The 139,419-nt window shown below is 47.9% G+C and overlaps 2 protein-coding genes and 1 pseudogene across 6 annotated transcripts in view; 2 read left to right on the top strand and 1 right to left on the bottom strand.

The window, feature by feature from the left end:
• Positions 1-14,720, top strand: part of PRPS1 (phosphoribosyl pyrophosphate synthetase 1) — a 19,005-nt gene extending 4,285 nt beyond the window's left edge. The window contains exons 2-7 of the mRNA XM_059051345.2: positions 5,856-6,039; positions 7,181-7,279; positions 8,400-8,524; positions 11,185-11,358; positions 13,464-13,623; positions 14,579-14,720. Coding sequence (XP_058907328.1) covers positions 5,856-6,039; positions 7,181-7,279; positions 8,400-8,524; positions 11,185-11,358; positions 13,464-13,623; positions 14,579-14,671 — 835 coding nt within the window. The 3' untranslated portion in view covers positions 14,672-14,720. The remainder of the gene's footprint in view (positions 1-5,855; positions 6,040-7,180; positions 7,280-8,399; positions 8,525-11,184; positions 11,359-13,463; positions 13,624-14,578) is intronic.
• Positions 14,721-71,131: 56,411 nt separating this feature from the next.
• On the bottom strand, positions 71,132-130,977 carry TSC22D3 (TSC22 domain family member 3). 5 transcript variants are annotated; one of them, XM_059051347.2, is made up of 4 exons: positions 130,772-130,977; positions 129,741-130,160; positions 73,824-73,875; positions 71,132-72,672 (listed from the first exon to the last, which is right to left on the bottom strand). In XM_059051347.2, exons 1-4 carry the CDS (start codon positions 130,864-130,866, stop codon positions 72,442-72,444), a joined length of 798 nt encoding a protein of 265 aa, XP_058907330.1. In that variant the 5' UTR covers positions 130,867-130,977; the 3' UTR covers positions 71,132-72,441. The 5 variants fall into 5 exon arrangements, with proteins under 5 accessions (XP_058907330.1, XP_058907333.1, XP_058907334.1 ...); XM_059051350.2 differs by lacking the exon at positions 130,772-130,977 and adding an exon at positions 130,544-130,684; XM_059051351.2 differs by lacking the exon at positions 130,772-130,977 and adding an exon at positions 130,422-130,504.
• LOC131748812 (COP9 signalosome complex subunit 9 pseudogene) lies at positions 85,708-86,557 on the top strand (annotated as a pseudogene).
• Positions 130,978-139,419: the final 8,442 nt, after the last annotated feature.

Below are 139,419 nucleotides of genomic sequence, written 5' to 3'. Positions count from 1 at the left end.
GGTACTCTTTACTATCCCCATTTTATGGATGAAGGAACTAAGATTCAGAGGTTAAGTAACTTGCCCAACTCTGAGTATTTTCTTTAAATCTTTTGCTGTTACAGTATTCATCTGGCTTTTGAAACTTCTGAATGTACTAAATTTTTTTTATTGAGGTATAGTTGATGTACAATATTATATGTTTCATGTGTACAACAAAGTGGTTCACAATTTTTAAAGGTTATATTCCATTTATAGTTATTATAAAATATTGGCTATATTCCCTGTGTTGTACAATATATCCTTATAACTTATTTATTTTATACATGGTAGTTTGTACCTCTTAAAGCCCCTACCCTTATCTTCCCCTTCCCCCTTCCCTCTCCACACTGGTAACCTCTGGTTTGTTCTCTATATCTGTGAGTCTGTTTCTTTCTTGTTATATGTACTAAGTTTTTGGACTCAATTCTCTTCAATATTGTTAAATAACTTTGGTTTATTTGGTTACTCTGGATAGGCTGAGAGGAGGATGACTTTAACCTTGGTTGCCTAGGATTTTCCTAAGAACTGTAACCTTTGTTAGTTAATCCCATGTATTTTGCATGTGCCAACATCCATCTAAATTCTTGAGATTTTCTTAAGAATACCACCAATCAAAAGGCATTTTTAGATTCACTTTATTTCCTTTTTATGTTAAACATTTTGTGCTTGTCAGATGCAATTACGTCTGATGCTAAAGGAAAGGGTAAAGGAGAAGCCAGTTTTTCTCACTGGATGGACATAGCCAGTCATCTGGCCTCCCCAGAAGAGCTGGAAGAATCACTGGCCCAAAGCCATTTGGAGGACATACCATTAGCTAGAGGGAAAGAACAAGGATTGTTACCCTTTCAATTGCTAAACCAGGTCTTTCCACCTGGTAGATGATTATATTTATTTATTTATTTATTTATGGCTGTGTTGGGTCTTCGTTGCTGCGCGCCGGCTGGCGCTACTCTTCGTTGTGGTGGTAGATGATATTAAGAGCAAACAGGTTTCAGGCACACCGTCGATTCTTCTACCATCCATCACTGCCTAACTTATCATCTCTTAGAGGAAACATAAGAATAATATTAAGGGTTTTTTTGGATTCACTGAACTGTTTATTGACTGAGCTGTATAATCTAAGTGTCCTTCATGAGCTTTTTTAAAGGCTTTATGCAAGTCTGTACGTCATAGAACTAACTGGAGGGAAAGGTTGGTCTTGATTAGTGAGATTAGAATTATGTACACTTAAACAAGGCAGTGTCCTAGTTTTTGTGTACCACTTTATTTTTAATGTAGTTAAATAACTTTTTTAAGTTATTAGATGCATGTCTGGTCATAACATCCTTCTGTGCTTGAGGGTACGTGCTAGTCCTAAGTGTGGCTTTGGGAAACGGCTGCACTGTAGGTTGCTTATTAGGTGATATAATACAAAAATGGTACTGGTGATTGTTAGGTGGTGAGCTGGTGACTTTTTTTTAAGAATTAAAGGTTTGAAAAAAACCTTATGTGATGTTAGAATATACTTTTAAAAAAAATCACTTCTACTAAAGTTATGTATTTAGCAAATGCTCTCTGATGTTTAAGTTGGCAGTGAAAATTTAATTTTGTAATTAATACCTTACCTGCTTTCAAGAAAGGATTTAAAGAGTTTCATGATAGTCACAGGTACAAAAAGTTTAAGTAGATACATCAGAAGCCTGTTAGAACAAAGTACTATAGTAATTGTGCCAAGAATTTGGCATAAAGTGATTACTGAAGTTGATTTAGTGTCACTTTAACTGTATCCCTTGGCTTCCCGGCAGCCAAAGGGATAAAGGCATATGCAATGGATTATGTAGTTTTCATTTTCATAAAACTCTTTAGATACTTCCAGGCACAAAATTCTACGAATTTTATGGGTGGGATCCTTAAATAATGATACCGAGTAAAATAATGAACAATGTAAGCAGTTTTGTGAATATTTTTTATATTGACTTTGGTAGTTGAGGCATTTGTAAAAAGAGATAAGCCACCATGGTCTTAAATATGTTGTTTTCTGGTCTTACTTGATAATAAGACAGCTTTAGAGTAGATAATTAGCCCATCCCTTATACTGTCTGGGATCAATTATCAAACTGCTCTTCCCTGGCTCCTAATCAAACAGTCTGACTGGTGAGTGAATGTCTGGAGCACAGATGATATTCTGTGTTCTTGACTGGAACAAGAGCCATAGGTTTCCCACACCAGGTGTAGAGGACATGATTGGCTTTTTATTGACGATCAATATGCCTGACTTTCATTCTCCCCCAGAGAAGTGGAGAGCTTGGTCAAGGAGGTGAGGTGGCAGGGGGGGCAGGGAGTGAAAAATACAATAAAATAAAATAAAATATAAAATAAAATTTTCTTGAAAAATAAAATAAAATTTCTTCAGTTTTGGAGTTGCTGGATATTTGAAGTACTCAGTCAGGGCCCTAGAGTTGTACGCCATAAAACACGGGACTCAGCCTGGAACCTCTCAAAGGGCAGGCAGCGTTAGTAAAGGAGATCTGGAAGTCCCTTGAAACTCCCGCAGCCTCCTGTTTGGGCCCACCACAGTGAGGAACTTGCAGGGCAGGCTCACCTCCACAAGGTGTAATTTAGTCCTGTCCGTTTGAGTGGTTTTTTAAAAAAAATTTAACTTGTAATCAATATAAAAAATCGATACATTTTTAAATTTTATTTATACCAGCTTCACAGTAAGGTGTGGTATTTCACACTTACTGTGCACCTCAGTTCACCTCCTCAGTCGCACTAGCCACATTTCAAGTGCTCAACAACCACTTGAGGCCAGTGACTCCCTTATTGGACAGTGACGCTCTAGGGCCTACACTTTGGATAGCATGCAAGTTGCTCTTCCAGGAAGCCCTCCCTGACCCTCTCTCGTGCCTGTCCATTTGAATTTAAAACAGTGTCTCCAGAAAGCAATTTTGGCATTAGCATAGTTGACATTGCTGACAGATTTACTTGTTTCTTTTTTTTTTTTTTTTTTTTTTTTTTTGCGGTATGCGGGCCTCCCACCGCTGTGGCCTCTCCCGCCGCGGAGCACAGGCTCCGGACGCGCAGGCCCAGCGGCCATGGCCCACGGACCCAGCTGCCCCGGATTTACTTGTTTCTTAAGGCTGATCTTGGTGATTAATAGATGTCTGTTCAGCTGTGTCTTGGGGGGGCCACAAAATTGCTGTTCGGTTCATCATGTTGCTCAGCATCACTATTTCAGGATCCTGCCGTAAAATTCTTTGTAGCCATTGCATCCTGGTGGACCCATCAAGTTGTACTTCCACCCCAAATTAAATATCTGTCAGCTGGGTATCTGTAAAAGTGTATGAGCAGATCTGTCAAAACCTTTTGAAGAAACACGTTGGACTCACCTCTAGTGTGAGGGACAATAAACCTCAGTCTTCTAAATTTTCACAATAGCAGGCCTGCAGAAGGTTCATAAGTGAGCAGATGCAAGAGGCAGCCTAATCCTGAGTGGTATTCATTCATTCATTCATTCATTCATTCTTCCTGTTATAGAACATTTCAAACATATACAGAAGTAGAGAGAATAGTAAATGATTTCCCTGCCATGCACCCATCACCCAGTTCAGCAGTTATCAATTCACGGCTAATCTTGTTTCATTTGTTATCCCCCCCGCCCCCTCCACAATTGGATTATTTTGAAGCAAACCTTGATATTATATCATATCACCCATATATATTTCATTAACCACAATACCATTTTATTGCCTGAAACAAATTAACAGTAATCTCTTAATATCAAATAATTAGCCAGTATTCACATTTGTCTCATAAATGTGGGTTTTTTAAACAATTTGCTTCAATTGGTATGTAAATAAGGTCCATACAGTGCAATTGGTTGATTTTTTTTTAATGTATTTATTTGGCTGCATTGGGTCTTCGTTGCTGCATGTGGGCTTTCTCTAGTTGCGGTGAGCGGGGGCTACTCATTGCAGGCTTCTCTTGTTGAGGAGCATGGACTCTAGGTGCGCGGGCTTCAGTAGTTGTGGCTCGTGGGCTCTAGAGCGCAGGCTCGGAAGTTGTGGTGCATGGGCTTAGTTGCTCTGCGGCATGTGGGATCTTCCTGGACCAGGGCTCGAACCCGTGTCTCCTGCATTGGCAGGCGGATTCTTAACCACTGCGCCACCAGGGAAGTCCCTCTCAGAATTTATTTATTTATTTATTTATTTATTTGGCTGCATTGGGTCTTAGTTGCAGCATGTGGGATCTTCATTGCAGCATGTGAGATCTTTCGTTGCAGCGCATGGACTCTTCATTGCGGCACATGGGCTTCTCTCTAGTTGTGGTGCATGGGCTTCAGAGTGCAAGGGCTCAGTAGTTGTGGTGCACGTGGGCTCTCTAGTTGTGGCACGCAGGCTCTAGAGTGCACGGGCTTATTTGCCCCGCAGCATGTGGGATCTTAGTTCCCTGACCAGGGATCAAACCTGCTTCCCCTGCGTTGGAAGGCAGATTCTTAACCACTGGACCATGAGGGGAGGCCCCAAGAGCTAGCTTTTTGTTTCAGTGGTTTTTCTCTATTGTTTTTACTGTCTTTAACTTCATTGTTTTTTGCTCTTACGTTTATATTTTCTTCTGCTTACTTTGGGTTTATTTTGCCCAATTTTCAGTGCCTGAAGGTTTACCTCCAAACATCCTGAACAAATGTGTTTTCCTCTTTGTTCTGGCTACCAGGAATCTCAACTTCCCTGTTCTAATTAGTTTCTGGTTTGATTTTTACCATTTGCTTTTATTTTTCTTGCTTTACAATATAAGCTAACCCCATTTTTTAAAAAGTAGGATCCTGGGATTGGAGACTCGGTGCTTTCACTGCCGAGGGCATGGGTTCAATCCCTAGTCGGGGAACTAAGTAACAATTGTTACTTGGATTGGAAAGGAGTAAATTTTAAATAATAATTCGTATATCAGCTTCTGGCAATGGAATTACTTCTTGTTGAAGAAGTTTTTCTCTTCATCAGTACAGGTCATCAACTGTTCTGGTCTACTTGCCTACACACGCTACACACGCATGCATGCCGGTACACCCCCCCCCACACCCCACCTCACCTAGAGGATTATTTGGGGAAATGGTGTTGCTTTGAGGTATCACTGAGGTTATTATTTTTTAATAAGTTATTCTTGGTAAGGATCCAAGTATGAATATTAAAACTTTCATTTTATGGTAAAATATAGTGTTACTCCATAATTAGAGTAACTTCCTGTGGAATTTTTTAAAATAAGAATTACTAATTGGACCAGAGTACAGTTAGCGTAGAATGAAGGCAGGGACCACATCTGTTCTCCATCCTCTCCCTGGCACCAAGCAAATTGATTGGCGATGAACATTTAATATTTGTTCAGTGAACTGCCAATGTGGTAGATGTAGTACTATCTTCTGTAGAAGGCATCATTATAGAATGGTAGTGATTCATTCCTTATATGAGCTTTCTACTTCTTTTGTTATATATGGATTGTGACAGTCATAGATGGTATATCAGATTTGCATTCAATATATGAAGTGAGATACAGCCTGCCTACTGAAATTATAGTCCAGTTACTTCTAAGTGCCTTAGCCAATCTTTTTCATGTCATGTCACCTATTAAAGCAGGTAATATCTGTATAGTACACTGGGGTAAACTGAGGCAGTAAACTGTTTCTGTTAGAGGGACTCCTCTGGGGAATCTCCTGAAGTCTGAGGGGATCAAGTCCACATGCAGCTGCAACCCATTCATAGCATACTAGCGGGGAAGCTGTGTCTTTTAGACCTTACTGTCTGTAGATGTACAGTATAGTGCTTTAAAATCTATTGTTTTTGTTGTCCTTCCTTTTCCTGTAGTGTGGAAATTGGCGAAAGTGTGCGTGGAGAGGATGTCTACATTGTTCAGAGTGGCTGCGGTGAAATCAATGACAATCTAATGGAACTTTTGATCATGATTAATGCCTGCAAGATTGCTTCAGCCAGTCGGGTTACTGCAGTCATCCCATGCTTCCCTTATGCCCGGCAGGATAAGAAGGATAAGGTAGGAGCGGAATCTCTTTTTTTTTTTTCTTTAATTCTTTTTTTAAAATCAGGGGAAGCAGGAGCACTTGCCCAAAGTCAAAAAAACTTCCTTAATTATCAAATGTATATTTAGAGGATATTTTTTTTTTTTACCTTAGGCATTACCTGATTTTCAAAACAATTGGCGTGATTGGTTTGTATAAAGCAACACATTTGCGCTCTGTCTGTTTTATTCCAGTCATATGTATGTGACTTTTGGCTAACTCACTGCTATTTTTTCATTGTATCAGCAAGACTAAGCACCAGCTCCCATGGAGTAGAATATTTTTTTAAACTATGGTAACTCCTCTGGGACCCTCTTGGTTCTAGTTGTGACCTCTTCATATAACTTGAAGTCAGTTACATGAATACTTGGTCTCATTACACACACGCGAACACACACACACACACACACACATCTCACCTTATTTGGAGTATTAGAGGATAAAGCATATATGTAAAACTTTGAAGGTCTGTTGTAATTGATGCCCAAATTTTACATACAATGCCTGGGAGAAGGCCAGATATTTTTATTTCAGTAAAATACAGTGCTCCTACAGAGTAGAGTAAAGGGCATGGGCCTTGCTATTTTATGGTGCAGCCAGGTGTGTTTACCTGTTATTAAAGGGGGTTGAGGTTACTGGAACGTTGGCCTCTGGATGAGTAAGGGAGTGGTGTAATTTATAAAATAAAACTATAATTTCCATCCTGTGATGTGTCCTTAAATGTTGACACGTTAGATGTTACACAGGTTTGAGTATGTATGGGTTAAAAGAGATTTTAATAAAATTCTTTCAAAAAAGATTTTTAAAGTCTACCTAATTTCAATAATGGAGCATTGGAAACACTTGAATAGGCAGAAAATATGTACATGAAGAAAAAGAAAGGTAGGGAAGGTATTTTCTTTTCTGAAATATGTATCTTGATTTGGAAAAATGATAATCCACTTCATATTTGTGCCAGATTGTGATCTACACAAAGTCAGTGGCTATGTCACTTTTTATGAATTTCCTGGTAGCACAGTACCTTCAACACAGTAGGTGCACAGTAAATAAGTGCTTCTTGAGCAAATGAATTGTTTCTCAAGTTGGCTTTTTTTTTCTTTCCTCCCCTCCATTTAGAGCCGGGCTCCAATCTCAGCCAAGCTTGTCGCAAATATGCTCTCTGTAGCAGGCGCGGATCATATTATCACCATGGACCTGCATGCTTCTCAAATTCAGGTATCAGTGGAAGCTAAGTATTAGCTTAGGGATTATTAGGGATTAGAAAGGGTGTAGGAGAGGACTGAATGCTGAAAACCATAGGGAAGCAAAAACTGCCCAAGTACAGCTCAAATAAACTAGACATTGATGACATTTTCAACATCCTCACCTTAAGCATAGATGATGATCTTAGTCACATGGGGTGGTTGGACAGGGAGGCCGTCTGGGATTCTGGGAAGCATGTAGGCTTTGGCATCAGACTTAGTTTGAATACTGGCTCTGACACTAACTAGCTTTGTAACCTTGGGCAGGTTATTTAACTTCTCTGAATACACACTGCTTTGTTATTGTGAGTATCAAATAAGATATTAAATTCATAGTATAACGCCTGGCTCATGAAAGATACAAAATAAATGGGAGCTGTTATTGTCATCATTAAATTTAGAGCCATAGATATTGGAACCTACTTTCTATCCTAAACAGAGTTAGGGGAGCAGAATACCACCTTATAGTTTATACTTTTTAAGGAGACTTTGAAATCATTATCATTGGAGGCTTCTGGGAATTCAGTGAGATATAGGACAGGTGATTATACCTATTTTATAGAAGAGGAACAGATTAGTTGTGAAATACAAGTAATATGTAGCAACTAGTGTTAGAACACAGATCTCCTGACTTCTAGTTACTGTGACCATTTATTGTAAATGGCTTCCATTAAGTTTATATACCATAGCATCTCTAACCTGTTTACCAGTTAGTTTTTGCTCCTTAACAAACCAGCCCAACATTTAGTGGCATAAGGTAGTCAGCATTTATTACCTCATGGGTCTGCATGTTGGCTGGGTAGTTCTGGTCTTGGCTGGACTTGGCCGTTTTTCCCAAGAGCTTGCTCATGTGCCTGTGTTCAGTTGTGGTGTAGCCGAGGCCTGGCTTTGCCCGTCGTGGCTGGGCTCTCTTGCACAGCCCAGATTCGAGGAGGCTGTTTTTACAGTCTGCCACACCGGGCATGCCTTCTGATCAGTTTGAATGTTGCAGTAAAGTATTCTGTGGACAAGTTACTATTCTCTTTGTGTTCATTATTTGTAAATGGAAGAGAAGGAAAACGAGCAAAACTGACCCAGCTTCTTTCTTTCTATAGGGCTTTTTTGATATCCCAGTGGACAATTTGTATGCAGAGCCAGCTGTCCTCAAGTGGATAAGGGAGAACATCTCGGAATGGAGGAACTGCACGATTGTTTCACCCGATGCTGGAGGAGCTAAAAGGTATGGTTGAAAGTCATGTTATTCCCAACGTACTGGGGAAAAGCTTTCAGACAGTTGTGTCAGGAAACGATGTTTCTCTATTGAAGTGAGTTTTTCTCTTCTTGAAGTATAGTTGTTTTACTATGTTGTGTTAGAATCAGGGGTACAGCAAAGTGATCTGAAAAAGACTATACACACACACATATATAAATACGTATATACATACATATATATAGTCTTTTTCAGATTCTTTTACAAGATATTGAGAAGTGACAGTTTTTAAGTACTTGGATGTGCCGGTAGCTAGGACATGGGCTGGATATGGTTTTACTCAGTCCTCTTCTACTGGCCTGAGTCACTACCTGAAAGACAGCAGAGGTGCACAAAATAGTCTGGCATCATGGGCTTGACCATAATCCAACAGTGACTCAGTGCTGCAGGGCTAGCAACAGCGCTGTGACCCACCAGGAGCGGGAGGAATTTGGTTTTCTAATGAATGGCACCTGCTATCGAAGCCCATGATAATAGTGAACAAGTAAGCTTTTACATACCTTCCAACAGTTGGTTAAACCGTTTTGATCCTTTAGATTAAAATATTAAGCAGGAAGGAAAAGAAAGTGTGGTGATTTTATTTAAGCCAAGCTCTGAACATTCTAAACAAACTGATTGCCAGGGATTGCCAGTTGCGGTGCTTCAGCTCACGTGGTGCAGACTAAGAGCTTTTCATTTCCTTAGCGGCTCACTCATTAGTAATGCATTCAAAAGCGTGACACATGTTCTTCTTGTTGTGGAAATAGAATGAAGAGCTACAAGACGCAGATGATTAGGAAACGCGAATTCAGATCTTTGCAAAAGCCATTCAAATCTTCAATGACTGTTGCTCAACAACCTCTTTATTTCAGGAACTTCAACAGAACTGATAAGCTGAGAGCTTGAGTTCTGTTCTCCAGCCAGATGTATGGCTTTGTGAGTCCCTTGTCGCTAGTTACCATCTGTAATACTAGAGGCGGAGCCTAAAACACATCGCCCTCACGGTGGTTGTCACACTTGTGAAAATCATCTTCCACAGAGACTTAGAAAACAGTCACATTTGAAATAAGTAATCAAGCACGATTTTCTTTCCAAAGTTGGGTACAGACAAACTGCCTTCAGTAGATGGTTTATTGCTAAATGATTTTGTTTGTTTGTTTATAATTTGCTTTTAGTGATGAAAGATTTTCAAAGCGAATGGCTATCACGTCTGTCTTGGCAAGGTTTTTGGACTAGGTAGAGATTCCTGTGTGATTGTGACTTGCACGTAGTTCTCCCGTCAAGGATATAGGGAGTGGCTTTTTTGAGCCCTTTACACTTTGTCAGTCACTGAGTTTGTTGGCCATTGAGTGTGGACGGTTTGGGATGCTTGAACTAAGTGATCATGCATTTGCCTTGGCTAAATAATCATTCCAAGCAGATTGGTAACTTTTTTTTTTTTTGTCTGAGCCGTGTGGCATGTGGGATCCTAGTTCCCCAACCAGGGATCGAACCTGTGCTCCCCACTTTGGGAGCGCAGAGTCTTAACCACTGGACCACCAGGGAAGTCCCAGATTGGTAACTCATGTTGTTATGTGCCCACGCAGTAGGAAAGGAGAGCACAGGGTATGGGTTGTTTAGATCAGGTGTAATTGTTGCCTAGGTTGTGGTCCAGGTCTTGTTTGTTCTTTATTATATGGTCACAGGTTCTCCCTTATTCAACACAAACTCAAGATATGTGACCATAGCCACAAGGGAAATAGGACATAATGCTCTAGTTGGATCAGTATTACATTAAAAAACAAAACACAAAGCACAGGCCTCTTCACGCATAAGAAGGATGGCATGGTGGAGCGTGGCCATACGTGTCACTGGGGCACCACAGTCATATACACTGAATGGATTGCTGTTTGAGTGATTACATGGTACATTGTCGCCAGAAAGATTTGTTTTCTATCCCACCTTCTAGTCTGGTTTGTATTGCCTTGTAATTTTAAAAAAAGGAATTCTGTTTTGATTTGGAGGTGCTTTGAGCTGTACAGCAAGATGCCTGGTTTGCCCAGTTAATTGGTAAAACTTTTTTTCTAGCAGTCCTTAAAGGAATTCCCAAGCTTGGTGTCCAGGTATAGTTGACATTGACAGTTGGTGGATCACTGAGGGGAGTGTGATGAGGGCATGGGCATTGGAATGGGCTGGGTACTGCTCCTCTCCCACCAAGTTCAGGTTCACTTCTCACCACATCCGCATGTCAAATTGGGGTGATCTACACTCCCGACATTAGTTAACCAAGTCATCTCTCTCTCCCCTTTCGCTGCCAGTCTAATAAACGAACATGCCCTAGCATTCATTATACCGCTTCCTGGGACTGGTGAAGGTGTCTGTCTTCCCCTACGGTAACCCAGAATGAATTGTAATCTAAGTTTGACTAATACATTCATAAACTGCTCTCAGGGTATGGAGGCATTAGTCTTTGAAACCCAGTTTGTGATGCCAATCAATTCCGGTTGCTTTCTTCCAACCCTGGGAACTGTTGGGTTTCAAGGAGTCTTCTCCCCCAGAAAACAAGCCCATCCTTTAGTTCCTTTCTTTGTCCTAAGACACGCACACGCACACGCACAGGCACAGGCACACGCACACGCACACGTTTTAACCATGAATACCCTGTGTTGCAGAGTGACCTCCATCGCAGACCGGTTGAATGTGGACTTTGCCTTGATTCACAAAGAACGGAAGAAAGCTAATGAAGTGGACCGCATGGTGCTAGTGGGAGATGTGAAGGACCGGGTGGCCATCCTCGTGGATGACATGGCTGACACTTGTGGTACAATCTGCCACGCAGCTGACAAGTGAGTGCCTAGTGGTGGGGCTGGGGGTTAGAAGTAAAAAGCTAACTGCTATCTGATTACCCTAATCCTGCTGATTCTCTTTGGAACTGAATTGAGGAGATGATAACTAGCTTGCTTTTGTCTCCCTAGGCTAAAATTGCAGTGCATGTAAATTAATAAGTATTATTTTTTTCTCTAGATCTTCTTAGTTTTTCCTTGTTATTGTGCTAAACTTTATGTAACGTGAAATTTGTTGTTTTAACCATTTTTAAGTGTGCAATTCAGTGGCATTAGTTGCGTTCACAATGTTGTGCAACTGTCACCACTATATTTCCAAAATTATCTCATCACTCTAAGTACTCTACTTTTGATAGTTTTTTAAAAAGATTTATTTATTATTTATTTATTTAATTTATTTTTGGCTGCGTCGGGTCTTAGTTGCAGCACGCGGGATCTTTGTTGAGGCACATGGGATCTTTTGTTGTAGCACACGGGCTCTTCATTGTGGTGTATGGACTTCTCTCTAGTTGTGGCATGCGGGTTTTCTCTTCTCTAGTTGTGGCATGTGGGTCCAGAGCACGTGGGCTCTGTAGTTTGCAGCACGCGGGCTCTAGTTGAGGGGCACGAGCTCAGTAGTTGTGGCACACGGGCTTAGTTGCCTCTTGACATGTGGAATCTTAGTTCCCTGACCAGGGATTGAACCCATGTCCCCTGCATTGTAAGGGGGATTCTTTATCACTGGACCACCAGGGATGTCCCTTGATAGTTTTTTAAAACAAGTTAAGGTAAGAAATCCATATGCCTGAGGAGACAGAAATAGATTCTCATATTTATATTTTACCTAAGCTAGAATCCCTGGCCTTACCTTTTGACGGTTCATTTTCGCTGCTACTACCTTCATTCGTATTCCTTCTCATCATTTGCCTGCACTGTTCTGAAATGCCTTCCCTCTGTTCTCTGCTGCCAGTCACCAGTCTCTTACCTCCCCAGTCCATCTCTCACATTGCCACCCTGCTCGTTTATCTTCCTAAAACTAAGACTAGATTCCCCTCATGCCTCCTTTAAAACCGTAAGTGGCTCCCCAATGCTTATAATCCAAGCCAGTATTGACGGCATTGTTTCCCATAATTTGTTTTTTAAATCTCCAGGTATCAGTGCTTGTACAGTGCCTAGCATATATGTATAATAAATGCTTAAAAAAGAACTTGTGTGTTCTCCTGGTTTGGATCCTGGAGTATACATTTATAAAACTCCTTTTATCATATTAGTAAGTTAATGCTAATTGCTCTTAACAGATCAACTCCCTGAACATGGTAAAGTTTCTTTCTTGTTCATGGTGTGCTCCAACGCAAGTATTCCCCTTTCAGTCTTGTGGCGCTGCGTCTTTAACATTTCCATTTTGGCCAGCCGGAAAGGGAAAGGAGCATGGAGGATCATCCATGGGAGATTTTACAAGCCTCTGTCCACATTTAGATAGCCAGAATTAAGTCACATGGCCACACCTAACTATGCAAGGGAGGCTAGGAAATGTCCAGCTGTGTGCTAGGAAGAAGAGGAGACAGATTTTGTTAAGCATAGCAGTCTGTACAGTCCTTCTACACTAATCCAAACCTATTCAGATAAGTTCTTAGTCTGTTTCTCTCTCCTTGCTATCGACTGAATTGTATCACCCTAAAATTCAGCCCTAACCCCCAGTGTGATGGTGTTTGGAGATGGGACCTTTGGGAGGTTATTAGGTTTAGATGAGGTCATGAGGGTGGGGCCCCCATGAGGATATTGGTGCCCTTATGAGAAGAGACACCAGGGAGCTACCTCCCAACCCCACCCCCACCCCCCATTCCCCGTCTTGGTCTATGCACACAAAGAGGTCATGGAAGCATATAGCAAGATGGTGGCCACCAACAAACCAAGAGAAGAGGTCTCAGAATGAAACCTACCTTGCTGACACTTTGATCTTAGACTTCCCAACCTCCAGAAACAAGTGAGAAATAAAATTCTGTTTAAGCCATCCAGTCTGTGGTATTTTGTTATGGCAGCCGAAGTTGACTAAGACATTCTTCTTCCCTAACTTGGATTTTATAGTGACAAGTAAGATTATTCCTAATCAACTCTGCTTTTTCCTCTAGACTTCTCTCAGCTGGAGCCACCAGGGTTTATGCTATCCTGACTCATGGAATCTTTTCTGGCCCAGCCATTTCTCGCATTAATAATGCATGCTTTGAAGCAGTAGTTGTCACCAATACCATACCTCAGGAGGATAAGATGAAGCATTGCTCCAAAATACAGGTGAGGCTGAGATTCTTGCAAAATAAGACTCCACTGAGTATTTAGGAGGTGGTTACATATGTTGAATTAGGTGTCTGGGTGGGTTCTAAAGATTTCCCCCTTTGCTCTCAAGGCTTAATCATCAGGATCTGTGACCCAAAAGGAAAAAGATCACATGTCTAAAAATTCAAACAGCTAGACCTAGAATCTCTGGAGGATGGAGCCCAGGATTCTACATTTTAACAGGCTCTCCCAGTGATTGTGATGCACACTCAAGTTTCCAGGTCCATGCTTTACAGTCTGTGTGTATCACTCTTCACTATTGGCCCCTGCAAACATAATGTGAAACCTTTAAACTGACGGTATGCTCCTTAGAATTTCAGTGTTTCTCAAAGTGTGCTCTGGAAACCACCAAAGTTAATCACCTAGGGTTCTCGTTAAAATGCATATTCCTTTGCTCTATCCAGGGCCTACAAAACCAGAGGTCATGGGACCAGGACTTTAATTTCCCCAGGTAATTGTCAGACAAAGTTTAAGTGCTGTTGCACTAAAAGAACAAGGCCTTGATTAATTAGAAATATGTACAGTAATCCATTCGCTTTCCATTAGAGATATGGAAATATAATCCACTAGAAATATGTGGAATTGGAGGGTTGATGTCATTCTTAAGGATTTCTTTTTCAGCTTAAATATTCTTTTTTCATTCCTAAGAATTTTTAAATGCCAACTTACCACCATCTTGGTGAGTCTGAGTCAGAGTTTTTCCTCCATAAGCGTTTTGACTCTTTCCCAAGTGGTTGGTTATATTTAAAATGTGGGTATGAAGAGCAGCTGGCTGTGGGCTCCCTTGGTGAAACAGCACAGTGCATCAGTCTTAAGAGGAAGGACCCTCATCGGGCTGCTCATCAGTGTCTGCAAACTGGCCAGTCATCTCTGTCTGTATGATACTCACCTGATGTTTCCCTTGCCCTCCTAGGTGATCGACATCTCCATGATCCTTGCAGAAGCCATCAGGAGAACTCACAATGGGGAATCTGTCTCCTACCTGTTCAGCCATGTCCCTTTATAATAGAATAAGTTCTGAGGCTTTTAAAAAATAAAGTGAGTCCTGCCCCTTATTTTCCTTTGGTATTTGATGAAAAATCCAGCAGAAGACCCAGCTTGTTACAGTGTAGTTTTCTACATCCCACATCAGGTATATGAGTATTTCTCCTACATTAGAGAAAGATTGAGATTAACTGCTGGGATTTCCTACCTGTATTGTCTCGTCCTGGCTTCTTTGATCTTGTGAGCCTTGCAGCTTTAACTACAGGTCAGCTGCTACAAGATGTCAGACTTTGGAAAAAGTTGTGTAAGGGTGTCTGAATGTGTTTGGGGAAGCTCAGACTACTTTGCATGTGAATGCTTCAGTGCCCCCCCCCCCAACACCCCCAAACTTGTGACAAGTTCTCTAAAGTCTGTACTAAATCCCAGCATGAGCCTGGGGCAGCCTGAACCCAGCTCTGGTTGCTGAGCCCCTCTAAGACTGGAACAGCTCTAGGGCAGGAGCCTGAGGGGAGGCAACCCACCATGCAACAAATGCTTCTTGGGAGGAAAAAGCCTGATCCATCACCCTTTGCTTGGATTCTGTCACTTGGATTCTCCTTTGTCCCTGTTCCTTTCCATTTGGCCTGACCTTCTTTTCCTGGCCAAATATCAACTTGGTCCCAGGTGATCATTGTGCCATAGTCTTCTGGAAAGCAAACTCGCTTCCTACTATATAATCTATAACAATTTACATGAGATTATTTCGCTGTAGCTTAATCTTCCTTAGCCCACTGCCACTGCGGTAGTAGGTTTTAGGTGGTGTTGTAGTGCCTTTTGATTAATTTAACTGTTTAATTGTCATCTTTCTTCCTTGGATCTGTTTGACCTCTCAGATGACCTGCGATTTGTTAAAAAGATTGATGTCACTGTCTCTTGTAGAAGAAACTAATAAAGTTTCTGTTTGATTGTGGGTCTATATCTGTACTGGTCTCTCTGCCAAAGCTTTGGTTTAGGTGTCTTGGCTGCCCAATGATAGCTCTTGCTTCTTTGTTTCCGAGCTATTAACTGCATTGAGTAGACACGGCAGCGGTTTTATTCAACTGTAAGACCTTAAGCTGTCTGGGGTTAACTAAGAACTAGCTGTAGTGTAATTCTGTGCATTATACCCGAATTACAGGCTGTATAATGCCTGCTGGATCTCCGGTTCTTATTCCTGGTGATAGGAATTAGGTATTTTCTCAGAGGAAGAGAGTAATTTCTACAATTTATTCATTTTGAGCCAATTTTGCCAAAAGTGATAAGACTTTCCTCCATCAGTAGTTGACACACATTTAGCATTTAATTTCAGCCCTTCTAATTATAACGCATTCCAAAATGTTAAGTGAGTTTCTTTTTGCATCGTCAAATAAGGACACTGACTTTTTGGGATGCTAAATGCTTCTGGAGCTTTGTGAAGAGTGCTCCCTTGTCTTTGAAGCCTGGTTCTGCTTTTGTTTTTGCTTTATGTTGAATATTGGGATATTTACAATGATCTTTTGAAAAAAGTGATTGAAAAGGGACTGAATTGAGCTATGAAATGTGTTCTTTTGACCCTCTAGCCCTCTTTCACTTCAAGTCTTTGCTCTGGGAGAAGCTGACATGGAGCACTGATGCTATAACTTGCTGATTCTGCTATTTCCTGAAGTATTGGGTCAGTTGATCAGGGCTTGCCATGTCAGAATATTTTGACATCAGACCTGTACTCTGGGCCCCCTTGGGCAATCCAGTTCCTAGGATGAGGTTTGGAGGCCCTCGAGAAAGGCCCTCAGTCCCCATCTTTGATCCCTATATGCCTGGGGAGAAGGTCAAGATTCGATTCCCTGTGACACCCAGTAAAGTGCCCTAAGTACCACCGAGGCCATTCTTTTTCTCTCCAGTGGGAGAGACCCAAGTGTGCTGGATGGCAAGTGATTGTTGACTGGGGAACAGTAGTAGCAGGAACAGACCTGGAGGGGCTGGGGAGGAGGCACAAAAGCTGGAGTTGCAGGGAGAGCACAGTTGAAAGGAAATAGCTACGTAACTGCTTCTGAGCAAAAGGCATCACCAGGTTCGATTTCCCATATTCCCTAACCTCCCCTTACCCTCAGAACTGGAGAAAAGGAGACTCCTTGGACCAAGGCTGAGCTGTGCAACCCTCAAACCTAGTGCCTCTATCAGAGGTTTCTTTCATCTCAAGTTGGGGCTTTCCATGTTTGGAATAAAAGCGTTTTCTGCTCAAGAGTTTACTTAGCTTGCCCATTAATAGCATGTAGCCCTTAACCTGAGTTATTAGAATCATGGAAAACTTGAAATTTTAAAAAGAGAATCGTTGTCTCCCCCATTGACCTGCCCTCCTACCAACCCCCCTCTTACTAGCTCTTGGGTGGGGGGAGGGGGATGAGGCCTCCGAAAAGGAGTCAGGTTATTGGTGGCACCTCCCCAGCAACTTTTAAGGTGAGGACGGGGGAAGAAAGCTCTGCATTGCCACCCCGGGGCCCACCACTCGGACTGGAGACCACTGAGTGGGTAAGTGCCCTGTTTGCAAAAAGAGCCATTATGTTCAGTCAGGAAGTAGAGCCAGCCCGCAGCCTCGCCTTAGTCTGCACCTCCAGCCTTGAGATGGCTGGCTCTTCAGTTGACTGGCTCCTGCAGCCCTGAGGCCCAGTCTCCTCTGCTTCTGGCTTTCCCTTGCCCTGCCTTTGCCAGGGATTCACTTCCATTACCCTGACAAGGCCTTTTGCGACCAGTGCATTACAGAACCAAAAGAGATTATAGGAGGGCCCTGTGTCTACGGAGTCCTCTACGGAGGCCAAAGCATCCCGCCACCCCAGATCACGAGGTAACTGAAGTCACCAGGGTCATCTGTGCTGCGAGCTGCAAATGGAGAGGCGGGGGGGGATTGGAATTCACACAGCCATACAGTGGGAACACACTGAAGTTAATTCGCACCTCATTTCCAGGCTGAGGCTTGACGGATCATGTGCCTGTTAGTCATTTGCTGCCTCTTGCCAACAGCCGGCAACAGTAAGGCTGTTCTAAAAGGCTCAGCCTTTTGCACGTGCTTATCCAAAAGCACACTCGGTGGTGTCCCTCCCCTCAGAACCAGTCATTGGCCCCTGGACACTCTTGCCTGAAACAGGTTCTGTCTTGACGGTCATGGTTGAAAGGCAATGGAGCTACACCTAAAGACTCCCCCCCGCTGCTATATTCTTTCACCAGGTTTTGAAGCCTGTTTTGTAGATCTTTTTTTTTGCGAGTCTCACACTCCTTGTTTAAGAATAAAGCAAATTCTCCAAATTATGACAGATGAGGCTCGATGTTCCATAGAATCTTGCTTGGTTCAAATATTTCTTCTAAATCACCCATTCCAAAGTCTTGGCCAGACAGTGGCAAGGGAGCTAAGATGTTAACGGGCATATTCAGATCCCTTGTACTAAACACACGTCGGGGTTAGGATCCATCAGGCCTTGCCATTGGTTCTCCGGTTGCTCTTCTGGGATGTTTCTGCCGGGACAGGTAATGTTAGCTGCCTCAGAAGAAAACCTTTGTGCTGTTAAGAAAAACCTGTGTTAGGAAAACTATTATTTCAGGGAGAAGATTGAATGTGAGGCCAGATGTTAGTTTTCAAATCCCGAGGAAATTCCAGCATAAAGTCAGTGTCTGAGGGTTTGCCTTAAGTCTGATCACTAGAAGGCTGATCTATGGTCACATTTGGTGCATTTGGACGGGGGTGAGCTCGCTGTTTATTTGGCTTGGGGGAGCATGCCACCTGGCTTGTGAGATCTTAGTTCCCCAACCAGGGCTTGAACCCATGCCCCAGCACTGAAACTGCCAAGTCCTAACCACTGGACCACCAGGAATTCCCGTGAGTGTATATTAATGAGAAGCGTTGAAATGAAGGGTGAGGGATACAGAGGGTGATACGAAGAAGCGATGGTTCTTTCCTTAAAGCTTTCAGGAAGTTGAATTGGCCCCAGCAGACCCGTGGTAATGATGGTTGAGTAGCTGCTCTACACGGCCTCTAAGATTGCAAAGGTAAAGGGTTTGCAGGGACTGGACAGATCCCCACTGCCTCACCCTTCCTGAGGCTGCTTTCCTGTCTCAGCACTGAGGGCCTGGCCACCACATTCCATCCCCCCCCCCCCCGCCGCTCTCCTGTCTGGATGCCCTTAGCCTTTGATGTTCCTAAGGACATTGATCTTGCCATGAAGTTCCTTAGGCCCTCTGTTCTTGAGCACATTCCCTTGGTTTTTAGCTTGCAGAGTGAAAGGGAAGGAGACACAGAGCGGCAGGGTAACTTTTTCCATCCCAACCCTTGGTAAACTTACCCGCCCCAGATCCTCAGAAACCTGTCTGGCTCCTCTTCCAGGTGAGTCCACGTGGTGTGATCTCCTTTGCGGCTGACCTGTTGTACGCCCCTTGGTGACAGCTCACTGCCCCCACCCCATGTCTGGAGGGAGACCAAGGCCAGCCACCAGAGTTGGACTCTTCCCCATCTTTCCCTTTCTCCAAGCTCTTTTCCCCAGTACGTTTCTCCAAAAGCTCAGTGGCCAACTATAAAATTAAAAACAGGGAGGGGAAGGCTCTTTTTGAAGCAAACTTTTCTGAAGCCCTGCCGAGTGACAAGAGGCCTTTCTTCCATTCCTCTCCATCCTGCTTTGTTTTTTCAAATGGCTCAATTCTATATTCTCCAAGTTCACCTCCACACTTGGCATGTCCACTTGCCGCTGCAGCCGGGTCCTGTTGCTTCTTCACCCATAACAGTTGCCATGAGCTCACTCACATCTTGGGGTTTTGATTCAGGGTAAGTCCCCTACATACAAACAAGTTCTGTTTCAAGAGCGTGTTCGTAAGTCCAATTTATTCGTAAGTCCAACAAAGTTAGCCTAGGTACCCAACTAACACAATCGGCTATATAGTACTGTACTGTAATTGGTTTATAATAATTTTCACACAAATAATGCATAAAAAACAAACAAAAAAGTAAACATTTTAAAAAATTAATTAATTAATTTTTGGCTGTGTTGGGTCTTCGTTTCTGTGCGAGAGCTTTCTCTAGTTGCGGCAAGTGGGGGCCACTCTTCATCACGGTGCGCGGGCCTCTCACTGTCACGGCCTCTCTTGTTGCGGAGCACAGGCTCCAGACTCACAGGCTCAGTAGTTGGGGCTCACGGGCCCAGTTGCTCCGCGGCATGTGGGATCTTCCCAGACCAGGGCTCGAACCCGTGTCCCCTGCATTGGCAGGCAGATTCTCAACCACTGTGCCACCAGGGAAACCCAAGAAAACATTTTAAATCTTACACTACAGTACCTTGAAAAGTACAGTAGTACAGTACAGCAGCTGGCACACAGGGGCTGGCATCGAGTGAACAGGCAAGAAGAGTTACTGACTGGAGGAGGGGGAGGTGGTGGGAGACGGTAGAGGTGAAGGATCATCAGCAATAGGAGACGGAGGACAAGCTGCACTTTCACTCACCCCTGATGTGGATGGCACAGGTTCTGGTTCCTTGCTGGATTCAAGTCTATCTACCCTCTTGAAAAAACGGTCCAGTGATGTCTGGGTAGTACTGTACCAACTACATCACTGCTGCTTGTACACTTCTTCCGGACATCCTGGGCTTGAAATAAAGATACTGTACTACTGTACTCTATACAGTACTGTATGGTAAAGTACACAAAAGCACAACCACTTGTAGAGGATGCACGCACGTGACAGTGGACGCCAGACATGAACTAACGTGACTGGACATGTGAATGCACATTCGCATCTTTGAAAGTTCGCAACTTAAAGGTTCGTATGTAGGGGACTTACTGTGAAACAAACAGGGCAGCCAGGCTTGTCCATTTTACCCGGGCGATACACAGCAGAGGTTCTCTGTATGTAAGCCAGCCTGGAGCCCCCCCCACCCAACTATAATCCTCATCCTCAAAGTTCTTGGGGTAGGGCCTCTGATGACACAGTGGGTGGGGACTTAGTGCGCCAGAGGGGCTGCAGCGAGGCAGGGGAGGAGCACGATGAGAGGAGGTCTGCTGCAGCCCAGATGAGGACCCTTCCCCCTCCCACGGTTTTCCTGCAGCCACCAACCATGGGGCCTGTCACTACTGTCCGACTGCCACCAGGGGGAGCCAAGCGGGCTGGAGGGAAGGGAGACCTGCTCAGGGCTCTAAGCACCTGCCGGAACTCCAGGTCCCCTCTTCCCTTTTATGTCCCCCAGCAGTCAGGGTGACAACGTGGTGCCCAGTTCCCACTCATTCAACAGATGGGAAAGTGCACACAGTGTAAGCGCATTCCAAGTGCTGTGCTAGATGCTAGGAACACAGAGGAAACTGACTTGGTTCTCTACCCGAGGCACTCGTCTAGAGGGCGAAACGGGACATTACAACTTGGTGTGATGGAAACTATGATGAGGGAAGAGCAAAGTGCGCTAGGAGCACAGGAGGGGCACCTGAGCCAGTGGTGGAAGTCAGGGAAGGCTTCCTCGTGAAAATTATTTTGACTCAAAGCAGTTGATTACAAGTTGGCCAAAGGGGGACTGGGAAGAAGGGTGTTTCAGGCGAACAGAATAGCATGTGCTTACCTGGACATCCAAAAGAACGCAGCTGGTTGTGTGTGTGTGTGTGTGTGTGTGTGTGTGTTTAGGGGTAAGATGGGGAGCCGTGATGAGGAACGGGGATGGTGAGACCAGACCATGAAGGATCTTATAAGTAGAATGACCGGACGCCTACTGTCCCAGGGTACTTATTAATAGCACGCCCTTACACACTGTCCTGGTGTGGTTAACTGAGGACCCTATCATACAGTACCCTACTTGTAAGACATGCTTAGGAGTGTGAACTTTATCCTAGGAGCAGAGAGAAGCCACTGAAAGTTTTAAGCAGGGTACTGACAGGATAAGATCCACACAGTTAAACTAGACTGGCAGCATGTGAAGAATGGATCAGGTGAGAGTGAGTGTGGAGGAAGGAGATCAGTTACAGGGCCGAGCAGTTGTCCAAGGGAGACATGAGGGCAGCCAGGGTGAGAGAAGTGCTGGTAGAGAGAAGACCAATTTGCAATATATTTGGCAGGAAAGTGCAACAGAACTTGGTGATTTTTTTTTTTTTTTTTTTTTTTTTTTTGGTGGTACGCGGGCCTCTCACTGCTGTGGCCTCTTCCGTTGCAGAGCACAGGCTCCGGACGCGCAGGCTCAGCGGCCATGGCTCACGGGCCCAGCCGCTCCGCGGCATGTGGGATCCTCCCGGACCGGGGCACGAACCCGTGTCCCCTGCATCGGCAGGCGGACTCTCAACCACTGCGCCACCAGGGAAGCCCCTTTGGTGATGTTTTGATGCATGGGTTGAGGGAGAAGGAGGGGGTCCAGGACAACTTCCATTTTTCTGGCTTGAGTGCCTGGTGGATGCTGGTACTGTGGAGGATGGGGCGTGATGCTGAAGTTCAGCTGAGGAACTGCTAAGTTTAAGGTGCCTGGGGGAGGGCCCAACGGGCAGCCGTTGCTGCCGGTGGAGAGGTTGTGGTCATCAATACACTTCTGCCCAAATGCCCTCTCCAGATACTCAGGAGGCAGTGGGGCTGTAAACCAGGCCAGCCTGAAGTATGCTGGGTGTTTGAATCCAAAGGATAAGGAAAAGTGGGGGGAAGTTGTGGAATGGGAGGAAAGCTAGGGAACAATGAAGAAAGGTAAAAAGTGTTTTAAACGCACAATATAAAAATCTGGATTATAGGTTATCTAAAGGAGAATGATAAATAGAAGCCAACAAAGAAGCCTCTAAATGAAAGAAATGTGGGTATTTAAAAAATGAGAGACAGTTGACAACAGCATTATAGACAATTAGGGAGACATGTGTAAAAAGCCTTAACCTGTAATCTGCCACCCCATGACAGTGATGATTATTTTGGTGTATTTGGGAGGTACGCATGAGTGAAACAAGGGCAGGAACAACAGGTTAACTAAAGAAAATCTATGGTAACAGTTTAACAGGGTCCAAGGTCAGATTTAGAAGGCTACATCAGCAACCCGGCTAGGGAATGGCCATCAGGGACTCACTGAAAGCGGGGGGCAAGGGCTTCAGAGCCTTGTGTCCACACTGAACGGAATCCCTGTTTTTCTTCTTAATTAAAATGTCTATTTTGAGATGATTATAGATTCACATGCAGTTGTGAAAAATAATTCAAAGAGATCCCATATGCCCTTTGCCCACTTTCTCCCAATAGTCACATCTTGCAGAACTGGAGTGTAATATACAACCAGAATCAATATATTGATACAAGCAAGATACAAACAGTGGCGTCACCACCAGGAGCCCTCACAGCCACTTCCCGCCCACCCCTGCCCCCTCCTTAATCCCTGGCAACTACTAATCTGTTCTTCATTTCTATAATTTTGTCATTTCAAGAATGTTATATAAATAGAATCATACAGCACATCACCTTTGGGGATAGTTATCAATAGTTTGTTCCGTGGTATATATGTACAATTCAACCATTCACCCATCGAAGGACATATGTATTTCCAGTTTGGGGCTGTTAAGAATAAAACTGCTATGAACATTCATGTACAGGTTTTTGTGTGAACACAAGTTTTTATTTCCCTGGGATAAATGCCCAGAAACACAGTTGCTGAGTCATATGGTGGTTGCATGTTTAGTTTTTTTTTAGAAACTGCCAAACTGGTTGCCACAGTGGCTGCATCATTTCGCATTCCTAGCAGCAGTGTAGGAATGGTCCACTTTCTCCACATCCTCGCCAGCCTTTGGTGGTATCACCGTTTGGTTTGGGGCTTTTGTTTACACACCTCTGACAGGTGTGTAGTGATGCCTCCCGGTTTTCATTTGTGTTTCCCTAATGGCTGATGATATTGAACAGCTTTTCTTGTGCTTACTTGCCCTCCTTAGATCCTCTTTGCTGTCGTGTCTGATCAAATCTTTTTGGATCTTTTCTAAGCCTTCTGTTTCAGCTGGCTCCCTCTGACATGGCTCCAGCACAGAAAGGGGGGGATAGGGTGCCACCGCAGGACTGCCAGCTGGGGATCGAAATACAGGTCACCACTCAGCCTCCACTGACAACCAAGTAGGGAGCCTCCCCATTACTGGTGGGCAGGATTGGGAGTTCCAGCCTCCACTGATACCTCCTGGCTGGGAGGGGTAGGAATTCCTCGTTACTGCTCCCCACATGGCCTCCACTGACATCACAGGGTGGGAAGGGTGTGTCTCCATTACTGCTGGGTGACAGAGAAAGTCTTAGCTCTCTACTAGAGCTTTTTTTAAAATTTCTTTTTGGCTGCATTGGGTCTTTGTTGCGGTGCGGCGGGCTTCTCATTGCGGTGGCTTCTCTTGTTGTGGAGCACGGGCTCTAGGCACACAGGCTTCAGTAGTTGTGGCATGCGGGCTCAGTAGTTGTGGTTTGCGGGCTCTAGAGCGCAGGCTCAGTAGTTGTGGCGCACGGGCTTAGTTGCTCCGCGGCATGTGGGATCTTCCCGGACCAGGGCTCGAACCCGTGTCCCCCTCATTGGCAGGCGGATTCTTAACTACTGTGTCACCAGGGAAACCCTACTAGAGCTTCTGACACCACCCAGCCAGGAAGGGAAGGGTAGTCGCATTACCTCCTTGTGGGTGTGGAAGTCCTTGGTCCCTACATGGTCTCCACTGATGCCTGAGGAGGGACCACATTGCCGCCCAGTGAGGATGAAAGTCCAGATGCCTCCTCTGCCTCCTCTCCCTCTCCGTCTGGCAGGAGACTCGGGTGGGAGCTTGGGGGCCTGAAGTCTCTGCTCGCCCCCTCGGCCTTTGCTGGTAGCGATGGAGCCACAGTTTTTCCTGTGGTGTTTAGCAACAGTAGAGAGATTCATATCTAAAATGTTCTGTCTTCCTAGGCTGCCCCTTTCCTAGAGAGAGACGACTTTTGCTGGGGCTTTTTAATCTGCAACCATTAGCCTTTCCAGGTTGTCAGCTTCTTCAGCCCAAAGTCTGGAAAAACGAGGCAAGAAGAAAACTCAGGGAACTCACCACCATGTCGTTCCTTGAGTCCAAAAAACCCTAGCCTGCCTGGCTTCTCCACCTTTCAGAGTCTCCTGGGGTTGTTTCATACCTACTCTCCAGAGTTTTCAGATGTGCTTAGCAGAAGGAATCGGCAAAAGTACATCTACACCATCTTCCCAGACCTCCTTTTGCTTTTGAAAAAAACGCAACTTCGTATTGACGAATAACATCCGAAAGTGTGCAATTCATAAGTTTATAGCTCAGTGAATTTTCACACACTGGACACACCTAACACCTAGATCAAAGCAACAGAACATTACCAGCACTTCATGAGTCCACTCATGGCCCTTCTCAGCCACACTTTCCACACTGGAGTAGCTACTGCCTCTGTGGCTCTTACCTGGCTAGCCCAGCAGAAGGGCAGCAACAGCTGGAGATCCACTCTGCCTGGCTTGTAGCCCTGTGTGTGTGTGTGTGTGTGTGTGTGTGTGTATGTGCCTCCTCACGTGCAGGCTGGTGGGGTTTTGCACACAACTCTATCCATCTGACCTCCTTGCCTAGGCACCTTAGGTTTGCAAGTTCTTCACAGACCTGAGTTCAAATTTGAGTTCCATTACTTACCCAAAGTTCAGTGTAGTGACTAAGAACATGGGCATTGGAGGCAAACCTGGGTTAAAATCCCAGCTCTCCCACTTGTCAGCTGTGTGGTCCAGAAAAGGGTAATAACAGTAGGCCCTTACGTGGTGCTGTGAGGATTAAATGAAACAACTCATGTGAAGTGCTTAGAAAAGCACTTGACACACAAGCCAACCCTCAATCAATGTAGGTATTACCACGGTTACTATTAGCACTTGTGTGAATCTTAAGGGATATCAATTATGTCAAGTGCCCGATACAGTCCGTGACACCCGGTAAGTGTTAGCTCTCCTCCTTCCTGCCTGCAGGGGAACACTAAAGAGTTGGTACCTATTGTAATTTTGTTCTCATGGGTCAGAGGAAGAGAGGGAAAAGCTTCAGTGGGGAGAGTAGCTGTGCTGTGCTGTCCTTCCCAGGGCCTCCTGGGAATATGCATCGGGCTCCCTTGTGACAGACTTCGTCCCCAGTGCCTCCCTTCTTGCCCTGACTCTAGACTCTTCTCAGTGAAGGTCTGGATGGAACAGCAGGCAATACTCGTGGCAAAGCCAGCCCCCTCTCCACAGGTTGAGGTCGGCCTGGCCCCCCAGCTCTGACACTATTGTATTTCCTTCTTAATATGGCAGAGTAAAGGCCCTGGAGGGTTCCGGGCCAGTACAACTCCATGTCCTAGCTTGGTCCCTGTGAGTCCTTTCCTTTCTCTGGCAAATGGTACTGGCCGCATGCCCAGGCCTGCCTCGGTGAAGTCCCAAGGTGTCTCCCAGCACCCCACCCAATCTGGGGGTTAAGGAGAGAGCTTGTCAATAAATAACCCAAATGTAGTCTGACATAACCTTCATTTTCAAACTATGTCACTACACATTTCTGTGAGGAGAGAGGGAAGGAGTATCTTGAAGTTGAACAGAGCTAGGGCATTACAGCTCCCCAAAGTTTGGGGATCAGCTACTGTAATACCTGAATGTAATTTATGAACTCCTGCTCTGCCTTGTTCCAGTGCAGAGATTTGCCACAGCCTCTGGATTTATGGCGTTGCCCTTCTCTCTGCAGACAGCAGAGGGCCTCACTAGCACAAACTCAATGTCACTGACAAATATATGGGAAGGGATGTTTGCCAAGGTTCTAGAAGCAAAGTAAAACTTTAACAGAAATGTGCAAGAAAATTGGCTGTTCGGCTTAATTCCCTTAAAAAAGAAAAAAGGAGTTTCTGAGTTAATAGGGGTTAAGGAGAACCTTCTTATTGTTCCACTCCATGTGGTTGAAAATTCATCCGAAATTCAGAAGTTGTCTTCACTGCCTCAATTAGGAATAGGGATCCTGGGTAGGGTTGCCAGATTGAGAAAGTAAAAATACAGGATGTCAAATAACAACCCTTGACATTTCGTTGTTTCTTTTTAAAATAAGACTCTGAAAGCTGGAGAGAGGAAGGCAGAGGAGCTAGGGAGCCCAGGACCTGAGGAAAAGCATAGTGGTGAGTTCCTTGGGTTTCCTTTTTGTTTGTTTGTTTGTTTGTTTAAAATAGCTTTTATGTCCCAACAATTCATTGGGTTTCCTTTTTGTCTCATATATGCTGGACTTGGTGCTGGGGAGGAAGGCAATCCAGAAGTGCCAGTGGGCACAGACAAAAAAAAGCCCTTACAAAACCCAGCTCTCTCTAGGCAAAGGAACAGGAAAGAGACAGCCTGAGACAGAAAACTTTCAGATAAAATCTGCTCTACAGCAACCAAACACCACAAAGTAAAGGGAAGACCTAGTGAAACACCACAAAGAAAAGGGAAGACCTAGTGAGACACCACAATTGCAGGCCATAAGGATGTATCCCAACGCGCCCCGCCCCCCACACACACCAGGGTAGTTTCACGAAAGACCTAGCATGGGGCGGGGGCTTTCACTGCCACCAGACCATAAGGAGGTCCTTCACCCCATGGTGCCAATGGAGATACCACCTCCCCTCCCAGTGCAGGCCTAGCGGGGAGCCTGACCTCCCACTCCTACCTGGCCTCTGGATGTCAGCCAGGAAGATCTCAAACCGATTGAAAAGTGACCGTCAACAGACGCCAACACCAGGATGATGGAGATGTTAGAATTATCTGATAAAGATTTTAAAGCAGCCATCATAAAAGCACTTCTATGAGCAAATATGAACACGCTCGAAACAAATTAAAAAATCGTAAGTCTCAGCAAAGAAATAGAGACATAAAGAGACAATTGGAAATTTCAGAACTGAAAAATACCAAAACCTCAAAGGATGGGCTCAACAGCAGAGTGCAGGGGCCAGAGAGAAAGTGTCAGCGCACTCCAACATAGAACAATAGACATGACCCATTCTGAACATCAGAGAGAAAGTAGATGGAAATGGAAAAAAAAAGAACAGAAACTTGAGGACTTGTGCGACTATAATAACGAAAATCTAACATTCATGACATTGGAGTTCTGGAAGGAAAGGAGAAAGAGGACGGGGCTAAAAAGGTACTAGAAGAAATAATGGCTGTAAACTTTCTAAATTTGGCAGAAAACACAAACCCACAGATTCAAGAAGCTGGGTGAACCCCAATCAGGATAAACCCCAATATAATCCACACCCAAACACATCATAGTCACACTTCAAAAACCAAAGACAGAAAATGTCTTAAAGACAGGGAGGGAGAATTGGGGTTGACGTATATAAACTATTGATACTATGTATAAAATAGATAACTAGTGAGAGCCTACTGTATAGCACAAGGAACTCTACTCAATGCTCTGTGGTGACCTAAATGGGAAGAAAATCCAAAAAAGAGGGGGTATACATATACATATAAAAATTAATTAAAAAAAATAAAACACAAGGAGGGAGAAACACCACCTTACCCATAGAGGGAAAAAATTCAAATGACAGCAGATTTCTCATCAGAAACCATGGGGGCCAGGAGGCAGTGCTGAAAGAAAAGAACTGTCAACCCAGAATCCAGAGCAAATATCCTTCAGGATTCAAGGTGAAGAATCAAGACGTTCTTAGATGAAGGAAAATTCAGGACAATTTGTCACCAGCAGACCTACTCTGAAAGAATGAATGACTAAAGGATATTCTGTAAATAGAAAGGAGTCGATTAAAGAAGGAATAGAATCACATAATATCAGAAAAAAGGAAAGAACATGGTAAGCAAAAACATGGGTAAATACAATAGGCTTGCTTTCTCCTCTTGAGTTTTCTAAATTATGCTTGATGGTTGAAGCAAAACTGGTAACCCTGTCTGATGTGGTTCTCAATGTATGTAGAAGTGATATTTAAGACAATTACATGCTTATAAATTATACTTTAATAAAGCTAGAAAAAATGTAGGAAAATAAGAAAACAGCCCACTATATTATAAATGATGGAGTGTAAAAGGAGATAAGATTTCTATACTTCACTCAAACTGGAAAAATGTTGATACCAGTAGGCTGTGATAAGTTCCGTGCATATTATACAATGCTTAGAGCAACCACTAGAAAAGTTATGCAAAGAGATACACACCAAAGCACTATAGATAATTAAAATAAAATTCTAAGAATGGTACAAGTAACCCACAGGAAGTTGGAAAAAGAAAACAAAGAAACAAAAAACAGAACAAATAGGAAACAAACAATAAAATGGTGCTCTCGATCTCCAGAATATATAGCAAATAATCCCATTTGATGTATATGGTTTAAATACACCAAAAGTCTTAGAGTTACACAGTAGATTAAAAAAACATGAAAAGTGGGGCTTCCCTGGTGGCGCAGTGGTTGAGAATCCGCCTGCCGATGCAGGGGAAACGGGTTCGTGCCCCGGTCCGGGAGGATCCCACGTGCCGCGGAGCGGCTGGGCCCGTGAGCCATGGCCGCTGAGCCTGCGCTTCCGGAGCCTGTGCTCCGCAACGGGAGAGGCCACAACAGTGAGAGGCCCGCGTACCGCAAAAAAACAAAAAACAAACAAACAAACAAAAAACATGAAAAGAATACTGGATGGATGTTAACTAGATTTGTTGTGGTGATCATTCTGAAATATATACATGTAGTGAATCATATTGCTTACCTGAAACTAATAATGTTATCTGTCAATTCTATCTGCATTTTTAAAAAGTTAAAAAAATACTGAATGGCCAGCTAAACTTGAATTTCAGATAGAAATGAATAATTTTTGTAGTGTAAGTATGTCCTATGCAACTGCTATTTTAAGTTCCCCATAGCTGCTCGTTTTCTTCCCAATTTGCTCACCTCTCCTACAAAAATCAATAGTCCAAAGAAAAATAAGCAGTTTAACTCAGGTCTCTTCTCCAAGGAAACCGAGTTGATTGTCTATGAGGTAGATTTCTCTCACAAGATTATTGTGTGGATTAGGTGAGCTAATGGAAATGAAAGCCCTTAGCACCCAGGAGTTGCTCAATAAATATTGTTAACTTCTTTCCTTAAATATCAAGGAGAACGTCCCAACATCCTGGGCCTGTCTGTGGCTCAGAGATAAAACCCAGCCGACCCTCTGAACTCTGAATGTCATTATTATTTTAGTAACGAATGCTTTTATTGAAAAGATAAGACATGGTTAACAAAAATCCAGGCAGTACAAAATGGTATACGATGAAAAGGAAGTCTCTCCTAACCCAGCCACAGCCCTCCACTTCCTCTCCCTAGAGGCGACCGCTGTTACCAATTTATGCTTCCAGAGGAGCTCTATGCATATATATAACCCTCTTTTTTCCCACCAGTGTGAACATACTAGCCGCACTGTTCTGCACCTTCACACGCTATTTTTAGCATCTAATTGCCTGGCTGCAGTGGGATACAGGCGGCCGATCCTGAGGGTCCTTATGAAAAACAGCCCTTTGAAACTTGTTGCTACCGCTGTTGTAAGGATGTCGTCAAGGATGTCGTTCATTGTATCCCACAACATCCTCTCTGAGGACCCCCGGGAGGAATTCCTGTCTGATCTGAGTACTGGGAACAGTTGCCCTTCTGAGCAACGACTTTGTTTTTATCTCCTGGACATTGTGAATTGTGTAACAAGGTTTCCCCTTTCCTGTTGGCTTCTAGAAAGCTTAGAGCCAACTTTCGGGCCCACCCTTCGTGGGAGCAGAGGTTTTGATGGTATGCATTCCTACCCTTATTCTTGGCTCCACGTCCTGCCCACTCTTGTTTTTCTTTCCATCTTTAATTTATGCTGCCTTGACTTATCTTGCGTGCCCTTGTAAGCTGCTGGAAATCTTTTCTGAGAAAAGGTGAAGTTGGAATAATTAAACGACCTGGCTTTATTCGCTTACTCACTCACTCACTCGGGTCCCCAACCCACACCCGCCTTAACCCCCATCATATCCTTTCAGTGGCTTCTGGCGCTCCCCTCTGGCCTGCTTGGCTCTTACTCTCCCCTCCAACCTTTTATTTAAGCTGGCTTTCATTGCACTTGGCCTTGGGGAGCCTCTCTTGCTTGTCATTGTCCCCCCCGCCCCCATCCCTCACCATCGTCCCCACCTCCATATACGTTGTGGGCAGCCTTTCCATGCTTGATTTGATCATTCTAGGACTGAAGACTGTGGCGCCTGGCCACACATCCGAACAATTCTCCATCCACTCCAGGTTCCAGCTTGCACCCTTGGCAGCCGGGCCTGTGTTGGATGATGTCAGTGGTGTGCGCTGCAAGAACAGAGCCATCATGGGCTTAGGTTACGTCTCTGGACCAACTTGGTCAAAGCTTTGAGGGAGGGTTCCATAGAAGAGAAGAATTCATTTTGAAGGGCGCTGCATCCCTGTTTCCCAGGTAAAGGGTTCGCAAGGCCAGGAAGGCAGAGTGATCTTTGGAAAAGACCGTGAAGACCGTCCAGAAAAATTAGGAGTCTTGAGTTCTGTTCCCACACCTGCCACTGAGCGGCTAGGCAACGTCGGACAAGTCCTGTCTCCTCCCTGGACCCTGGTCTTTGAATTCATAAAGATAGAAGGATTAGGTGATCTCTAAGGTCCCTTCCAGCTTTAACAGTTCATAGTTTCATGCTTGGTACAGCTCTTTTTAGGGCATCTGCACATGCCTCCTGCCCCAGGGTGTTTCCCAGCCTCTGTTAGCTATTCCACAGATCTAAGCAGCTTGGCTGATTCTGCTTCCGCTGGAGGGTGTGCTCACTCCACTCGTCTGCTGCAGGTCTGCCTGTCCTGGCCTTGCTACTGACACACTTCTACTCCTCAGCCGCAGAAAAGCGGTTCTGGCGATTGCCAATCATCTAAACTGGCAGAGGTGCTCCTATAGACCATAATAGTCTGAATTCAAATCGAAAAGCGTAATAAGTTCAAAGGAGACGCAGCTAGAAGTTCTGATGTGTCCACTGCTTAGCTAGTTGTGTTTTTCTTTCCATGCCTCTGCAGTATTGTCCGTTTCACACTGCAGTGCTGTGGCGGGTAGATGGTCTGGATCATAATGAATGGTATTAATTAGCTCAAAGTGCTCAGAAGTTAATCGTTACTTTTTCCATGGAGTAGAAATACATATTTATTAAATTTAGAAATCCTTCAAACACACAGAAAAATGCAGAAACAATAATAGCTGATTTGAATAGTTCATATTTGAGTGCGGTAATGTACTAGGCCTGTTCAAAGCACTTTTGGTGCCTTAACCCATTCTTCACAACAACCCAGTGAAGGTGGTACTGTAGCCACAAGCCAGATTTAACAAATGCTCGCTTTTTGCCATACTTACCTAAAATCCTTTAAACAAGCAAACAAAAAAGAAATACAACATGGCAGAACAGTTAACATTCTCCCTACCCTGTTCCTTTTCTACCCTCCCCGTTGACAGCCATTACTGAAGTTGGTGGTTGGTGAGGTAGGGTCTTTGCTAGCTGTGTTTTACAGTTTTACTACATGGTGTATATCTAAAAACATTCTGTAGTGTTGATTCCTGGTTTTTTTTATTTTACATAAGTGGAGTCATGATGTACATTTCCTTTTGAAACTTGAGTGGTTAATTTTGTATCTTGCTCTAGTGAATGGCCTCATTCGAGCAATTTCCAGATCATAAAATGTCAAGAGTTAGGGCCCATCTAGACCTGCCTTAACAGAGAGCTCCCAATTCCCTCACAGCCTTGGGCTTCAAGAGGTCTTCCCATCAGCTCCATGGCCCAGCTTTATGTCCCTTCTAATAGAGCCAAGCTGACTGTCTCCTATCAGGCCACCAGCCAGGAATTTCCTCAACTTCCAAGCTGACCCCCTACCAAATCCTCTGTATCTTTATTCGCCACCTTAACTTTCTTCCTCCAATTTCACCAATCCCCAGAGCTTCAGCGATTACCCACTGAATGACTGACTCACAAAACTCTATACAGCCCAGACTTTTCTCCCTATCTCCAGGCCTATATCTCCATCTGCTGAACTGGACACTCTGTCTGGATGTCTTAAAGGCACCTCCGATTCAACCTGCCTCAAGGTGAACTTACTTCCACCCTCCTCTCTAAAACAAAACACAACTGTTGAAAGAATTGTCCGCACACATGGGTTCAATGTCTTGCTTCCCATTCGCTCTTCTTTTTGAATCCATTCATTCTTCAGCCCTTTCGCATCTAGCTTCCAGCCCTACCACTTCACCAAAACTGATCTCTTCAAGGTTCCTGGTTCTCTCCAAGTTACCGACTCCAGTGATCAATTGTCTGTCCTCAACTTATTAGGCGTCTCAGCATGAGCTGTCCCTCTGATCACTTACTCCTTGTTGATATTCTTTCTTCACGTCGTTTTGGGGGCCCCTCCACACTTTCCTGGTTTCCCTACCTCACTGGTTGCGCCTTCTTGATCTGCTTTGCCAGGCCCTTCTCATCTTTGTGCTCGCTAAACATTGGGGTGCCCAGAGCTCAGCCCTCAGGGCCCTCCTCCTCCCTCCCTGCTCTCAGTCTGACGGGGCGCTCATTCAGTCTCATTACTGATGAACCCTGAATCTGCAGCCACACTCCACACCTCCTCTCTGAACTCCAGACTCATATAGCCAAGCTCTTACAAGGCGTTTCGGAGGTCTCACAGCCCCAGCGAGTGTGGTCAAAACTGAGCTCAAGTCACTGCCCAAATCAGATTTCCCCACTTCGGGAAATGGCCCTAAGCAGAAACCTAGAAGGGACACTTGACATCTTCTACCTGACCTCCCACGCCCTATCCATTGCCAGGTCCTGCCAATCCTGCTTCCTAAACCTAGCCCTATCCCCACCACCCCTCAACACCTCTACAGCTCTCACCCCAGACTGGGCCACCGTATTCTCTTTCTTGGACTTGTCATTGTTTTCTCTGCCTCTGCTCTTGTCCTCCTGTAACCCGTTTTCCATACATGTAGCAGATGTATCTATACCTCTATCTCCATCTCTATCTATCTGTATACATTTTGATATTTAAAAACTGTTGCTGTGGACAATGGGCAGATACTAAAGGATCTGGAGTAGGCAAGTTGATATATTTGACTTACATATATATTTGATTTATCATAATCTTTTTTTTTTTTAAATAAATTTATTTATTTAATTTATTTATTTTTGGCTGTGTTGGGTCTTTGTTGCTGCGCACGGGGCTTTCTCTAGTTGTGGTGAGCGGGGGCTACTCTTCGTTGCGGTGCGTGGGCTTCTCATTGCGGTGGCTTCTCTCGTGGAGCACGGGCTCTAGGTGCGCGGGCTTCAGTAGTTGCAGAGCATGGGCTCAGTAGTTGTGGCTCGCGGGCTCTAGAGCACAGGCTCAGTAGCTGTGGTGCACGGTCTTAGTTGCTCCGTGGCATGTGGGATCCTCCCGGACCAGGGATCGAACCCGTGTCCCCTGCATTGGCAGGCGGATTCTCAACCACTGCACCACCAGGGAGGCCCTATCATAATCTTTGACTTATCATACATATGTGTATATATGTGAGAAAGCATATATAACAAGTCCCCTATGTCAAATCTTTTGACACCTGCCCATTGTCCACAGCAATGGTTTGCAAACTTGTGTGGGGGTGGTGTTTTTTTTTTAAGCAGTGGAACTTTGAAAAAAAAAATAAAAAAGGTTTTTACGGAAACAAATGAAACTTGTTAACACAGGTCAACGTGGAGCTCTTCTAGAGATCCTACAGCGCCTTTTGCTCAGTGTCCTCCTCGTCCCTTCCTCCCTCTCACCCCCCAGAGGCTCCACGGAGGCCTCTCTGTGGAAGCTTAGCACTCCACGGAACACAGTGGGGAAATCTGCAGGATAAAAAGTCCAAACTCTAATGAAACAAACAGCAGCAATAAGAAAGTACTCCTCTACGCTCTGGGTCCCACTCCCCTGCCTGTCTTGCCACCCTACAGCACTCCTTCTGCATAGGCCACCCCCAGCAGCAGTTTCAGCCCTCAGCGCACAAACGTCCTGTCCCCTGGGAGAGTCCCCCATCTTGCCTGCTTTGCCTCAGTCCGACAAACTTCTCTTTCAAGAGTCAACACAAAAGTCAGCGCTGCCTCTGCGAAGTCTTGCCTTGCTCCTCCAGGAGGACTTGCGGGGGGTGGCCTGCTTCAGTCTCAGAGCTCCCGGAGCGTTGCACTTTCTTGGCCTGGGTGCCTCGACGGTGGGCATCTTCCTCTGCTTCTCTGTGTGTACCACGGCGCCTGCTCTGTGACAGGTGCCTGATCAGTGTTTGGAGAATGGCCGAGGAGACAGAAGTGATGGTCTTGACCCTATTAATAGACCCTATTAATATGTCGCCGTGACCAACAAGACTACCTAGATAGGGCTGTCTTTACGATAAGAATGAACTCCCAGGAGCCTGGTTTCTTGTCTCCCAGCCTGGAAACCGTAAACACTGTATCCCCACTGTCTCGGGTTCCTGAGGGGAGAGAGAGGTTTCTTCAAGCCAGCTGCCTTGGCCGCTTTCCTGAACCATATCTGCCTGTGTGAGAGCCCAACAGCAATGTCAGGTTTTTTTTTTTTTTTTTTTTCTGTATGCGGGCCTCTCACTGCTGTGGCCTCTCCCGTTGCGGAGCACAGGCTCCGGACGCGCGGGCTCAGCGGCCATGGCTCACGGGCTTAGTTGCTCCGCGGCATGTGGGATCCTCCCGGACCAGGGCACGAACCCGTGACCCCTGCATCGGCAGGCGGATTCTCAACCACTGCGCCACCAGGGAAGCCCGCAATGTCAGGTTAATGAGCACACGATGGCCACAATGTGCTGGGCTGCGGGTGAAGAGAACAGTCTCTCTAGTCTCTCTATTATTCACACTAACTTAACAAAAGCATTGCGCACAGGTGGAGGGGCACCAGCCTGAGAAGCCACAGGGAAGGGGGTGGGGGATGGTGGAGCGTGGAGTCTAAAAATTCAACACCAACCATCCCTGGGAAACAGACTGAGGTGGCTCCTTCCATCTCCTGATGGTTTTTTTTTTGTTACTGGTGCTTGCTTTTGTTTTGCTTTGTTTTTGTTTTTGTTTTTTCGTCAAGGAGGCACTCAGGGGGAGAAAGGGGACTCAAAATGACAGCTAGGCACCAGGCACTGCAGTGATGGCTTTGTGTCTATTACATCATTTAATTCCTCCTAACCCCTTGAGATAGACAGTATCTTTATTGTCCCCATTTTACAGATGGAGAAACTGAGGTGTGGCAAGGCCAAGTAGCTTGCCTCAAGTTACACTAGGAGTGAGCCAGGATTCAAACCCCTGCAGTCTGCCCCCAGAGCCCACGCCCTTTACCATTGCACCACACTGCCTGCTACTGGTTGTACAAAGGCCATGGCAGCTGTGGTCGGGCGGGGTCCTGGGGAGCTGACAGAGAGGGCAACCGAAACTGACATGGTCTTCAAGGGGAGAGACTATGACCGTAAGTACACAGGACAGAAACAGTAAATGAAAGCCAGAGAGGCTCACCAGTCAGAGTTGGTGCTGGGGATCTTTGGCAGTAGCGTGGCGGTAGGATGGAGCGAAGTGAGGAGATTTTCCTAGAGGGGCTGACAGGTGTGCTGAGGCAAAGCAGAGTCAGGGCAGAAATCTGTGATGGCAAGCTTCCTCCGAGGAGGGCCAGGCCACTAGCCTGCTGCGAGGAACGGGCTAATACCCCAACATCCACTCCTAGGCAGATTTCCCAAAGTGAAAGCAGAGACTCAAACAGATTCTTGAACACGCATGTTCACAGTATTATTCACAATAGCCCAAAGGTGGAAACCCAAATGTCTATCGACGGATGAGTGGGTAAACAAAATGTGGTCTATACATCCAGTGGAATATTGCTCAGCCTTAAAAAAAAGAATGAAATGCCAACACATACTACAACTGGATGAACACTGATGATATTATGCTAAGTGAAGGAAGTCAGTCACAAAAGGACAACTGCTGTATGATTCCACCTATATGAGGTATCTAGAATAGTCATATTCATTGAAACAGACAGTATCATAGTGGTTGCTAGAGGCTGAGGAGAGGGAGGAGTGGGAAGTTATTTATTGTTTAATGGGTACAGAGTTTCAGTTTGCGATGATGAAAAAGTCTGGAGATGGATAGTGGTGACGGTTGTACAATAGGTGAATGTACGTGATGCCAGTGAATCGTACACTTAAAATGGCTAAAAAATAAAGAAATAAAATAAAATAAAAACTAAACAGGCCCAGCAGCGGCCTGGTCCACTGAGCTTGCAGCCCACAAGGAATGGTGATGGGTTTTGAGGTCCAGGGACAGAGCCTCAGATGGTGGTAGAAGCTGGTCAGAGAGAGGAGCCGCAGTGAGTGTGCATTACCTAAAGAGGGTGCCAGAGAGCTCTGGGATGACGCGTTTCCTCAGCCACCTCCTTCCCCCACCGCGCCCCCAGTCTGCGCCTGTATACATACACACACACACACACACACACACACACACACACACACACTCACTCACCTACCCTCTGCAGAGAAGACATTGCCTGCCAAGCCAGCAGACGCAGCGTTGGGTGTGGCCTGACTCCCAGGGAGTCCTGGGGAATCCCTACAACTGGGCAAAGGTCGTGCCTGCTTGTCTCAGCTTCTCCAGGGAGTGTGTCCTCCCCTCCAAGGCCCAAGCCAGGTTATTCTCCAGTGAAAAGATTGCTAGGAGATGCTACCTGTCCTGTCCTCAGTAGCGTTCTGGGGGAAAAGGAGGCAGTCCAGTCCAAGTGGAAAGATCAGAGACTCAGACTTGGGTTCAAATCCTGATTCTGCCACTTGGCAATGTATGACCTTGGGCACAGTGTTCAACCTCTCTGTGCCTCAGTTTCCTTGTCTGTACAATGTGATTGCTAATAGCTCAGGGACTTCTCTTCAGTTGTGAGGATTAAATGAGATATGTCAAGTGCTTACAGCAGTGCCTGCACGTAGTGAGGAAAGCTATGGTTCGTGGTGTCTGGGGAAGACAGGGACAGCCAGTCCCCAAAGACCACTGCCTTGCATCCCCCTAGGCGGTTGCTGGGTGACTCTCAGTAGGCCATCTGGAAAGGCGTGGGGGAGGGAAGCGAAGAACCAGCCATAGAGAGCTGGTGACACTGCTGGCCTTCCGTGCCTGGGATGCCTTCAGGGAAGGGGAAGGGGGCGGGTCCATCTTGGAGTCTCCAGGGGCCAGCTGTACAGTAACAGCCTCTGTTTCAATTCCTCCCCTCTTGATGTCTAAGCTTGTTTTTGTGTCTGGAGAGGAAAGGCATGGGCGGGGCTCTGCTGCACAGCACCAAGAACCACAAACACGCCCCCGGAGTGAGGGTACAGAATGTACCCAGACTGCAAACCACACCCTTGTGGCTTGGGGAGGCCCCTGTGGTGGGCTGGAGAGCTGTCACACTACATTGTTTGAGAGCCCCGTGCCTAGCAACCGGCCTGGGATTCCACAGCCTTCAGACAATGGGATGTCCGAAGGGGGCCAGGACTGAGATAAGGGACCTCCCGCCAAAGGGCCTTCCAGGATTGAGGGTGCCTCTGATCTGAATGGAGGTCCACGGGCCCCTGGCACCCCCCTGGGCCAAAATAGGTCTGGAGCTGGCCTAGGAGAGCTTCCAGCCTAAGGACACCATGAGGGAACATTCCCAGCCACATCCAGATCCTCCTCACACCCCAACCCAGTTAGGGGAACAGATTCTGCCTCTCTCCACCTGTCTGTACCATCCCCAGGAGGCCTCACTAGGGTTCCCAGAGAAGTGGAAGGAGGGAGACAGATGGGACATTTGGGGAGGGTGGAGACAGTTTCCCAAAGCCTGAAGTGACTTGAAAATGAAAGAGGATTGGGAGGAGGCCAAACCCACAAAAGATGAGGAATGGACTTCTGGTCGGACGGGTTGGAGAGAGAAGGTCCTTTGAAACCAGATGACATTCCGTGGGGACAAGTGCAAGGGGATCATTAGCAACAAAACCTAACAACATAATTTGGCTCAACACAAATAAACAAGAAAACACTGAGTGAAGGAGGGAGTTGACCACAAGTTGAAGACGTATCAGCCTCAAAATAGAGCACGGCTCACTTATGTTGGCCCCGTTTTCCAAGCCGAAGATCAGGATGCATATTTGACAAGGATGAGTGTACTTAGGCTAAACAAGCTTCAGTGTTGGGAATTGAGACTCTCTCCCCAGGAAACCTAGGTCCTAGGCTCCCTGAGACCATGATCAGTAACAGTCTAGTCTTCATCAGAGAGATATGTCCAGAATCTGGGGGAAATGAAGAAGGTTCAGAAGAAGAAAAAGGTGAAAAACGGGACCTCTGGGCAAAAATGAGCAAAGGAGAGGCAGCGTGATGAGGTGGAAAGAACCCAGGCACCCATGTCCAGGAGCTGGACTCTTAGAGGCTGTGCAGCATCAGGAAAGTTACTTAACCTCTCTGAGCTCGTTTCCTTGTCTTTAAAAGTGGAATCATAATATCTGCCATAAAGATTTTTGTGAGAACTTAAGGGATTCAAGAGCTGTAAAGCACAAAACACACAGTAGGTCCTCAATAAATGCATAGCTGTCGGTTTGGAGAAGGGAAGAATAAGATACCAGAGGATTTTATGAGGAGGCTACGAAGTAGTTGTTCTCCCACATCCATGGAACAAGGAGAAATGGAAGATAACTGGAGTAGCAAGGGCTTTGCTGAGTGTGGGTAGGTAAGAACCTGGTGACCATCAGAAGTTGCAAACTGGCAGCTGACAGGCTGAATCCAGCCCTCAGGCATGTTTTGTTTGGCTCAAACAGTGTTTTCCAAAAATTTGAATTAGTTGCCAGCCATTTAAAAAGTGGAAGGTTTCACATAAAAATCCGTATTTCTGGCTTCTCTTGAAAAAGAAAATCTAGCAACTCTGGACCCACATGTCTGCATGACAGCGATTGTGGGAGGGGAGCGAGCGAGGGCTGCTTCTAGAAGGTCTCTCACACCACTGTTTCTCAAACTGTAATTCTCAGAGTAATCACCTGGGATTTCTGTTAAAATGCACATGCTAATACCCAGCATAGGCAAATCCTTAGAGACAGAAAGTATAAGAGTGGTTGCCCATGGCTGGAAGGGAGGAGGGGATGGGGGGGAGGGGAGGTGGGGGTGGAATGGGGTGATTGCTAATGAGTACCAGATTTCTTTTGGGGGTGATGAAAATTAAACCAGATAAGGGGCGGTGGCTGGGACTTCCCAGGTGGTGCAGCGGTTAAGAATCTGACTGCCAACGCAGGGGACACGGGTTCGAGCCCTGGTCGGGGAGGATCCCACATGCTGTGGAGCAACATAGCCTGGGCGCCACAGCTACTGAGCCTGCGCTCTAGAGCCCGCAAGCCACAACTACTGAGCCCACGTGCCACAACTACTGAAGCCCGCGTGCCTAGAGCCGGTGCTCCGCGACAAGAGAAGCCACCACAATGAGAAGCCTGTGCAGGGCAACGAAGAGTAGCCCTCTCTCATCACAACTAAAGAAAGCCCGTGCACAGCAACGAAGACCCAACACAGCCAAAAATAAAATAAATAAATAAATTTATTTTTAAAAAAAGAGGTGGTGGTTGCACAAGACTGTGAATCTAATTCTAGAAACAACTGAGCTGTCCTCTTTCAAAGGGTGAATTTTGTGGTATGTGAATCATATCTTAATAAAGCGGTTGCTTTAAAAATGCAGATGCTGATTCAGTAGGGCCGAGGTGGGGCTGGAGAGACTGCAGTTTAAACAAGCTCCCAAGTGTGGTCAGCCGCTGGTCTGGAGACCAGCTCTGCGCAGCTCTTTACACTGCCGAGTTTCAACCTGTGCTGCACACTGGAACCATGTGGGGAGTTTTAAAAACTACTCACGCCCGGGTCCCACCCCCAGGGATTCTAATAACTTTGGTCTGGGGTGCAGCCCGGGCATCAGGATTTTTTTTATAGCCCCTCACTTGATTCTACTTTACAGCCAACTTTGAGAACCACTGACACCCCCTGGCCGCTTTCCCCTTTCCCATTTCCTTACTCCGGGGCGCCCTGAGGCATTTGACCCCTGCTTTGCTCCAAGCCCCTGGAGGCAGCCTGGCCCCACCCACTCCCCTCATCACACCCTAGTTCTGGGATTCTGAAGCCAAACATTTCCTCCCCCCCACTCCTCCCAAGTCCCTTGTTAGTGTAGGTTGTTTGGTTTTCTTGGGCAGCTTTGGGTGAGGACATCTGTCAGAGGCTCTTGGAAAATCAAAAGAACTCCGATCTTCCCAGGTGCCTTTGGTAACTAAGCCAGGACTCGCCGCCTGGACCCAGGCAGGGCTCCGCGGCCGCCCGGCCTCCCCGCCCCTCCCTCGTCTGGCTGCCGCGGGGCCCACGCGCCCTCCTGCTTCCCGGTGGCGGCCGCAGGGAAGCCATGTGCTCGAAGGGGAGGGTGAGCGAGAGGCAAGGGATGCCGATTAGCCTTGATGCCCCCTAAGAACCAACCACAGGGACTCTTCCAGTGGGACAAGGACAGCAGGAGGGGAGGAGAGAGGGCGGGGGCTGGGGCGAGACCGTCCACAGAGGTTCACTGGGTAATTGATGATTGCGTGAGAGCGTCTTAGAGCGGCAGCCCTGAGCAAGGTCCAGGCATGGGCAAGTCATTCCAAGTGAAAAGAGGTTATAACCACAAAAAGACAGAACATTTCGTTCTGAGTGGGAGGAAGACAGCTGGGCAAGGCCAATGGAAAGCCCCCCCCAGCCCCGCTCCAGCCAGCCTTGCTTTTACAGGACTGATACCATTTCCCAGATGTTTTAAGCATAACATCTGTATATTTCCCCCCACTGACTACTTATTTTCTCTGTGCAGTCGGCTTGAATACAGCTATTTGTGTCCTTTTTCTCTCAAGTGCTTGTCTCTTTTCCTAGAGATTGGAAAGGATTTAATTAGATTCTACCTAGAAGGTGCAGTGAAAGCTGGGGAAAAGCTGGTGTTAAATCAAAGGCTAGATTGCTATAGCGATTCGAATTGCTTTAGCACCGGGGACATTTTCACACTTGCTCTTGATAACTCCTGGGAGGTGCAGGGACAAGGAGGCGCCTTTGGAGGCCTGGTGTACAGTTTGGAAAGCAAACAAACACCTCCAGTGGTGGGTCACTGCCTGGCCCTCCAGGACCCCCTCTCTTTTCAAGACTAGATTTGCCCCTTGGGTTTTCGGTGTGTGGTGTGAATTGGGGCACATGGGTGCCTGAACTGGAGGATGATAGCTGAGGGGCCAGCGGGAGGGCTATGTAGGAGGTGATCTTTTGAGTTCTTTGAGCTCCTTGTTCCTTCCTTCCACCCAGGAGATCAGAGATCAGGGCTGTGAGGGGATCCCACCCCTATCCCTGCGCACAGGCCTCCTTTGGGCAAGAACAGGGTTGGACATTCTCACAAAGCTCACTCCGTTGCGGCAGCTGCCCTCCCGCACTGAAAAAGTTCTGACCAGACAGATCCTTAGCATCTCCTCGGCCCCGCCCAGCGTAGCCATCTTGCTCTCTGCCCCTGCCCTTTGCCCTCTTTCTCTGGCTTCTTCTACCACAATGACACAAGAGATAAAAGGCAAAAGGCTGAGCTGTAGAGGCAAGTGGCTCTGAATTAGGATGAGAGGCCCCGGGGGGAACCACCATCTGTGGAGCAAGGACTAAGTTTCTCAGAGAAGGGTCCTTGAGGAGAGCTCTGAGGCCGGGCAAAGGTGGCCTGAGGGGGACAGTTCTGAGCTGTGACCCTGGGAAAAATATCTGATGAGGGGAGATGGGCATAAAGTCAAAGGGGGGTAATTATACTTCTTAAGATTTATTGAATGCTTACTAAGTGCCAGGTACAGGGCTAAATTCTTTACATGGATAATCTCATTTAATTCTCTCAACTATCCTAATTGCCACCATTTTACACCTGGGTAGTAGCAATTCTGGCTCAGAGAGGTTGAGTAACTTGTCCAAGGTCCACAGCTAGTAAAGGGAGAGTGAGGCCAAGACCTCAGCTCCATCTGAGTTTAGAGCCACTGCCCTTAGCTAGAGAGCCTCTTCACTGACGACATAATGGCCTCAGAGGTTACCAAGGAAGATGCTGGCAACTCCAGCCCAGGCCCTGAGGGACCACTGCATCCCACAGATCCTGAGGAAAGACAGCGGGGCTTGTGGGAAAAATCTCACCCCACCCTCTGTGCCCAGCTTTGCAGCCTGTGACGATCCCTTTCCTTCTGTCAGCCATAGGTCCCTGCCCTAGCCTGTGTAGATCCACGTGCGGTGGGAGGAGCGTGAGATGCGGCAGGATCAGAGGGCGGTTCAAGTTTCTGGGCTAGTGCGGAAACAAATCAACATGCAGAGGCAGGCTCTGCCTTGGCTCTTGCGTCCCCGGGGAGTGCTAGGCTTGAGCTAGGTGAGTGTTCTAGAGGTTCCTGGCCAGCGGGGCTAAAATGGGGCATCTCTTTCATCAGCTGTGCTAAAAATCGCCCCAGAAAAGACCAGCACTGTTTAGACACCTGTTGTTTTCCTCGATGCGAAACTTTCTGTAAGGGTTGGCCGTGGGGACCCTTCCTAATGTTCTTCGGGGTTGCCTGGTCCTTGCCCAGCAGGCAGGCCCTTCTGGCCAGGGACAGTGAATCACCCAGACCAGAATTCATGCATCTGCTTGGGAGAACACTGTGTGCTCTGGATCGGTGCCGGTGCCGGAGCCCGAGGGGAAAGGGAAGTGTGCAGGGCTGAGTATACGATGAAAGACTGGGAGGGGCTTCTGCTCTGGCAGCTGCTCAGGCTCCTCCCCCTAAGCTTCACCAGTGTCGCCTCAACTCCCTCCCTTGGGTGGCAGGAGGTAGTGGGAGAAGTCACTCGGTGCCCGCACTTGGAGGCAGCTCCCCCGCTGGCCCTGGGCGTTGAGTCACAGTCCCCAGAACTTACTCCCCCAGTGTGTATTTAGCATTAATGGAGCGTCATCTGATTTGAGCTGGGTTCTCCTGGACTCCACCCCTTCTCTCTGCCCACCATTTCTGCCGTGACTCAGGCCTTGAGCGTCTGTCTCCTGAATTACCGTCAAAGCCTCAAGCTACCACCACCACTCCGTCAGCCCATTCCCCTTGCCACTACCTGAACCATTGTTTTGAAAGGTATCTGTCAGTCCCGCGGTTGAAACCCTTCAGTGGCTCCTCATTACCCCCCAGGGCACAGGGTAAACGTTTTGACATGGCATTCAAGGTTTTCCAGGTTTGGCCCAATCATGCTCCCCACCAGTGTAGGGATGCCAGGTAAATGCAAGGGTGCTCAGTTAAATGTGAATTTCAAATACACACACAATATTTTTTTTTTTTTTTTAGTTTAAGTATGTCCCTCGCATTGTGTCCGGTATTTTTATTTGTTCAATCTGGAAACCCTACTCCAGCCACATAGCCATTCCGACTGATATAGCCCTACTTCAGGCCCTTAGCATCACTCTCTTGGATGAAGTCGCCAGCATCCAGACTGATTCCTTCACCCCTGGGCTCTCCCTCTTCCAAACCATCTTCCCGTCCACCCCAAGATGTTGCTCAGGCCATTCTCTTGCTGCCATCCAAGAATTCTCTTTGCATTTCCCACTCCTGTCCGAATCCTTCTCCACATTCGAGTTCTTCCTCCATTATGCTCTGTCAAAGAGTCCCAGCAATGGCCACTCCCCTCTCTTCTGGGCTCTTGACACACCCTACTGTCCCACCTAACATTTGGTTATGTCATTGCTTCCGTTGCAACGCGCTGATCTGTGGAGAGTGTATCTTCGCCACATCATGACGGCCAGCATCATGTCTTTTCCTTTTTATCCTCTCCCTCCTCTCCCACCATCGCAGAGTGGGGCCTCAGTCACTGTAGGTTGGTGGATCAATGCTTTCTTTGCTCCCTCACAAGACTGGCCAGCAGGGCTAAGATGGGGCATCTTAGCCCCATCTAAGGGTGGTCTCTGGACTGAGTCTTCATGCAGTTCTGTTTGGTTTAACAAACATTTCTTGAGTGTGTCTTCTGAGCCAGGATCTGTTCCCAACGTGAGGGTACAGAGATGGCATACAGGGGGCCATAGTACTGCTGCCCTCAGGGAACTCACGGTCTGTCTAGGGAGTTCTGATATGTATGGTTACTTACAAGGCGATGTGAATTGTGCAATGAATAAAGCATATACAAGGTGTAAAGTGCTTCCAGAGGTGGAAGAGTTGAACAGAATTTGGGGAATGGGATGTCGGAGACATTATAGCAGAGGTTGTGCCTCTTTAGAGGGAGGGTAAGAGCATTCCAGGCAGGGGAAATTTGTGTGTAAGCACAAAGGCTTGGAGGCAGGAAAGAGCATGGTGTGTGTTGGGGAACCACAGGGTCCGGTGTGAAGGACTTGGAACAGTAACATGAGGTGTTTGGATGGTGGATGATGAGGAGCTGTTCAAGGGTGTTATCCCCAGCTTTATTGAGATATAATTTATATATAATATTGTATACACTTAAGGTGTATGTGCTGATTTAATACACATTTATATTGCGAAATGATTACCACAGTAAGGTTAGTGAACACACTCATCACCTAGTTTTCATCTCATTCATTTCATCTCATTGAGCAGACTTGTGTATTAAGAGAGGCAATCAAAGCCCAACACAAAACACCACATGTTGCATGATTCCATTTATATGAAATGCCCAAAAAAGGCAAGTCTGTGGGGACAGAAAGTAGACTAGTGATTGTCTGAGGCTGGGGGTGGGAACAGGAAGTGACTGCTAATGGGCACGAGGGACCTTTTTGGGGTGATGGAAAGGTTCTAAAATTGGATTGTGGTGATGGTTACACAACTCTAAATATACGAAGATCACTGAATTGTACACTTAAAACAGGTGAATTGTATGGTATGTAAACTGTATCTCGATAAAGCTGTTGCAAAATAAGAGACCATCAGTCTGGCCACAGTGGGGGAAATGGATTGGAGTGAGGCAAGCCTGTGTGGGGCGAGAGCAGTGAAGGAGCTCCTGCAAAGGTCCGGGAAAGAGTTAGTGAGCTCCGGTGCTAAGGCAGTGGCAGAGGGGCTGGGGAAGGAGGGTTGGAATTGACAGACATTTAGGAGGTGGAATCAATGAGATTTGGTAAACAGATTGCCTGGAGGGGATAAGTAAGAGAGATGGAAGGGTCTAGGATGACACTCTGGTTTCTGGCTTTCATGGTGGGCAGGTGATGGCACCATCAAGCCTTACAGTGCTTAGTATAGTGCCTGGCCCCCAGCACAGGTCTGTAGAATGAATAAATGATTGGATGAATGAATGAAGTGCATTCATATCATCTCCTCCTGCTCCATTGCTCCCTCTCAGCCATTGGCTAGGCCTTTGGACCCCGGTGTACTTGTTTCCATCACTGACTATTTGGAGGCATGAATGGCCTGGACATTCCTCTGTTCCCGATTTACCTCTAGGAAACCCGCATCTTATTTCTTCCCTGCTGGCCCAGAAACCACCCAAGCACACAAGGGATCCCTGGTCTGGGGTGGGGGGCACTTGGGAATGGATGGCCACCTAGGCCCTGAGGACTCTTGCCATGGGCTCAGGACTCTTACACCCTTAAGCCCCACCCTCAACCAGACTCTCTCACTTATCCACAAACCCACACCCTCCCCCATCAGTCAGCGATGCATCCCAAGTGCTCAGGGAGTACCGAGTTCTTAGGCTTCCACTTAAGTTCCCACTCGCATCAGTCACCTGCCAGACCAATGGACCAGTGTTCCTCTAAGTGTTCTGTTTGGACCACCTGCCTCAAAATGATGTGGTGGGGGGCGACTTCCCTGGTGGCGCGGTGCTTAAGAATCCGCCTGCCAATGCAGGGGACGTGGGTTCGAGCCCTGGTCCGGGAAGATCCCACATGCCGCAGGATCTACTAAGCCCGTGTGCCACAACTACTGAGCCCGCGTGCCACAACTCCTGAAGCCCACGCGCCTAGAGCCCGTGCTCTGCAACAAGAGAAGCCACCGCAATGAGAAGCCCATGCACCACAACGAAGGGTAGCCCCTGCTCCCCGCAACTAGAGAAAGCCTGCATGTAGCAACGAAGACCCAATGCAGCCAAAAATAAATAAATAAATACAGTGATTAAATTAAATAAAAAATTAAAACTTGACAGCAAAGTCCTTGGTCTATCCATTACGACTTGCTTCCTTTATATAAAAAAGTGACTTGGGGTGTTTATTAAACACCTGGACCCCACACTTGACCCATTCTATCAGAATCTGCAGGGCTACTTTGGTTAGGGACTTCCCTGGCGGTCCAGTGGTTAGGACTCTGTGCTTCCAATGCAGGGGTGAGGGTTCAATCCCTGACTGGGGAACTAAGATCCCACATGCCGCGTGGTGCGGCCAAAAAGATTAAAAAAAAAAAGAATCTACTGGGCTGAGTAGGAGGAAGGAATGCGTTCTGCATATTTCTCCCTGGATGGTTGTGAGACCCAATAATGTGTGAGCGTGGATTGGGGGTGCTTGTGGCTGTGCCGCCCCAGCATGCAGCCCCTGGCGGCCACCCGATGGACAGAGAGTCCTCCCCAAATGCTCCTCCCCCCGGACATGGGTGTCCTTCCCCTGATGTTCACCTTTCTATCAGGAAAAGCACTCGTGCCCTGCCGCTAATCAGATCACCCTCTTGCACAATGTTCTGCCCCTCCTCCTTCCTCCACTAAGTTTCCACAGGACAGTCAGTGCTCAGTTGCTCTCTCCTCTGTACTCCTGGCACTCGGCACAATCTGCCATGCGTGAGAATTGTTTGTTTACATGGGAGCCCTTGAAGAGCCCAGACCAGGTCTGGGAAGACTAATACATTTAGACCAGCAGCCTCAAGGACAGAGCCGGGCGTAGAGTAGGTGCCTGATAGATACTAGGAGGGATTAAATCACTAAGGAAAAGAGCAAGAGGACTGAATGACATAAACCAAAGGCCTTTGCATTTGGCTTTAGGAATGACCACATTTGCCTGACACTGAGGTCAATAGGTCAACGCCTCTGTGTTAGAGCCCCAGAGAGGGTGGGGACATAGTGACCAAGCTAAGGAGCTATGGGGGTGATACTGTGGGCTGCAAGGAGCTTCATTCATTCATTGAAGCAATGTTTAGGGAGCTCCGCCTATGTTTCAGGCACTGTGCAAGGTACCAAAGATAAAACGGGCGACAGGACAGACAAGGTTCCTGCCCTCACAGAGCTTACAGTTTAGTGGGGAAGACAGATGTTAAATAATTGCAGAAAGAATTATAGCTGGGAGAGGGCTATGAAGGCAAAAAACAGTGTCCAGTAAAAGCGTATATGACAGGATGACTTGAATTAGCCTGTTTGTTAGGAGTGGAGGGGCAACACTGTTCAAGGAGGGTTTACCCAAGGAGGTGACCTTGAACCAAGATCATAAGCCTGACCAGGAGGTAAACAGGCAAAAAAACTGGGGAAGGGCATCTCAGGCAGAGGGTACAGCCACGTGAGGATTTGAGGCAGTTACAAGCTTGGTGTGTTTGTGGAATGTGCAGGAAGGCTGGTGTGGCTGGAACAGAGGGAGTGAGAGGCTGGGGGTACAGGAGATGAGACTAGGCCAGATCACGTAGGGCCTTGTGGGTCTCCACATTTTACTTAAAGTGGGATGGAGGGTTTTAAGCTGGGGAGAGGTACAATCTAATCTGTAGTTTCAAGAGGGTCCCCTGGCTGCTGTGTTCATAATGGACTGAAGGGGGATGCAGAGACAAATTAGGAGGTTATGATGGTGACCTGGCCGGGGATGGTGGCTATGGAGACCTCAGTGAAGGAGTTCAGCCCGCACATTTTACAGATGAGGAAACTGAGGCCTCGAGAAGGGGAATGACTTGCCCACGGTCACCCTGCCGCCTGGTCGTATTGTCCCACAGGAGGGACGTTATCAGAGAACCAAGCAGAGAAGGCTAAGTGGATTCTGGTAGGATGAATTCATGGATGCCTCATGGCACATCTGGGGTTCTGGAAGCCGATGCAGATGCTTGGAGTGGGAAGGAAATGAAGTGTCTCTGGTATCCATTATTTGGGGCACTCTGTAGTTCTACTGCCTGGGGATGCAGTGAAGCCAGCACCAGCCCTCAGTCATAATATCCCAACTCTGTGTAGTCTGGCCGTTGCCCAGCCAGGAGCTAAGTACTTACTGGCCAGTTCCTTCCTGCCTCCATAGTATAACGAAGTGCTGAGCTGGGCAGAACTCCCAGAGCTCCTGGGTCTGGGAGCAAGCAAGCAGCAACCTCATGCAGGGCCATGTGAGGTCAGGGGGAGGGGCCTACATGCCTGAGCTTGCATGGAATTGGCTGCTCGTTGACACACCACTTGTGTGGATGGCCAATCACAAAAGCCACAGCATCCTTGCTCTTTTTTTTTCCCTCTGCACTTGTCCTTGTGAAAGCCACAGAACTTCCCACCACAAAGTGAGCTGGGGAGAGAAGTCCCTTCCCTCCACTGCCCCACGCCAGGCCCAAAAGGCCTTGGGGAGAGGCACCCTGCTCACAGCCCAAGGAGGATGAATGCTTTGCTTCCCAAAGCAAAATGTTTGCTCTTTGTGGGGAACTCTGTTGAAGACCAATTAGGGAGAAATGACAGCAAATGGGTGGTCAACCAAGGCTTTGCTGAAATAGCCTTGGGTGTAGCTAATCATGAACCCTAGACAGGAGAATTCTCACAAGGCATCACTTGCTAGTCAGCATGGGTACCCACATACACTGCACCAGCCAAAGTGGCATTGGACATCTGCCTTCCCTGGGCTCCAGCAGGTCAGACCTCTCCTCAGTACCTACCCATCTGCTTTGGGAGTTCCCTTCCTTGGGCAAGAGAGGCATTGAAAAAGTGGATTGAAATGGGTCAGGGAATCTTTTCTTTTTTCAATTGAATTAGAGTTGATTTACAATATTATATAAGTTTCAGGTATACAACATGGTGATTCAATATTTTTATAGATTATACTCCATTTATAGTTATTATAAAATATTGGTTATTTTATAACCAATATGCCCTGTGCTGTACAATATATCCTTGTAGCTTATTTGTTTTATACATAATAGTTTGTACCTCTTAACCCCCTACCCCTGTCTTGCCCTCCCCCCCTTCCCTCTCCCCACTGTAACCACTAGTTTGTTCTCTATATCTGTGAGTCTGCTTCTCTTTAATCCTGTTCTTTCATTAGCAGGGTGGATAACCTCTCCCTAAGTCCATTTCACCATGTAGAAAATAAGAGGTCCGAGTAAATGCTCTCCAAGTTCCCTTCCAGTGGGGACATGCTAGGAGTCTAGTAGGTGCTGTGCACCAGATACCAGGCCAAGCATTTTACATTCCTCAACTAATTTAATCCCCACAGCAACTCCTGTGACATAGATACTATTATGCCCCACCTCCCCCGACTTTACAGATAAAGAAAATGAGGCTCAGAGAGGTTAAGCGACTTACTCAAGAACACAAAGCTAGCAAAGGGCAGAGCCGGGATCTGAGTTCAGGTCTGTCTGATCGCACACCCCACACTCGTAACTGCTTCCTTAAGCAGTGCCTTTATAGGCTCTACACCAAGGGCACCAAATTGCCCTTGAAGCCTGAGAAGCTGGGAAGCCCCAAGAGACAAAATGACCTTGCCTCCTCATTTTACATTTTGTGTGTCAGCCTGACAGGTTGGTAGAAGCAGGTGGACAGTTTGCTGCCATGAGCTGAGGGGTCACGAGAAGGCCTCTTTCAATTAGTTCCTGGCAATGGTGCAATGGTGGGGTGTCCTGGGCGCCCAGGGAGAAGCAGGAGGGCACTGCCAGCTGGGAAAGTTGGCAGGAGGAATTCCTCATGAGGGCATCACCCGATTTATAGCTTTGGATCCCTCCCCTGGGTTCTGGGATGTCTGACAAATACTGGCCAGGTTCTCAGGTCTATACCCTAATGATATTAATGAAGGCAGGGGAGCCTAGTGAAAATTCAATAGACAAGTATAAAAAGTTTCACAGACTCTGTCTGTAGAAGTTCTTTTGAAGGTCTGCACAAAGCCGCAAGGGCTGCTTGGAAATCTTCGTCCAAGGAAATTATTAACCTTCCTCATTTCTGGAGAACGATGCAATTGGTTTATTAAATGCCTAAATTAAAGGGAGAGGATACAGTGCAGTTGGGGGTTTTCCATCATAATTCATCTGAGGCTCTCAGTCAGGGAAATTCGAGCCTGGGGCTGACTGGGCTTCCTGACCACTTCCTGCTCCCAGGCTCCCTCCAACCCTGTGCCTCTAACAAGTTCAGGTTGCTGGGAGTTCAGCTCTCATTAACCCTTTGAAGTCTGGGTGGATAAATCACAATTGAAGTCCACGAACCACTTAATGTACCTCAAAGATTGGCCAAGGAAGCAATTGTTCCAACATGGATGCTTTTATTGTAAGGATCAAATGAGATAGTGTGTGTGTGTGTGTGTGTGTGTGTGTGCGTGTGCGTGTCCGTGTGTGTGAGAAAGCACTTTATGATTTTGTGATCCTGGAAGCACAGTAAACTACTTTTATTATTATTTTTCTCAATAGGATGGTTTATTTATTTACAAGATGAATGCCTGTCCTCATTAGGCGCCTATGAACAAACCAAGTTGGTACTCGTTGAGCCTGGAAAAGTACTAAACTTTCCTTGCATTTCCTCCTGAGTTCCTCAAGCTAATTGACACTTAAAAACATTCTGATAGGCCTGGAGCCTTGTGCATGTGGAGCCAGTGTAATTTGCTGACTGTTTCTCCTTCACAAAGAATGTGAACCGCAGAAGATGCAGGAGCATTACCCAGCAATACAGGGCATGGGTTTGTCCGTTGCTCCACCCAGGAGGAGAAATCTCAAAGGGCAAAATTGTGTGCTGAGTGGCTGAGCAGCCTTCGTGTGCTTTGGGATGGATCAGTCACAAAGACAGGGCAGCTAGGAAACAGAGCTAATGTCCTGAGGAAACCCTCTTCCAAAAATGCCTGAGGTGACTCTCATACATTACTGGTGGAAAAGAAAATGGATACAATCCTTTGGGGGAAATTTGACAATATCTCACAAAACTATAGATGCATTTACCTTTTGACTCACCAATCGCATTTCCAGGGATTTACCCTGACAGTACACCTCCAACAATATAGAAATGCATATGCATGAGGTTGTTCATTACAGCATTGTTTATAATTGCAAAATATTTGAAATTACCTAAGTGTCCATACATAGGAGAGTGGTTGTATAGACTTTGGTACAGCCAAAGAATGGAGTACCATGCTGCTGTAAAAAAGGAGGAGGACCGTCTCTATGAACTGATAGGGAGTGATTTCTAGGATATGTTGGTAAGTAAAAAGAGCAAAAAGCAAAAAATATATATATCTGTAATATGCTTCCTTTTGTGTAAAAAGAAGAGGAAGTAAGAAAATATAGCTGCATCTGCTCATTTGTACAGAAACGCAAGAAGCATAATAAATTGTCTCCTACAGAGTGGATGGGAACAGCACATAGTAGGTGCTTCACAGCCATTTCCTGTTAATGACTGACAGGTGCTATAGAGGCCTCTGTGGAAGGAATGGTAGACTCAGCCTGGAGTATCAGGAAGAGTTTCTGTTGCTGTCTTGAAACATGAGTATGTAGTCACCTGGTTGGCTGGCCATTATGGGAGATTGTTCCAGGCAGAGAGAAAACCTATGAGCAAAGACCCAGACAGGGGAGATGACCTGGTATGGAAAGTTGCTGGGACATTGGGTGGGAGGGGGGACTATTGTGAGAAAGGCTGGATAGGGCAGGTGGGTACCAGAATGTGGACTTTCCTTTATGTAATGGTAGTGAGTTTGAATTTTATTCTTTGTATATGCTGCATCGATCCCTCTGGCTATAATGTAGGGTGTGGACCGAGGCGGCAGAGGGTAGAAGCAGGGGGCCAGTGCGGAGGCTACTGCAACCAGCCAGGTGAGAGGGGACGGTGACTTGGACCAGGAAGGTAATAGTAGAGGGGGAAAGGAGTGGTCCTGTTCTGGATATATTTGAAGGTGCAGCTGGTGGGACAAATTGATAGACTGGGTGTAGGGGAGGACAAACAAGAAAGAAGAGTCTGGGATAACTCCTGGACACCTGGCTTCAGTGACTGGGTGTCTGATGGAGCCATTCGGCAAGACGCGGAACACGGTAGAAGGAGCAGAATGTGTGGGGAAAGGTCATGAGTCACCTTGGATGTGTCAAGTGTGACGTGTCAGTGGATTGGGTCAGTTGGAAGTATGGGTCTGGGGCTCAGGGGAGAGATCTGGGCTGGGGCCATAGATGTGGGACCATATAGATGGAGGTTGAAAAGATGAGGCCAAAATGGGAGAGTGTGTATATCACAGCGAGGAGAAGAGGTCTGAGGGCAGAGTCCTGGGGAACGCTAACAGGATGAAAACCTCATGAAGGTGGCTAAAGAGAAATCGTAGTAGAAACAGCAGGAGGACCAGGAGAGAAGAGGGCCATGGAGGCCCAGGGGCAGGGAGTTGAAAGGGGAACATGCTCAGCAGTGCCCAGGGCTGCAGGGGGACCCCCAAGATAGGAGCTGCAAAGGGTCCACTGGTTCTGGCAGTCACTTCTGATCTTTGAGCAGATGGGAATGGCGGGGGTGGGTTAGGGGAAGCCAAACTACAAGGACTGAGGAGTGAGAGCAAGTGCTCAGTGAGGGGGGCTCTTCTTCAAGAACCTCTCACTGTGAAGGGAAGGAGTGAGGTGGTATGGCAGCTGGGGGAGGGGAGGGTAAAGGGTTGGAGGAGAGTCATTATTATAAGGAAGAAACAAGGGAGCTCATTTTAGCTCCAGAGTTAGTAGGCATACAATACTGAAAACCCAGAAGAGGAAGGACTTCACCAGTAGAGTTGGGTAGGGATGGGTGAGGGCCTATATGGCACAGAGAGCCCGCAGATTGGGGTTAGGGTTGAGCAGGAAAAGGCAGACCTCTCTCTGAAGAGTTATTTCTCATGAAATCATTTGTAGCGCGAAGGAAGCAGCAAAGATCAAATTACCCACGCGTGACTTGGGGCTCTTTGCAAACTCCGAGAGTGCGGGTGTAGTCATGTGTTAGTTCAAATAAGACCCTGTGCCGGGGTCACAAGCATCCGCAGAGGACGGTGTTGACAGAGGCACTAGTCGCTTGCTGGAAGCTGCAGACAGTGCACACTTCAGGTGCATTTGTACAGACTCAAACACAGCTTCACGTACGCTTGAGAGCCTCGAATATTAATCAAGGTGAAAAGTCTCCCTTAAAACAAATGATGAGACTTTACAATGAATAAATAGGACCTAATGAGTGGGTTTGCCAGTTGCTCTTTCCTGTTCTGGACTTTGGCCAGAAGCTGGAGGGCTGACAACAGGACAGAGAGAAAGACCCCAGGCTCCTTTCTTGGTTCTCGCCTCCCAGGCCACCCCTAACCCTGAAGGTTCAGCAGAAGTGAGGCCTGGGTGTGGCACTGATCTTTTGCGAAGCAGAGGGTTTGCTCTCCAAGGGTTAAGAACTAAGGGCTAAGACATTCTGTCCCTTTGCAGACAATGGAGCTGGTAAGCTATTTCGGAGGTGCTCATGCAAATCATTGTCTAATTAAAAAAAAACAATGTGCTGACCCTTGCCACATGGCGTGATATGGATTGGACAGAGAAGCAAAACATTTGGTTTGGGCCCAGGCGCCATTACAAGCTTGCTGTGTGACTTTAGGCAAGTACCTTCTGCTCTCTGGGCCTCAGCTGCTGCATCTGCTAAGGGAACTGCCACGCCAACATTCTGTATTTTTTTTTAATTAATAGACTTTTTTAGAGCAGCTTTAGACTCACAGCACAACTGATGGGAGAGTACGGAGAGTTCCCATATACCCCCTGTCCCCCCATATGCATGGTCTCCCCCACTATGGACATCCCCCATCAGAGGGGTACATTTGTTACATTTGATAAACCTACATTGACACGTCATTATGACTTAAAGTCCATGCTCGTGTTGCACATCTTATGTGTTCTGACAGATGTATCCACCATCATAGAATAGTTTCACTGCCCTAAAAATCTTCTATACCCCAAGAATTTGTCCCTCCCTCCCCTCGATCCCTAGCAACCATTGACCTTCTTCCTGTCTCCCTAGTTTTGCCTTTTCCAGAATATCATATAATTGAAATCACACAGTATGTAGCTTTTTCAGATTGGCTTCTTTCACTTAGTAATAAGCATTTAGATTATTCCATGAAAAGACACGGAATAATCTAAATGCTTATTCCATGTCTTTTCATGGCTTGATAGCTCATTTATTTTTAGCGCTGAATAATATCCGATTGTCTGGATGTACCTCAGTTTATCTATCCATTTACCTATTGAAGGACATCTTGGTTGCCTCCCAGTTTTGAGAACTAAGAATAAAGCTGCTATAAACATCCATGTGCAGATTTTTGTGTGGACATAAGTTTTCAGCTCATTTGGGTAAATACCAAGAAGCATGATTGTGTGTGTTTAGTTTTATAAGAAACTGCCAAACTGTCTTTCAAAGTGGCTGTCCCATTCTGCATTCCTACCAGCAAGGAATGAGAGTTCCTGTTTTCTCCACATCCTCTCCAGCATTTGATGTTGTCAGTGTTTTGGATTTTGGCCATTCTAATAGGTGTGTAGTGGTATCTCATTGCTGTTTTTTTTTTTTGTTTGTTTGTTTTTTTTCGGTATGCGGGCCTCTCACTGCTGTGGCCTCTCCCATTGCGGAGCACAGGCTCCGGACGCACAGGCTCAGCGGCCATGGCTCACGGGCTTAGTTGCTCCGCGGCATGTGGGATCTTCCCGGACCAGGGCACGAACCCGTGTCTCCTGCATCGGCAGGCGGATTCTCAACCACTGCACCACCAGGGAAGCCCTCATTGCTGTTTTTTGATTTGCATTTTCCGGATAGTATATGATGTTGAACATCTTTTCATATGCTTACTTCCCATCTGTATGGTGTCTGTTCAGGTGAGATGTCGCTTCAGGTCTTTTGTCCATTTTTATTTTTTTATTAAAAATTTCTTTTTGGCTGCACTGTGCACCTTGTGGGATCCTAGTTCCCCGACTAGGGATTGAACCTAGGCCCTCGGCAGTGAAACTGCGGAGTCCTAACCACTGGACTGCCAGGGAATTCCCAGTCTTTTGTCCATTTTTAAATAGGGTTGTTCATTTTCTTCTTTTTTTATTTATTGCAGTAAAATTGCTTTACAATGTTGTGTTAGTTTCTGCTGTACAATGAAGGGAATCAGCTATAAGTATATCTATATCCCCTCCCTCTTTGATCTCCCTCCCATCCCCCCCATCCCACCCATCTAGGTGGTCACAAAGCACCAAGCTGAGCTCCCTGTGTTCTACAGCAGGTTCCCACTAGCTATATATTTTACACATGCTAGTGTATTTGTGTCAAACTTAATCTCCCAATTTGCCCCACCCTCCTCTGCCCACCTTGTGTTCACATGTTCATTCTCTACGTGTCCACATGTCTATGTCTCTATTCCTGCCCTACAGATAGGTTCATCTGTACCATTTTTGTAGATTCTACATATATGCGTTAATATATAATATTTGTTTTTCTCTTTCTGGCTTAGTTCACTCTGTATGACAGTCTCTAGGTCCATCCACATCCACAAATGACCCAATTTTGTTCCTTTTTATGGCTGAGTAATATTCAGTATATATGTACCACATCTTTTTTTTTAAACATCTTTATTGGAGTATAATTGCTTTACAATGGTGTGTTAGTTTCTGCTGCATAACAAAGTGAATAAGCTATACATATACATATACATATATCCCCTTATCCCCTCACTCTTGCATCTCCCTCCCACCCTCCCTATCCCACCCCTCTAGGTGGTCACAAAGCACCGAGCTGATCTCCCTGTGCTATGCAGCTGCTTCCCACTAGCTATCTATTCTACGTTTGGTAGTGCATATATGTCCATGCCACTCTCTCACTTTGTCACAGGTTACCCTTCCCCCTCCCCATATCCTCAAGTCCATGCTCTAGTAGGTCTGTGTCTTTATTCCCATCTTACCCCTAGGTTCTTCATGACCTTTTATTTTTCTTAGATTCCATATATATGTGTTAGCATACGGTATTTGTTTTTCTCTTTCTGACTTACTTCACTCTGTATGACAGACTCTAGGTCCATCCACCTCACTACAAGTAACTGATTTTTGTCTCTTTTTTATGGCTGAGTAATAGTCCGCTGTATATATGCACCACATCTTCTTTATCCATTCATCTGTCGATGGACAATTAGGTTGCTTCCATGTCCTGGCTATTGTAAATAGAGCTGCAATGAACATTTTGGTACATGACTCTTTTTGAATTATGGTTTTCTCAGGGTAATATCCACTACAGAAATGAGCAAACCCTCTACTGTAGATTTAGGTAGACTGGTTGATTACTTTAGCATCATATCAATAGTAGGTCTTAAAGTCAGATAGCGTCAGTCCTCTGACTTTGTCCTTCTTCCATCTTGAGTTGCCCTAGAGTTTGCAATATACATTTACAACTAATCCAAGTCAACTTTCAAATAATGCCATACCATCCCTTGGGCAGTGCAGGTACTGGGTTGGCCAAAAAGTTTGTTCGGGTTTTTCCATAACATCTTAGGGAAAAACACAAAAGAGCTTTTTGGCCAACCCAATATCTTATAATAACAAAACATCCTAATCCTCCCTCCCGTCCCTTGTATTATTACTATCAATCATTTCACTTATACATAAAAACACATAATCAAATACATTATAGCTATTATTATTTTGAAAAAAAATTGTTATTATAAGATCAATTAGGAATAAGAAAAAATATTTATTTTACCTTAATTTCTTCATTCTCTGATGCTCTTCCTTTTGTCATGTAGATCTGAGTTTCTGACCTGTATTATTTTCCTTGTCACCGAAGAACTTCTTTTAACGTTTCTTGCAAAATAGGTCTACTGGCAACAAATTACCTCAATTTTCATTTGTCTGAGAAAGTATTTCTCCTTCACTTTTGAAGGATAATTCTACAGGGTACAGAATTCTATGTTGGTACCTTTTTTTCTCACAATACTTTAAATATTTCACTACATTCTCTTCTTGCATGCATGGTATCTGGGGAGAAGTCAGATGTAATCCTTATCTTTGCTCCTCTATGGGGAAGGTGTTGTTTTCCTCTGGCTTTCTTCAAGATCTTTTTGTTTGTATATGATTTTCAGCAGTTTGAATATGATTTGTCCTTGTGTAGTTTCCTCAGCATTTGTCCACTGTGGTGTTCTCTGAGCTTCCTGGATCTGTAGTTTGGTGTCTGATGTTAATTATTGCTTCAAACATTTCTTTTTTCTCTCTTTGTTTTCCTTCTGGTATGACCACTTCATGTACGTTACACCTTTTGTAGTTGTTCCACAGTTCTTGGATATTCTGTTGTTTTTTTTTCACTCTTTTTTTCTCTTTGCTTTTCAGTTTTAGAAGTTTCTTTTGTCATATCCTCAAGCTCAGAGATTCCTTCCTCAGCTGTGTCCAGTCTACTAATGAGCACATCAAAGGCATGCTTTGTTCCTGTTACAGGGTTGTTTGCTCTCTAGTGTTTCTTTTTGATTCTTTCTTAGACTTCCCATCCCTCTGCCTGCATCAGCCTTCGGTTCTTGTATGTTGTCTACTTTACCCATTAAAGCCCTTAGCATATTATTCATACTTTTCAAAAATTCCTGGTCTGATAATTCCAACATTCCTGCCATATCTGAGTCTGGTCTCTGATGCTTGTTCAGTGTCTTCAAACTGTTTTTTTGCCTTTTAATATGCTTTTGTTGTTGTTGTTGAAAGGGGTACATGATGCACCGGGTAAACGGAAGCAGGGTAAGGAGTCCTTTAGTGACGTGGTGGTAAGGCATGGGGGAGGGGAAGCATTCCACAGTCCTATGAGTAGGTCTCAGTCCTTCATGATGCTGTGCCCCTCAACTATGAACATCACCAGTGTGTCTCAGTGTTTTCCCCAACTTTGGTTACAGTCGGCTGGAGTTGAGTACTTCCTTCCCCCAAGGTCAGTTAGGCTCTGGTAAAACCCCAGAAGGTTAGGCAGTGGTTAATTGGCTTCTCCAGAAGGCAGATCTTTTTTAAGAAGAACAGAATGCTCTGGTGTATTTCAAAATAATTACTTTTCACCTCCCCCCCTGCCTGAGCACAGGGAGTTTTGTTTTTTCTTTTTTTCCAACATTTCACTCTGACGACCTGGTTGAGCTCCTGGAGATAAAGTTCACGAAAGTATGATGGCTTCCCTATGACTGGGTCCCCTGCAGTTTTAAAATCTCAGGCTTGTCCAGACTGAGCCACCGGCAATTCATCAATTACACTTCAGGTTTTCTTACCCCAGTACTGGTTCCCATGGAGGTTTCTGCTCTAAATTGTGAGTCTGTATCTCCTTGCCTGTCTCTCCAGTTTGTGTGTGGGGGGGCAGCAGTTTACCCAGTGACCTGACTTGTCTTATGAATTTAAGCTTTTTACTTGTTGTTGGATGGAGTGGTGACTTCTAAGATCCTTACATACTGGACTAGAAACAGTAAGTCTCTATGGTTTTCTGTGTGTTTATGGTTGGTTTCCCTGACTATACTATAGGCTCTGTAAGGACACGAACCTTGCCTGTCTTATTTGTCTTATATCCTCAGTGCCTACCATTATGCCTGGCACATAGTAGGTCCTCAACACTCAACATATGTACAATGAAAAAATAAGGGACCAGGAGTCAGAAGACATGGACTGTGTGATCTTGGGCAAGTCCCTTCCTCTCTCACAGCCTCAGCTTCCTCTCTACCTGATCTTGCTCTTGTTTGTTTCTTGATTGTCTGTCTCCCTCCACTAGAATGTAGGCTCCAGGAGATTAGGAACCTCATCTGTCAGAGAGCCTGGCACACAATATGTTCTCTATTAATATTTATTGAACAAACAAAATGGGTGACTGAATGACTGAATCTACAAAGGGCGGGGGTGGCTTTGGTAATTTGATGGCAGGGATTTCTGGGAACATTCCCTTTTCCATACCCGAATGGTGTGCCTGTCTGGGCTAGTTTTATGTACTCCTAAGAGAGCTTAATGCCTCGCTAGTAGAGCAACAGAAATAGGTCTCATGGGTTAAGATGATCAGAAGTGTATGGAAAAACAACTTGCTGAAATTTGGAACTCAGCAGCTTCCCTTCGTGTCGCCCAGGAGAACGCAGGCTGTGCTCCGACATGTGTGTCTGACAACAGTTTGAAGCTTGATGTTGAGCCCTTCTAAACCACATAGACTTAGATAATGTGACCGAATTCTTTGGTTTTGCAAGGAAGGGGGTATGCAACCAGGAGAAGAGAATGCAGTTATTTACAGGTTTCTTCCTAAGGGCAAAAACCAGAATGTTCAGCATTCGTGGGAGGGGCAGGACTTATGTTTTGCCTGAGGAATTCTTGCTCGCTGGATGGGCAGGGTCAGGTGACAAACTTCCACAGCTCAGCCTGGCACCAGAATGGGCTCTGCCCAGAGGCGGGAAAAATATTTTCTTTAAGTCCTAGTTTCCTCAGCATTCCCCAATCATGCCCTGGTGTCCCATTTCACAGGCTTGATGGGGGAAATCGAAAGTCATTAAACTGTGGACCTTCAAAGGAAACTCTTGTAGAAGAATTCAGTTGGGAGCCCCAATGACCAAAGTTCTAAGGAGTCCCTTGCTTTTTGCTTAAAGCAAAATAAACCCATTCTTTGACCCTCTGCAAGGCAGCCACTGCTGATATGACATGGAGGCCTTTGGAGTTAGAAGGAAAAGGGAATTGAGGGAGCAGTCTGTCTTTAGGGGACACTGAATTGTCTATGTCATTCATAAGGTTAGCAACTGCTCTTCAGCAAGTTTGAAGGCTGTTGAAACAGATCCTGTATTCCTAGGTTTGGGGAACTAGGTGTGATTGGGTAATTTTCACCCACAAAAATCTTTTAGCTCTGCAAAAAGCTACATTCCCACAGAAAACAATCCCCTCAGATGAGCATCTTCTCCACGCAGCCTGTCTGTCTGCCTTTCTTTCTTTCTTTCTTTTTGGCTGGGCCGTGCAGCATGCGGAATCTTAGCTGCCTGACCAGAGATCAAACCTGTGACCCCTGCAGTGAAAGCACGGAGCCCTAACCACTGGACCGCTAGGGAATTTCGTGTCTTGACTGTGACATTGGAGGGTGGAAGACAGTGATGGTTGGTGGGGTGAGGCCACACTCGCTCTGTTCCCAGGGCATAGACCACACCTGCCAGCCAGCTCTGGCACATCCCCTTAGGTGGAAGTCAATCGCCACAGACCCTTTTATGATGCACTTTTAAATGCCTTCTTCCTCTTTTCTTCTTCTTGCTCTTTCTCATCTTTCAGTATATCCAAACACCCAGAGAAGAAACTTCTGGTTGTTTACTCCAACATGTATTCTTCTCTTCCTTATTACCAGTTGGAAGAGGGAAGGGAGACGGGGCAAGACAGGGGTAGGAGATTAAGAGACACAAGCTACTACATATAAAATAGATAAGCAACAAGGATATATTGCACAGGATAGGGCAATATAGCCATTATTTTATAATAACTTTAAATGGAGTATAATATATAAAAATATTGAGTCACTTTGTTTTATACCTGAAACTAATATAATATTGTTACTCACCTATACTTCAATTAAAAAAACCCCACAAAAATGCAAAAATATGTGCAAATTACACAACACCAAGTTAAACACTGGATCAAAAAATAAATCACAAACAAAACTTTGAGATGAGTAAAAAGAATCCACTATGTACCAAACTTATAGTATACAGCTTAAGTGGTGCTAAGTAGCAGAAGTATAGCTGTAAACATCTATCTATATTTAAGTAAAGATTTCAAATCAATACCTTAATCTTTCATCTTAAGAACTAGAAAAACAGCAAGTAAAACTCAAAGTAAGCAGAGAAAAAGAAAATTATGAAGGCAAACATGGAATAAATAAAATAGAAAGTATAGAAAAGTAGAAAAAAGTCAACAAAACCAAAAGCTGGGCTTCCCTGGTGGCACAGTGGTTGAGGGTCCGCCTGCTGATGCAGGGGCCACAGGTTCGTGCCCCGGTCTGGGAGGATCCCACATGCGCGGAGCGGCTGGGCCCGTGAGCCATGGCCGCTGGGCCTGCGCGTCCGGAGCCTGTGCTCCGCAACGGGGGAGGCCACGGCAGTGAGAGGCCCGCGTACTGCAAAAAGAAACAAAAAAAGAAAAAACAAACCCAAAGCTGGTTCTAGGAAAAGATCAGGGCACATGAGTGAGCTTGGTTGAAAGGAACTGAGCCCAGTTCAAATAGGCTGAACCCTACAGACTCATGAGCTAAATATTTATTGTTTTATGTTACCAATTCCAATGGTTGTTTACTATGCAGTGTTATCGTGGCAATAGATAACAGATGCAGCTTAAAAAAAACCTCACAAAACAGAAACTTAAATTTCTTTGGGGGTGGCCGTGTATGCAGTTAAAGAAAGCCTCCCTTAGGAGGAGTGGCCAGACTAAGAGCTGGCCAATGAGATGTAAGCAGAAGTGTTGTACAGTGTTTCTGGCAATCTCCCTCAAAAGGAAGCAGTGATTTTTTTCTTCCCCTTCCTCCTTTTTGTTGTCTAGATTGTGGATACAATGGCTGGAGCTTGAGCAGCCATTGTGGACAATGAGGCAACATGCTATAAATCTGGTGGAGCAGCAACTTGGAAGAAATTTGGGTCTCTGGTGACTTTATAGAGTCACCCTATCAACCCTGGACTGCCTACCCACAGACTTTTCTTATGGGAGAGATAAATGAACATCTATCCTTTTAAAGCAACTATTATTTTTTGTGTGTGCTATTGCAACCAGAGCTAATTGTAACTAATGCTATACACTCTCTCTAAAATGAGACTGGAGCTTGACAAGTGGCTCCAGGTAATGGGGTGAAGTTTTATAGGTTAAAATGTGGGGGGCTTCCCTGGTGGCGCAGTGGTTGAGAGTCCGCCTGCCGATGCAGGGGACACGGGTTCGTGCCCCGGTCCGGGAAGATCCCACATGCCGCGGAGCGGCTGGGCCCGTAAGCCATGGCCGCTGGGCCTGCGCGTCCGGAGCCTGTGCTCCGCAATGGGAGAGGCCACAGCAGTGAGAGGCCCGCGTAATGCAAAAAAAAAAAAAAAAATGTGGGGAAAAGTGAGCATTTAGACTGTCTTAGGGATAACAGAGGGGATTTCCCTAGGTAAGAGATATGGGAATACCACTAGGCTGTATGCAGTTTCCCTTCACAGTAAGCCCCAAGAGAACCCACATCACACTCTCAGATTTGTCACAGTATCCTCAGTGCCTAGGCCAGTGTCTGACACATAGGACAGGCTCAATTGAAAATTGTTGAAAGAATAAACAGTTTGTTGCTTTCATAATTGACATAATCAACGGACCAATTTACGTGTGTGATTTGAAAGACTGGGAAAGCTCCCTCTGTGTCCCCATCCAAAATTTCTTCCCTAACCTACTATCACCTGCTACAACATCTGAAACTCCCATAATTTTTTTTTTTTTTTTTTTTTTTTTTTTTTTTTTTTTTTTGGTGATCAGCATGTGTCAGGTCCTGGATTCAGCTCTGAGGATGTAGTGGTGAGCAAAACAGGTGTGGATCCTGCCCTCAGGGAGCTTCCTGTGCAGTGAGGGAGAAACAACAAACAAAAATATGTGAACTCGTCATTCCCATTTGGGATAAGTGCAAGGAAAGAAACAATAATGGGGGAAACTTCTGTAGATAGGGTTAGGGGTGAGACCTGTCAGAGGAAGGGAGACAGCCAAAGGATAGGAACAAACAGCCATGCAGAGAGTCGGGTGGCAGAGCTGGTGGGAGCATCTGGACTGAGGGAACCACGTGCACAAAGGCTCTGAGGTGTGTTTCAGAAATGAAAGACACTCATGGGGGTTGGAGCTTGGTGAGAACGGGGGAGTGACACACGTAAAGGCTGGAGAGGTCAGCAGAGGCCAGATCACATAGGCACTTGTAGGCCATGCGAAGGAGTTTGGACTTTATTGTAAGCGCAATGATAAGCCTCTGATAAGCTTAAAGTAAAGGAATCCTAGGATCTAGTTTTGCATTAATAAAGTCACTCTGGCTGCTGTGTGGAAGTGGACAAGCGCCAGTGTGCGAGCAGGGAGACGAATGTGTGAGGCTTTTGCCTCCATGTGAGAGATGAGGGTGGCTTAGACCAGGGAGCCGTGATGGGGCTGGAAAGAAGTAGAGGGATTCGGGGGGTGTGTTTGGAGGTGGAGTGGCTCACGCTGGGCGATGGATTAGATGTGGGAGCTGAGGGGGAGGGAGGAATCAAGCGTCGGGTTTGAGCAGCTGTGTAGATGGTGGTGCCTTACACTGAGGTCGGATATACTGGGGGAGTTGGGAGTCAAGACTTTGATTTTGATCAGGTAGATATTGATGTACTTGTGAAACATACATATGGGGCTGAAATCAGAATTGATCAAGAGCGACATACATATGAGTCAGACAGGAGATAAGAATATCTCCTTTATTAATCATAAATCTGCCTGGAGAAAGAGTAGAGCTGCCTGTGAGCAGGCCTGCTAATATGAGCAGCCTGTCTCATCTGCCCTCTCCACATGGAGACAGGAAACCAGCACCAGGATCACAGGGCCCGGGTTTACCCTGGCCCGTGCCTAGCAGAGGGCCGGGCACCCAGCAGGTGCCCATGTGTGTGACATGAATGGATGTCAAGATTGAAACCATCCTCACAGATCATCCAGGAATCACCTGGGGAGCTGACCAGTGCCGGTGCCCGGGTTACAATCCCATATCGATTTTATCAACATCTCTGGTGACGGGAGTTCAAGACACCAGCATTCCATTAAACTCTTGCCAGGTGATTCCAATGTGCAGCCAAAGTTAATAACCATTGCTCTGGCCCAGTTCCTCCCTTTACCAATGGGGACCCTGAGGCCTAGAGCAAGAGGGTCATCTGTAACTTGTGGGCTCGTCCTGGCCCTGCTGCCTACTGCATGAGTGGCTGGGACAAGCCTGTTTCTCATTCCGGGCGTCCATGTCCTCCTCTGGGAAATGAGGAGGTTGCGACAGTTGATCTCAAGGGCCCCGCCCAGCACTGATGGCATATTACTCTGTCCTCTGATCCCAGGTGTGACTTAACTCGCTGGGACATTGCCTGTCGCTCAAGATGCTTCTGCATGACGGGTAGGCTAGCCTTGCCCTTGAGATGTCTGGGTTCTGGATGGCAAAGGACGGCAAAGGAGAGATGTCTGGGAGAGTTCGGGACCCACAGAGTCAATCTTTGGTGGAGAATTTGTCCTGTTTGTTCTCAGGCAGTGGCAGCAGGAAGTTCATGGCAGGGGAGCCCTGCCGAGGAAGGTCTAAGGGGCTGGGGCTGCCCCTGGGGCCCGCATTCCTCCTCTTCTAGTTCCTGTTCTAACCTGCCCACTCCCTCCGAAGTCATCTCTTTTTCATTCCTTTCCTGCCCTCTCTCTTTATCTGCATCAGTCACGAGTGTTTCCTAGGGGAACCGATCCCCTCTGCCTATACCCAAGGTGACCTCTGTGCCACCTGCCCACCTCCCTCCCACGTGAGCTTGGTGACCCAGAGCTCGTTAAGTGTGTTGTCACAATATAGGCAACCAGAAGTGATTCATGCAGTGAGAAAGACTGGGAAATAAGGCTGTATGTGATTCCTTCCTCGACAAAATCATGTGGAGTGTCGGGGTGCTGAGCGATGTATCTGTCTTTAAAAGTGGCTTTTTCTTCAGCAACTTGATAAGAACTCGCTATGAGGATGAATAGAATCTGGGGACTGGAAGGAAAACTGAGGCCTACAGCCAGGAGGTAGCTGTACAAATCTCATGCCTAGAGGGCTCTTCCTGGCCCGGGTACTTCCTAGGCACGTGGCTGGGAATCGTTCCTGGGTAACTGCTTTGTTTTGCAGATTGGGAAGCTCATGTCTGGCGAGGACACCGATGACTTGCCCAAGGTCCTATAGCTTGTTAGCCAAAGACCAGGACAACAGCTGAGGACTCCTGAGTCCTCTTCCTAGACTATCTCAGCTGCCTCATTCTAACCCAAAATGACCTTTAAGGATTAGTTTAATTTTTGTGTGTGTGTGTGTGTGGTACGCGGGCTTCTCACTGCTGTGGCCTCTCCCGCTGCGGAGCACAGGCTCCGGACGCGCAGGCCCAGCGGCCATGGCTCACGGGCCCAGCCGCTCCGCGGCACGTGGGATCTTCCCGGACCGGGGCACGAACCCGCGTCCCCTGCATCGGCAGGCGGACTCCCAACCACTGCGCCACCAGGGAAGCCCAGGATTAGTTTAATTTAATAAGCTGGTGGGTTTTGTGCTAAGGACTCTGGAGAGGAAATGTCAAAAAGAATAGACCAAAAGATAAAGATGGAGAGGAGATCAGAAAACCTCAGTGTTCCCTTGGGGCTTTTCTTGTCTTTCTCTGACACCTCCCAGCCGGCCCTCCCTCCTCACTGTGGGCGGCCTCTGTAGCGTGGCTCTGGGCTTTCTGCTTGGCCTCCTCTGCACCCACTTCCTGGGGCACACGTCCACTCACATCACTCCAGCCCCTGTGACATGCAGACACACCCGCATCTGGTGCTCCAGCCTCGGACTTCACATTTCTTTCCATGGCTGGTTCTGGGATATTTCCATATGGAAATATGCTTAGCTCAGCCAGAGATCAAAATTGGAATTCATCTTCCCTTGGCAGATCTGCAGCCTCTTCCTACACCCCTGCCTCTTCGGTGCTTCCATTGTCTCCCAATCCTCCGGACTCCAAACTTTCAGGTCACATGAGGCTGCGGGGAGGGGGAAAAGGGGAGTTGGTGTTTAATGGGTCCAGAGTTTCAGTTTTGGAGGAGGAAAAAGTTCTGGAGATGGATGGTGACGATGGTTGCACAACGTACCACGTTTTATGCTATATATTTTTTTATCACAGTTCAAAAGAAGAGAAAACACAAAACTTTCAAGTCATCCTTGACCTGTGGCTACTTTGCTTTCTCATCCCAACTCACTTTGTTACCAGGTCATGCTGATAATTTTTTCACTTAGTGGTGGTTCCTCAAACTTTCACATCCTCCAGCATGACCAGGGGAGCTTGTTAGCACTATCAATCCCAAGCCCCGCCCACTCCCCTCTTTAGTCTGGGGGTAGGGCCTGGAATCTGCATTTTAAACCAACTTCCCAACAAAACTGAGGTGAGTGGACTGCAGACCACACTTGGAGGTATACTGCCCTACAGTGCCTTTTGGCTTTGCCCCTTTGTCTCCTTTCCACGACCCCCTCCCTGCCCCGGCTGGCCTTCATCACCTCACACCTGGATTGCCGCAACAGCTGGCTTGCCTTCGGCTAGCCTTTCTCTGCTCCAGCCTCTCCAGCTGCCAGGACCCATCTTCTGCAAATATCTTTGGCATCACATCACTTCCCTGCTCAGAAGCTTACCATGGCTCCCTCAGACCCATTAGGTCCTAGCTCGATTCAGCTGGCTGGGAGCCAGCCAAGTTGGCCTCCCATTCTTCCTCTTTCCTCCTTTCCTATTCACTCCATCCAGCCAGCTTCATTGGTCATTTTTTTTTTTTTTTTTTTTTTTTTTTTTGCGGTATGCGGGCCTCTCACTGTTGTGGCCTCTCCCGTTGCGGAGCACAGGCTCCGGACGCGCAGGCTCAACGGCCATGGCTCACGGGCTTAGTTGCTCCGCGGCATGTGGGATCTTCCCGGACCGGGGCACGAACCCGTGTCTCCTGCATCGGCAGGCGGATTCTCAACCACTGCGCCACCAGGGAAGCCCCATTGGTCATTTTTAATCTTATGTTGGCCCCTCTGCTAGTTGGGGGTGGTCTCCTTTCTACCTCCCCCCCCGCCCCACCCCCAGAACACCTCCGGTGACTTGGGGGTAATTATGAAAACTGTTGAGATTTTCCAGCCTGTTTCTCAATGCATCCATCTCCCCTCCCCTCCATCGTGGCCTGGCCATTCACTTGCTATAGGACTTCGGGCAAGTTGCTTCACCTCTCTGTGCCTTCGTCTTCTCGTTGTCTCATCTGTAAAATGGAGATCTTAATGGTACATCCCCAGAGGTTTGCGGAGAAGATTAAAAGAGGCAATAGAAGTAAAGGGGCCTAGAGCATTGTCTGACACAAAGTGCGTGCCATGTCTAAGTGTCAGCTATTATTACTTAATCATTGTTATGATGGCCCCTTCCAGGGAGCTCTTCCCTGGAAACCACTTCTGCTTGGAATAGCTAACTGGTGGCGTTGTCTGTCAGACTTTGCCTGATCTAGCGGAGGTGGTTAATTGTTAAGTATTTGGGTTCCAGTGAGCAGCTCTGCATGAGACAACCTGAGGAACTAGGCTGTCTACAAAGCAATAATTATGCCCATTAATTTCTAACCAACTAGGAGGAGAGGAGGTGAGATTTGAAATCAAGATTTTTCCAGGATAAGTAGGATTATGTTAGGACACTGCAAAATACCCTAAGAGACATTGGGTTGTGCACGTTATTTCCTATGGTCTTTCTAGAATCCTCATCTGCTCACTCCCTGGGTTCCTTTTTTGGAGCCTAACCAGAAACACCCTCTTCTGTGGTGGTTTCCAGCCCGGGAGCCCTGCACCTTGTACCCCTGAGGTCTTTGTCTGTAAATAATCTACCACCCACATTTCTGTTCTGCTTTTCAAATCCACCTCTATTCGGGCTTCCCTGGTGGCGCAGTGGTTGAGAATCCGCCTGCCGATGCAGGGGTCACGGGTTCGTGCCCCGGTCCGGGAAGATCCCACATGCCGCGGAGCAACTAAGCCCGTGAGCCATGGCCGCTGAGCCTGTGCTCCGCAGCGGGAGAGGCCACGGCAGTGAGAGGCCCGCATACCGCAAAAAAAAAAAAAAAAAAAAAAAAAAAATCCACCTCTATGCTTTTGTGGCAAATACAGGTAAGTTCCTTTAAAAGCCCCATTGAATTCACAGTCACTGCTTGTCATTACGTGTTCTCTCTCTTTCTCAGAGAATCCAGGCATACCTTGGAGATACTGCGGGTTCAGTTCCAGACCATGGCCATAAAGCAAATACCGTAATTAAGTGAGTCGCATGAAGTTTTTAGATTCTCAGTGCATATCAAAGTTATGTTTACACTATACTGTAGTCTGTTAAGTGTGCGACAGCATTATGGCTTAAAAAACAATGTGCATACCTTAATTAAAAATTACTTTATTGCTGAAAAACGCTAACCATCAACTGAGCCTTCAGTGAGTCATAGTAACATCAAAGATCACTGATCACAGATCACCATAACAAATATAACAATAGTGGAAAAGTTTAAAATACGGTGAGAATTACCAAGATGTGACACGGGGACAGAAAGTGAGCAAATGCTGTTCGAAAAATGGCACTGACAGATTTGTTCGACGCACAGTGGCCAGAAACCTTTAATTCATAAAAAGGTAAAAAACAAAATGCAGTAGCCGCGAAGCACAATAAAATGAGGTATGACTATACTAAGAGTTCAACCACTCTCAGGTTGGGGGAGATCTGAGAAGAGTTTTGACATTTAAAAGGAGCCCTTGTTGACAAGGCTGTGGGAACCGCTGCCCCATAGGATCAGTGGAAGCCGTGGGAGTAGCACGGAGCTCTCTGGCTCTGTTTTCTTATCTGTGAAATGGAGGTGAATCTTAAGTGCCTCTTTTTCTAAGGGCCTACTGCGTGAGGATTAGATGAGAGGATAGATAGGAGGGTCCTGGGGGAGGGGGCATGTCCAGGCAGGGGACCATTACAGCTGCTGCTCTTCTGGTTCTTTTCCTTGTTCTGGGTCCAGCTGGACCAGCTGAGCCCAGAACCCCAAAGCCTGTGAAGGTCTTTCCAGGAGCCGTGTGTTCTTTTGCCTTTCCCCACCCCTGCTTGGTTTTCTGTGGAACAACAAGAAGAGCTGCTCCTCTATGTGACTAACAAACAGCCACAAAGTTCCTCTTATCTACTCTAGCAACCTCTGTGGCCTTACAAGTTGCAGTGTTTGTCTCTGTTTAGTCACGGTTGCCTAGGAAGCAAAGTTGTTCTCTCTTTCCCACTGTGTGACTGTGGGTATGTTTTTTCCCCTTTCTCGTAGGGAAGGGCGAGATGACCAGAGAGGGCTGTATGCTCGCTGGGGCATCTTCTGAGATTCCTTTTTTCATCTGTTGGTTCTTGTTTGGCTGGAAATCAAGGCGTGGGAAGTCTGCCGATGAGCCCGAGTCGAGAAGTCTCTCAGTTCTTCTTGAGAGGGGGAGGGGATGGGAGTAAGTGGGTACTGGGGAGGGCCCGGCTGGGGCAAGGGGTGGGGGAAGCTAGGGGAGTAGCTGCCTGATTCAGTTTGTGTCCATTCCAGCAAGTGTGAAACCTGCACAGCCCCCAAATCAATCAAATGGGCAGGTGCAGACAATGAACTTGGCATCACGAGTAGAGAGGTGAGCATCAGGGAGGGAAGTTGGGATCTGAGAGGCCAGCAAGCAGGCGTTTGTAATGTTCTAAGAAGAAGTTTAGTGATTCGGAATGAACAGGCCAACATGTACGACCTCTATGGTGAAGGAAGCCTGACGTTTGGCAAGTATTTAGGCAGCAACGGGCGCAAGAAAGGGAGCCAAGACCTCTTGGTCCTTGAGGTTTATGGCTCGGGAGAATCAAGGAGTTCTTTTAAATTTCAAGTGACAAAGCGGGAGGTGCATATGTTATAGGAAGCTGAGATTGAACGGAGTCACTCACATTTGGGGTGATAACCTCCCCTGGGAAGCCAGGGGGCTTAGAACACAGCTCAGGGCCCACAGTGGCTCCAGGTTAGGGCGTGGTGGAGGAGACAATGAATGCCCGGAATCTGAAACGGCAGGACTCCAGATGCCAGAAACATGGGGCCAGGGAAAGGGTGATGGGTGAGGGTGACCTTCAAAGAGAGGCAGGGGAGGGAGGTGGAGTTGGGACCCTTAGACTTGGCCATGCCCACGAGGCTGGTGGGTTTTGTGAGTGAACTTTCAGCAGTGACAAGTGGGGCAGCAGGGCTTGAGAGCATCTTTCCTTGGGGGAGAGGGATGGGGTTTGGGCCACCGCATACATTGTGTCCTTTCCTCGCTAAGGCCCTCTTAGCTCCTTTGCCCATGTCAGGGGTCTCCTGTGGATTGATATTAAAGAGAATGCACCAAGTAATCCGGATGATGTTTCAAAAGAGGGAAGGGGCCCACTCATGTTTGTTCAGTTCCTCTTCTTGCTTCCTCACATGGACCCCCTGTCCTTCTCTTTTGGACCTTCTTGGGGTATCCTTCCTTCCGAATCACCCCCTCGAGATGAAGTTGTGTTAGTAGTCACCTCGCCACTCACTCCGAAGCTGTTATATGAAAGCAGGAGCAGGAGAGAGGGATGGATGGAATAATGGGTCCCAACTCGCCATAACAGCTGTGTGACTCTGTGCAAGTCACTTAAACGGGCTGATCCTCAGCCTCCTCACCCGTACAACGGGGGTGTTGTGACAGTTACACAAGATCGTGGCTTGTAGCACAGGCCTGCCACTCAGGGGGTGCCCGTGAATGGACAGCCAGAAAACCAGTGCCCCTGACCACTTGTGGGGCCCCTACCACCCACTCCATTTTAAACTCAGTAAGACACCAGGTTTATTTTTAGAAAAACAAAACAGAGCAACGTTTATTGAAATTTCAAGCTACATTTGAAACATCAAAGTCCAAATCCTGGAGACATAACATCAGGATGAGGTGTCAGAAAGTGGAAAGTGTTCACTGCCACAGAACTCCCTAGAAGACAAGCTCCCTGAGCACATCACCCAGGCACCGTCGGGTCAAAGCCATTCCCTTGTCTATCCCTTGTCCACAAGAGGACACTGGCCAGCTAATCATTCTGTTCACTTGCAAGTTTTCCACACACACACACACACACACACAAATGTTTTCGAACGACAATGTGAAGTTCCAGCTGATCTTCTCTCAACCCCATTCTATGTAGTCAGCACCAGTGAATGGTGGGTTTGGCATTCAAAAGAGGACCTCACATATCTTCAGGGGACAGATGGGGCAAAGGCTGCAGCAGCAAGGCATTAAGAGGGTGCCCCCCCCCCCCTCCCTGCCTTTACTCTTTAGTTTTACTTAACCTAAAGGACAAACTGGATCAACTGGTAAATGGACACAGTCAAAGAATTAGCCTTAAGAGATAAGGGACCAGTCAATACTCCCAACGCTGGTTAGGCCCTTCAACACGTAGGTGTATGTGTATATGTATACATCGCTACACTAAGATACAGATCTAGCCCTATGGGTATATATACGCACGTATGGCTATACAGAAAAACTATGCCAATACTAACCAAACAGAACTTTGTAAGCGGTCATCCCAAAGCCGTAATCCCACACTGGGCTGTGCACAAAGCCATGCATTACACCATATTAACCAACAGAAGGCTGACTTGGCTCAATCCCTCCCAACTGTGGCCCTGCCTTGGCGAGGCAGGGGAGGAGAGAGAGGCTGCCTCTGCTTAAACCACAACTGGCTTCTTCATAGGACAGTCGTTGTCAGGTGAAGCTGTTGAAGATGTCCATGGAAATGAAAAAAAACAGACCCCTTAGACTTTTCTGGAGCAAACTGGCGGCCTGTCTCAAACTACCTTTCTCCTCTGCCAGTTGCAGCTAAGTTGCCCAGGCCCTGGGAGCCCCCAGGGCGCGGTGGCATTAGAGGCTCACTGGCTTGGGGTGACGAGGCCCCATGCAACTCAGCCTCCAGAGACCTGCTCTTTGTCAGGGGTCTGTCACTGGAGTGGACCCAGGTGGCCATGTCCTTGGGACATCTCTTGGCACCAGCTATGCTAGGTGTAAAGTTCTCCACGTGAGATGACGCTTGGGGAGCCAAAAACAAACTGGAAAGAACTAGGTAGAACAAGTTTAGTGGCTCTGTCCACCCTGAGGACAGAGCCACTTACACCGCAGAACCACCGGGGGCCTCAGGTGCTTCTGGGGTTTCGGGAGCTGGCTCCTCGGGGCTCAGACGGGACTGGAACTTCTCCAGCTGCTCCGGGCTCGCCAAGGTCTTCAAGAGAGTGTTCTCACGCTCCAGCTGGGAGTTCTTCTCCACCAGCTCCCGGATCTGCTCCTTCAGGATCTCCACCTCCTCTCTCACAGCATACATCAGATGATTCTTCACCAGATCCTGTCCCGGAGATCACAACAAAGCTATCTGTTAGCCGCGGCAGACCCTCTGCGGCACCTTCTCCTGGCCGTTGGTGCACCTGCGCTATCCCTCATGCTGGGAAGCTCCAGCCTTCCCTCAGCAGCCCCTCAGCACGCTGGCCCCGCAGCCCTGGCCCTCCTGCCCCTTTTTCCGAAGCACCTAAACCCTCGCTCAGGAGAGCTGCATGATCGGGGCCACGCCTGAGTTGGGAGCCCAGCTTTGAACTACATACGAATCCCCCCCACCGTAAGTTTCTGATGACTTTTCAAGCTGGCCTCCTGGGAGACTTTTGGGTGAGACTTCTGCTGGTTGGCGGTGGTATGCTATATCCCCATTTCCACATAAGGTCCCGCGGCTGGCCCAGATCCCAGGGAACACCTGCAATGCACCCCGTACTGTTGGTCTGCTTTACCCATCTCCACCAGGAGAATATAATGGGCTCTTTTGGAGTCTCCTCTTCTCCACAGGACCCAGCATACTGAGCTGCAGCTGTCCTGCAGCCTGGCCCGAAAGGACACTGGCCCTGGGGGAAGGTACCCGGATGGCTTCATCCTCTCTGAATTCAGATGACTGCACTGGGGGTGGGGAGCCTTGTCATTAGGCTCCGGGGCACAATAAAGTGTTTGCTAAAACTGTTGGAGGCCCCAATCCCCTGCAGCCATTTTAGCTGCTTGGCAGAGTATGACCTCTACCTTGTGAAGAAGGGAGAAGGGGTGGGGTGCTTTGCTTCCTGTTTCCTCCCAACTCCTGACCCCAGCCCAGGCTCTGCAGAGGCACTGCAGTGCGGTGGCATCCAATGAGCTCTGGCCCCTGCCAACTGTGGGATGCAGACAAATCCAAGGGTCTGAGCTCCCTGCCCTGCCATGGGCCCAGGAGGGAGCCAGAGGCTGCTGCAAAGCCCTGGGATGGGAGAAGGAGGAGGAAAGGAGAGGATCCAGCAAGGGTGGACTGGAAATGTCCTAAAAGGTGCCACTCTGATGGGACTCTACTTAAGGCCTCCAAGGGGATACGAGGCAGGCTGTCAGCTTCCTCAGGCTCTTGGCTTTTGCACCCACCCACTCACTGCCACCCTGAGTTACATAAGCAGTAGCCAGGTCTGGGGATGGGAATGACACAGTGATGCCACTCACCATGGCCTGCTCGATCTTGTTGTCTATGGCCACCACGCTGGCTCCGGAGGCACTGCCAAGACAAAAAGGAAAGCGACCGCGTTACCCACTTGGTTCCAGTCTGAGTACCTGGCAGCGGTGGCCACAAAGTCCTCCACCTGCCCCAGCTCTTCCTCTCTATCGCCTCCCTGGTCCGAAGTTCCGGGCACTTTGTCCCTAGGTCCCTCTCTGGCCCCTGCGGGAAGCTGCACCTCCCCACCCAGACCGGCTCCGCGCCGCCGCCGCCCAGAGCTCCGCGTGGAACAGCGCGCGGGTCCGGGGGCGCACGGGCCAGAGAGGCCTGCTCAGCGACATACAAACAATGGGGGCGCGCGGCCCAGGGAGTCCCCGGCCGCCAGCCCATTCTGGCGCCGGCCCAGAAGGTCCTGGGCAAACCTACCGAGCTCCGAAGCTAGCTAGGAATTCCTCCTCGGCCCGGCAGCTTCCGGCCTGCTCCCCAGCAGCGCACGGCGCGCGGCCAGCCCCCCTGCCCAGCCCAGCCAAGCCCAGGCCCACTACCCGTCTGCCTCTGCCCCCGGCTGCAACAGCTCGTTCTTACGGCGCAGCGGCCGCAGGGACGCTCCGACGGCGGATCCCAGCGCGGCGGTGACCCCCCCCCCTTCCCTGCGTCCCCTACCCCCGCCCCTTCCCAGGATGCTGCACCGCGGGGAACGGGGACCGGCGGCGCGCGGCTCGCTCGGAGATTCCGCTCTCTGCCCAGCCCCCGCCGGCGCCCGGGGCTCGGGAGCTGTGGCCAGGGGTTACCTGTTATCCAGCTTAACGGAAACCACATCCCCTCCAAGCAGGGAAGAGAAGAAGGAGATGTTGAAATTGTGCAGCTGGTAGACCGCCACCTCCATGGGGGTCTGATACATTTCGGTATTCATGGCTCGGGCTGCCGGGGAGCTCTGGCCGGGCTGCGGGCTGGGCTGGGCGGCCGCCGGCTGCTGGCGCGCTAGACGGGGCTGGGCTCTGCGCGTCGGGCCCTGGGGCTAGGAAGGGGGCGAAGGCTGCCGAGCGAACCCAAAGCCGGGCGGGCGTTCCAGAGTTGAAGGGAAGTAACTCGAGGGGTGTCACCTGGTGTGTCACAAACCCCACGGCCGCCAGTCCAACCCAGACTCGGAGATATTTCGGCTCCTTCTTCTTTATATAGGAGGAGCCGGCTGCGTCACATGGCGTCAGCGGCATGCAAATGAGTCCTGTACCGGGCTTTGTGGCTCAGTTAAACCACATCCCCTCCTTGAACCTTAGTCTGGGACTGTAAACAGTTCAGCACTTTCTTGTGCCAACTGGCATCTCCAAAGAGGGCTCTGGAGATTGGTAAAAACCAAATGGAGCTGATTTCTTAGAGAAATGAGAAGTACAAATGCCACTACAGGAGGTAGGAAGCGTTCGGTAGAGGGCAGCGCTGGTTTTAAAAGCTCTTCTTCGGATGTCAGCCAGCATACCTCCCGTGTCTCTGCAGTGCTATCACAGGCCGCCCTCCCTGGACACCCGCCCTCACCATCAGGACCCTCACTCCTTCCTGGTGCCTGCCTTCTCAGCCTCTCTCCTGCACACAGACTTTGTCAGTTGCATGTCCCCTCACCCAGCCAGCTTGCCCCCATCCCCAGCATCTATCCACTCACCTCCTCCTACGGATGTACCTGTCCATGTACTGACACATAAACAGATCTGTGGCATGCACGGACTAGCTAATCTGTACATGCCAGTGTGCATGTATGGAGGAGATCGTGAGTGTCAAGGAACTCAGATGAGTGGGGGAACATGTACAAGGGGGCAGCTGGGGGCCAGGCGGGTGACAGAGGAGGTGGGGAGGAGACAGTAGGGGAGTGGGCACTGCAGTGACCGCAAGATGCCAGCCCTTTTCTCTTTGGTCTCAACACCCTATTCAGCATCATCCAGGATCTCATGTTCTATTTTTAAAAACAAGATTTTGTTACTGTCCTATGAACAGCAAATGACAGCAAAACTACAAACCAAGGCTAAATATAAACCGTCCCAGGAGAACACCCGCCCTGTGATGGGTCCAGCCACACACGGGGTTACAGGGTACTTCACAAACAAACAGATTCCAAGTCACAGGGAAAATGAGGTGATTGTTGCCTACTAAGAGTTACACATACTTCCATCAAAGGATACCATAAACAATACCAAAAGACAAGCCTCAGAATGGGAGAAAATATTTGCAAATGAAGCAACTGACAAAGGATTAATATCCAAAATTTATAAGCAACACATGCAGCTCAATAACAAAAAAACAAACAACCCAATCCAAAAATGGGCAGAAGAACTAAATAGACATTTCTCCAAAGAAGATATACAGATAGCCAACAAACACATGAAAGAATGCTCAACATCATTAATCATTAGAGAAATACAAATCAAAACTACAATGAGATATCATCTCACACCAGTCAGATTGGCCATCATCAAAAACTCTAGAAACAATAAATGCTGGAGAGGGTGTGGAGAAAAGGGAACACTCTTGCACTGCTGGTGGGAATGTAAATTGATACAGCCACTATGGAGGACAGTGTGGAGGTTCCTTAAAAAACTACAAATAGAACTACCATACGACCCTGCAATCCCACTACCGGGCATATACCCTGAGAAAACCATAATTCAAAAAGAGTCATGTACCAAAATGTTTATTGCAGCTCTATTTACGATAGCCAGGACATGGAATCAACCTAAGTGTCCATCGACAGATGAATGGATAAAGAAGATGTGGCACATATATACAATGGAATTTTACTCAGCCATAAAAGAAATGAAACTGAGTTATTTGTAATGAGGTGGATAGACCTGGAGTCTGTCATACAGAGGGAAGTAAGTCAGAAGGAAAAAAACAAATACCGTATGCTAACACATATATATGGAATCTAAGAAAAAAAAATGTCATGAAGAGATTAGTGATAGGACGGGAATAAAACACAGACCTACTAGAGCATGGACTTGAGGATATGGGGAGAGGGAAGGGTAAGATGTGACGAAGTGAGAGAGTGGCAGGGACATATATACACTACCAAATGTAAATTAGATAGCTAGTGGGAAGCTGCCGCACAGCACGGGCAGATCACCTCTGTGCTTTGTGACCACCTAGAGGGGTGGGATAGGGAGGGTGGGAGGGAGGGTGATGCAAGAGGGAAGAGATATGGGAACATATGTATATGTATAACTGATTCACTTTGTTGTAAAGGAGAAACTAACACACTATTGTAAAACAGTTATACTCCAATAAGGATGTTAATAAATAAATAAATAAAAATAAATTTTAAAAATATATATTTTCATTCTTTTAAGCGTCAAGCTTAAAAAAAAAAAAAGCCATCAGAGGCTTGAGGTCCTTTTATCCTGCTCTTTCCTAAGTGAGGCCACCTGGTGGTCAGAAGCAGAATTGCAGCCAGATGGAGCAACCTAGACCAAACAAGAGACAGGTGATGCAACTGGGAGTGTTATTTACACCAACTCAGGGCCATGAGGAGAACATTGGGTTTCACCACACATACAGTAGTTTGGATGAAGTTAGGGCCAGTACCCATGAATCAGTCGGTGTTTCAGGCTATGGTCCAAAGAAATACCCTAGTGCAATCAAGCTACTGGAAAAGTACTGAGGCCTCTTATCAACGAAGAAGGTAATTATTATTTGCTTCAGGATATTTCACCTAACCAGGTACCTGGCACAGACACCCTGGCCAAGGCCCCAGTTAAGCCCAGTCTGAAGGCCTTAATTTTCTTCAGGCTGCCCGTGCAGTCATGCCACCAAACAGCCAACATTTTTCACTATGATGTGGAGCTCCCATTGGATCCCACCAGTGGTAATACATGCACAAGGGCCATTCTATTTGCAAAGGACTGACAAAGAGATCTACCCAAGCAAACCTACTGCACCGACCCAGGATGGTGATTTCCTTCACCCCAGTTTAGCTGGGAGACAATCCCAATCTCAGGATATCATGTTATCTTCAGGTCACAAACTCCCTGAACAAGGTGTTCACGCTAAGCTGCGTGTAGTAGACAGAACAAAGTGCAGACCACATTTATAGGTCATCAAGAACATTATCTGAGCAAAAAATAAAAAACAAACCTTCTTAAATCCAGAGCTTAACTGATACTGGAATTCCCTGGTATATTAAACTGCCCTCTGTGTCACATAGAGCTTTCTTGGTCCAGGAAGAGTCTGAGTTGACCTTTCATTGGCTTGTAAATCTTTCCTCAACTCACTATTGCTACTTACCCCAAGTTCCAAGGGAGATGATGAAAAGAAAAAAAGAGAGATAAATAAGCCGGGTCAGCAGGGAAAAAACACCACCAGGAAAACAGGGCATAGGACAGAAGAAAAACCAGCTCCTTCAATGGGGACTCCCTTATATGGAGACAGGCATAGAAATCCAGATAGTTTGGGGAGGGAAAAACAAAAACAGGTGAAGTTTGCTAGCAAGGCTGTTTGAATTGTACATTAATTATACTTCAATTAGAAATAAGCTCGGTTTGAGACCCACTGACAATAACAGCTACCATTAACTGAGCAACGGCTATGGGCCAGGCGCTGTGTTGGCTGAGTCACAAACCCTGTGGTGTAGGCGCTGTCACCATCATTTAACAGATGAAGAAACCGAGGGTCTGAGAGGCTACCTTGCCCAAGGTGGTAGCACAGCTAATACATTATAGAGCTGGGACCCCAGCTCAGGTCTTCCTGATGTAGAGACCAAGTTTGTTCTTACTACACTTACTAGTGGGGGCAGGGAGTAGGTTTGTTGAATGAGTGAGTCAAGGCAGTTGGGGGATGGGTTGGAGGTGCCAGGAAAGTAGTGCAGAGGAAGAAAAGGTGAGGGGCAGGGGAAGTACTCCTAGGACTCCAGCAGCATGGGAGACCGGAAGAATATCCAAAGTGTCCAAATGAGCTTTATAACAGGGCTTTGCTCACCTGCATTATTTCAAAAGGCAGCCACGCAGTCCTCAAAGAAAGCCCTCTCTGCCTAGGAAATAGGAACTATGAATCCAACCAGGTGGCTCCCAGAATGGACTACACAGCGCCCCAAATTAGGTATGGAGTCTCGTAATAATAATCACAGTCCAGTCAATCTCCAGTTCGTAACTGGCGCCCTTAATTAACTCTTTCTCCCCCCTATTCCTTCAGTGCTCAGCTTTTAGGAGAATGAAACCAACAAGAAAACAAGGTCATATCAGGGATTTTGCTTCAGGAAAACAACTTTGAAAGGATGTCCCAGGTTCAGACCACACTCAGCCAATCTCTCATCCCCTCTGCACCTCTAGTTCACCAACCAATAGTGAGAAGAGCTCACTCTGAGGCCTTACGATTCTCAGTTCGCAAATAATGGCTGGATCCCTGGATCTCAGGCTTTGCTAAAGGAATACCACCAACCTAAATGTCCCTGTAGAAAGATTTTCAAACAGCAGGGGTAGGGGAGACAGGGGCAGATAGGAGGGGGAGAAGGAGAAGTTGGAGGAACCCAAAAGGCTTTCTGTGTAACCCTCGGCACACCGGAAAATTCCTCTGCCCAGAATAGCTGAGCCAAATGTTGCAGTGAGTGGAAGCTTGTGCTGTATAGGGTATCTGTGATCTGATCTAACTTTTCTGAGTAAAGTGCTGATCCATGAGGCTCTCAGCGTCCTTGCGTCTCTGGAGGTAGGCCCCAGGCAGGCAACAGTGGCCTAAGGATTTAACAGCACAGCAACTCCAACATGTGTGTTTCCAAATTTCCTGTCTTCCATCCTGTGAGTTACATGGTAGGCTGGACCCAGAGCCACCGGGGCCACAGCACCCAGCTGATGAGCCAGGTCCTTTGTCAGCTCTCGGTTCTAGGCCTACAGCTACGGGATTCCGTGATTAAACAGACACAGCTGGCCCTGCCTCTCTCAGGGTGACCTTCTAGGTGGAGGGTGGCATGAGGAGGATGGGGTCAACTCCCACCATTTCAGGTGGCCCTGGAAGCCAACTTGTTCCCTTTGAAGTGGAAGAAGTGTTTCAACATCATCACTGTTCTTCCACTTCAAAAGCCAGACTCTCTAGGACAAGAGCCCTTCCTATTTCAGATTCCCACAGCGCAGGAAGACAGAGACTGGGCAGTCTGGGCCTCAGAACCTGTGGGCAGGACCTCAGCACGCTGCCGAGGGGTGGGAGGCAGCCTCAGGGTGGGTGCGGGAGGTAGGGGGCGGCGAGGAGGGGGAACATCTCACTTCCCTTTTTGTCACACTCAAAGCATTGTGTACCACGCAGCCCAAAGGAAACTCTTTAAAGGCAAGTCTTCCTTATTTTCTACAGGGAATGTTCTACCCCTCAAGGCTCGGCAATGTTGCCGGCGAAACACAGGGTCTTGTGGCAGGAGAAGCGGGAAAAGACACGATGCGAGAGGTGTGGGACAAGCCACCAAGCAAACGCTGTGTTAGGAGCTGGACAAGGAAATCAAAAAGGATACCGAGCACCGGAGTGTTAGCACAGTTGACAGGGCGGCTGCAAAACAACCCTCCCCGTTTACCCCTCCACGGCGGCTCCCTTCTGCCTGAAGCTCTGTCTACTTCTAATTACTGACTTGTCCCTTTTTCTGAAGAGGCTGGGGGGAATAAGGAGGCTGAAATGCCATCATTTAATTTGTGCTGGCTTCACTCTTCTCTCTTCCCCTCGGTTCCACACTCCAGTATAGACAGGAAGGATGCTGCCACTTAATCTTTACTTTGGCCTCATGGAAAATCCCCAAAGTCCAGAAGGAGGGAAGCAAGAAGGAAAGACGGCGACAAAGTGCCTTGTCCTCTGTGGGTCACGTGAACTGCCCTGCATGGCCAGGGCCCAGAACGTTGACTTTGGGGGGGCAGGAAAACAGGGAGGAGGATGCGCACGTAGATGCAGAAGGCAGTAGTGGGCGGCAGGGAGCCCAAGGGGAATCGTGGTGGAGAGGGACACTGTCTTGGAAAAGTGGCTCTAGCAACTGATTTGGGCCAAACCCTGGCACTGAATGATGGCAGGAGCAATGAATTGTGCCTTTCAGCTCCCTCCTAGACAGGATCCAATGCGAGCTCCACAAACAATCTCCGGGTGACACTAGGGCTGACAGGCAGAACCAAACCCCATTTGGACAAGGCACTCCACTCCACTCGCCCTCATTCAAAGAAGTCAAAAAGGGCTCTTGTCAAGTCACCTTTGTTACCCCAACTTTGGTGGCTAACTATGGGGGATAGGTAGTCTCTCCTGGCATCTCAGCAAGACTGGAAGTACTGGCAACGTTATCCAGGAATGAATGCAATTTAGCTCAGTGGATCTTAAATTTCATGAACGTTGTATCAATATTTATGCTTGTCTCCCTTCTCCTTTTGCCTTGCAGCTGGGAAAATTTACCTGCATCATTTTTATAAGCTCTCTTCTCATTTTCCACCGTCCCCATTACCCATCTACAAGTATGAAACAGATATTCCTGAAAAAAGAGAATGTCAAATTAACCTCGGTAAATGGAATCCCCTCCTCCACCTAACACTAGTTGCCATTATCATTCAATTCAATTCAATTCAACTCAACTCAATTCAAAGTTGATTGACTGCCTATTCAAAGTACAAGCTACATTTCAGGGAAAGTAAAAACAAACAAACAAACAAACAAACTGGTAGTGCAGGTTAACAATTGTGCTTCCTTCCAGAATATCCTGGGTTTGTGGTGAACTCTGAAGTCTACCTACTGGTTAGATCTCAGTGAAATGTTTACTTCAGGAAAAAGCCTAGGGCTTCGGGGTGCTCAGGAGGGTAGCCTAGGGTTTGGGAGGGCCACACCACCGCCATCACCCCTGGCATCACTTCAGTCCTCAGAATCAGGCCCGCCTTTTTTCTCCCCACCCTGTCGTTTGGTCCATGCCCATCTAGCTGGGGATTAACATAGCAGCCACAAAACTTGGAATTTCTGTGGGACCCCAAGGCGCCTCTGACATGGTGGCCAACAGTGTCAGGGTTCCTCACTCTGATTCCCTTCCTTTGTAAAGCAGGGGAACAAAGCACAGGTCCTTAAGGGTCTCTGAGCTGCCAGTCCCTTCCTTCTGAGAAGGGGGTCTATGTTTAGCACGGGGAGGGGTCGCCTCCATCTGTCAACCTCTTTGGCCCGCCTTCTTTGGCTACCTCCTCGTGCTCTTATCCTTGTTCTATAGTGCCCTCCCAGACCATCGAGCATCTTCACGTGGGCAAGTAAACTCCCGCATCACGGCCCACCTGCTGGGAATCCTGGCCCTCGACAGCCTTCTCAGGGGCTGGGAAAGGAAGCAGCAAGAACATGGCCACTCTCCATGTTTGTTTGTCTGCACCAGCCCTCCACCAGCTTCTCCGGGCTAGGGACACACTGGCAGGGCCTCTCCCCAGTCCTTGTGCTTTATGGAACAGTCCCAAGAGCCGAAATTCCAAGCCTTTTTTTTTTTTTTTTTCTGGCAGTTGCCGGGGTTACTCTGAGTGGTATGTGAAGGACTTGGGACTACTGGCAATGCCTGGAAGACGAGAACCAGGAGGATCTTGTTGGGGACGCTGAGCCAGCAGACACGGGGCCTGTGAAGAGGCCAGGGGCTCCGAGGTGCAGCACCTGACTCCCCTGTGGGCCCCGCTATAGAATGGGTGACCTCTGAAGTGGTCCAGGTTCCCTGGGGAACAAAACGACGGTAATAACGCCGGCCTCTTCAGGCGCGGGGGGCTCCTGGGCCAGGATGGGTAAGCATTATGAGCCTCCCAAGGCTCTCACATTGTACGCCCGCGGCCCTTGTTTAACTCACAGCGGAGCTATTCACCGTGGGCTCACTTGAGGTAGCTCCTTGATCCTCTGTTGTGGGACTCTGTGACTTGTGAGGAGAGGCTCTGTAATTGCAATGGGCCTCTGGCTCTCCAGCCGCCTCCCCCCTCCCTTGGGTTTCCTAGATGGAAAGAAGGCAGCCCAGCTGAGGTGGGGGGGCGGTGGCAGGAAGGGGCAGGGGACACACTAGTCCGAGAAGAGAAAGGAGAGAAACAAGGCAAGCTCCTCTCTGGGGGCCCCCCACCCAGCCCCAGCCATGGGAACAGAGCCAGGCAGCTCAAAAGCATGCGGGGAGAGGTTAAGGAAGGCCTCCTGCCCGGTTTGAGAACCGCTGACAAGGAATACACACACCTCATCAAGAAGAAAGAGCGGCACACAAGCACACGCACATACACACACACACACACGTTTATGCAGACACCTGTTCAGCCCTTGACAATGTCTAATTCACAGAGCTAGGCACGCAGAGGGCACCATTCCATCTCTGTCTCTCTCTCTCTCACCTGATGCCAGCTTCGTGACCCCCAAAGGGGTAGTAGAGCAACAGGACATGGCAAAGTGGCAAGGCAGGACACTGTAGACCCAGTCAGAGTGTCACAAGCCGTGGCCTCTGCTCTCTCTGACATCCAGAGCTGGCTGCGTGCTGTGCAGGGGTCATAGGTGACAGGCTCTTGGGGGAAGCTTGGAGTGGAAGTCAGGTGGGCATAGGGGGATCCAGCTTGACGCTTCACACTGTACACCGGGCACAGGAAGTGCTGGTGCTGCCAGGTCCACAGTTTTCAAAGATGTCAATCACACACTCAAATGAAAGAGAAATAAAAAACAAGCACCATTTGTGTGCAATCAATCATGTGGATGCCTAGGAAATGATTCCCATAGGCTCCTCACGAGGACAGTTCTAAAGAGAGCCAGTCCTGGCATAGATGTCACATGTGACTGACGACCTGAGAAGTGTGATCTGAACGGCACTGAGAAAAATTCCTCTCAGTCCAAGCTGTTTGCCTGGCCGGACTACTGCAGTGCCTACAAACGTCACCCTCAGAGTCATACCTTTGAGTTATAATGGAATGCTTTACACTTTGAGGAATTAGGAAAGTTTTTTCTTCCAATGCAAAAGCCCCGGGAAAGTACCACATTCTGCCACTATCAGCTACAAATACTTAAATGGGGATGAACTGAATTTCTGTATGACTTTCAACACAGTAGTCAGTGGTGGATCAGCATCAGAAAACGACTAAACACACAGCAGGTACACCTTGCTGGTGGGCTGCGGAGGGAAAGACGTGGGTCCAGGTGAGGAGAGTACGGATGTCCTGGGCTCCAGCCCTAGAAAATCTAGTGGAATACGTCTGTGGCTGCTTTTGGGGACCACTGGCCTACAGGTGAGAGCCAAGACAGGATCTACCCGAAGACTCCCCAAAGTGCCACGGTCACCACGACCCACTCTGTATGACACACGATTATGGGGTTCAGCATATTCTGAGCCTAACATCTGTTCAGTCATCTCCTTCCCTGTCATGTTTGGCTACCTCTTTCCCTCTCACTCCTGAAAACTTGATCAGAAGGTGAATGAGAGCTGCTATTAGAAAGATAACCCAAACTTGCTCTGATTTATAAATCAACCTTTGGCAAATTTGGCTTCTCTGTTATGAGGAACAGATTGCTTCTAAGACACTTCACAGCTGTCCGTGGGAACTCTGGGCCTGGGAGGTTGGAGGCGTGGGGGGCAGGCATCACAGGGCGGGAAGGGAGAAGAACCCGGAGAGAGGGAGAGAACGGGGAGGGGCTGATTTGTCTCCAACAGCACAGTCTGGTCAGTTAACCTGCCCTACACCCCCCTTCAACAAAAGCCAGCTCTCCTCCAGCCCTGTGGCTGTCCCTGCCTGGTCAAACGTGGATCCATTCCGAGGTTGGCTGGAGGGCTGTGACTCACTCTGCCCTCAGGAGCTTGCTGGGGTTGACTACAAAGACTTGCCAGGATCTCTGCAAACGTGCCCATCCCAACCCTGAGCCAAGCCTTGCGCTCCCCTGCCCCTACCGGCTGCATCCCATCCCATGGCTTGCAAGCGCGCCTCCGCCTCGCCTCCGGGGCAAGGAGGGTGCCCCTGAGGCTCACTGACTCCCCTCTCCCAAGGGAATTCACTGCTCTCTGTGGTGCGCATCCGGCCTGTGTCTCGGTATTTTATTTTATTTTTATGTTTAATTTACACTGCCTGCTAGGTTTGGGGCTTAAATAAACAAAGGCTATGTTTCCCCCAAGGCCTGGACTTCCTGGTTGCCTGTCAGCATCAGAGTGACCCTTTTAACCTCTTTTCTTGCTCCTTGAGACAGGCAGTATTGGGGGTTGGATTGGAAGAGAAAGATACTTTGGGTCAAAAGCCTGGAAATTCTTAGTGCCAGCCTAAAATACCACCCCTTTGCTCTTCTCCACATGAATGTTAAGCCCCGAAGCTGCTTTAGCAAGTACAGACTTCCTTCAAAGGCCACTGCCAGACTGTAAGGGTTAAGGCACAAAAACGGAAAATTCAAAGTATTCGCACTGATTTTTTGAAAAATCTACTTACAGATGTCTTTGTACCACCAAGCAAAGACAGAAGGGCCCAGGTCTTGGTGGGTGGAGCCTTGGCAGTGAGCAGCCTTAAAGGCCTATATAGACTGAGCAGAGCTCGGTGGGCCTGCCTGGGAAAGGCTTCCTGCCAAAGCTCATACACCTTAAAAAAATAAGAGGAACACTGGCCCCTGTGTCCTAGGATAGAGCTCTAACAGCAAAGTAACAAATCCCGGTCAACAGTTCTGACATCCTGTTATTTGCTAAAACTAATAATACTGTGGCGTTTGTTGACAGAGTTGCAGAAGAGCTAAAGTAAACATGGAAACTGAGGAAAGGCCAAGTATAGACAGTTACTAGCTCAGCAGTTGAGAAAAGGGAGTTTCACAGACACTTCTTGGACATCTGGGGGCAGTGGGGCCTGAACACAGTTGGGAGACAGTCCAGAGGCATCTGTCTTGTCACCAGGTGATTTCTCTCTAACAATAGGCTGCTGCAATAATGGGCTTGGCCCATGGAGCTGAGTCCTCAGACAGAGAGTAATGACAAGAAGAATTGAGAGGGACTCTCCCAGTGCGTATGCCAGGGTAGGTGCTCCCTGAGAAACGCAGCTCCACACCCATTCTAAATGAACTAGGTCAAGTGGGCAGAAAATATGTCAGAAGGCCGGAGTTCCTTTTCTACCTTACCACCAGGCCCCCAGAACTGCTTAGGCGGCTTCTAAACCCCCTATGCTGCTAGCTCCTCGTTGACGAAATGGGAATGATGCCCCCCTGCTCCACATAAACAACACACAAGGTGTATATGTTTATGGACTCCCCAAAGTCTGGAAATGGAGATAATATTGTATCGTTTTTGCAGACTGATGATGTCCTTGACAACAATGTATACATGTGCCTATGTTTCCAGACATGGTTGATATCCTGTAGGCGGCATAGCTGAGTTTTTCAGGTAGTAAAAAGGGCCACGTGAATGCGATATGTGCCATGATGAGTAAGGGCCCTGGTCCTCAAATGCTGTTGGCAAAATAGCTCACCAAATGAGCAGTCCTATCAATGCTGTTTCAAAGTCCAGCATTTCTAACTTCCTGTCCAGTTCCAGTTTGTTGTTTGCATGATTTCACAAGTTATGGGTACTGCCTATGGGGAAGGGCATAGTCTGAGGGACTGATGTTCAGATGGAAGCAACATTCAAAATTTAGTGTCTTGGCAGGTGGAGGTGAAGCAGGCGGTGGACGAGATGTTTCCCGAGCGTGCCGGGCCCTACGTGGATCCGGACGAGGCAGGAGGCAGCACAGGGCTCCTGATGGACTTGGTAGTCAATGAAAAGGCAGTTCATGCAGACTTTTTTAATGATTCTGAAAATCTCTTTGATGATGATGATATCCAGTGAGGTGCGTCCGACGATGCGTTTGCTCAAGCTTTGCCACGCGGTGGTACGGTGGATCTCCTCAAAGGACAATTTCAGATGGTTCCAGAGAACTTGTGGAAATCACTTGAAATTAGGAGATGGTTAACCAAGAAAGAGAAGATGGTTTTAACCATTTGGATGAGACCTGTTAATCTCTGAATGTGACCAGCTTTTGTTCTTAACTTCAATTAAAACAAGTGATGTTATTAAAAAAAATTTCACGTCTTGAAGGTCTTAGCAATCCTTCCCTCACAAAGGACTTGTAACTTGCATAAAGTTTTGTCCTTGAGAGCTTCTCCAATGGCACAGTCAGTAATCAGCAGGACCCCTAGTCTTTCAAGCAGGACTGAAGGCACAGCGAGATAAGATCATGACTACTGGAAGTGGACAGTGCAAATGGTCTCAAGTGAGCAGTGATTGGCTTTCTAGACTAGAATACAAGCTCTTCGAGGGCAGGGGCTTATCTTATTCATCATGGTGCCCCCAGAGTCTGGACTAGTGCCTGGCACGCAGTCTCAATGCCATAAACACGTGCTTAATAAGTAAAGAGAAGGTTTAGATAAGTATTAGAACTTGGCTAATGGCCTCCACAGGGAAGAACTATAGGCAAATTCATGAATTTGCCCCCCGTTAACATGTTAATTTGGGGACAATCACTGTATGAGAGCAACTCTGCAGTTAAAAAACACGAAAGACTGGTGAAAATCAAACATACTTGGAAAGCCCAACCCAAACACAATTTAATTGAGTAAGTGGCCACTAATGACCTGGAACCAAGGCCAGACCTCTTCAATAAAAGGGATAATTCACCCGTGTGTGTGCTCCTGGTTCTGCACTAATGCTGGGACTTTGGTCAGTTTCCATCTTTAGCTGGAGGGGCTGGGTCAGTTGGGAACAGGGCATCCACAGGGAGCAGTAGAGGGTGATGAAGCCCAGGAGGAGGGCAGCCAAGTCTCAGCTGGCAGTAACATCAAAGAGGGATTTCAGGCTAGCAAGCCTGATTCTGAGCAAATGACAGCCATATAACTGGAATGATGCAGCGGTGGCGGGGGGGTTGCAGATAAAAACTCCATCCTGACTAAAATTACCCTGATGACCGCCAACATAAAGGAAATTCTCACCATTAATGTCATCCTTGGGTTTGAAGTCTTGAGGATCCCAGTTAAAATGAAAGGTCTTTCTCAGAAGGGGAACTATTTAGTTTTTCTCAGGGAAGGAACATGATGACCTGCTCACTGTGGTCCGAATGGTTGGGGGGCTTCTGGGAGAAGTGACCCAGGCTGACTAAGTATAGACTAGGGGGGTACTGCCTGGGGTGGGCCATACAATGGGTCCTGGCTAACTGGTGGCCTTAGGCTTTCAGGGGACAGGCAAATGTGCCCAAATATTCCTGGACTCACTGTAAAGAAACCAAACTGCCTGAGTGGGCAGCTTTGAGTAGCAGAGTTTATGACAAGGGAGATTGTTTTCTCCTGCTCTTCTTGGTAAACACCAGCAAACTGTTCTGAAGAGGCCGTGAGGAACAGTAATATGTATATGTCCAAGCCCTACTGGGGGTATCTATCTCCAGCGCTTTCCCATCCGGGGGATCTTGTTTACAAGCTCATCAAAGCATCCTCCCTGGAAATCTCCTCCGCAAGTCCTACTGACTCATTGATAAGTTGGCATAGGTGAGAAATTGAAGGCTCTGTGACTGATAAGGGGTTGATGGGTTCTCCTTCCCCAGGGTAATTTCTTTTTACCAAGAGCCTCCTGTTGACCCAAAGGAATGAGTCCAGTGTGGGAAATGCCAGGCAGGAGGTCAGGTTGCTGGGGGGAGCTTTCTTTGGCCATTTTCCACCACTCTCTGTTGGCAGTTGCCTTCTCTGCCTGTGTAGCAGGCGACCCTGGCGGCAGACACAACACTCACACCAGAGCTGGCCAGGGCAGCCCTTGCCCCTCAGCACCCCTCCTTCTTGCCCTTGTAAAACTGGCAAAACCTCAGCCCCAGAACCCCACTCTAGCTTGACCAGATGATGGCCAACTGCCTGATACCAGGCAGAGCTGGGCCGATGGAGGGAGGCAGGGGAGTAGGGCTGGGCAGGTTCCCCCACCCCCGTGGCTCTGTTGTGAGGTGCTGACAGCTGAGAGAGGACCTGAAACCAGTTAGCCTGGGGCTCCCAGCCAGCAGTGTATTTTCATCTTGTTTTGACTGGGACCGTCCTCCTCTGTGTAAACACGTCCATGTCAAGGGGAAGAAAATGTTGAACAGCTTAAAATAGGTGGGTGGAATGCATCCCACCCATGAATCACCAGCTCAGGGAATGCCCTGCAGGTAGGCCTTGCTTTAAGCAAACCCGACATATGAAAACCTTAATTCAACAAGAGGGCAGGGATGCACCACTGTTAGGTCTTGACCTATCACTGAGAGATCTCAAAGCCACATCTGGTCCAAATAATAACTTCAGTAGCTCCCATGTACTGATTACTTAGCAGGCACTGTGCTAAGAGTATATCCATTAGCCTTTTGAACGTTGTCAAGAGTTATGGATAACTAATAGTAGGAATTGGGTATCGTATTATCATTAGGCCCATTTTGTGGATGAGGAAACTGAGGCTCAGACAGGTTAAGTGACTTGCCTAGAGTTACCTAGCACATAGTGGCACAGGAGAGATGTGAACCTCCGGGGTGTGATTCTAAAGCTCCAGGCTGTCTCTAGCTGGGCATTTAGCTTTGTCTTGAGATTTCTAGGCAGGGCTGCATTCTTGGCATGAATGTCCATTCGTGCTGAACCCCCTTCAGCACAGTTTGCAGGGGAATGATTAACAGGCCTTTATCAGGGTTAGTGTAGGGAAGCCCCCCAGGTGGGGGCTGGTTCTTTCCACTGACTAAAGGATTCCCATGAGGGGGGTCCCCCTAGCATGCCAGGATGGGATGGATCTGCATTTCATTTCAGGCCTGGCAGACTGTTTAAGGGCAACTGCTTGACCAGACACAGGGAAGGCCCCTCCTAATTGCAAATAAGTACAAACTACTCAACACCAGGCTGAGGTAGGGACAAAAGACTCAGTATAATCCAGTATAAGGAAAGACCAAATGTAAACACGTATTTTGAAAAAAAAAATGTCACTGATCACAATGTTGGTGCAGGGCTGGCCCCCAGGCTAAACTGTGAAGTAGGAGTGTGTCTTCAGAACCTTCTTGCTTCCTTTTCGGGTACCTTCCTCCTGCCTGTCCCTGCAGGTGACCTGTGCCCTCCTGCTGCCTAGGGTTCCATGGGGCCCCTCACTACTGTTTTCAGTGGCCTGTCTTCCCTAGCAATGCCCCCTTTAAGGGGGACTCTTAGTCTCCCTCCCCCAAATCATAAGTACCCAGCCCATCCTAAAGGATAAATCAGGGAGATGTGTTTGTGTAGGTGGTAGGTAGTAGCTTAACAGGTTTTCCCCAGATCATGGGGCTCTAACCCTTAGATTTCAGTCAGTGGTATAATTTCAGGCATGGGCAGGGGGTGTGGAGGTGGGCAGAGAACAAGCTGGGTGGGGGCAACAGTGGGAGGGGGGAGACTGATCGTCAGTGACCTTCAAATCTTGCCAAGTAGGCCATGTGCTACTCTGACTATAGGTCAAGTCTGGGTCTGCATGGAGGGATAAATGCTCCACCCTTACACTCATGCTGTATTGTTTCCAGAGCATGGTAGACAGGGCACTGGGATAATAGTCAGGAGACAGGAGTCTGGCCTGGTTTTGCCTCTGGCTACTGGAACAACCTTGGAAAAGTCTCATAACCACTCTGAGTCCCAGTTTCCCGTAAATGTAAAATGAGAGGCTCAAGCCTGCAAAGTTATAGTTATTTTGGTGCTTATTTGATGAATGATACCCCCATTTAGACTGGGAGCTCCATGAAGCCATATACCAAGGGCCTATAACAGAGCATATAGTAAGTGCTCAATGAATGGAATAACTGAATGAATGAAGGAAGGAAGGAATGGCAAAAGTGACTTCTAAGGTTGCTGTCAGTTCCAACAGTTGCAGCCTTGATGTCCTCAGATGCAGCTCTTTACAGCTGTGCCTCTGAGTGGAGAGGCCCAGGCCAAAGCCTGGGTGAGGCCTTCAGGCCCTTGCCCTCAGGACCAGAAGGTAGAGGGGCAGCCTGCACTGCAGAGGCACAGGCTCTGGGACCGAAGGCAGTAGGCAAGAGCTTCCGGGAGGCTCAGGAGGCTTGCAGGATGCTGGATGGAGTGGGGGGGGCGGTAAGGAATGTAGGAAGGGAAGGGTTGGTCAGGAGGAGTCAAGAGAGTAACTTTTACACAGTTTTCTGTAAAACGGGAAGCTGAGATAAGAGAGACTTGATGGGTGTCTGGGCTGAGGTAGGAAAAGTGCCGAGTTGCATGGTGACTCAAGGTCAGGAGCTGGAATGGGGCCCAGAGCTCTCAAGCCTCTGCTCACCCCCTTGGGACTGGCCCCTGGCTCCAGGCCAACTCCCTGAATAGCTCCCCTCCCCCACTCAGCCATCCACAATTCCAGCTTCTTATGCCAACCTGCTTCCCTGTCCAGCTGATGCCTTGGCTGTCCCCTCCCCCTCCCCACTGAAACATGAAGTCCTCCCCCAACCTCCCTCCGAGACTCCGAGACTCCAGAGCAGTCACTCATTAGACCTCTGGAATCAGACTTGCCCCCGCCTTCTCAGCATTGCCCGCATTCATACTCTGACGCAACTCCTCACCTTCTTACGCAAAAGGCTGCCTCCCTCCTCTCCCCTCCCCTTCTGGCCTCCCCGCTGCCCTCCCCTCCCCCACCCCACTCCCCGTGTCCTAGGAATACTCCCAGACGATATTCTAAGGCGCTGCGATATTCTCCCGTGTCCCCACTCTTTCCCTCTAGCACCCTTTCACGTTTCAACAGGAGCCACAGTTTCAATCCAGGAGAATGAATCTTTAACAGTGACATTTCAGGTATTAGTGAGTGGAGAGAGAGAGAGATTTATAGGGCAGGTGTCTTTCCCAGAATTCCTGATATAACGCTGTGGAGGTGGTTACCTCAATACTCTGGATGCTCATTAGACCAATTCTGTCTTTTGCTGCCCTGGGATTTGGGAGATCAAAGTTCTGGTCCCATCTCTGCCATTAAAACTGTCTGTGCGACCTTGGGTAAGTCATGTAATCTCACTGAGTCTCGGTTTCTTTATCTGTCAAATGGGAGTAATTACCCTTGCCCTACCCACCTCGACAGGGGTGTTTTGAAAATTAAAGGAGATGTGTGTGTGGTGTGTGTGTGTGTGTGTGTGTGTGTGTGTGTGTGTGTGTGTGAGTGTGTGTGAGAGTGAGAGAGAGAGAGAGAGAGAGAGAGAGAGAGTGAGAGAGCACTAACTGCAAGGCCCGGGACAAATATCAGGGATCATGCCTCCCCCCTGATGTGTTTGAAGGATTCATTCAGGTTACCTGGTACAGCCCTTTTTACAAAAATGCCAGTGTGCCTTTGGCCTGCCCCCTTCCTCTGTTTCTCCTCAAGGGCTTGGGCCTTAGCCAAATCTGGTCTCCTGTGTAACTCTGCCCAGCTTTGAGAACATCTCCTGCCCCTCCCCCACCCCCTCACCACCCATCCTGTCGCCCTCAGGCCTTCCTTCACCATCCAAGGGCCTCTTGCCACACTCTCTCCCTCTCTCGCCGCCCAGGGCCCAGGGCCCAGGGCCATCCGTGTGTGCCGAGTGACCCTGCTCTCCCAGCCCTGACCTCAGCCCATCCCCATCAAAGCTTTGAAGAGGAAGGACTCTGGGGCAGGGGTAATGACTGAACTTGATGATCTGCTACAGAGGCTGAGGACAACGCAGAACACCCAGCACGCACTCCAGAAAGACATCATTGCTTGGTTGCGTGTGCTGGGGGAGACCTGGGGGTGGAGTCTGCTTTGGGGCTCCTGACATGGCGCCAGATAGGCAACTGCTCCACCTCTAGATCCGCCAGGCCCTGCCCGCCTGCTCTTCCCACCCATCTTCCCCTTCACCTCCCAACCCAGAGAATGGGCTGGGCTCTTTCATCTCCAGGACCTGCATGCTAGAATGTGATTTTGGGCCTCCCTGGCCTAGAGCCACTGGTGACCCCACCTTTCCCCCAGGGACAAGAGGCTGAGAGCAGTTTGGGGCACCCTCTGAATTTCCCAGCATAAGCAATCAGCTCTCTCTGAAGGCCGCACTCAGGCATCTTCTCACCTGAGGAAACCTGGGTTTCCCTCTGCAGAATTAGGGGTTCCTGGGCTTTTCCTAGGAGCTGGAGAACGATGCTTACCACAGTTCAGCATGGATCTAATTAATAGCTCTGCTCCTATACTAGGTTGACAGCAGTCCCCTTGGCTGGAATGTCTCTTGGTCTAGCAAATACTAGAGAGGGTTTCTTCTAAATGGCGGGGGCAAAGCCCTTACTTTTATCCTTCAGGGCTTTGTTGTTTCAACCCTCCTCTCCCCAAAGGAGGAAATTAGAAGCAAAAGGTGACCTTGCTAGGCTTGGCAGGGAACTGGTGACAGGGCGGCAATGCATGGCCTTATTTTGTTGGCCCCTGCCACCTGTCTCCCTCCCTCCGACTGCTGCTGGGGCCCCATGTTGGCAGGCAGGTGGAGAGGAGGTAGGACTCTCTGGAGAGGCCACCTGGGAAAGCTGGTCTCATAATGAGAGCCTCAGTCACTTGGAATTGGTTTTTCTTCACTCCATTTTTTTTCCCCTAAGAGGCTAACAATTCCAATCAGGGATTTGTTTAAGAGCATCCAATGAATGGGGCAAGGGTCACACAAGAGTACTAGCTCTGAATCAGGAGAGAGACCAACTTTTGCTCCTGGCCCTGCTGTGATTGTTCTGTGACCGCACGCTGATTGAATTCCCTCTCAGGCCCTCAGTTTCCCTACCTGTCCAGACGCTATCTCTGGTCCTGGGCGGGGATCAGTGATGTATAAAATCCAAGGGTGTCAAATACTAAGTGATGGGCCCCTGAACCCTCTGTCCTCTGTAGAAGAAGCCCTGCCAATTTGAAAGTGTTTCCATTCCCCACACTCCACTTGGAACTTACCCTTTGGTGAGTCCACTGTAGCAGTCACCACCCTAAACATCTGGTCCAGGACCCACTCAAGACCTCTGTGCCAGGCGGTGGCTCCTTAACTGGCATGCCCTCCAACGAAGCCCCCTCTCACTGAACATGCACCAATGTCCCTTCCAATCACCCCTTTGAGATGATCTCGCCCTGCCTCTTCCTCCCAATCCTCCTTGCCCTCCTTTCCCCCCAGCTCACTATTGCTCTGGGAACACCATCCTTTCCTCCTGGCAAATATGTCTGATCCACACTGGCTGGCTTCCTCCTTAAACGGGCAATTCTCCCCTTTGGCTTACTTGGCATTGCCTGACCTCTTTTTGTTGTGTTTTGCTTTCCCACATATTCAGAGAGATGGAAGGAACCTTGAGGATCAACTAGTTCCAACCCCTATTTTATAGGTGAGGAAACAAATTTGAATACAGCAAATGACTTGCCCAGGGTCACACAGCCAGGCAGGGGCAAAGCCAAAACTCCATCCAGGTCTACCTGATTCTGGGGCTTCTGTTCCTTTACTCTGCTCCCTTACCCTTCAGGTAAGGCCTTAGCCCACCAGCCGCCATTCCCCTCTCTTTCTCCAAATGCACCTATTGCCCATGTCACACCGCTGAGCACTGATTCTATTCCCTAACTGTTTCCCATGTGTGTGTCTAGGTTTCCCAATAAGAAAGTAGTCTAAGGGGGCGGGAGCTAACTCATTCCTCCCACTTGAATGAGGCACAAAAAGGGGAAGTGAGCTTCCTAAGGTCATGCAGCTCTTCAGTGGTAGAACTGGGAACCGGATCTAGGTCTCCGAGTCTCCACTTGGGGCCTCTTCCCACTATACCACGATGTGGTGCACCTCTCTTTTTATCCCATTTTCCCCGTTCTGTACTGTACTGGGACGTTTCATTCTTGCTTCTTCTTTATATTCTTATCCTCTTTCTTAACTTCTGCATTTTTCACAAACCTGCTGGATTTTAGAGCTGGAAGGGACCTCGGGGATCATTAGTTTCACCTATCACTGCACAGATGAGGAAACTGAGATCAGGAGAGGGGAAGTCATCTGCTCGAGATCAGAGAGCTAATTAGTAGCCCAGCTGGGAGCCAAGTCCAAGTCACCAACTCTTAGTTCAGTGCTCTTTCAACCACCCTCTTCCTGTCTGCACTCTTTGCCAAAAGTCCTTCTTGTTTGGAAATCCCCCGTCCTCTGCCCTCCAGGTCCTGCAAGTACTGAGAGTGCTTGGGCCCAGGGTCACAGAGCATCACTGGGGAAAGGTAGAAGGAAAAGAGCCCTGGAACCGCCCATATCCGCCCACCTCCCACCCTGGGAGGCCCCAGCCTGGCCTTGCCGAGAGTGGTGACTACCAAGTATGTGTTGAGATAAAGCAATAGCCTCTCGGATTCTCAGTTCATGGCCTAGACGGTGGCGTCAAAGCCCGAGCCGGCTGCAAAATGAGGTCAGTTCACTGTCCTCCCAATGGAAAAATCGTGTAAAATCAATAGCACTTATAACGTCAACAGACCCGGAGACCTTTCCTGTTTGTTTTTTCCTTCTGAGCCGCTCTTTCTCACCCACCCTGCTGTGAAGGCATAGACAACACAGGAATCTGGCAAGTGAAGCTGCAAAGGCCAGACCATAGCTCCCAGAGCCACTGAACCGAATGGGGAGGGGTGGGTGCACGTCAAGGTATGAGTGACTTGTGAAGACCCCGGCCAAGGCCCTCCTGGCTAACCCTCGGGCAATGCTAATCAGATCCTAGGCCCTCCTTTGGTAACTGGCACCTGGCTGGGAATAATCAGAAGCTGTCCGGAGCTCCAGTAGTGATTCTGGAAGCTCGGCCCTACCCCAGCTTTGCTACACTGGGCCTTCACTAAGGAAGAGAATAACTAGAAAGCCAATTAGACAACACCATGGGGCCTTCCTGCACTGGGAAGTGTCTGAGGCCCTCAGACTGGAGTGGATGTTGGCCCTTTTCCCAGACATCCTTCCCCCAGCCCCAGTGGGTGTATACTACCTTCCCTCCATGCACACAGAGAGTGGCTGCCCTCATGCTGTTATTTGCATGGTCACAAACAGGCTTCTTCCTCCTGCCCCGAAACTGGTCCTGAAACCAGACCACAGAACCTGAGCCTGACATTTCTTCTATTAAATGCTGTCCTTTATATGAAAGTACTGTGAATTTATTCCAACCTGGATTCATTTCACAAATATTTACTGAGCTAGGCGCCTACTCTGTATCAGACACTGGTAGCTTCTATCAACTGTGTTTTGTGCAGTTGAAGACTGCTGTATCTCACGAGTTCCTAACGAGCATGTAGGGTCAGATGAAGGAGTAGATTTGTTGCTACCAGGCAGAGGAAGCTCGGGGGTAAGCTGTGAAGGCAGGTCCTGAGAGTAAGCGTGTACCGTAGTGTGGGTCTCTGCACATCGGGGATACTGAGGCATGGGCGCCTAGGGTGGTGAGCTGGGAGATGCCACTTCTACACAGACTCCTAGGACCAGGGACAAACCTCACACACCAGAGAAGTTGTCCTGGGGAGCCGCAAGAGGCAGAGGTGAGGACAATCACAGGTCCTTCCACGGCTAAGGGACAGCTGTGCGCTCCACCCTCAGTCCTTGCCTGTTGACCTCGCAAGCAAGGCAAAGGACAGGACATTTTGGAAGGAGTGGTGCTCTCTTTTCTGATATGTCCCCCAGGCCCCTGAGTTTGGTTCCCTTGCTGGTCAAGAGGTATCCAAGGCATTTAAAGGCAACTAGGTATTTCTTCAGGGGACAGTGTTCCTGGTTAAACACCCACCCCCACCTCCCAAGTGCATGAACTTGACTTTGCAGCTCATCTTCTCCTAGGCAAGGTCTTGGTCCTGTGCCTGGTCCCCCAATCCTGCCCTCTGGGTGATCTCGCTCAAGTATGCCAAGGGAGTTGGTGGCAGGGGCTGGGAGCAGAGCCCAGGTTTCCTGGATCCTGGCCTGGCACTCTTGCCACCAGACTCCACTGCCTCTCCCTCTCTTCTCTTGCCCTTTGTGCTCTGTCTGCACCGTCTGGAGGCACGTGCCCTGCACCCCACTAGCTTTCACTGCGTGAGATATTTCTGTCCGACACCAGTCAGCAGTTCAACCATATGGGGCATGGGGAGTCTGGCTGTCTGCTGCCCGCGGGGCCAGGCCCAGGTGGGGGAGGGGAGGGCCGGTTGCTCTGCTGGTCTGGGATCCACAGAGCTGCAGCCCTAATGCAGTCATTTTTTTTCCAGGGCCCCTAAGTGTGGCCCCTAAGCTTGGCATCCCAGGGCTAGGGCTAGGTCACCGTGGGTCCCCACTCCCAGGGCTGTTGCTATGATACAGGGTTCTACAAGTGCTGAGTGGCACTGCCGGGGCCGGATGCAAACGGCACGCAGCAGGGTCTAGCTGTGAGCCAGTTGGCCAGCTGACATTTCAGGGTCCAAAGAGCTTGTGTGTACTGGACAAGATGTTTATTGTGGTCTTGGCACTGCCCGGCCCTTCAGACAGCAACAAATGCTCCCAAACTGGGAAAGGAGAGGAAATAAGGAGACAGCCGTAGCCAAAGAAGACCTGGAATCTCTTTCCTCACACCATTTGCTCCCTGCAGCTGACATGGTGCTGGTGCCAACCATCGGAAGTGCCCCTGTGAGGGTACCGGAGGGGGCAAGCCCCACAAACCTCCATTCGTGAAGACCTACATTGCAAATCGTGTACATGCCCACATCAGCATCCTTCCGACTGCCCAGCTCTCAGAGGCCGCTGCTGAGGGAAGGTTGAGCAGTCAGAAAATACTAGGAATGAAAAATCTTGATGTCACAAAGTTTAAACATGCAGAAGAACTGGTACCCCAAGGCTGCAGGTTCTTGACACACACACACACACACATCATCATCATCTTCAGCGAGATGGTTATCAGCAGGCCATGATAGAAATGGTCATTTCAAGTCTTAGCCTGGTGTTTTAAGTTACACTCAGGGTTGACAACACGCTGGGGAACATGCAGCAAGGGCATGTGTATTAGAGCATAGGGTGGGTGGACAGATGAGACATAGGAGACCCCAGATGAGGGAAGCTGAGAAGCCAGAGTCCAGAGAAGTTGTAGGAAAGGTAGAGTTTCCCAGAAGACATTTGGCCCTATCCACACCCTGAGAGTCTAGTCTGGCCTATGGCCTGAGGAGAAGCCGTACTTGGGAGGGATGGAATCAGGGATAAGCGGTTGAACTCTGCCTCAGGCTCTTGACTTCCATACCTTGTTCCACCCAAGATTGTGGCTGCCACGGCTGGACAAATGGAACTGCCGGAGTGCCTTCTGAGTGTCTTGGTCAGGGCCTCCAGTTTGTCTATGGTTTAGCACATAGTCAGTCTTATCAGCTCAGCTGTGCATGATAGATGCCTTCAATACACACACACACACACACACACACACACACACACACACACACACGGTAGCAGTAATGAATACCAGCAGTTAACATTCATTGAGTGCCTATTTGCACCAAACATAGTTCAAAGCACTTCATATACAGTAAGTATTTTATCTCAGTTAACCCTCCCCAGTTTACAGAAGGGGAATCTGAGGTCCAGAGAGACGAAATAACTTACTCAAAGTCCCACCAGGTAGGGTGGCTGAATAGGGATTCAATAGAGGTCTGGCTGACTGCAAAGCCTGTGCTCATTGAACTACAGGGCCCTTGTGACTAAGCATATGAATGTGCCCATTTATACAAAGCCTCAGGGAAGGAAGGAAGAGAGGGGTAAAAGGGAAGATTGGAGACCTGGGCCTTGGAGAAGAACCACAGTGGGGGAGGAGATGGTGGGCCATGGTGTGAAAGAGGGAAGATGGACAGAACGCCCACCAGATGCCAGAAGCTAAGATTATCTAAGTTTGCAACCCCACACCTCTTGGGAACCCCCAAGGCCCCCCATCATGGTGCTTGTCCTCACACCAGTACTCACTCAGTAAAACTGCTAAGGAGCAACCTTGGGGAATACACACAGACCAAGTTGCTGCCTCCCTCTTGGGAAGACCCAAGCTTTAAAGTGGTTTCCTCAGAGGCCAGGTCACCAGACATTACTTAAGCCCCCAGCACGTGGCAGGCACTGGGGGGATAGAGACAAACCCAACAGGCACCCTGCCTTTGAGATGTGGCAGGCTGGCAGAGGAGATGTTAGATTGGCCTTGAGCCACCCCCAGGGGTTCACTGGGGCTAACGGTGCGGGCTGGGCACAGTCAGGGAACAGAACGAAGCCCCTGGGTCTCCCCAGAGATGGGGCTGCTGCCTTTAGCTCCACTCACAGAGCTAGGCAGCCCAGCTGGCACCATTCTCCACTGGGTTGCTTCTACAAACATAGCTCGGAGCAGCCTTTCAGGGCTGGGCTGGGACACTTTAGCTGACACACAGGGAGCCTGAAATGGGTGAGGGCTGGGAGAAGTGGTGAAGCCACAGGAGGATACCCTTGCCCTCTCGTTCCTTAGCTTCTGCCCGTGGGTCTCCCACCTCCAGCAAGGGGAGAACACTCTTCTTCAGAGCTCTCCCCCACCAGCTCATTGTCTCCTCCCTTCCTGGGAAGCCCAAGGCTCAGAGAAATGAGTCCAAGTAATTAACTAATTAATGAATATGGATGGGAAAGTTGCTGAGGTTGCTGGAAAACACCCTGTTGCCGCCAACACACACAACCCAGCCAGGCACCCGCCTCCCAGCATGGGTGAGAGGGAAGCTCCGAGGGACTGACTACTCGACTGCATCTCCTCAAGGCTCCAGCTGCATCAGAAGCACCCGCCACCCAGCACCCCGTTGCCCAATGCCAGGAGACCTGCCTCTGGACGCCACATCCCCTTGCAATGACAGCCACCACCACCCCACTCCAGCTGGGGCTGCGATCTGCTCAGTTACTCAGCGTCAAGGGTACTCTCTGTGGTCCAAGGAAGTCCGCCTGCAGGCTCTCCCAATGCAAAGTGCAAGGCTGCTGGAGGTGGATGGATGGAGATGGGAGAAGGGGAGAGGAAAGCGGAAGGAGCAACCAAGAGGCACACACAGCTGGCAGGAGCCCATCTCCAGCTGTTGGGCGGGCTGTTTCCTTTGATAAAGCACTTGGCAGTACTCCCAGTTCTGTAGTTTCTGGCCTGCGAAAGCACACCCGGAGCACAAGCCTGCCTGTGGGAGGACTTCAGCCTTGCTTTGTTTTCTTTCTTTCTTTCATTTTTTTAAGTTTAGAAGATGCCCCTCCCCTTCTAAGGAACCTCATCCCTCCCCCACACCTGGGCAAAGTGAAGTTGTACCAACAGGTGATGTGGGCTGGGTTGCCCACATAGAAAGTCAGTGCCACAGAGGCACAGGGGTGTGCAGTGAGGCCTAGGCATGTGTGTGTGTGTGTGTGTGTGTGTGTGTGTGTGTGTGTGTGTGTATGTGTGAGAGAGCGAGAGTGAGAGAGTGAGAGAGTGAGAGAGAGAGAGAGAGAGAGAGAGAGAGTGAGTCTGTATTTGTCTGAGAGGCTCTGCTTGTTTGTTGTGGCTGACAGGCTGACACTGCCTTCTGTGTGGCACACCATCACTGTTCTCCCCACCTAGCATCCTTCCAGGCCACTAATGTTTCCCCAGAAAGCACTGGGAAATACGAGTCCCAGGCTCACGTGATCACACAGAACAACACGCCCTCCCTCAAACCCCTGGTCCTGTGGCTTTGTGGAAGCCAGTCTCCTCCGGCCCGTGTGAAATGAGGAGCCGGGCTTGAAGGCCTCCCAGGTCCCTTGGAAGAAGCAGAGCAGGCGCTATAGCAGAGCCCCTGCCCCCTCGTCTCCCCCAGGCTCATCGACAGCCTAATGACAAGCCGCCCCCAGGCCCCAGTGTCCCAGATCCCTGAGGGGAAGCTCATCGCCCGTCCGGGAGTGGCACGGGCTCCTCGAGGGGTCCCCAGAAGCCCCCGCTCCCCGAGGGCGCCGAGCCAGCACCCACCCCCACACCCAGCCCACCCCAGGCGCCCGGGGGCCGGGTCTCCCAGGGGGCCGCTCGGCTCGCTTCGCAAGGCTGCCTCCCAGGGGAGGAGGACCGACCCGGAGGAGACGCACAACTTCCTCTGCAGCCAGAGTGGGAGGACCGGGAAGGCCCTGAACCACCGACGTGCCACCGCACCGCGTTCACGGCCCAAACCGAGGGGCCGCCGGCCCTTAGCAATGGGACGAGCCAGTCGAGAAGAAGCAAACAGGGAAACAAACACAACCTGTGAACTCTGGACCAGCTTCCAAACTGAAAGTCCTCAAATATACCTTGGCCGCCCCCTCGCAAAAAAAGCATTTGCCTCATGAGAAAACCTAGGCACTTAGACTGCAGGAGGGCAGAGCCAGAGCACCTCGGGGGATCGTGTCGTCCAACCATTTCATCTTACGTATGGAGAAACTGAGGCCCAGAGTGAGGTGGAGACTTGTGCTGGTTAGCAGAAGAGCTGGCACTAGAAGTCAGGGCACTAGCCCAAAGAGTTCTGGGTCCTGGCCATGGTTGGAAGACGATATACCAACCCAAGGCCCAAGCAAGAATTCTGGGATCCAGAAGCTCTGAGTTGACATGGGCAGGGTAGCCCGGTGAGCTGAATGTGGCCATGAGGCTGGTGTGGGTATGTGAGCACTTTAGATCCCTTTCACCTGTCAAGGGATATGCCTGTTGATGTTATGGGGCCATGTGGCCATCACACCTAGGGCTCAATGTCAAGTCGGAGTTGGGTTGGGGACCCCCGCTCTTTCTTGCCTTCACCTTTTCGAGAGTATTCTTCCTACCAGGCCTCAAGCTCTGGAGGGGGAAGAAACTCAGCCATAGTTTCTCCACCGGTTGGGGAGGGCAGTATGAGGGCAAGCCTAGGTATGTGGCTTTTGCCACCTCTTTGGGATTCAGAGCCCATTTTGCTCCTTCACAGCCCAGGTATAATCCTCCAGTTGTGAACAGGGAAGAAGTGGGTAGGTAGGAGTGCCTATCAGCTTCAAGAAGGTAATACGCCCTAGATAGCTTTCTTAACTTTTACAATCTGGCTCTGGGGCCAGATTGTAAGCAGATGGCAAGGCCCACAAGGCTGAGCCTGGCATGCTCAGGCCCAAATTTTATATCGAGTGGGTCTGTCTTCAAGCCATGTGCTGGGGCTGAAGCTGAGTTGACCCCACCCCCTCTGACATAGCCAACCCTCCACTACTAGAAGCCGCTCACCCTTCACTATGGCCAGTGTGGAAACAGCACGTGCTGTTTTCTGAGACACAGTGACCTGGATATCTGCAGGAAGCTCCATTGACATAAAGAGCTCAGCATGGAAGACAATCATGCCCCAAACTTTCAATACTTAAACACATGCTTTAGAACCTACTTTAACCACTTCCATTGCCCCTTGTTCTTGCTGAGGGCTGTGGTATTCAAGTGACAGTTAGAACAAGGTCCTTCTTGATCCCACTCATGAAGTTCTGCACCGAGATTCCAGACAGTTGCATTTACCACTTAATTCCACCCATCATTTTATAGAGACCATCATTTTATAAGACATTTTGCTATGTGCTATTTTACATCTGTGGACTATCTCTATGATTGTTCTGGAGTGATTTCTCTGTGTGTAGTCTATCTCCCCAGCTTGACCCAAAGCTCCTGATGGGTGGGAAGCGGGCCTTTGGTGGCTTTTGCTCCCCTCCTCCCTCTCCCTGTAGCACTCAGGACAGTGGTGTGGCCGAGAGGATGGTCTCAATAGTGCTTGTTCAACTCAGTAACAACAACTGGAGAGGCCAGCATAATTTCTGAATTCATCAGCAAGCGCATCCAGTGATGATGGAAATCTGCAGCTGGATGTATCCGTTGCCTCAAAGAAAGAGCTATTCTTGAAGGGAGGGTCACCCAAAGCCAGCATGTCAGTTGACTTAACTACCCCCTCCCTGTCCCATCTTGATGAAACAACAAATAAGCAGTTGGGACAAGGGTGGGGTGCATCACACCAAGCGGCCATTAAGCCGAGGAGCTGGACATTCCGTTTCCCAACATCCTCTATTCTGTTTCATCCATCTCTTTAGCAACAGGGTGTTAGGCTTCTTTCTAGGCTCGTTTCCACAAGTGACAGTCTTCCTGCATCTAGCTGTGGAACGACAGTGGACCCAGAGTGAGCTATTGATAGGAAATTATTTGAAACTAGAGATCATGTTTTTTCATTAATGGTTATTAACGTATACCTTGTTTATGGGTTAACCTAGGGGAAGATAAAAGAGGACTGGCTTTGATGGTGGATACACATTTATGGATGGGAACCTTGAGTATTTAGGAATACTTCTACTAAAACACTCATTCCAATCAGAATTGTCTCTAGGTTTTCCTTCTCTCCTGTTTCATAAGTGGCCTCACAAATGAGTAGCGAGAAACCTTTCATTTCTAACAGGAAGAATACAGAGGTAGCCTGGAGACCTATGTTATAGCTGAGATTGAGAATTTAGCTAATATCTCTAACGAGTGAGCTACTTACTATTAACCCAGTCATTAATTAAGGTCATGTTTGCACTTCAATTGTCAGCCCCAAACATCTGTTTGTTTAAACTGAGGTCACTTCAGTTTATTACAGTTATAGCCACTGGTGAGATAATCTGCTTAGATTTCACAAGTATGTGTGAACTGCCTACCTCAGCCCTTATTTTCACAGAATAAGAGTTCTCTTGAAGGCACAAGGTCAGACTTAAGATAATAAATGATTTTCCTTCTCAACAGAACTAAAAACAAGGCTTTAATTAAGTCACCAAAATTCTCGGATTGAATATCTATATTACATTTCTTAATGATGTTAATCTGTCCAAGGGTGACCCACAGGATTCCCATTGATCCAAGAACAATCTTTAGGCAGACATTTTATTGGCTCGGAGATTGTTTCCCGATCATTCAGCACTGCCCTTCTCAATGGTGGAGTCACCCCCACTTTGTTGATAGAGACTGCAGGTGGTCTGGGATAAGGGGGGGCAGTGGGGAGGGATGATAGAGATCATGAAACAGAGAAAGGGGCGAATGCAGAGGCAGAGAGCTTATAGAGGTCTGTGAGTGGAGAAAAGGGAATAGGGGCCAAGATGGTTCTCCCAGGCAAGCCTAGGACTTGAGGATAGTCCAGACATATACACTCTCACCACACACACACATACACACACAGAGAGGCACACATGCCTCTTTTACATATACCTTCCTCACCCTGACTCTCAAGTCCCAAATACAGGAATAGGCTCAGATGGAGTTACACACATATGTCACACACACAAGAACACCAACCCTCCCAGATGCCATCTTTCCAGTTGTCCCTTCATGAACACAAGTGTCCCTCCCCATCTACACATAAATATATTTACCATACATTTTCCATACCTTTTTTGCATATGATTTGAACATATTTTAATGTACATTCCACATTACTACCCAAACTCCCTCCACACAACCAAGTCCTCACATATGTACACAGCTACACACATACACACACTCATACACATCTTCCTTCCCATCAAAGGCCAAAAAAGTCTGTGCTCAATAAATTCTAGTGCTTTCTTCCTTGGTGAGTGGGATTTGAAGGAGTGGCTGGATAGCTAGGTGAACTAGAGAAGTACTTTTCCTAGCATGGTTCTTAGCATGGTGGAAAAGTCCATCAAGGACATTTGAAATCCCTCAGAGTTCACTCCCTTGGCCTATAGACAAGACACCAGTGGTAACCTTTAGCAGCTGCCAAGAGCATCTAAGACTCTCTTAGTCCTGCTATGCTAGCTGACCTTTGCAAGGAATTCTGGGTATTTTGAACCAAGAACATTTAGTATAAGAAACAAAACAAAACAAAACAAAAATAAAAATCTTTCCCTGACATTTAAGAACAATACTAAAGTGTCTGTGCAAATTCACCTGGCAGGCTTGGCCTGTGGCAAATGGCAAAGAAGGTAAAGTTGATTTTAAGGCCCACCGGCCCTGGATGTCCTCTTGGAGCCTGTCCCCATCCCCCTCCCCATACATGCTCTGGAATCTCATTGTCCCCCACCAGGCTGCCTCTGTTCTGGCCAAAGAAGACTACAACTGGGAAAAGGCTTTCGGATTTGACCAAAAGGAAGTCATGGGCAAGCTGAGAGTGTGCAGTTAGTCTATTAGATCTAAGATCCAGGTGGTGGGCACTGTGATCTCTGCAGTGCCATCTGCATAGGAAGTCTACGGTCCAGTTAGTTTCTCTCCAAGTCCCACCAGCCTGCCCATTAAAAAGTTGAAATGTGGCTAGGCTGAAAAGCAATCAGATCTGTTATTGACACTGTTTCATTCTGAATAGCACAGAGGACTAAAGGCTTTCTTTACTTAGTTCATTAGTTAGCTAACAAGCATTTTCCAAGCACCTACTGTGCATGGAGCACTGTCCCAGACACTTGCTCTTGCCATTGCTGCTTCTGCTATTTAATTTCTGAATACAGGCTGTTGCCAGACATCCAATTTTCTGAGTGCTTGCTCTGACAGGGAACAATGACTAATGAACCAAACATCAGGGAGGGCCCTCTGATCTCCAGCACAGAACATGCCCATAAAGGCAGAGTCTAATTTGTTCAGCAAGCAGCTGCCAATTCTTCTGGGATCTTAATTACCTGGAGCAGTTTATATGGGTGAATCCCCTTGGGAGAGAAACCCTGAACTCCGTCTTTCTCACATTCTATCATACACCAGGCCCTACAAATGGCTTTAACCCCCAGCCACTGCACATGGGTACAAAGTCCAGGCCACGGTGGTTCACCCGACAGGCATTTCGGCACTGCACACGACCCTCCTTCACACCTCTACACACACTCCCCTACACACACACACACACACACACACACACACACACACACACACACACACACACACACACAGAGCGGCAGCAGTGGGTTATAGCAGAAAGCACTCTGGACTGCAAGTCAGGAGATCTTGCTATCAACCCAGCTCTGCCTCTGCTTCTCTGTGTGACCTTGGACAAGATTTTTTCTGTCTCTGGGCTTCTGTTTCCTGTCCTATAACATGAGGGGTGGGACTAGATGATCTCTGGGGGCCTTTCCGGTTCTAGGACTTGACATTCTACTTCCTGAGCCCGAAGAGAGCTGTGTGACCAGGTCAGGTTTGTAAAATGGGGATGAGACAAGATGGGGGCAGTGGTCGGCTCAAGCAGTCACCATCATGGAGAAGGGGATATCTCCTTGGGTCAGCCCCTCCCAAAGTTCCATTCTATTTCTGAAAAGTTTCACAAACCAGGTTGGGGGATCTGGTGGCACTGTGGGCTCTGCTGCTCCCTTCAGCCTCATCTCCCTCCCCCATCATTTCTTTTTAACCCTTTTTTCCAACTCTCTTTCCTTTTAACCAGCCTTTCAGCTCATCCTGACTAGTTCCCTTTAGCAAGCTCTTCAGAGAGACGGATGATTAAATGGTCTTGAGAGTCTCCCGAGTCTGTAAAATGTAAATAACAGTCCCTGCCCTGGCGGCCTTCACAGGCTTTCCAGAGGATCAAATAAGATAAAGTCTGTGAAAGTGCTTTGGAAATTGTCAAGTGCTATGCAAATGTGAAGGATTATTATTAATGACGGGTGGGGAGGCAGCCACGTGATGCAAGGGGGAGCAGAGTGTCAACTTGCCTGCTCTCCTCACCATCTTCGCTGGGTGAAGGCACTGGTGTTGCCAGCCAGCCTGTAGCCAACTACCACATCAGTAAGGGTGGTTCTTTGATTAGCGTTACCCCCCATTGTCCCCTAGTAGAATTCAGAACCAGAGGAAAGAGGACAAGGAAGGAGTAGGTTGATCTGGATATAGAGAGAATAAGGCCTAGGGTAGTGATTTATTTTTCTTAAAAAAGCGAATCCTTTCTTTCAAACAGAGTCTCACATGGAAAACCCAATTTATAAAACAAATGAAAGCAGAGCTACTCTAGTTGAAGTTGAGATGAGGCCCATGGAGTCCCACTGGCTGGGCTCTCCGCTTGCCCTCGAGATCACTCCGGTGGCTCCCTGGGGCTCCAAAAGGAGCACATTGGAAAACTGGTAGTGTAGAGCAGGAGCTCTTGCCTGGTACCCAGTGCTCCAGACATCCAGGGGGCAGCCACAGCCTGGGCACTGGAGTGATGGGGGTATAGGACATAGAGTAGGGGGGTGAGAGAATGCTATAGAAAGGCAGACAGAGTTGGGGGCAACTCCTTGTTTACTCAGCAGCTTTGTCTAGGGTCCCAGGCAGCATTCTCAGGTTACCCTAGAATGGGGCTGCAGTTTTGTGAATCAGTGCTGGAAGGCCTACGGAAAAACATGGGTCTGGAAATGGTAAAACAAAGGATGGGACCAAATGAACGAGAGCAGGGCTCCTGCTTTTAGTTTGCTTTGAGGGGGAAGGAGTTGCTCCCCAAGGTGAGTCTGCCGGAGTAGCCCCTTCCAGTCCATGAGCATCCCTGGCAGGGGAGGAGGAAAAGGCCAGAAGGAACTGACCAGACGTCTTTAGATGGGCTCAGTGGCCAGGCAGACGGAAATCTGCCACCAGCCCAGGGGCCTGAGCAGAGGAGGAGTGGTGGACATGGGGGCAAGCACAACTGGGGACCCAGCATTCTGGGCAGGGGGTGTTGGGCCTGGTCAGGATTGGAGTCCAGAAGCCCGAGATATAGAACAAGGAGAGAGAGCTGGGGAGTTGGGAGGCAGGGAAACACTAGGCTCCCTCCTGGAATGCTTGCTCCATTTTCCCACCCTCCCCACCCGAACAGGCTCAGCGACAGGGCACAGCTGACTGACTAGGCAGAAACCTATCAGATACTGCAGGTACAGGCTGAGGGTTCCAGGCCAGATAGGGGTATGTGTGTCCAAGACTTTCACACAGCCAGGACATGGGGTTGTTGCTGACTCCCTAAGGCAGATGGAACAGTGTCAGGGATTTTGTTTGAGTTGCTGTAACTGGGAGGATATAATAATAATAATAATAATAATAATAATAATAATAAATCACCTTAGACTAAATGATGCTGGCATCCGAGAAACATCCGGCGCTGGTATTTCTACATTATTCAGGCCGTTTGCAAAAGCCCAGCATCTTTCTCTTTGTGGAGATTCTTATTCCACATGTGTCTTCCCCTGATTCCTTTTGCACATGTGGTGGCCTAGAGCTCCTTCTCAAATTACCCTGAGGTAGCTGCTACAGAGACACGTTTGCTGTGCCAGGGCTGAGCAGGAAATGGGTAACCCAGAGCAGAGGATCAGCAGCAAAAGCCATTTGCGCCCGAAGGAAACGAGAGCATTTGGAATTCCGGTGTGCTTGGGCGGAGGGGAAGAGGTCGTTACACGGGCCCAGACAGTCTTTGTCCCTGCTCTTCTGGAAAGGAGCAGTGAGACCATCTCGGAAAATGTGTTGGATGAGAGAATCACTTGGCTAGAGGTTACTTCCCCTGCATAAGCCTGTGTGCGCACAGACACCAGGAAGGAGGTAGAGAGGGGGGCTCCTGAGGGGCTTGGGGAGGAACAGAACTCAAGGAGGAAAGAAGAGCAAATGAGCCAAAAATAGCTTTGCAACAGACCCCTTGGAAGGACCGTAACCCTTGCTCTGTAAGTGGTTAGAGCTCCTCCCTTCAAACGAGAATGGTTTTGCTATTACAAGTAATTGCCTCACTCTTGCTTTCTCAGATATTTAAAAAGTCAACTGAGTTAGGTGTACACACACACACACACACACACACACACACACACACACACACACACAGACACGAGCGAGGATTTCCAGTTTCTTCCCAGCATCATCCAAAAATGCCTGCCTGGCTGGTCGGGGGAGGGCAGAGGCCAAGGCCGAATTTAGGCTCAGCTGGAGTCTTACCCCTGTGTATGGGCTTCTATGGGGATGGGGGCAGGGCACAGCCAGGACTCTCCCAGTCGCCTCTGCTAAAGTCAACCGCATCCCCTGGGATGGCTTTGCACATAGATGGAGAGAGGGTAGCTGCCTGCTTGGTATGATTTAAGGGGCTAAAGGTCAGAGGAACCTTGCCCAAAAAGGTCAGCTCTGCTAGCCCCCAGCTGAGCCTGCAGTTCTCACTTCACTTCCATCAAAGGTCTAGGTCTAAACAGAATTGTGACTTGGGCAGGGGAAGCACATTCAGTTACTACCAGCTGTTTACACCTTGGCTGGATTCACTGTACCATATTAGCAGTAGCAGAAAGTAAGCCTCCCCCAGGGGCATCGTTAAGAGGCAGGGTGATCAGGAAAGTTCTGGAGCACGAGTTATCTATCACCCTGTAGCTGAGAGCCCTAAGCAGCTGGGGGTAGTTTGAGGGAACCTGTGCTAGAAAGGAGAATGAGGGAGAAAAGAGAGAGTCAAAACCAACTTCTACCCAGTTTGCCATTTTCTGTAGAATATGCCTGCTTCCTCTATCCAGGCTGACAATGTTTCAGATTTGGCAATTAGGTTTACAACAAGAGAGATAAAATCATCTCTCCAGACAGAGGCACTTCCCCAGAATTCAGACTCATCGCCTCCCACATAACGTAGGGACCATGCGCTGGTGAGGAGGGATGAGATCTGGAGCCAGGAGTGTCATTCACCACACTTCCTACTGGGTTTCAAGGCCTGGCATGGCCCACCCCTTGCTTCCTGAGAAGAGGAGCATGACAACAGTCACTAGATTTTTTTTCTTTCTTTCTTTTTTGCTTATTTAGTTCTTTATTTTTTAAATTTTTATTGGAGTATAGTTGCTTTACAATGTTGTGTTAGTTTCTACTGTACAGCAAAGTGAATCAGCTATACATATACATATATCCCCTCTGTTTTGGATTTCCCTCCCATTTAGGTCACCACAGAGCACTGAGTAGAGTTCCCTGTGTATGTTCTCATTAATTATCTATCTTATACATAGTATGAATAGTGTATATATGTCAATCCCAATCTCCCAACTCATCACACACCCCCCCCTTCCCCCTTGGCATCCATACGTTTGTTCTCTCTACATCTGTGTCTCTATTTCTGCTTTCTCTATTTCTACCAATTTTTTCAGATTCCACATATATGCATTAATATATGATATTTGAGTCACTAGTTCTTTGTCATGGCGGGGAATCTGCTCCCTTGGCCAAGCCCCTGCCCTGGAGACAAAGAATAGGAAAGGAACACACAAAGAGCTGCACCTGGAGGCCAGGAGTCTGTTTCCGTTAGTGCTGGGAACAGACCTGAGTGGAGTGGGTGCTCCCAAAGACACTGGATTGGACTTTGCAGCTGGGGTCCCTTGGCATTGGAGAGGCTAGAAGTCATCTGGACAACTAGAGCCCGAAAGATGGAGCCCTGCTGCCCAGCTTATATTCCCCAGAGACACCACGGAAACCTAATGACATTGCCAAGGGAGCAATCCTGGCAGCCACGCTGCAGGGGAAGGGACGTGGAGCAAAGATGCAGTCCCAGGCTTAGCAGAGGGTCCATAGCCAAAATGCGCCCGGCAGGCAAAAATGCAAAAATCAATTCACAGAGACTGCAAAGAATTGTCTAGATAGAGCCCCCTGGCCTCTGTGGGCTGCAGGGGCCTGAGGAACCCCATCTACCAGGTTGCCACAATGCCCGTCACGGCAACATGGCATCCACTGCAAGCTGCTGTGACTGGCTCAAGGGTCTGGGGTCCGTCCCCTTGGCCTCTAACTGCCAGGCAAAAAGCAGCAACAAGCCTCCTTCCTTCACCTGCAGCTTGGCCCCTGGCGGGATGCACCTGGCCAGCTCTGCTCTGTTTTCTTAAGTGTGTGCGGAGCCAGAGAGGAGCAAGGGAGGATGGACTCGAGGAAGGGAGGAAGGGCCAGGATGCTGGCCTCCTGAGGTAGCCCGGATTCCGCATGAATACACTACTGACTGTGAAAGGTAGCAGTGCTGCCTCTTCCAATTCTAGCACTTCTGGGAGTCATTTCTCAGCTCACACTTCCCTCCTGTGACAGATACATAAATCCTTGGCTGAAGAGGCTGCCATGCCCCTTCCTGTCTCAGACGTGATTTTCCTCAGATGAATTGCACCACCTCCTTCAGACTTGCACAGGTCAGGTGACCAGACTAGGCACAGTGCAACAGCCATCAGGCTATGGAGAAGAGGGAGAAGGGAACGATGATTTCCTGTCAACTCCCTGGCCCTGTGTCTCCCCAAGTCAAACTAGGTACTGGTAGGCAGGCCTCTTAGGCCTTCCTGGACAAATCCATGGCTCAAACAACTATATGACACGTTCCAAAGACACACAGAGAAGATTTCTGAAAGCCAACTCTCAAGTATTTCTGGTGGCTTTTCCACTTTGTGAAATGTCTGTGGCAATGCTTGGTCTCAGCTTAGCTTCTCCTTACACCCAGGTTCTCCTCCTAGTTTCTGTATACTCCAGGGATGCAAGCTCACTTTCATATGGGTCCAAATAATTAGGAAGGCAGAACTACTGGAAAAAAAAACAAAAAAACAAAAAACTAGACCCATAGTGCAGTTCGAAAGCTAGCTATACATGATTTTTTTGTGTAACTTTTATTTTCGATCATCTATGCCACAGGTCCAATGTTAACTCAGCCACGTAAAATTCAACTATGATTGTATTTGGAATCTGTGTGTGAGCAGATAATTTATTTTTGCAAGAATCTTCTTTATTTATGCTTGACTTGGACTGGTGTCAAAGTGACCCTGCATGCCTGAACACCCAGAGAGCAGCTCAGGCGGGGGTGTGTGCTGGCAACCTGGGATTCAGTGACTTCTATGGATAATCCCCGATGTGGATAATGAATATAAGAATAATCAAAATATGACTCTACCCAGATACGAGAATGGGGCTATGTGGGTAGGGCAACAAAAGACAGAGGTTGCAATGAATTATAAGCACACAATTTAGTATCATTAAGGAAAAAGCATGATCCTGGATGCTCTAAATAAGGAAGAAGCATGTAGGAACTCTGAGGTCATCTTTCTTCTCTATTCTATGGCCATTGGCCACTAATGAAACCCTACACTGTTCCAGTCTCCCGTGGGACAGCCAGCTTCGGGGGTTAGGGCAGGTGATTGGGTCCTCCGAGGTCCAGTTAATTTTGCTCCTTTCCTAACCTGCATTCTTGCAAATGTGTGTCACTGGTCAAAGGAGAGATTGGGGCGATTGGCTAAGAGCAGAGACGTGCCTGCTATACTCTCTGCTGTTAAGGAGGACAGAATTAAGTTTCTGGTGGAGAATTTGGAGACTGCCTAAGGGATGGAGAAATACAAGCTGGTTTGAAGTATTTTTTAACAGATTTTGCTAATTTGGAAAAGAGAGCTGACAAAGGACATAATAACTACCGTTTAATCATATTAAGGGGGTATTATCTGAAAGCAGGAGGACAGAATGTAGGAGGAACAGTCCCAGAGAACAGAGGTTGTTAAACACTGGAGTGTATGACCAAAGGACATTGTGGTATTTCCTTTCTCAGAGGTGTTGGAAGATCAGCTGTCTTGAGCCTTTGGCTAAAGACAGTTCCAGGGACAACACAGGAAAGACATTCAAGGCTCCTGAGGTACAATCCAGGTTGAAAGCAGGATTGTACCTTTACCAAAACCTTTATCACCTTTCCACTTCCTTCCAGGGCTCACCTCGCAATCCGCAAGGTGAGCCCTGGGAGGAAGCAGGACTAATAATCATGTTCCCCATGTCAGGGCGATGGAAGGAGGAAGTGGCCCAAGCTTATTTACACAGAGCACATCACAAATTCCTGGCAGAAGTGGGAACCCTCTTGTACAGTTTGATTTTCTACAAATTTCCCACCGAATCTTGCCCGAACCTGTCCGGAAATCGGCACTGGTTCATGCGAAATTGCCGCAGTGACATATTTCCTGTCCTTCTACTGTGGCTTTGTGCATTCAGAGAAAGATTGGAACCTCTTTGACTTGCTTCCTGGATATACTCCTTAGGTTGGAGCTGAATATGTCCATGAACAATGCTGAGAAGTAGTCAGTGGAAGCTGGTGAGGACAACTTCTCAGTGCTGTGTCCCCGTGTGTGCCCGAGCATGGTAGAGACCATGCCCTGGAGCCAGAGAAAGGCCTGCTGCTGATCTGGAGTGTTGAGTGTCACGGGGCAGAGCAGGACACCAGAGATATAAAAATAGCAGGGTGTTCTTACACTTGGAATCAGGCTGTCAGAGGGGGCCTTCAGGCTAGGTGTACGTGGACAAGACGATGTCAAATCATACTGCACGGCTCCTATTCCCCGCTCTGCTAACACAGTGTGGTAGGATCGCCCCCAATCCAATAATTTGCCTACCACTCTCAAGATCTGGGCCATATTTGAGGACCACCAGTATTGTAACTTATTTACTACTTTCTCTAAAATAACTTAAAGCAGATTAACTTGTTAAAAATGCCTCCACCTCAGAAATATCTTTGAAATCATACAGTGTACACACTCCCCCCTCATACATGTTAAATAAATAAATAGCTATAAAAATAGAAGAACAAAGTTAGTCCACGTACCACCTAAAATCATCTTGCACACCACCAGCATATGTTTACCGCACTTGGGGGAACAGTGCTCTCTGTATAGTGCACGCAGATGGTCCCCACCGCCAACAAGCAAGGCTTTATTTCCTCCTGCGATGTAAAGCCAGCAGGGCTTTAGAGGGCCGAATGGCCGGGATGCCTCCCTCACGCCTTCTCTCAGGGTTAGAGCCCTGGCTCTTATTATTTTCCTCCTTTCAGGTGCCAGCCCCAGCCAAGGCTGGAGTTTGCAGCAGAACACAGGGCCCTTATTCTTGGTCAAGTGCTCCTTCCCTCGAGCTATTTCCCCTGCTGAGAATTCCTCACTAGACCTCACTTAACTCGGACAGTGCCCTCTGTGGAGTGGACTTCCTCAGCCTTGGCCCCAGGGGCTGCTTTGGCTGGAGTGCCCTAAGCCCACATCAGTCGCCTGCCTGTCCAGCCCAGCGCTCACATGGGCCCCAGCAACCTCCGGCTGGGAAGCTCGGAGCACGTGGTGCCCTTAGCTGGGAACACCGTCTTCCCTGGGAAGCCAGCGACCCCCCTCTGAGCCTGCTCCCCGGGTGGTCAGGAGACAAAAGAGGTCCGCAGCAAGAACATGAGCACTGGAGCTAAAGCATTCTGCAGGCCAGAAAGATTGTGCCAATGTTGGCTAAACGCAGGACTGTCTAACAATCAGGGCTGACCAACAAGGGAACCAGCTTGTGGGTAGATGCCTTCAAGCTGAAGCTGTGTGTCCACCCCCTGGGGATGCTTTACAAGACATTCTTGTTTGGGCTGGAGAATTAAGGCCCTTCAGTGGCTTACCGCTTTTGTTGTTGTTGTTGTTAAACAGATAGTCATTCCCCATCCTCATCTCCCCCAATCTGACCTGGACGCTCTCAGTGTCCCTGGATACAAAGTCTTCAGACGAGCAGAACTGCTCTGAGGGAGGCGGGGCTGAGGCAGGGAGTTCCGCCCACTCGGCTCCCCAGGATCCCAGAGCCCCCTAACTTCCACCACCCACCAGGAAATGCCTTGTAGTTCAGGGCAGCCCAGCTCGAAAATCCTCTGGTGAGGAAAATTAAGCCAGGTGAGGACCCAAAGCCCTCCAACTTTAAAAGACACATGCAGATTCTTCTTTGTGACCTTGTTTATTTGGAAGTGTAACCTCTATCTGGTGAGGGTGGTGGCACAATCAACCTCCCGTCTTTCTTTCTGTCCCCCTCTAAACTCTCTCCTCTTCTCCTTTCCTCCCTCAAATTCACCTTCTCCCTGGCCTCTCCTCCCCTGCCCCCAACTCTCTCCTCCCTTTCTCCCTTCTTCTTTCCTTTCAGCAGTCCCTAAGGCACTAAGGAGGACCATAGGGCTCTATATAGTGCAGCACCATTCCCTGCAGGAATTCTAAGATCCCTTGCAACCATAGGAATCTATGACTGATTAACTGAGGGGCAAGAAGTGATTGTTGAACAAACTGAGCCAAGAAGGAGGGCTAGCGGCGAGGAAGCAGAGGGTGTGGTGTTGAGGGTGAGGGCACTAGGGCAGTGGGCAGGTGTCAGGACAGGTGGGGGCGGTTCCTACCATGTAGGGAGCCCCGAGATCTCAAGCCTCTTGAGAGCTCCTCTGGTTAGTGAAATGGCACCTACTGTGGCTCTGGACCCTCACCATATAACCCAGGGAGAGATGACCCACTATGAAGGAATCTGAATGCAATGAAATGTACCAAACACCAACATTCACCAAGCAGATTGGTTTCTGGTAGCTCATCTGTGCATTAGTTGGGGGGAGAGTAGCTATACATAGCAGCTGTCAAATTCTAGTCTTTCTCCTTAGGCAGTCTTTTAGGTCTGGATGTGAACATCCAAGACCTGAAAATCCCCCTAATTCGAATGAGAATTTCCGCAAAGACACAGATGAAGAACTCAAGAAACGCATTCTGGATTGAGGACCTGAGCTGTGGGGGTGAAGGCGCCACTGGGAGACATTTGGTGGAGGGCTCACTGGCAACTACACACTGACCACACCCCCAAACACCCTGGTTCTCCTTACTAACTCATTCCGAGACCATCGTCCTTGAGTTTTGAAAATGGACCCTAACGTTCTATTCAGCATAGACTCTCTCTTGGAGTCACGACCCTACACATTTACCATCTTCTCCTTCCTTTTTTTGCTCATATGAACCCCCTCTTTGTCACTCCCACCATTCTAACATTCAGGAGTTCAATGACATATTCAACTGTCCATGTATCCCATCTACACACAAGATTTTAGAGGTGTAGCCTTCCAGAATATCTGAATTGGAAGAGACCCTAGAGACCACCTTGTCTCCCCCCTCCCCCATTTTTTAAGTAGGGAAAGCAGCCCACAGAAGGGCAGGGAGTTACTTACTCAAGCTCAAGCATCAGATTGGTGGCAAAATCGGGATTCGAACCCAGATCTTCTGGATCCAAATCTGACCCACTTTCCACCACTTCGAGCTGTAGCTCCTCCAGGAACTGTGCCTCCTCCACGAGTTCAGGGTCCTCTATAAGCTGGGGGTCTTCCACGAGCTGGGGCTCCTCCAGCCTTTCCCCCTTCATCTCACTGTTGCCCAGGGCAACCTTGATTGCCTGGCTGTGGTTGGCTCCTGTCTCTCTCTTTCTCTCTCTCTGTGCCTCCCTCTTGCTCTCTAGCTCTCCCTCTGTAGCTTCCCGGTTAGGCAGGAGCAATTGGAAACTCTTTCCCAGGCTCAGAAGAAAAAGTGCTCAGGAGCCTTGGGGCCAGCCTGGGCTGGCTCAGCTGTGGAGGCGGGAGGAAGTTCCCGGCCCCGAGTGCCTTTGGGGGCTCCCAGGCTCTGAGGGAAGGCTGGAGCTCCTGGGGCGAGCGCTGCCCTCCAGATCTTCTGCGGAGGCTGGAGGCCGGAGGCCGGGCCAGCTTCCTAAACTAACTCCCAGACTGAAGGGGAGGGCTGGAGCCTCCGGGGGAGCCCAGACGTCGGCTCTGCCAGCCAGCCCCTGTGGTTGGAACTTTCAAAAAGACCAATGTTTCAGCAACTGATTTCTTTTCCAACCCGAACAGCAGGCCTTTCTGTCCCGTTGCATGACTGTGGCAGAAGCAAGATTCCAGGGCTGGGGCTCTGTAACACCCAAACCACTGGTCAATCCCGTTAAATGAAGTCAAATTAAAAAACACCGTTTTGGGCATCAGGTAGACCCAAAGCTGGTCTCCTGGCATGGAGGTGTTGTGTACCTACTGGGATGGGATGTCCACAGCCATCTAGAGACAAGTCATGAGGCCATTGGATCAAGAGAATCAGGAGACATGGTTTCTTTTTTCAGCTGGTCACTAACTGGCTGTTTGCTTTGTGGCAGGTACCCACCCATCCCTGGGCCTCAGTTTCCTCATCTGTAAGGGATGGGCGTCAGACCGAATGGCTGCGGAAGCCCTACCAGTTCTGAGCTTTTGTGTCACCGGCTAAGATGCATGTGGCAGCCACCAACCCTTGGGAGGGGGAAGCTCGAGGTCTTGAAGAGGCAGTCCCCAGCTCCACTGCCCTCTGAAATCCTTCTCTATTTGCCAGCAATGCCAGTAGGGTGCCCTGGTGCTTCTGCAGGTTTTGCTCTGTTAAAAATTTCAAAGCTCCCAGCAGCTCGTCCTCCCAACAGGAGGAAGACCAGAAGCCTTCTCAGTCATTTACACCTGAGTGTGAATGAAGAAGGTTCAGAGAGCAAGCCTTGACAGGGAGAACGCTTGCCAGACTGGATTGCAGGTGTTAACTGGCCTTGGGTAGGATGGGGTGTGTGATTGACAGAGCAAGGGGAGGGGTCGGTGAGGGGACTGGTGAGAGAGGGAGATGAGGCAAGTCTGAAGAGGTTTTCTTCTGGTTCCACATATGACTTACCTAATGATAATGAAGGCTTCCCTTTACTGAGTGCTTCCTGGGAACGTCCTCTCACTTAACCTTCCCAACCACACTCTCACCATTTTCTACACGAGGAAACTGAGGTCCAGAGAAGTCACTTGCCAAAGTCACAGAGTCTATCAACGGTAGTCTTTTCAGACTCTTCAGGAGCACACAGTGGCTAATGTCCTTCTCTACTCCTCAGCGGCTCCTCCAGGAACTTTCAAGGGTAAAGAAGCCCAACCCAGCTCCCCACAAGGGCCAGCAGCTCCCACCTCCCTGGGAGAGGAACCGGGGAAAGCAGAGCGGGGGCCCTGCCCCTCTACCATCCTTGCTCCCCCAGTCTCTACAGCCCTGGGCACACCTTGCAGCCAATACTAGAATATACCAGCAAAGCCTCCCGCGTTTGAATAGGAGACTGAAGATACAGCGTTTTGGAGACATGGTCATTTCGGGGGGCCAGTTTCGAGAGTAATTTTCAGCACATTAGTTCTTTTTTCTCTTCACTGACCTTCATCCTGTTCATCTGGCAGGTGATGAGCTCTTCAAAGCCTTTCTGATCCCGATTTTCAGCTGATAGGCTATTACGGCCCTTAGAGAATCACTCTACCTAAATCATGGCTGCTTGATCTTGGCAATGAGAAAATTTCCTCGGGGGTTTGCTCCTATCTGAGGGCCCCAGTGAGCCAGAGGAACTTCAAAATCCACATCTTAGGGTATTAGCAGTGACTGGGTTCATTTTAACTTTCCTTGCTACTGATTTGGGGCAAGAATCCCTCACAGAGGGACACAAGCAGTGCCCAAGGTTTTAACAAGGTGACTTTACTTTTTGCAGATTTTCTAATCCTGGGGGAAGTGCCCTTAGCCTGTGTTCTCACGGTTTCCTGCACCTTTTCTTCATTATGATCAATTGTAATGATATGGTTATTTGTGTAATTATTATTTGATGTCTGTCTTCACCACTAGATTGTAAATTTCCTGCCGCGGGGATCCTGCCTGGCTTGTTGGCTGCCACTTTCTCCCCTGTGTCTGATTTTCATTTGTGTGTGGAAGGAGAAGCCCTCCTCTTCCCCATGCACCTGGGGTGGGCAGTCTTATCCCAATGGCCCCCACACTGAGATGCTCCCCCAAGTTGTTAGCCTGTGGAGGATGGGTATCCCCTTTAAGCTAATTTGGCCAGGAGATAAGGCTGAAGGGTGTGCAGGGGACCTCACAGATCCTTAGTGTATTCTCCCACAGGATTCCAGTCCTAGGAGAGTATATGTTAGCTTTCATGACTGTTCTCCAATGGAAATTTCATACACATTTCTATTATGAAAGTATCTTCCTAAAAACACTTTCATCTCTCACGCAGGCACTTTCCTTTTCCTTATAAGCACCTACTTCTGACGCCTTTGCTTTCCCCACCTGTCTATCCCCTTCTGTCCATGGTCCTTATAACCAGCCCTCTCACACTTTTCTCCAGTTCTTTATTGCTATTGTTACCACCTTCCCCATAGTTGTAATATAACAGCCCTTGGTAATTTTGTCTAGCTTCTCTGAATGCTGGTAGGCAGGAAGTTCTTTCTGATATCTAATCGCAATTCTTCACGCTACAGTAGAGGCCTATTTCCTCTTGTTCTGTTCCTAGTGTGGTTTGGAAACAGCTAGTCACCATCTCTGAGTTGTAACTTTTCTTATATTTGAAGATCAACCTCTCTTCTCTCTCTCCACAAGCCTCAGGCCCACCCTTAATGTTCCTCTCTGATCAATCATCTTAGTTTCTTTAGCCTGGCCACACAGCTCCCTGAAGTCCCAGGCTTTAGCCCGTTGGCTAAACAACCTCTCTTCCCTTCTGCATTCAGGCTGTTTTTCAGCCTGGACAAATTATCTGACATTTGCAGCCCAGAAAATTTACACCCCAGGCCCCAGAAAGGAGTGCAGCCTGAAGCTCTGTGCCCCACTGCCTCTGTACAATGAGAAGCATTCATAACTCAGAAGGAGGCCCGCAAAGGGAAAAGAAAACCCAGACGACCCTCCCCATTCTTTTTCTTTACAGTAAATAATTTACAAAAACAAATTTCCCTCCCCATATGCTATACCCACTTTATCACTGGTCCCCAGGGCCAGCCTTTACGCATTTCCATACTGTCATGGACTATTTTTAGCGAAGGATGACGTTAAGTACTAGCTGCCCCGTGGGCTTCGAACTCATCTCTTCCTCTTGTCAGAATGCTGTCAGTCCTCTTTTGGACCTGCTGGCCACTCATGGCCTAGAAATATTTCCAAGAGTGTGAGCGGCTACCTAATGTTATGACTTCAGGGGTTCCTGAGAAAGCCTCTGTCTAAACACGTCTTCTTTGACTTGGGTCTGATGATTAGAATTTCAGCAATAGAGATTCATTTCTTTAGCTCAATATCACTTCCTCAGGAAGCCTTGTCTGGTCCTTTGTTATACTCTCTGAGAGAAGCTTATTCCTTTTCCCCCTTGGCACAAATTTGTCATTATACTTTCATTAGCATGGCTATTCTGGTTAATCTTCATCTCCCCCACTCTACTGACTATCCCATGATGGCTGTGACCATGCCTTTTGTGAGTTCCCCACTCTAATCCCAGTGCCCAACAATGAGCCTGTTACATGGAAGGCATGCAATAATTTGTTGTTGCAATATTTGTTGTTGACTGAATCTGTTCATGAACTTGAATGTGAATTCTCCAGAGCACTGATGGGAAAGGGTGTGGGTGTAGATGCCCAGGACACTAGCTCGGGGAGAGGGCCCCAGAAAGTAAGGTGCTGACCATAAGCAGCATCCTCCTTCCCCAGATGATCTGAGGCCGGTTCCTTTTTGCTACTCCAGCTCCCTCTCCTCTCCCGTCAGCTTGAGGCTTCCCTCCTTCCTCAGCCCAACCCCAGGACCTTCATTTATAGGGCACCTGGGAAAGAAGCGTTTGACCAAAGTATAAGCGAGGCTAAAATGACACCCTGTGGGGCCTCCAGCGACGTTTTTCCAGAGAGATTTGGGCAAAAGATATATATATTATCAGGGCAGCACCTTGGCACGCCCCTGGTTCTGTCACCCCCCCCCTTAGAAGGGGCCTGGTGGAGACTGAGGCCAGAGGTGCACAGATGTGAAGCCATATCCCCAGGCTCCTCTGGTGCCCACCCTCAACTGCACTCCCAAGCTCAACACTCCCGGTTCTGATGAGCTTTCCACAAGCATCCACGAGAGGTGCCTTCCTGCTTCCGGACCCTGAAGGCCTCCACCTATCCAAGCCTAGCCAGGTGTCTGAGGGGAGGCTACCAGGGTCCAGCTTGCCCCGAGTCAGAGAGGGGCCATGAGAGGAGGGCCAGGGTAGGCCTCTCCTTCTTGAAGCTGGGTGACTCTTGGGTTTCAGCCCAGGAAGAATGGAAAGTGTTCCTCGCTGTCCCCACCGCAGCCAGCTCGTTCTGACCCATGAGCCCCAATGGACTGGCAAGGTTCCCCTTCCGGCTCCCAGCTAGGGAGCCCTACAGCTCTTCCCACCGGGCCAGAACCAATCCATTCTTTAAGGCCCTGCTGGAAGCCACAGCCAGAAATAGATTCTCCTTTCCTAGTCTGCTTTGGCATCGCCTAAGCTCCGGACGTGCAGATCCAGGGAACAGCAAGCTCAAGGCCTTTCCCTCAAGGAGCAGAAGCCCCAGTGTGGCCTGCGTTGGCTCCGGTGGAACTGCTTTGTTCCCCGCCAGCCTTGGGATGCAGCTCTATCACTCTCAGCTCCCCGCAGCCCAGCCCGTGCCTCTGCTGCCTCCCTTCTGTGTCCTCTACAGTGCTTAGCGGGGTAGACATTCAATAAATCCGCAGTAGGCGCTAGATAAATAGCAGTCCCCTGGTCGATAAATGATGGATTGATTAACTGAAGTGCTTGGTCACGCAGTGCAGGGCCTGAGTTCGTTCATTTCCCTGTGCACCTGGGGAAGGCAGAGTATATTGCCTTAAAACTGGGCAGGGATTTTCTTATTCTTTTTTCTTTGTTTCTTTATTTTACTGCAACTGACTATGAACTGAAAGGGTGAGGAGACAGGGAGAAGTGAAGGGCTAGAGGCCTGGGAGGGGTCTCAAGGAAGGGAAATTCTGCACCTCCACCTCAGCCCCTGCCCCCAATTTTCACTGGATTCAGGGAACCTGGGGTCCCCAGCTCTCCTGAGCCCTGAGATGGTGGTCTTCAGCTTGTCTGAGGATTCATGAGTCTGAGATTTGGATACAAATCATACCTGCTGGTAATTCCCAATGCCATCTTTTTGACTTTATCTCTCTATTTCTTCCTCTTTTTCTCAGACAGGACAGCAGTGTCCCCAGCTACCCTCAACCTGTGAGCCATTTACCCCCTGGCAACACAGTGTGACAGGCTGGGCAAAGATGAGGAAAGAGAAGAAGAGGACTTATTGGTTTAGTCACAAACTTTGAGCCAATGCACTATTAGATTGATATGGCTATTCTGTAATGTAGATATTCAAGTAAGCTTATTAGAGAAATACGCCATAGAATTCAGCAAGCCCCAGTTCACTGGGGACTCAGTTGCACCAAACCAGTAATGCAATTTTCTGAACAGGCTAGGAAGGGAGCTAAGTATCACTGTGAATTCAGGCCAGCTTGGGGACTTTTAGACTTTGTGGAGAATAGATTGGGGATTGGCTTAGGCCTTCCTTTAAAAAGTTCCTCCAGCTTCCACTAAACCCTTCTCCCCAAAGTCTCCAGAACAGTACCTGAACCAACAAGCGGATACAAAAGGAAGAAGAACTTCTGACCCCTGTTTTGGGGCCCCTCCACACGCACCACGCTGACTCTTTAGCGCCGTACCATCAGGTGATAGAAGGAGATGCCACCCGCCCCCCCAAAATCACCCCAAACCACACTAAGCCCGCAGAAGCTCGCCTGCCTGCTTACATTTGCTGCTGAGTATGGGGGCTCAAGAGGGAATCACCTTCACAGCCTGGCACTTGGCTCTGAGCAGATGCTGGCCTGACACTAGGGAGAGCAGGCTGTTCCTTTGGAAGTGTAGTGAGCTCTACTTAGACCCCCATCAGGCTTCTGAATGCCTGGCCCCAGGGAAGCCTGCCACTGAGCAAGCAGAAGCTTGATGCCTCAGTAACCTGGCTCTGTTACATAAGGCACTACGCGAGATATGAGTCAGGGACCTCAGGCTGGCCCAGGCCCAGCCTAGTCTGGGAGTGAGGTTAAAAGGGAGGTGTGTGTGTGTGTGTGTGTGTGTGTGTGTGTGTGTGTGTGTGTGTGTGTGGTGTAAGCCAGGAAGGAGCCGCTGGAACCACTTCCCTTCCTCTCACTTCTCACCCCCTTCTTCCTCAGGGATAGCTGTAGCCAATCACTGGCCTAGAAAACTCGGAGCGGGAATCCTGGCCAGACCCTAAGCTGCGAGCAGCTGCTCTCCATCTCCCCTGAAGAGAAGACAAGAGGAAGTAGGTTGAATACCCAAGGCTGTTTCGTGAGTAAATTCTTCCTTCGAGGAAGGATGGGGAAGGTCCCTGTGGGGCTTTGTCCACAGGCAGGGGCCTGATTTCAGGCTGGGTCTATTTGAGGAAAGTGGCTCCCAGGGGAGGAAGGCTGATAGCGTGCCTGGGGCATCACTGGCCAAGCTCGCTTCTAGCTCTTGTTTCCCCCTGGGCTAGTGTCTGCACATTGGGAAGCTTCCCAGTCAGTCTCCATGATGGCTGGGATCTCACACTTCTTAAACTATTTCCAAAAGAGCAGTAGCTACTTTGGGGTAGGGGTTTCCAGCTAGAAGGTACAAGTGAATTAGACTTGCCTGTAGAGGAGAGTCCCTCCTGCCTGGGTTAGCATTTGAAAAAAAACTTGTTTTCTATTCTCCAAGACCCCATCTTATCATCGCTCTGACTCCTCCGCTAAGCTGGATTTCCATATGGTACATGGTAGCTTCCATAAGCCATTTCCCTGCCCTGACTCCTCATCAAACCTGCTTTGAGACTGGGCTCTATCCTTCAGGCCTTCACAGAGATCCCATTAACCCACAGGGTCCTGCTCTGCCAAAGCTGCAGCCCCACAGCGAAGCCCTAACCCTTGTCCCATTACTGCAAGCATTGGGACAGCACATGTCCTGGGCCATTATTGCCTTCTTCATCTAAAAGGGAAATTTCATCTTTTTTGACCCCTGTGGTCAAGGAATGCTCTCCCTTGAGTGCACTGAGCACACAGGTGCCCCACCAAATGGGTCCAAGCTTCGGGCCCAAGCAGCACGTTGGCTTCTCCAGGGGTAGAGAGACTATTGCATGACACCAACCAATTTGTTATGTAAACGCAGCCAGCCATGGCAGATTATGGCTTCGTAGTTATCTTGAGGGATGCCTTACATAAGAGGAGAAAGTTCAGGCAGGAGCAGAATCGTGATGAGCAAACACCATGCAATGGCCACCACCAGGTGCAGATATGGCTGACCTTATTCCTCTCAACCAGCCCACAAGGTGTGGGCAATGCTCTGCTGGGCTTCAACACTCAGTGGACCTGGAGACCCTGCAGCCATGGCCAGACACATCCATCTCTGTTTTCCCAGACTTCCTGGCCTTCAGGACCTGTTATGGAAAGGAGCCAAAGCTCTACCTGGAATTGAAAGCTTGTTAGTTTATCTGGAAGTGCAAATATCAGCAGGATTGTTAACCTTCTCTTCAGGCTAGGAGGGAAAATAAGGTCACCCTGGAAAGAGTTGTTTTCTGAGATGTGGGCTCACATGGGTCCATTCCTGACAAACCAGAGGCGGAGGAGGTGAAATCTGTGTTCTGTTCTTGCCACCTTTCTTTTTTTTAGATGTTGGGGGTAGGAGTTTATTTATTAATTAATTTATTTTTGCTGTGTTGGGTCTTCGTTTCTGTGCAAGGGCTTTCCCTAGTTGTGGCAAGTGGGGACCACTCTTCATCGCGGTGCGTGGGCCCTCTCAACTATCGCGGCCTCTCTTGTTGCGGAGCACAGGCTCCAGACGCGCAAGCTCAGTAGTTGTGGCTCACGGGCCTAGTTGCTGCGCGGCATGTGGGATCTTCCCGGACCAGGGCTCAAACCCGTGTCCCCTGCATTAGCAGGCAGATTCTCAACCACTGCGCCACCAGGGAAGCCCTTGCCACCTTTCTTGAAGAGCGCCAGCATTCCATCCAGACCTCCCGAGCTCCGTGCTTCCCAGAGCCCCACACTGCAGCAGGCCTTGCAAGGACGCCGGCCCCATCTCTCTGCTTCTCTTCTCCAAACTTGGCTTTTCCATGTTCCATTCCCATAGAACCCTACTCCCAGTGAGCTGTCGCCCCAGGGAAAATTCTGATAAACAAATCCACACATAGTAGTTAACGACAAGCAAAGCTGTTACATGTTACTCTCTTAAAAAGGAAACCCTCAGTGTAGTAAACCCCCATAGACCCTGGCCATTCATTAGAGAGACACGCTAAAAACTTTTGCCAGTTTCTAATTCATGAGCATCCTGAAATCACATCATTTCCCTCATGTGACTTCTACTATTTCTGTTGTTTTGTTAAACTTCTTAGCTTTCTTTTCATTGTGATCGCTAGCACTAGCAGTTGCCTCAGGGAGGGCGTGTTCTCCCCAAAGTAGACATTCACTCATTTCATGGGCATTGCTACACTTGAATGGATTGACTAAGAGTAGAGGACCAAAACACTGAGTTGAAAAGTAGGTGCTGGGCAACTCCACTCCGAGGTAGAGACCCAAAAGAATTGAAAGAAGGGACTCAAAAAGATACGTGTATACCAATGTCCAAAGCAGCGTTCTTCATCAGAACCAACAGGTGGAAAGAACCCAAGTGTCCGCGGACAGATGAATGGATTAAACAAAATGTGGTGTATCCATACAATGGAATATGATTCAGTCATAAAAAGCAATGAAATGCTGATACATGGATGGACCTTGAAAACATTACACTAAGTGAATGAAGCGAGACACAAAAGGCCACATATTGTATGATTCCACTTATATGAAATATCTAGAATAGGCAAATTCGTAGAGACAGAAAGTAGAATAGAGGTTACCAGGGACTGCGGGGAGGAGGGGAGAATAGGGAGTTATTTAACAGGTACAGAGTTTCTGTTTGGGATGATGACAAAGTCCTGGAAATGGATAATGGTGATGACTGCACCACTGTGAATATACCTAATGCTACTGAATTGTACACTTAAAAATGGTTAAAATGACAAACTTTATGTTATATATATATTTTACTGGTATATATGTACATACATATATATATATATATACTTTATACATATATATAAAACACACACAAATGTAATATATATAGTAGCTGCTGGTAGAGCAGTAGGGTCGGTCACTACCCAAAGCCTCTTAGCACATGGAATTCACATCTGTGCCTCAGCAAAAAGGCTATTTCTTACATATTGAGGCTCTCATGAGGTATACAAACCATGAATGTTAAGTTTGCAAATGCATTTGTGTTTTTAACAGAGAATGTGCCTTAATCCAAGATTGCCTATTCTTTGTCAGACCACTAGGCACTCAGGAAATAGTTATTTTAAATTAACTCGGGCTAGGGAAGGACTTTCAAAGCTTGATACCAAAAGCAAAAATCACGAAGGCAAAGAATGACAGACTTAACCACACGGAAACCCAAAGCCTCTCTACAGCAAAGTACACCATCCTCAAAATCAAATGGCAAATTAGCTGACAAAGGGTTGCAATCTCTAATTCAGGATTTCTTATGGTGTGGTCCAAATACCACTGCGCTACGGGATAGGAGTTTTAGATGGTACAAGGACAGAAAACTGATCTTAGACTATGAATTTAGGCACTACAGCAGGCAGGCAGGAGAGTTTTGTCCCTCAAATCACATCATGTAAGTGGCTACGTCCTCAGAAATCAGGTCCAGGAATATACATTTATGAAATCATTAGTTTGAAGATTCAGAGAAGCACACATAATTTTTATGCAATTTTTTGTCGGAAGCCTAATCTCTGAATCTACATCTTTCCCTTTACTGTTATATATTACATCAATAGGGACGGTTAAATGAATTAGCACACATAAAACAATTAGAAATCTTTGCTATTATTATTTTCTGAGCATCTAAGTGTGGGGACCAGTTGTTGCCAGCTCAGAAGCTTAAAGGTAGACTCCTGGGGCTCTCCGAGCTGGAAGGGAACTCAGATTCAGAGCAGCTCAGATCACATTGGCTGATGTGCTTGGGGGCTGAAGGCAGAATAGAGCTGATGAAGTAGTTTTGGATAAAATCTCAGAAATAAATTTGAGGTTACAACAACAATGACAACAACAGAGTATGGCAAAAGCTCCCATTCCAGCTTGCTAAACCTTACTGATCGGAGAATTAAGGCCCCTCAAATTTCAACTTTGCAAGTGTTTTAATAGGCTGTATTTCAATTGGAGATTTTAGCTCTTTGCCCAGCATATTACATCTGCCTCTTAAGTTTTCCAGTTTTAGAAGCATTTTCAAATGATATGGTATAGTCCCCTAATAATAGGGTGACCAACCATCCCAGTTTCCCTGGGACTGTCCCAGTTTGACCATTGAAACTCCTGTGTTGGTTGAAAGTCCTGGGTTGGTTGGTTGCCCGAGCTAATAAGGACATTTTAACCATTTGGTTAGTTTCTGGGCTAATATTTACCTCTGCTTAACAATTCTTTCTTCATAGACGATTCTTTAGTTTCTTACTGACCTTAGGTGGAGTCTTGGCTCGGCTCTTCATTGTAAGGCATCGGCAAGTTATTTAATTTTCCCGAGCCTCAGTTTTCTTCGTTAAAAAATGAAGAATGGTGATAACAGTACCCATTTCATTGGGTTGGTGTAAATATTAAATGACGTTATGCAGCTATAGTGCTTAGTATATGCTGTAAGCACTCAATAGATGTTAGCTATTAATCTATTATAGTTATTAGTTACCTAACACAAGATTGAAGGGATGGTGTGTAAAACACATCATCTCCCCCCCACCCCAGTAGTTTAGAGGCACCATTTACATACCAACGAGCTACATGCCCATTACCACTGATTCACATGTATATACACAGCACTGTTCATCAGGACTTCTACCAGGCTATTAGAATTACTGCATGTGGTTCACACCGAAAAAAAAAAATCACATTTAAACCTTAATAAGAATTTTCCAAGACTAAAGTTGTAAAATCTTTACAGAGGACCACACCAACAATTAAGCAGTCACCTAGCCAAAAAAAACCTTTATTGAGTACTGGGTGTATAACTTAGAAGCCAAGGGAAAGCCAAGTAAGTGGAAAACATGCCCTACCCTCAAATTGCTTACACTCTTGTGTTCCAAGGAAACCAAGAGCTAAGCTGGGAGCCAGGGACAGGTCAAAGCAGACAAACCAGATAGAAATCAAGAACTTGCCCCACCCTTTCTCCCAAGAATATAGGAGCCCTTACAGCAGGGGAGTGGGCTGTAGGAGGAGGGGCAGGAAGACTTGCTTCTCCAGGAGAGACAGCCTTGAAGGTAGACAAATTAGAAGAAAAAGACACCCAGGCAGGAATCTGAAATATCAAATCATTAAATGGGACAGAAGGAAGAATGATGGCTGTGGTATGAAGATAGAAAACCAGGGAATAAATGAAGTAAGAAGAGGAAATTTTCAGTTGGGAGAAGATGGTCCAGCTCAGATTTTGGAGAAACCCCGTGACCAGTAATAATGGTCTCCTATTTTGCTAATGAGCATGTCATTTTAGGCAAAACTGCAACCAAACTGAGAATCTCCAATCTCTAAGGTCCCAGTCGTCAAGGCAAATGAGAGAATGCTTTGTCCTGCTATTGTCCCGCTAGAACCGTTAAGGCCATTACCACAGGACCCTGTCACTCCCCGGCCTCATGGGAGCCTGAGGGCTTGAGATGCTTCCCTCTACCAATGCTCTCAGTTCCCCACCCAATCTGGTAGCATTTCTAGGCTTTGCCAAAAACCAAACGTCAACAAGCAAGTGTCAGTGGAGTAGGTGACAAAGAGGTCTTGCCACTCAAGAAACCCAGACCACCAGAAAGCCTCCCAAGGTGTGGCACAAGCGAACACTTTGATTTCAGGCTTTCAGTCTCACCCGTCACTCACTTAGGTCTGACCCTCCCAGGCCTCCAACCTAGGAACCAGAGCCGAGGAAGCATCCCCTCTTATGTGTCATCAAGCCACTTCGGAGCCGTTTCTCTCCCAGCTGAAAGAGTGCAAGTGCTACAGGTGCGCTTTCCAGGTGTCTTGCCACCCCTCCCCCGCTGCCTACAGGCCAGATCCCAGCAGATTGTTAGGAGCCTAACTGTTAGGGCTTTCGCTTGGCAGGGTTGCAGCTGCTGTGGTCTGAATACGCTTGTAGTAATCTTTCACCAGAAATGAAGATTCCCTAGAAAACTTTTCCACACACGGCGTGGTTTCTTGGAGACAATGAGATAAATTGATGCGTAAAGTAAACTAATAGATGAAAAAGGGCTTCGATGGTGTGGAAAAAATGCCTGAAAATACAACCTATTATAATAATTCTAATTAAGTCGCTTGCCCCCTCCTGGAACTTCTGGGGCTGAGGACGCAAACCTGGGCTGAGCACTAAGTGAGGGTAGTTCTTGCCTAGCTCGATGGCTTTTAAACTTTCTTATTTGTGCCTCACTGAAAAGCCATTCAATTATTCAAGTATTCTGTGGGAGCTCAACATTTCTTATTACCTTGTCTGAGCACATGACCTGCCCACAACCTGGCATCTCAGAACTAGAAGGAACCTTAAGAGGCCAGAGAGGTCAGGCGACTTGCTCAGGTTCACACAGGGAAGTCGAACCATAACTTGTACTACAACCCAGGTCTCCCACAGCGGGGTTTCTCTTTCTCTTACATAACCTGTGATGTTGAGAAAGAAGAAAATCCGCCCGCTCACACGCATGGATGCGCACGCACGCGTGCACACACACACACGTGCACACACACACACACACACCCCAGTGCCCTGTTCCTATGGCTCTAAGAACACCAAACCCACCACTGGGTTTCCTGAAGTTGCCTCCCCTGCCTCAAAATTGCCTCAGTTGTCCCCCCAAGACTGGCTCTTACCAGAGTGTCTCAGACTGGAGGACTGCAGCCATTGTGTTTCAGTCCTTCCCTCTCTCTTCCTTGCCCTTCAGCAAGATTTCTAGAAAGCCTGCCCCACACTCCAACACGCGCCTGCTAGGACATGGATCATGCACCCTCCTGTCTTTAGGATGCTCTTTGGGGCTGCTTTTTTCCGTCACTGGAAGTTGAAAGCTGTGATCCATGGAAGAGGTGCGGGGTCCTGCCCCATTCGGAGTTTCAAGAAATTCTCACAGGTCTCTAATTTTGCCTATCCCCCCCCTCCCCCACACCAGCAGCGGCTTAATTTGTCTAGACATTTTGCTTGCCCTCATCCTCAGTCAGGGCCACTGAGTAATTTAAAAGCCCTTGCAGTCTCCGTCTGAGTTTGCATATCTGGAAATGGGCTTTTTGATAAGGGTGCGATTCAGATCCCAGGAGCATCCCATGGCAGATTCTCCAAAGTGGCTGTAGAAAGGTGGGCATTTGGGGAAGAAAGTGCCTCCAGCTACACCCGAACCATCTAGGACCCTGTCCACCTCCTGGGCTCCAGCATCTCCCTAGGAAAGACTCTGCAGGCACCTCTCAAAACAGGGCTCCCACCTGCCAGGTTTCCCCTCAGCTGTACAGGAATCCAGGTTGCCTCAGGGTCCGGTCGTGGCTGCCCGGGAGCCCCATTCCCCCCTGCCCAGTGCCCCTCTTGGCCTTCCCAGTTGCCCCTTTCTATCAGAAGGGCGGGTCCAGCCGAGGCGGCTGTGAGCTGGGCCCGTGTGCCCAGCCGCGTGCCCTGTCACCCACCTGTGGAAGAAGAGCAGGATGGAGAGCATGGTCTGGTCGATGTTGCGGTTGCAGATGCCCTCGTTAATCAGGTAGCAGGGGTCCCGCAGCACGGGCTCTAGCGAATCCTGCCGCATTATGCTGTTGAGCTTGTCAGTGTTGAGGTTCTCGAAGATCAGCTTCTCCTGCAGCTGCCGAAAGTTGCTCACGGTGGGGCTGCCCGGCTTGTCCCCGCTGCTGTCGCGCTGGAGCCCGCTCCGGTGGGCCAGGTCCAGGCAGCAGTTGCAGCAGTCGAGGCCGACAGGTGAGCGGCAGTTGGGCTTGGGCTGGGCCATATCCTCCACCTCGGGGGACGCCTGGCCCGCGAGGTCAGGGGCGGCCGGCAGGTGCGCGCCCGCCGGGCCGGCCTGAGGAGACTCCAGGGTGTCTGGGAAAAACAAGCTGCGAGGAGAAGAGTTGGAAATGAGCGCCGAGAGCCGGCCACCCTCGACTCGGCCCCCTTCTGGCTGCGCCGCTCGGGGTGCGAATAGAAACAGCTGGACAAACAGCTCTGAGCGGATCCTTCGGGCTCACTTCCTCCTCTTCCTCCTCCTCTCACCCCCCCCTCCTACTCTCCGGGCCGGGGCCGCCCCCCTGAGGTGCCACACGCGGCCCCAGAGCCGTCCCAAGTTTCCCAAGTGTAAGCGGGGGCCCGGGGCGGACCTGTGGTAGCAGGAAGGGCGGGCGGCGGGGCAGAGGGAGAGCCGGGGCGCGCCCTCGCTCCCTCCCTCTCGGGCTCCCTCCCTCCCTCCCCGGCTCGTGGACTCGCCAGATCTCGGGCTCACCGGGGCTGCGTCGGCGGAGCGGTAGCAGGAGCCGAGCGCGAGTGAGCGAGCGAGCGAGCCGCGCGCCCGGGAGTCGGCGAGGGGCCGTGACAGCATGCAAATGACCCCCGGGGGGCCGGCTGCCTGTGAGGGGCCGCTGCTTCCCCCCTCGTGCTCCCCGGAGCTGGCGCGGTCCTGCCCCCGCCCCCAGCCCCGCCCCGCCCCCTGCACCCGCAAGGCGGCCCGCACCCTCGCCTGAGCGGCCGGGAGCCCGGCCCAGCTCCCCCTCCCTCCGCGTGCTCCGCGGCGCCTAAGCTCGGGCTCCCTCGCCGCCTCTGGCGCATCTTCGGCCAGAAATCCCCGAGAGCCGCCGCTCGGGGCAGCCGCGCCACCCCGGTCTCGAGCTCGGCGGGCGGGCCAACGTGCCTGGTCCCACCGCGGACGGGTGCCCCTACAGGAGAGACGCCGCCTTCGAGAAGCGGGGTGGCGGTAGAGGGGGCGGTGCAGAGAGAGCGGTGGCCCCTGAGGAGAGTCTGGGGGCGCCGGGCACGCCTCAGGAGGACCCAAGACGGGCCTGGAACAAAAGTCACAGAAGCACACTTAACTGCTCCTTGGTTTCTGTCCCTTTCTTCTCCCTTCACTCATCTTACCCTTTCGCCCCACTTGCTCTCTCCTGTCTCCCCTGAGCCCCAGCGGAAGCGGTCTCTGAGCTCGCTTCGGGGAGTGCCGGCCCCTCAGCGGGCTTCCTGCCGCCCCTGTTCCCTCGCTGTCTCAATCCCCCACCCCCCAGCCTGCCTTCTCTTGGCCCTTCTTCTCCCATTTTTTCCTCTCAGTTTTCTTTTCCTTTTTTCTTTATTTACTCCTTTCTGCTCTTTCCTTTCTTTCTCGCCCCCTTTTCTTTTCCTTTTTTCTTTTTCTTTCTTTCTTTCTTTCTTTCTTTCTTTCTTTCTTTCTTTCTTTTTTTTTTTTTTTTGCGGTACGCAGGCCTCTCACTGCTTCGGCCTCTCCCGTTGCAAAGCACAGGCTCCGGACGCGCAGGCTCAGCGGCCATGGCTCACGGGCCCAGCCGCTCCGCGGCACGTGGGATCTTCCCGGACCGGGGCACGAACCCGTGTCCCCTGCATCGGCAGGCGGACTCTCAACCACCGCGCCACCAGGGAAGCCCTTGCCCCCTTTTTTATTCCTTTTCTGGATTCCTTTTCTTTATTTCCTCATTTACCCCCTTTCCTCCCCCATTCCTCTTTTTCTCGCCTTGGTTTCTTTCTTCCCCTTCCTTTCCCTCATTTTATTTCCCCCTCGCTTCCCTCACCTCTGCACCCCCTCTTTCTCCCTAGTTTTGTCCCATCTTCCCCTCTTCACTTAGTTTCCCCGGTTTTTCCAAACTTCCTCTCCCCTCTCTTTTCCGATCCCCACCTGCCATCTTAGGTGATCTCTGTCCTTACCCTTTCAAGGTTGGAATGTAAATTGATACAGCCACTATGGAGAAATTGACACATACCAATAAATTGATACATAACACTATGGTATGGAGGTTCCTTAAGAAACTAAAAATAGAACTACCATATGACCCAGCAGTGCCACTACTGGGCATATACCCTGAGAAAACCATAATTCAAAAAGAGTCATGTACCACAATGTTCATTGCAGCTGTATTTACAATAGCCAGGACATGGAAGCAACCTAACTGTCCATCAACAAATGAATGGATGAAGACGATGTGGCACATATATACAATGGAATATTACTCAGCCATAAAAAACACAATTGCATCATTTGTAGAGATGTGGATGGATCTAGAGACAGTCATACAGAGTGAAGTAAGTCAGAGAGAGAAAAGCAAATATCGTATATTAACACATATATGTGGAACCGACAGAAATGGTACAGATGAACCGGTTTGCAGGGCCGAAATAGAGACACAGATGCAGAGAACAAACGTATGGACACCAAGGGGGGAAAGTAGCAGGGAGGTGTTGGTGGGGGAGGGAAGAATTGGTAGATTGGGATTGACATATATACACTAATATGTATAAAATAGATAACTAATAAGAACCTGCTGTATAAAAAAATTTTAAAAAAGAGTATAGGGCAATTGTGTCCAATAGAAATATGAGAATCACATATATAAATTTTAATTTTCATATAGCCACATTTTAAAAGTTAATTTTAATAATGTTTGAATAATGTAATTGAAGAACATCAATCTAATAGCCCTATATCAAACTCTAAATTTTGATAACAGAATATACTTTCTTTTCAGTTACTCAGAGTACTTTTACTACATTTAAGTTATATAAGACTACAGAGAAAAGATCAAAACATTCTAGAAAGTAGAGGAAGAATAGCATAGCGGTTAGCCTGTCTTGGGTAGATCCCACCTCCACCTTTGGCTAGCTGACCATGGGCAGTTTTCCCTTGAACTTCCTCTTTTCAAAATATCACCAATTAGAACAAGAACAGGCCATAATGCTCCAGCAATGTCCTGGTGGCCCCTGTGGCACCTACCAGTCAATTAATGCTTCAGTTGCAAGGAGGTCTCTTTAAGAGGGAAGGTGGAGGGCAGGGGTAGAAGCCACACTAGCTGGGAGCTTTGCAGAGGTTGGTGGGAGAGGGGGGAGGGGAGGAGGTAGGTAGCTCCAGGCAGCAGCTATTCACCAACGGTCATGGATGTATCTCAATATTTTTAACAACTGCTGCAGCTTTATTATAACAATGTAACTGAATAACTATAAAAATTTACAAGAGGTGCAGTGATTGGATGTTCATAGGCACTGGGGGGCGGGGGCGTCACATGAAACTTCCTCCTGAGGAGTTCTTGACCCTGAGGAGAAGGTGCCTCTGGAGCTGAGCTGAGGTGAAAGGGCAGATTTGTGGGGAGCATGGCAGGCTGATGTCCTGGGTCAAACCCCAGCTTTGTGAGATGTAGGGATGCACTGGGTGGGTAAGTGGTAGGGTTCTGGGGTGTCTCAGAACTTGGAGACTTGGAATACTTTGAATGCATAGGATTCAATAATTATTGGTTCCTGAAAAATATTTAAAATATTCATGATGTTCAGTTTTCACTCAAATGGATTTCAGTTTCAGTCAGCAGTCCCCACCCCCCTTCTTTCACAAGCTCATGGCCCTTGCAATAGAGCAGTATATACTGCCATCTTGTGTTCAAGACTTCAAACATTTCCTGCCTGGGTCAGGTCTTGCAGAGACACTGAATTCCACTAGTGGAATTCCACTTGCCTGCTAGTGGAATTCACACTGCACTGGTCCTGAGAGCCGGAGGAAAGAGGAGGCGGTTCCTGTACACTAAGAGGGCTTCATGGCCAGACTGACACCAGTCAGGGCAGAGCCACCCTCTTTCTAGTGGCACTCCACTTGCCTGAGTCCCTGTAGATTGGGCTTTCATAGATTTGACATTCCCTCTGTATGCCATGAGGATCACCTCCATGATTAGGAGCAAAGGGCAGCCAACAAACTACTGTTTCCAAGGCTCTTGGGTCTTATATGGGGCCCAGAGATTTCCGGAAATGGAAGGAGGGCCATACTCTCTTCTGCTGTAGGGCCCAGAAAACCAAAATCAAGCTGTACCCCTGCTTCCTGACAGGATTCCAAGATAAGACATGAAAGAGGCATTGGGAGGTCACTGACCAGTCCAGCAAAGCTGAGAGTATGCTCCCTGTGTTCTCACAGACTACTGAAGATTGTTTGTTCTCTCAAAACCCAATCCTTTAGATGCGTTAATTTCCCCTTTTCTTCCTCTTCGCTGTCTTTTTTTTTTTTTAATGTTCTTGGGTAAAAGCCAGAGGAGGTAGTAGAATATGAAATTTCATATGCATTGTGTAGACTTATAGCCTACTGAATTGTTTTTTAATTGCAGTGTTTATGATTTTCCCTCTTGTTTATAATTATTTTATGTTAAACATTATAACAAAATACATTAGCTCCATAAATGTTTATTTAAGTTGTGTTTTGAGACCTGCTGGGGCCTTTTGCTTCTACACTTGCCTGAGTCCTCTTATCTTTGTGCATAACCTTGGGATGAGGCCCTGGTGGAAGTATTTCCTTCTTGGCATTTGGCACCATTAAACTCCAGATTTTCTCCCCTTGACATTTCTCTTGTTGTAGTCTTTGCTCGCAAGCAGTATTGTTAATAATTCAGTACAGCTTTGCATACTATATCCAGGCAGATCAAGAGCAGATATAACTTAGAAAGAGGAAAATCTAGATAGTTCAGATATAGAGTTCAGAAAGCTGTTGTGTGTTTGCATATAAATCCAGCTTGTATTGACATATAGCATACCTCCCCAGGAAGGCTGACTGGGCAGGGCCTCCTTGACTCCTCTCTGTGAAGCCTTGCTTTGCTCACATATATTGTGTTGGATGGAGAGACTCCAAGTAGCAGAACGTTCTTACATAAACCCAGCAAGCAGAAGGGGCCCCCACTTGCAGACAGAGCTGGTGGCTTTCTGGGTGGAGTAGAAAGGGGAGAAAAGGGACACCTCCTTCTCAGATGGTGTCATCAACAGTCACGTACTCTCCACTTGCCCTGTGCCAAGTATGGGGTTAGTGGGGGTTCAGAGGTAAATAAGACACAGCCCAAGCCCCCAAAGAACTCATGGTCTAGTTGGCAAAACAGATATGTAAACAGACAAAAACAGCACAAACGGGAAGTGCTGATGGAGGCCTGGTGTGTGTGTGTGGGGAGCACTGCTGTGGGAGTGTGAAGGAGGGGTCAGCTCTGGAAGGAGGGAAGTTTAATCTACATGGGAAGAGGAGAGAACAGAGGCCTGGAGGTGAGAGCAGGGTGTATGTTGGGGGCTGCGTGTGGATTACAAAGAAAGTGGTATTACTGGAGAGTAAGATGTGAGAGATGGAACAACGAGAGTCAAGGCTAGAAAGGGATTTCAGGACCAGGTCTCAGGGGACCTTGTGTGAAGCATTAAGGAAATCCTCCTGCTTCACGTTTGCCACACATTGAGCAATTATTAAGAAAAGGAATAGATATTACTTATTGAGGTCATGCTATGTGCTGGGCACTTTACATATATCATCTCATTTAATCCCCACAACAATCCTATTAAGTAGGTACTATGATTCCAGTGACGAGCTGGGCTTGGGAAAGTTAAAGAAGCTCTCATGTCACGTAAGTAGTAAGTAGTGGCATTTGAATTTGAACTTACCCCTTTCCGACTTCAAAGCTTATGCCTTTAACCATTAGGTGGCTTTTTAGTGATGGTTTATTATACATTTACAAAGTATAAGATCTGTTTTAAGAAGACTGCATACTGCAAAAAAGTGCAATCAATGATTTATTAACATATATATATATTACCACAATCTTTTTTTAATTTTTCAAAAATTTTATACAATTTAAAAAGTTACTTTCCATTTACAGTTATTATGAAATATTGGCTATATTCCCTGTGTTGTACAATACATCCTTGAGCCTATCTTACATCTAGTAGCTTGTACCTCACACCCCCACCCCTATATTGCCCCTTTCCAAACATGTTGCTGCAAATAGCAAAATTTCGCTCTTTTTAATGGCTGAGTAGTATTCCATTGTGTGTGTGTGTATACACATATATACACACATACATATGTGTGTATATATGTATATATACCACATCTTCTTTATCCATTCATCTGTTGATGGAGATTTAGTTTGCTTCCATATCTTGGCAATTGTAAATAATGCTGCTATGAACATTGGGGTGCATGTATCTTTTTGTTTTTTTCAGATGTATACCCAGGAGTGAAATTGCTGAATCATACGGTATCTATTTTTAGTTTTTTGAGAAACCTCCATACTGTTCTCCACAGCGACTGCACCAATTTACATTCCCACAAACAGTGTACAAGGGTTTTCTTTTCTGCACATCCTCGTCAACATTGGTTATGTGTGTTCTTTTTGATGATAGCCATTCTGACAGGTGGGAGGTGATCTCTCATCATAGTTTTGATTTGCATTTCCCTGATGATTAGCGATGTTTAACATCTTTTCATGTACCTGTTGGCCATTTCCATTTCCTCTTTGGAAAAATGTCTATACAGGTCTTCTGCCCTGACCAATATATTTAAAGACTTTTATTTGTACTGTGGAGAGCCAGGAAGGAAATTGATAAGTCTGGTATAATAATTAATATTATAATAGCTGATGGACTTCCCTGGTGGCGCAGTGGTTAAGAATCCGCCTGCCAGTGCAGGGGACACGGGTTTGATCCCTGGTCCAGGAAGATCCCACATGCCGCAGAGCAACTGGGCCCGTGTGCCACAGCTACTGAGCCTGCGCTCTTGAGCCCACGAGCCACAGCTAATGAGCCCATGTGCCACAACTACTGAAGTCCGCGCGCCTAGAACTGGTGCTCCACAACTGCACTGCACACTGCAACGAAACTAGAGAAAGCCCGTGCACAGCAATGAAGACCCAGTGCAGCCAAAAATAAATAAATATTTAAAAATATTATAATAGCTGAATTTTTTTATTACTACCATGTGCCAGGCACTGTGCCAAGTGCTTTACATGGCATTATCCAATTTAATTATCACAACAACCCTGTGAGACACTATCATCATCTCCACTTAAAAGATGAAGAAACCAAGGCACTGAGAGGTTATACAGCATATCTAGAGAATAGGAAGCTGCCGTCTAAGCACTTACAGTCTAATTAAGTTCAAGTCAAGGCATACAATAGTTTTTGGATAAGTCCATTTGCCTACCATCAATATTTAATTTTGTTAAACTTTCTTAATGGGAGAAAGCAGATTATCTTTCCTGAAACTTTTCACAACTGTTCACAAATTTGTAGACTGCTATAGTTGCTAAGGGTTTAAAACCTTCTAGATCAGGGCTTCTATTTTTTTCTTTGATGATTAAAAGACAAGGTTATATCTTTATTTAGTTGATCTGGACCTATAGTTAAACCATTTAAGAATTGTCCCGTGAAGGATTAAATCAATTTACATTGGGAAGAACCAATTATACAGACACAAAAACCAAATAATCTCAGTATCATGCATGCAATCTCTGAAAGAATCAGTTTTTTTTTTTTTAAAAAAAACATATTATGAAACGGTAAGCAGTGCACATTCAAAATGTGTTTCTGTAAAGTTTTTTTTTTTTGGACTTGCTACTTTTTAATGTAATGTTTTTTCTTTCTTTTCATTTAAAATTTCTTTGAGGGCTTCCCTGGTGGCGCAGTGGTTGAGAGTGCACCTGCCGATGCAGGGGATACGGGTTCGTGCCCCGGTCCGGAAAGATCCCACATGCCGCGGAGCGGCTGGGTCCATGAGCCATGGCCGCTGAGCCTGCACATCCGGAGCCTGTGCTCTGCAACGGGAGAGGCCACAACAGTGAGAGGCCTGCGTACCGCAAAAGAAAAAAAAAAATTTCTTTGGAAGCACAAAGAATAATATATGTATATAATATGTAAGTATAATATACATAAAATAAGAGGAAATAAAATAGCAATTATTTCACCTTCTAGAAAATTGTGTTGATTTTTTCCTATTTGTCTCTATGCATTTATACACGTTTTTTGCATAATTATGGTTAGAACAAAGATCTAATTTGGTACACAGTTTATCACTTAATATAAACATTTTTATATAGTTTTATACAGTTCATAATTATAATTTTAAATGGCTACATAATATATTCTTTTTTTCTGCATGTTCATATCAGCTTTATTATTTTCTACCTGCCAGCATCATTTACACAACTCTTTTTTTTAAGTTCTTTTTTTTCATACACACACACTGTATTTTATTTTTACAAGAGATAAACTGACACCAAGCATTGTAAATGGATGACCACAACAAAAGCAACAATGATTGCAATTACCAAACACAGAACACACTCATACTATGTCATAGTATTGACATGCAGTCCAGTAATCCTCCACTGTAACAGCTCCTTTACTTTGCAGTGAAAATTGATTTGTATATTTTTTGCCTCTGAGTCCTTGTGGGATTTTTTTTTATTCAAACAGAAAGTCACAAAAATTATAATCATCCTCATCAGTTCACTCAGTCCCATGTAATTATTTTTTTCATCTTGATCTTTTGTTAGCACGTTTATGAATTCATCAGTTTTCCATTAGAGTTCTGAAAATGCTTATTCATTCAGTTCAGCAGTATAGTCAGTTACCAGAAACCTGTACTTGTCACAGAGTCTTTTCCATGAATTCCTTGAAGATGAAACCCTTTTATAGGAACATTTTTGCAAAGTCATCAGAGTACACCCAGAACTGTCTGTAAATGACAAGAGACTTAAAAATGACCACAGTTAAAGATTTGATGAAAGTTCATAATAATGCAATTGACAAGGAAATTTAGTTATTTCTGAGATATACATTTTAAAGTAATAACTAGAATTATGACTTATAACATTATACCAGAACATATACGATTTTTAGAAATTTCATGTAATGTCTGAAACATTTATATTAACATATTTCCATGCAAATAACCCAAAGAAAGTTTAGTATTAGTTGGGTTTTTTTGTTTGTTTGTTTGTTTATACTGCAGGTTCTTATTAGTCATCAATTTTATACACATCAGTGTATACATGTCAATCCCAATCGCCCAATTCAGTGCACCACCATCTCCATCCCACCGCGGTTTTCCCCCCTTGGTGTCCATACATTTGTTCTCTACATCTGTGTCTCAACTTCTGCCCTGCAAACTGGCTCATCTGTACCATTTTTCTAGATTTCACATACATGCGTTAATATAAGATATTTGTTTTTCTCTTTCTGACTTACTTCACTCTGTATGACAGTCTCTAGGTCCATCCACGTCTCAACAAATGACTCAATTTCATTCCTTTTTATGGCTGAGTAATATTCCATTGTATATATGTACCACATCTTCTTTATCCATTCGTCTGTTGATGGGCATTT

The sequence above is a fragment of the Kogia breviceps genome, chromosome X (genome assembly GCF_026419965.1).
Source record: "Kogia breviceps isolate mKogBre1 chromosome X, mKogBre1 haplotype 1, whole genome shotgun sequence".
Taxonomy (NCBI): domain Eukaryota; kingdom Metazoa; phylum Chordata; class Mammalia; order Artiodactyla; family Physeteridae; genus Kogia; species Kogia breviceps.
Note: the sequence above shows the minus strand (reverse complement) of the source record. Positions and strands in the feature narration are given on the sequence as shown.

Bases quoted from the DNA above. Each gene is read 5' to 3' on its own strand.
- TSC22D3 (XM_059051347.2), bottom strand. From the start codon at position 130,866: ATGCGCCAGAGGCGGCGAGGGAGCCCGAGCTTAGGCGCCGCGGAGCAC. The intron at 73,876-129,740 runs GTGGGTGACAGG...TTGTCTTGGCAG, and splicing joins ATCCTGCTCTTCTTCCACAG to TGCCTCCGGAGCCAGCGTGG. The intron at 72,673-73,823 runs GTGAGTGGCATC...TCTCCGGGACAG, and splicing joins ACAAGATCGAGCAGGCCATG to GATCTGGTGAAGAATCATCT.